This window comes from Symphalangus syndactylus, chromosome 4 (assembly GCF_028878055.3).
Source record: "Symphalangus syndactylus isolate Jambi chromosome 4, NHGRI_mSymSyn1-v2.1_pri, whole genome shotgun sequence".
In the NCBI taxonomy this organism is placed as follows: Eukaryota; Metazoa; Chordata; class Mammalia; order Primates; family Hylobatidae; genus Symphalangus; species Symphalangus syndactylus.
In genome coordinates this window covers 44,608,027-44,752,205 of record NC_072426.2, presented here as the reverse complement: position 1 = coordinate 44,752,205, position 144,179 = coordinate 44,608,027, and the positions used below count along the sequence as shown (strand labels likewise).

General features: G+C 43.2%; 2 protein-coding genes, 1 long non-coding RNA gene and 3 pseudogenes across 4 annotated transcripts; 3 read left to right on the top strand and 3 right to left on the bottom strand.

The window, feature by feature from the left end:
* The first annotated feature begins 1,480 nt into the window (after window positions 1-1,480).
* On the top strand, window positions 1,481-13,617 carry LOC129480068 (BEN domain-containing protein 3-like; annotated as a pseudogene).
* Window positions 13,618-19,821: 6,204 nt separating this feature from the next.
* LOC129480216 (uncharacterized) lies at window positions 19,822-29,155 on the bottom strand. Its single transcript, XR_008656941.2, has 2 exons — window positions 28,749-29,155; window positions 19,822-20,249 (listed from the first exon to the last, which is right to left on the bottom strand). It is a non-coding gene; the product is annotated as an uncharacterized lncRNA (long non-coding RNA).
* Window positions 29,156-31,985: 2,830 nt separating this feature from the next.
* Window positions 31,986-41,256, top strand: LOC129480215 (NUT family member 2D-like). Its single transcript, XM_063637100.1, has 10 exons — window positions 31,986-32,037; window positions 32,560-32,739; window positions 33,494-33,582; window positions 34,489-34,654; window positions 34,737-35,340; window positions 37,299-37,427; window positions 38,392-38,531; window positions 38,974-39,449; window positions 39,930-40,046; window positions 40,376-41,256. Exons 1-10 carry the CDS (start codon window positions 31,986-31,988, stop codon window positions 41,138-41,140), a joined length of 2,718 nt encoding a protein of 905 aa, XP_063493170.1. The 3' UTR covers window positions 41,141-41,256.
* A 6,351-nt stretch (window positions 41,257-47,607) lies between these two features.
* LOC129480603 (ribosome biogenesis protein BMS1 homolog) lies at window positions 47,608-58,375 on the bottom strand (annotated as a pseudogene).
* A 2,238-nt stretch (window positions 58,376-60,613) lies between these two features.
* LOC129480602 (arf-GAP with GTPase, ANK repeat and PH domain-containing protein 11-like) lies at window positions 60,614-122,481 on the bottom strand. 2 transcript variants are annotated; one of them, XM_055274571.2, is made up of 21 exons: window positions 122,367-122,481; window positions 120,779-120,984; window positions 119,402-119,592; window positions 118,070-118,149; window positions 113,079-113,221; window positions 112,230-112,351; window positions 110,857-110,996; window positions 107,465-107,599; window positions 96,630-97,845; window positions 89,553-89,740; window positions 89,114-89,182; window positions 86,750-86,818; window positions 84,072-84,106; window positions 80,397-80,497; window positions 77,766-77,799; window positions 74,502-74,555; window positions 72,337-73,877; window positions 68,805-68,856; window positions 66,641-68,181; window positions 63,110-63,161; window positions 60,614-62,486 (listed from the first exon to the last, which is right to left on the bottom strand). In XM_055274571.2, exons 9-21 carry the CDS (start codon window positions 96,821-96,823, stop codon window positions 60,936-60,938), a joined length of 5,481 nt encoding a protein of 1,826 aa, XP_055130546.2. In that variant the 5' UTR covers window positions 96,824-97,845; window positions 107,465-107,599; window positions 110,857-110,996; window positions 112,230-112,351; window positions 113,079-113,221; window positions 118,070-118,149; window positions 119,402-119,592; window positions 120,779-120,984; window positions 122,367-122,481; the 3' UTR covers window positions 60,614-60,935. The 2 variants fall into 2 exon arrangements, with proteins under 2 accessions (XP_055130546.2, XP_063493981.1); XM_063637911.1 differs by lacking the exons at window positions 60,614-62,486; window positions 63,110-63,161; window positions 66,641-68,181; ... (9 more) ...; window positions 120,779-120,984; window positions 122,367-122,481 and having other exon boundaries at window positions 72,005-73,877; window positions 89,553-90,033.
* On the top strand, window positions 122,121-131,119 carry LOC129480605 (glutamate dehydrogenase 2, mitochondrial-like; annotated as a pseudogene).
* The last annotated feature ends 13,060 nt before the right edge of the window (window positions 131,120-144,179 follow it).

Here is a 144,179-nt window from a genome sequence, read left to right as displayed (position 1 = left end):
GTTCTGATCTTCTATACCCTTGCTGATTTTCTCTCTAGTAGTTCTATCAATTACTGAAATGGAGGTATTGAATTCCCCAATTATAACCGTAAAGGCCTTTGAACTTTTAGCTCTATCAGTTTTTGTTTAATGTATTTTGAGGCTCTGTTGTTTGGTGGGTACATTTTAGGATCCTATATATTCTGGTGGATTGAACTTTCTGTTATTATTACTGTTTGTCACTAGTAATTTTCTTTGCTCTGAAGTCTACTTTATCAGATATTAATATAGCTACTCCTGCATTTTAAAAAATAACTAATGTTTGCATGGTATATTTTGTTCTGTTCTTTTACTTTCAACCTATTTATGTTGAATTTGAAGTGAGTTTCTTATAAGCAGCATAAAGGTGTCTTTTTGTTTATTTTTATTTTTTAATCCACACTGCCTCCTTTGCCCCAGAAGTACTCACAGCGGCAGGAGGCTTCTGGCCCTTTCCTGAGCAGTGCTTCCTTTTAGTCCAACATCTCAGCAAAGCTGCAGAGGTCGCCACTGCTCTCTGAGCTTTGAAGTGCCTCCCAAAGACCACAAGAAGAAGAAAGATGCCGGAAAGTCAACCAAGAAAGACAAAGACCCAGTGAACAGATCTGGAGCCAAGGCTGAAAAGAAGTAGTCCAAAGGCAAAGTTCAGGACAAGCTCAATAACCTAGTCTTGTTTGACAAAGCTACCTATGAGAACCTATAAGGAAGATCCCAACTATAAGTTATGACCCCAGCTGTGATCTCTGAGAAACTGAAGACTTGAGGTTCCTTGGCCAGGGCAGCCCGTCAGGGGCTTTTTAGGTAATTATGGATATGTTAGTACTTTATCCTGTGAGATTTGCTCATCATCTTGGATCTGTAGGTTTGTATCTTTCACCAAATTTGGGGGATTTTTAGCCACTTCTTCAAATACTGTTTTTTTTTTTGTTTTGAGACAGAGTCTCACTCTCATCCAGGCTGGAGTGCAGTGGCGCAATCTCGGCTCACTGCAGCCTGGTCCTCTGGGTTCAAGGGATCCTCCCACCTCAGCCTCCTGAGTAGCTGGGATTACAGACATGCACGACCACATCTGGCTCATCTTTGTATTTTTAGTAGAGATGAGGTTTCACCATGCTGGGCAGGCTGGTCTTGAACTCCTGACCTCAGGTGATCAGCCCGACTAGGCCTCCCAAAGTGCTGAGATTACAGGTGTGAGCCACCGCGCCTGGCCTGCGTAGTTATTTTTACTAATGACAGTTCAGCCTCATTCATGGTAATGTTCAATTATAACTTTGATGATACATCAGAAATGTCGCTAGAAAATAGAAAATTTTATCCTTCATCTTCTTTGAGCAATTAAATTATTATTAATTGAATGCTTGTCAATAACAGCTAATTTTCATTTTCAAAAGTAAATTACAATATCTAGTTTTCAGAAAAATAATATTTAATGAAATGTGAAAAATGCAATCTTTACTGCAGGATGAATAAAGGTGAGTTTTAACCAGTTTGAAAACACAGTAAGCAAAATGGAGTCACTGAAATATTTGCCACTAGAGATGATAATTTCTTTGAAAAAAAGTTGTATAATATTCTCGCCCCTCCCCTGCGTTGTAAAGTCCACTTGAATCCTACTCTAAATATGACATTTGGCTGGGCGCGGTGGCTCACGCTTGTAATCTCAGCACTTTGGGAGGCCAAGGTGGGTGGATCACGAGGTCAGGAGATCGAGACCACGGTGAAACCCCGTCTCTACTAAAAAATACAAAAAATTAGCCGGGAGTGGTGGCGGGCGCCTGTAGTCCCAGCTACTTGGAGAGGCTGAGGCAGGAGAATGGCGTGAACCCGGGAGGCGGAGCTTGCAGTGAGCCGAGATTGCACCACTGCACTCCAACCTGGGCGACAGAGTGAGACTCCATCTCAAAAAATAAATAAATAAATAAATAAATATGACATTTAACTGCCTTTTTTTCTCTTAAAATATATCATGAACATTCACTTCTATAAACACACATAGGTTCAAATTATCACTGATGTTTCATTGTATGTATGTTTGTGTATTTTCTTTAACAAAATTCCTATTTTTTGACAGATAGTTTCTAATTTTAATACATTTGTAGAATCCTGGTTTAAGACCCTTAACTTTCTGAACTTCCATTTTACCACCTTTAATCAAGGTCCTGGGTTAAGCTGCCTGTGGAGGAGTGGGCTGAAGTGCCATGTGGTTAGCCTGTGAGACTTTGTGCTCTGGCTTAGGGGTGCGTCTGAGGAAGAGGCACCTTTTTTTTTTTTCTTTCCAAAAAAGGCAACACCATGCTATCCACTATTCACTTGTCTAAAGATGCTTTCTCTAAAATTCACAGAGGTGCATGTGGACTAGACACACTGCATATACAGAGTGGTCTGTTACATGAGAGAGGAAATGTAGACTGCCGACCACAAAGTCTGATACACAAGAGTTGCTCTTTAAATCATAGCAGTCGATCATAGATACATGAAATTAGGTTTAGTTTACTTTAAGATGGAAAGAGGTTGTATTACCTCACCTATTAGGTGCTTTAGAAAGATTTTGAACGTTGAAAACATTAACATTTAAAACATTTAAACATTGATGATTACAATTTTATTTAAAAAATTGTTAAAGAAGTCATATAATACAGTTTAAGAATGAATCATTAAATCTATCAACAATAGAAAAATGGATATATAAATTTCATTACATAACTTTAAGGATAGTTATCTAGCTCTTTAAGTGCCAATTATGAAACATATTAAAAAGTGGCAATAAATAAAATAAGCTGTCAAATTTTTAAAGCTGAAGACAAATAGTATACATTCCCTGTTAATAACTGCATTCAAACATCTCCATATTCATAAATACAATGCCATGATGAATATAAATTGATGATTATTACAGAGACCATGCTGAATCTTTCCCTTATGTCTGTTTTCGTGGATTTTTAGTTCTAAATTCCTTTTTAGCACCATCTTGTCATTCACCTCCCCTTCCAAACATTAAAAATTGAGTATGTTTAACAGATATTTGCTTGTTCATGTTGGTGCACAAATATATATTTTATGTGTTATTCTAAATCTTCATCTAATTGTATTAGAATTTTGTGAGCATTTTTCATAAAAATATCTGTTTTTTACAAAAAAATTAGCCGGGCTTTGACTATGTTTAAAAAAGCAATCTAGGAATGAATGCAAGAGTTTGGTTTGAATGTTTATTTTCCTACTTTCTTTGATGTGTTGTTGAATTTATCTTCTAAATGATAAAAGAAAAAAATATTTAGTGTCTACTGTGTGCCAGGAGCTATGAATGGTGATTTTAAATATGCCATCCATTTCACCGCTACCAGGTAGGCACAGATTTCTCCCCTCTGATTAATTTTTCTTCTGAAAATGTCTGCATGAATCCCTTCATTTAAGAGGTGTTGGAAGTCTGTTAACCTTACATTCCATCTGGTATGGTAAGCATGAAATAAAATACTCCATTTTGGAACATTAGCTATAGTTGCATTGGTGTGCTAACATTTTTCAAAAAATGACAGCAAACATTTCAGGCATCTTTACAAGGTTTATTGAAAAATTTCCACTCAGGATATACTGAGTTTTGAATAGCATACATTATATGAATTCTTATTTTGTATTTGTAAATAAGGGTTAAGGTTTCATTGTGAGAAATAAAGTTTTCTCAAATAACTTTTTAGGTGGTGGTAACTTGAATGGAAGATATTGTATAATTGAGAAAATGCCAAAGCAAAGAGCTTTGTGCTTGTGAAATAAGTTGTGTGCTTATGAAATAAAATGTATGTTTAGTTGCCATTTTGATGTTGATTATATTTTCCTTTAAGATATATACATATATATATATCTCAAAGCAGCTTCTTAGAATTCATGATTATTTTAATCAAAGAAATAGCTGTGCATTGTTTTCAAAAAAGAACATTAAATTGTGAGTATAATGAAAAAAAGAACACATTTTTGACTCTTTAGTCAAGTTTTCATATACAACTTTGTTAAACCTTTTTTGGTGATGTTTCTTACTTTATTTATTCATATACTTTTAAATAACATGCTTTTGATGTTATCTTTTGATTTATTGATTCAAGATATTGTTTTCTTCCTATTATACTACTTAACATTTGGTTCTTTTATACCATCAGCACAGTTTTTATCCTACCCCAAGTTGTAAGCACAGTAATATATATATACATATATATATAAATTATGGTTACTATAATATGCAAAAATAGATTGTGATTTTATTTTCCAATTTTTTGTTTTTCTATCATTAATTCATGCCTTTTTTAGCTTACTTTGCTGAACCTGTATCTTTTATTTTTTTTGAGATATTCCACAGATCATGATAGTCAACAAATTTTTCTAAGTCTTCAGAAAGGCTGGCCACTAAATTCCATGATTTTCCAGAATGGCAGTCCTCCTTTCAGTGGTTTTAAGATCCAGACTTATACTGCCTCATTGCCTCTGGGTGGGTGTAAATATTACTATTTTTTAAAGTAGCCAAATCATGCAGTTTATATGTAATAGAGAAGACTAGAAAATCCCCCATATTTATTTCCTCTTACTTCATACTACTGAAATTTGTATTTAGGCATTTGATTTCTCAGATAAACATTACATTCCCCAGTATATGGTTCTATCTGGCTTGGTGACAACATGATGAACTTTAAGATGTGAGCAGAAGTAATACATATACATTCTTTTTAATGTCTTTAATTGAATGGGATATGGGCACATTTTTTCTTCCAGTTTATTACACTGAATATTGACATGTTATTTTCCAATATTAAGACAATCAATGACAAGACTTTAAGAGTAACAATGTAAAAACTATAGAAGTTGTCTGAGTTTATCAACAATCCCCTGGATTAGAACCCCCTACCAGTTCTAGGTCATCTAATATATAGACATTGTGTTCAGTAGAAATAAATATATATTTTATTAGACTTTAAGTTCTAGGGTACATGTGCACAACATGCAGGTTTGTTACATAGGTATACATGTGCCATGTTGGTTTGCTGCACCCATTAACTCATCATTTACATTAGGTATTTCTCCTAATGCTATCCCTCCCCCTGCCCCCTACCCCCTGACAGGCCCTGCGGCGTGATGTTCCCCACTCTGTGTCCAAGTGTTCTCATTGCTCAATTCCCACCTACGGGAATAAATTTTTAAATCATTTTTAAAGGTTTTATTACATTATGATTGAACATTCTCAGAAAGAATAAATAATTTAATACAAGAAGTGGGCCACTTCATGTAACAAAACAAACCACCACTACAGCAACAACAACAAAAAACACTAATGAATGTGACTTTAGCTTTGCAACAGCATGACAGACTAGCAAGTTAATGACATTTGTTATGCCATAGAAAATATTTGTTGAATTGCCACTCTAATGACTTTATATCAACCAACTCATTATCAACACTAGAAAAGATGATTAAAAAATACTTCAGTACATTCGCGTGTTGGTTTGTTAACATTTTTAAGAGTCCATAAGAGAAAAATGCATCCAATGTCGACAAAAATATTTTTCAAGTATCTTGTAGGTACGTACAACTACCTACCTTGTGAACAAAAGTCACTATATAATTATATGATTTCTGACACTTAAAAAAGTTTATTGTGCAATAGAAGATACATGTTCTAATACTAAATCCACATATAAAATAATTGACTTATTTAAATAATTTAAGATGCTCTTTTATATATTTATATTAAAAACTTTACAGAGAATAAACAAGGCATTATACAGGCTACTTATGGTTTTTGATGTCTGGATCTACAATACATGTATCAAAGATTGTGGAAATAAATCAAACAATATATTCAGTTGGACTTAATTGCATTATTACATGCCAAGTGTCGCATACCATCTGTTTGCACATAACACTTTTTAATTTAGGTAAAATTATTATCATAAAGCTATATGAATTTATTTTATTCCATGTTATTATTTATGTATTGTTAGGAACATTTGCTTAAAAATCATATTTGGACATAGTATCAGATACTTTACATCCTTTGAATCAGTTATTTTATAACAGCAGATACTAAACATCATTACTCCTTTTCAAACATAAATAACGCAATACAAATTGGACAAAAAATTCAGGAAAGTTCTGGGATCAAAAAGGAGGTATTGAAACATCACATGTACTCCATAATTATATGCAAATATTTTGTACTCATAATATTTAAAATACAGAAAATTAAAAGGTATATTTTCCTCAAAGTGCATGCTTCTTTTGCTATGCAAAACTGCAGGATATGGAAAGAAGTGTATTAAAACACCGAGTCATTTTATGTGGAGGATAAAAGGGATGGTACCAAATGTACGACTTCATGTAGTTCACTGATACATTCAATACGAACGATGTATTAACTTCAAGATAACATAAGAAAGTTAAATTATCTAACTTATTTCAAAGTAGGGGATAGTATGTTCTCATTATTAGAAGCCAGAATTCTGCTTATCCATTTCTATTATTAGAAAAAAACATAATTTTTATTCTTGTCTTAAAAATAGACACCTTGATACAATTATCTGTAAATGTAGCATGACAGTCTGTTTACAGAGTTTATATCATTCCAAGACTGCATTTCTAAAGTGAGAAAATATTAAAGGATATAAACTCACTCCTCTCTACAAAATTCCATATTTTTTATGCAATGGCTTTAAAATGTATGGAAGGGGAGTATGGAAACAATCCATACCTGGAAAGCATTCTATCCATGCCTTTGAAATGGTTATCTAGTACTAGATTCTCATCAGTGCCTAGCTATGTAATGTGTGTAGCTTAAGATTTTTAAGAAAGGATAAAGTGCTCAATATAAACTATTTCAAGCACTTTTATTGGAATATTGATTCATATATTCGCTTTCTGTAAGTCCTTTTATCTATCTATAAAATAATAGTTGAGGAATTTTATCTATAGATATTATAGAATTATAATTTTATAGATAGATATTATAGATATTATAGAATTATAATTTTATAGATTATTATAGAATTATAATTTTATCTATCTATAAAATAATAGTTGACAAATTATAATAGTGGAGGAATTAAAAATTCAATTGTAGGGTGGTAAATGAAAACCAAATTTTTCATTCACCACATTAAATGTAAATGGGTATTGTACTCAATTTAAGCAGCAAAGTTGCTTCTTTTTTTTTTTTGAGACAGAGTCTCACACTGTTGCCTGTGCTGAAGTGCAATGTTGCGATCTCGCTTCACTGCAACCCCCGCCTGCTGGGTTCAAGCGATTCTCCTGCCGCAGCCTCCCGTGTAGCTTCTTAAGATGTGAAGATTTTTAAATTAAGATGATTCTTGGGATGAACCATCTTGTGTTGGTTAAAGACTTTTATTGACGTATTTTTAATAATTTTTTTAACTTTTATTTTCAGGTCAATGGCACATGGGTAGGTTTGTTACGTAAGTAAACTAGTGTCACAGGGATTCGTTGTGCAGATTATTTCACCACCCAGCTATTAAGCCTAGTACCCATTAATTGTTTTTCCTGATCTTCTGCTTCCTCCCACCATCCACCCTCCCAGAGGCCCCAGTGTCTGTCGTTTCCCTCTATGTGTTCATGTGTTCTCATAATTTAGCTCCCACTTGTAAATGAGAACATGCAGTATTTGGTTTTCTGTTCCTGCATTAATCTGCTAAGGATGAAGACCTCCATCAAGCTCCATCCATGTTCCTGCAAAGGACTTGATCTCACTCTTTTTTATGGCTGCCTAACATTCCATGGTGTATATGAACCACAAAATAAAGATGGTTCTTAACTTTTAAATTAAGATTTTTAAATTAAGATGAATCTTGATTTTTAAATTAGTATGGTTTTAAGATAGTTTACAGATAGATTAGATAATCTATCTAGAGATAGATAGGGAGAGATCTCTATCAATATATATCTCTATCTAGATATAGATAGATGGTTTTCTATATAGACCTATCTATATATGTATACACCTGTATATGTCTACACATATCTCTATACACATATATATTTATATCTACATCTATATTTCTACATGTATATAGGTATGTATATATCTACATGTATATATGTATATAGATAGATATATACATAGGTATCTGTATATATGCATATACATGCCTATCTATCTTTATCTACATGTATATAGATATCATATACACACATAGACATATATATATCGGCATGTAGATATTTATGTAGATATATATATAGATATCTGCATATATACATTTGTATATAGATATAAATAGACATAGATATAGCTATAAATATTAATATATATGTATATAGATACATATACATATCCATATCTGTAGAAGATATCTACTATCTTCTATCTATATATCTTCTATCTTCTAACTATCTATAGAGCCATCTTAATTTAAAAATCTTTCATATATGCATATAACAGGTAATCAAACACAAGCCAAATGAAAATTTGTTTAGCTATGTTAATATCAGACAAAAGAGATTTTAAGGCAGAAATTATTACCTGAAAGGAAGATGTATCCATCATCCATATAAAAGAATCAACTATTGAGGAAACTGTCAAACTTGTGTATGTATATTCACTCACACACAGTTAACACACATTTACAATTTTTATAGAACTAAAAGGAGCAATAGCCATGTCTTCAATCATGAAGACTTTAATATACCTTTTTCAATTACTGATAGCAAAAAGGATACAAAATATCAATAATAATACAAAAATTTAAAGCAGTAGGATTAAATACTTTGACATAAAAACTGCACCCAAAAATAGCAAAACACACAATTTATTATAATGTATTTGGAACGTGTTTCAAAATTTACCATAGCTATCTATAGATATCTCTGTCTATCTAGGTAGATAGATGATAGATAGATAGATAGATAGATAGATAGATAGATAGATAGATGATAGATAGATTAGATAGACAGATATAGGCTGAGGTTAGGCCCAAAACAAGAATCAATAAATACCAAAAATTTGAAATCCTTGACAGTGTTTTTTGTACAACAATGTTATTAAGCTGCAAATCTATAGCAAGACTTTGAAAGTGACCAAATGTTTAGAAATTAAGCATCACATTTCTAAGTTATTCATGGATCAAAAAAGTAATTACAGTGAACATTAAAATATATTTTGAATTTAATAAAAACAAAAGTAAAAATGCTGGCCGGGCGTGGTGGCTCACGCTTGTAATCCCAGCACTTTGGGAGGCCGAGGCGGGCGGATCACGAGGTCAGGAGATCGAGACCACGGTGAAACCCTGTCTCTACTAAAAATACAAAAAATTAGCCGGGCGTGGTGGCGGGCGCCTGTAGTCCCAGCTACTTGGAGAGGCTGAGGCAGGAGAATGGCGTGAACCCGGGAGGCAGAGCTTGCAGTGAGCCGGGATCGCGCCACTGCACTCCAGCCTGGGCGACAGAGCGAGACTCCGTCTCAAAAAAAAAAAAAAGGAAAAATGCTGCTTGTTAAAAGTTGGGAGGCTTAGGCAAACCTCAGCTTGGAGATAAGTGTATATGCTTATATAAATATGTTTAAAAAATTAAAGCTTGAAAATTAATAATCTAATCATCAATCTCAAAAATTTAAAATGTGATGTCAAATTAAATCCAAAGAATTAGAAAAGAGAAGATACATAAGAAGCATGAGAAAAGGAAACAGTCATAAAATAAATGAAATCAGCAAAAGCCAAAGTTATTTTGAAAAGACTGATAAAAATATACCATAATTATGCATGAAATTAAAAAAAAAGAGTATCCACAAATTCTAAATATCATTAATAATAACAAGGAAATCATTATAGATTCTATAGTCATGAGAGAGAACAAGAGAATGTAATAAGTAACTTTAAGTCAAAAATTTTGAAATAATTTGATGAAATAGATGCATTTCTAGAAAATCATTAATAGTGACACAAGAATAAATAGCAAATCTGAATAGCTCTATATCTATTAAAAATAAAATTATAATTAAAGCTTTCCAAATGTAGTGAGTCTAAATCAAATAAAATATTAAAAATCAGAAATGTTTCCAGGAAGAAACATTGAATTCCTAATATAAAATATATCATATGCAATCCCTTTACTGAAAATTGTGAAATTTTATTGAGAGAAATTAAAGACATTCAACAGAAATAAAGATGTACCATGTTCCTATGTCATTCCTGGTATTAGAAAAAAGATTCAGTATTTTAAATAAATCTATATTTGTAGTACACTGAAAATCACAATACTGTGATTAGTAATAGCGTAATTTGTCTGCATTATATTTGGTGGCAACTGAAAAACTGACTATAAAATGCAAATAAAAATGCAGTGTATAGATAACTTTGAAGAAAAAATATAATGTGAAGACTTACACTATTAGATATAAAGTTTTTATAAACATATATTAATTATGACACTATGGAAAAGGTGCAAGTATAGATATTTCAATGAAACAGAATACAGAGCTCATAAAGAGGACCACACAATATATTTAGCTGATTTGTGAAAAAATAGTGCTTCAGTACAATGAGGAAAAGATTCATTTTCAATAAATTGTGCTGTCTTTCATACATCCGTACAGAAAAAATTGAATATTAACATCCAACCTCACAACATACACAAAAATTATTTCATATAGAAGCCAATGTGTAACATAAAACAATACAGTTTTTAAAAAGTAATACAGAGGACACTTCTATGACCTTAAGATTTAAAAAAAGACTCAAAAACTAACCACTGAAGGCTAATAAATAAGATAAATAGGTTAATAAATAGTAATAAAATAACATACAAAATAAGGATTTGTAATCATAACTCACTGAGAGTGAAAAGGCAAGCAACAGAATGGGAAATGAAATTTGCAAACATAAATACAATAAGAACTCTTGATCAAAAGATACTTTTTAAACTCTACAAATGTATTTTTTGGGAAAAAAAAAAAAATATGGCCAGGTACGGTGGCTCACACCATTAATCCCAGCACTTTGGGAGGAACACTTGAGCCCGAGAATTTGAGACTTGTCTGGGCAACACAGTGAGAGACCTCTGCCTCTACAAAAAATTTAAAAAATTAGCCAGGCATGGTGGCTGTGGCCTGTAGTCCCAGCTACTCCTGAGTAGCTAGGCTCTTTTGAGTCTGGGAGGTCAAGGATGCAGTGAGCTCTGATCAACCACTGCACTCCAGCCTGGGTGACAGAGTCAGAACCATCTCCAAAAAAAAAATTGATGTAGAAGAACTTCTAAGAAGTGAGAGTGGAGACAGAGGCCAAAGATGCTGCTCTAGGCTGCTCCGTGAATTCCAGGACTTCTGAGAAGCACCCTCTGGACAGCGTCTTTACTGCCCTCCAAGACTCAGCTGGTCAGCAATGGCCAGCCAGACTCCATCCCCAGCGTGGAGAGGAGACAGCTGATCCCAGAGGCGCTCCTAGCAGGCATGTGAAACCCAAGAACAGCTCACCCTGCCAAGGCAATGGAGAGCAGGCCAGCAAGGCAGGAGCTCGGGCTCTGTGTGGCCAGGCAAGGAGGAGCCCTGCAAGCATGCCACCACCCATTACTACAAGAAGCCTCTGTATGGCATCTCGCACAAGGTCATGGAGAAGAAGAACCCTCCCTCAGGGGACCTGCTAAACACATATGAGCTCTTCCAGAAGGCAAATGCCAGCAACAGCCCCTCGCCGCTTAGACTCCTGAATGAGCCACAGAAGTGCGACTGTGGCAGCACTGGGGCAGCCACCAACAGTGTCCCTAACATCTACTTCCTGATCCAGAAGATGTTCTACATGCTCAACACCCTCACGTCCAACAGGTCCCAGCTACACAGCAAAGTGGACCTGCTCTCCCTGAAGGTGAACCCCACTGAGATGGTGGCCAAATTCCAGCCGACCCCCACCACCGCATAGCAGCTCACGGGCATGGAGCTCAAGCAGATCGTGGACCAGAGCCTGTCAGGTGGGGTCCTGGCCTGCTGCCCGCTGGTGCAGCTCTTCTGCAAGCTCTTCAGCCACAGTCGACTTCTCCCGAGGCTGCAGTGCCTGCAGCTTTGAGGCCAAGCTTAAGCTGGAGTCACTGCACCTGCAGCTCATCCACAACTACATGGAGGTCTACTACCCCCTGGTAAAGGAGATGGCTGTGTGACAGGCCCAGTGCTTGCCCCAGCTGAATAAGTTCTTCAGCCGCTTCTGGGCCCAGCGGGAGATAGAGAACAGCCAGCCCGGTGGCCAGGCTGCCAGCTTGAGGCTGAGCAGTAGACCCCGGCCACTTCCTGGACCACAAAGACAAGGAGGAGGGCCTGTCTCGGGACCGGAGCAGCACCATGGCCTCAGACCACGTGGTGGACATGTAGGCCCTCACCTAGTTCCTGGATGAAGCCTCTTCGCCTGGCGAGTTTGCCGTCTTCCTCCTCCACTGGCTCTTCCCTGAGCTCTTCGACTACCGCAAGCTGGGCGAGCAGGACAGTTGCTACGGGGACGGCGGCAAGCAGCAGCTGGACCTGCAGAGGCTGCAGATCATCCGCAACTACACGGAGGTCTACTTCCCCCACATGCAGGAGGAGGAGGCCTGGCTGCAGCGGTGCGCCCAGTGCATCAACGACAAGCTCCAGGGCCTGGGGCTGGACGCAGGCAGCGAAGGCGAGCCCCCCACGCGACAACTGCTACGACTCCTCCAGCCTGCCAGATGACATCTCAGTAATCAGGGTGGAGGATAGCTTCAAGGGCAAGCGGCGCCGCTCCAAGAAGATCTGGCTGGTACCTATCGACTTGGACAAATTGGAGATCCCCCAGCCCAACTTGAAGGTGCCCGGCGCCGACTGCCTGCTCGGCAACGAGCATCTTCGCAGTATCTACGAGAGCAGCCTGTCCATTGGCAACTTCACCTCGCGCCTGCTGGTGCCCCTGTTCGCCAAGCTCTTCACCCATGACAACCTGCACAAGCAGTACAGCTGCAGCGGCTCCCTGGGCAAGAAGCAGCTGGACCCGTCCTGCATCAAGCTCATTCGCCACTAAGTGCACCTGCTCTACCTCCGCACCAAAAACAATCGCGTCTGGACCCCGGAGTTCATGGGCAACCCGCACTGGGATACGAACAGAGGCGCTCCTACCAGCAGCAGTGCAAGGTCCACGTGCTGGCCCCGAGTGTAGAGACATGAGGAGCTGTGCAATCAATCCCTAGAGGTTCAGGGAGGAGTTTGAGGGTCCCCCGCTGCCCCCGAGAGGAGCAGCAAGGACTTCTGCAAGATCCCCTTGGATGAGGTGGTAGTCCCTCACCCAGCTTCCCGGTGCCCTCTCCCTCCCTACCTGCTGTCCCACAAGGAGGTGCGCGAGATCATGCAGCAGAGCCTCTCCGTGGGCAACTTTGCCGCGGGGCTCCTCCACCCGCCGAGAACCTCCGGCTGCAGTACAACCATTTCCGGGCTTGCAACAAGAAGCAGCTGGACCCTATGCAGCTGTGGCTCATCTGCCACTAGGTGGAGCCGTCTGCCCCGTGGAGAAGGTGGAGGAGGTGTGGCACTGCGAACGTATCCCCAGCAACGACGAGCAGTGCCACTGCCCTAACAGGAAAAAATGCGACATCTTCAAGAAAGCCAAGAAAGTGGAGAAGTGAAGGCCCGTGGCCTCCCAAGAGACTCGGGGTCACCAGAGACTGAGCTTAGGGGCATGCCTATGGCATCCACAGATAGGCACCTTATATCCGTGGAGTGTGGCTTACTACACTTGCACATGTAAACACCCAACCAACCACAAGAAAGAAGACTTGAGTTTGGTCTCTTGTCCTCTAGACTTCTGACCTGTGTTCCCTGGCGGTGCAGGCTGAGTGTGGGGAGCGCAAGCTGTGAGAGCAGGGACTAGTGGGTAGGGGTCCTCTCTCCCTGGTCGTGTCCTCCCCAGCCCCTCACAATTTCAAATGTAAACTCAGCAGCTCTCTTGCTCCTCTTCCCATATTTTACAGCTTTCATTTTTATCCATTTTTAAAAAAATTAAAAATAAACCCTTAAAAAAATCATCGGGCTCTTTGGGGGCCATTTTACTTAGAAAAAAAAAATCTTTTTAAAAGTGCCATCTTCAGGCCAGGCGTGGTTGTTCATGCCTGTAATCCCAGCACTTTGGGAGGCCAAGGCAGGTGGATTACCTGAGGTCAGGAGTTCAGGACCAGCCTGGCCAATGGTGAAACCCCATCTCTATTTAAAAAAAAAAAAGCAAAAATTAGCCGGGCGTGGTGGCGGGTGCCTGTAATCCCAGCTACTTGGGAGGCTGACAGGAGAATCGCTTGAACTCAGAAGGCAGAGGTTGCAGTGAGCCAACATAGCGCCACTGCACTCCAGCCTGGGTGACAAGAGCAAAACTCCGTCTCAAAATAAATAATAAATAAATAAGTAAATAAAAGTGCTATGTTCGTGTACAATGCCTAATCATAGCTTCAGGTGGCATGGATACTGATTTTACCGACCTTGTCTTTTACATCTGATTCTGGAAGAGTCAAGAGGCCTCTTGGATGGCAGTAGAGGGGATGGAATAGTGTGAAGTCCTTTGCGACCATGTGCAAGTTTTTCCTTCTGCTCCGGTGCCTCGGAAGGCTTCCATTCAGCTTGGCCTGTCCATCAGGCACGTGGGTAAAATGTTGTACTCACTGTGTAGAGAGCACTCGATGATGATGATGAATGTAGAAAGCCATGGAAACATGTCCGCAGTCTCTTCATTTGAGCTGTGTCCTTCCACTGTCCCCATTCCCTCACCACACATGGTTGCTTGTTGGAGATTCTGGGTTCTGGGAGCTGTGTGGTGACTTCCCCAAACCTCAGTGTTAGCTCCTCCAGGCAGCACCACATCCTCGTTCCCCAGGGCGGGTCCATGTCTGGGCCCCTCTTGGGGATACCAGGCATTGGAAGGACACAGGTCATCTCAGATGGGGCACCCATGTCCCTTCCCAGGGTCCACTCAGAACTTTCCCCTTGGACCCCCTAGAAAGTCCTGCTGTCCTCCACCTGGCTACCTCTTGGCTTTGGGAGACACATGTCTTCTCTCCCCACTGACTGGGAATGTCAGACTCCTACTGGCCAGCTGCATGCTTTCCAGGAGCACCAACCAGGAAATTCCCCGACAGGTAAAATCTTTAAAAATGACACTTTTACCTACCTAACTTTGGGGGCCAAATGCCTAAGAGGGAAAGGAAACAGTCTCACCAGAGTCCAGGAAAATTAACTGAATCACATGGGGTAGACATAAAACCCCTGTGGGAATATTACAGGTTCAATAACCTAATGGCTTAGTATTTTGCTACTTTAAAATGCAGAGATAACAGAAACAATCTGAATATTCTTCATACAGCTGGTAAGGACTTCAGTTCCAGTGGCCATATGACATAATTTTGCCTGTACCCAGAGGCATTTTTAAAAATATAACATCAGATTTTAAGCAATGTAAAGTTGCTAATCTAACTTGTAAATTTGCTCGTGTCATTTACAGATTATTTCTGTTGAAACTGCAAATCTGAATTACTGAAATCTAGAAAGGCACAGGGACTTATTCTGTCACACACAACTACTCATGCACACACACACTGCTTACTAAAAGCTGAAGTGAGAGGAAGGGGGCCTACATGAAAAACAAGTTCAACTTCTTTGTGCCTGGAAAGAAGGGACTAGTGCAGCTAGGAGACTCACTCTACCTCATCACTTGGGCCCTTCTCTATGCCTTAGTCTCTCCAGCACACGCACACAGCATGCACACACAAGCGCCCTACCCAAAGACAGCTGTGGCCCTCTCTCCACCTGGCTGCTGGTGTTAGGGGTGACAGATCCCATGAAATTTGTTCTGGTTTCTACGATGTAAACAAGAAGACTCTAAACCATGAATTGCCCTGCTTTCTAGAGGGTGAAATGTTGACCGTGCAACTTTAGAAGCACAATCACTTATTAATAACTTTTTTGAAATTCCCATCTACCCATGTCAGAGAAGTTCAACAAGTTCTAGGAATTAAATATGTCTGTCTGTAACCTAGAGCATGCTCAATTTTTGGAAACCATATTTCAGTGATGATTTTCTTAACACCTTTCACGTGTAGGGCTTCTTCCCCCAAAATCTTACAGTCCCTTTCTGTGAAGAGAAATGGACACATCCTGGGAACTATTCCTGTCCGTCTGGACTGTCGTCAGGAAACGACTGCAGGTCCTGTGCTCTGTCTATATCATGTCCTCACTTCTCCATCCATACAGGTGGCTCCAGTGGGCATTTTTTTATTTTAAACTTTTTACACAAAGCAATAGAAGTAGAAAATACTGATTTTTTTCAAAATTTAATGTGTTCCATGAAATCTACTGGCAATCCCTTTCCTTCCCCCGTCTAAATTCTTTGGTTTTTACTTGTTTGTTTGTTTTTTTTGGTCTTGTATCCCAAGGACTAAAAAAATTAGCAGACACGTTTTGATGTTGAGTGAACTAGTAAGTCACAGTAGGTGGTAGGGTTCATTGGTTTCTCTGTTACTAAGTTTTTAAAGAATGAAGATAGTCATGAATGTACTGAGTGGCCGTTTAATTGGTAAGAGTCGCTGGCCCAACCACACTACAGCATGGCCACGTGGGTTCCTGCAGAGATGGCCTCAGTTTCCAACATTCCCCCCAAATGTTTGCTTCTCGCCCAATAGAGAGGGGATCTTGAGACTCCCAAGTGGAGGTCGTGAGCTTGCACCCTGCCTGACTGTGTAGACAGACTGTATGGATATATGAAGTGGGGGTGGGGGCCAAGGGGCTATTACTCCTGTTTGGAAATATTTGCCTCTTGTAGATCCAGCTTTAATGGTTTTGTGACATCCTAGTACTAGCAAACCCTGCACAAAGTGGGTATCAGAGTTAATACTGTGAGGAGACAAAGTAGTGAGAATAGTTTTGCTAAAGATAATGAAATATCACATAATGTCTGCATTTTACCATTGATTTGAGTGCATCCTTAGAAAAACTTAATGTAATGAAAAACCCAGAACATTTTTGGAAATCGTATGCTCTCTAGCAACTTTGTGTGAATTTTCATAGGAACACTGTTTTATAAGTTACATAAAATGTTATAAAAATAGAAAAAAAGAGGAAATTATCCTATACTCCCCTGGTAGAAGCACAGACCACACACTCACAGCTCTAGAATGGACACACAGCCACCATATTTCCTGAATAAATTCACACTCTTCAGATTACACAAACTCAAACATGCAGATGCCTAAATAACACACCCACAATATACTCACAGATCCAAATACACGCATGGCCATATACTCCCAAATACAAACATACACAAGTCTCCATCTTGAAAACTATAAATATTCTGTCCATATCCTCAGGTTACATACATATAGTTGTAACACCAAAATACACCCCGCCATCTCTCTGCCTCCAAATTCTTCACACTAAAAATGTACACCTAAATTCTCATCTAGACACCGTGAGCATAAAGTCCTCTACTCTGAATACACACAAATCCAACACACAAAGCATTAAAACATAGAACATTACCTGCCTTTTCAAATGTATGCACACATATTCACAATATCTCACAGTACCATCAAAATACACAAAACCACCCCCAGCATGCAAATACACACACACCATTCAAATAGGAACACGTAACTATCCAGTACCCTCAGAATAAACCCAAAACCCACTATGCTTCTGTAATATACTAAAAACTCACCCATATTCCCCTAAAAACACATTTCTGACACCAATGAATACTTAACCTACCTACATAAATATATATCTTAAATATATAACACATATACATGACACAGAATACAAATACCCAAAACAGATACAAATCCCCAAAATGTTTTAGTATAAAAATATCCCACACCTGCCAATGCCTCCCTTGTCACACAGCAGCCTTCACACACCTAAACACACTCCATCATCAACTCCCCATGCTCCTTAGTGAAATATAAACACAGCAATGGAACATGTTCTGAATGTATACACAATGGGGCAGATGTATCACTATGGAGTATTCATGGTCCTTCTCTGTGGTGTCTCTGTCTGAGAGATTATACATCCCTAGTCTGTTTAACTCAAGTATGGCCACATGACTTGTTATGGCAAATGAAATGTGAGCAGAAATGCCATGTATGATTCTGAGCAGAAGAAGTCCTTCTAGTCCTGTCCCAAATGAGGCTGCTCCATCCATCTGGATCCAAGGCACAGGACCAGTAACTGATCTAAGCCAACCAATGGAGGGCACATAACCTACAAGAGAAACCTACCTTGTTGGAAGTCACTGAGATGCAGAATTATTTTGTTACATCAGATAATCTGAGATATTCTGATGGATGCATACCCCGCCCACCAAAACATAGAGAAATACCACACTGCACACACACACACACACACCCTCTCAAAACTCCCCAAATACGCATCCTCAATCATCTACAGTTAGAAATACACATGTACAACCTTCCATGATCCAAATAAATGCACAGACACACCAACTCCCAATCTCCAAATGCATATATTAGACACTCCAACCTTCTCAAGCCAGCTACATAAAACCTGCAGAAGCTATGAATTCGCACATGCCTCATCCCATCAGAATTCAACACATACTTCATATAACCTTACCCTCCTTCAAATACATATACATGCTCCCTACACATACTCTGAATATCCACATAAACTACCCACAGTCTAGAACACATATAATCCAAAAGAATCCTCACATTATACATAAAACTCCAACTCTACCACAAACATATGTGGTGGCTTTCCTCCCTAATATATACACAGCCCCTCAAACTCCCTAAATTCATACATACAAACTTCAACTTTGTATGCACAAAGACACACTACCCTAAACATACAGACCTCCACCTCCTACAATCCTGAACACACAGACACATGCATTTGTCTTCCACTCTCAGACTATAAATGAAGAAATGGATTCAAGCTGAACAGAGGCAGACTGTGGTGGATGCAGGCATCAGCCACCTAGATCCCTCCTTGATGAATGACTTGTTTCACCATTTGCTGGGAATACTGTTGGAAGATAGACTTGGCTCTCAGGCCCTCCCAGGGTTGCTTCAGCTATGGAGAGCACCCGTGCTGAGTTCTCTCCTCTTTCTGGGGAAGCTTCATATCCGGTGTCTAATCCAAGCAGGTGTAAAGCGGCTGACTAAGGACGGTTCTATTGAGACATTTTAGTCCCACAGCAGCATATGGGGTCAGGTGAGACTGTTAGGGGGCCCGAGTCATAGTTTAACTTCTCCTTCAATGCAACTATGCTCCCTTTTTTCACTTCTTTTAAAAAGCAAAACATTATACTCATAAACTCTCAGGGACTGAACTAAGGGCGCCCAACCTGGGACCACATTCTTTGATTCCTTCATTCAATGATTATTTTATTTTTTTATTTATTTTTATTTTTATATTTTTTTAAGATGGAGTCTCGCTCTGTCGCCCAGGCTGGAGTGCAGTAGCGCAATCTTGGCTCACTGCAATCTCCACCTCCTGGGTTCACGCCATTCCCCGGCCTCAGCCTCCTGAGTAGCTGGGACTACAGGCACCCACCACCACGCCCACCTAATTTTTTGTATTTTTAGTAGAGACGGGGTTTCACCATGTTAGCCAGGATGGTCTCAATCTCCTGACCTTGTGATCCACCCACCTCGGCCTCCCAAAGTGCTGGGATTACAGGCATGAGCCACCACACCCAGCCCATTCAATGATTATTTATTAAGCATCAACAAATACAGTGATGACTACTCTCTTATGGAGACTATATCCCATGGAAGTAAACAGATAATAAATATACTATGAATACAAACACAAACACACAGTTTCCTGGAGATGTTCAGTCAGCAATTAGATTAAGCGACTGAGGCTCTGTAGAGACAAGTAAGGGGCTAAAAATACAGAATTGAGGAAAAATGCAAAGGAGAGAGTACATTCCCTCATATAAAATTGTTTCTACTGGTGAGGTTTCCTGCAATTTTGGCACAAGGCACATGTTCATTTTCAGGTCTATCCGTTATTTACTGTGGTAATACTGTAGATCGGCAGATTACTGCAGAATCCAATGGACTGACTCCATAACATTCATATCAGGCCTCTAAGGGTCAGTGATTTGGCTTGACTCTGCTGGGTGGTCCTTCTGCTCCAGTCTGTTCCGCCGTTCTTTATTGCCTCCTTGGTACAGACACTGTAATGGGTGCCCCAGAGGATTCTAAGGTGAATAGGTCAGCTCCCTGTGTCAGAGGTTTAAATCCTGTAGGAGCAGAGGTTTCCAGCATTAATTTTGCTGTGAGACAGAGGTTGAAGTTGGGGATTTAGGGGCAAGAGCAGGGAGCCCATGCTCCCCTGGGGCCATCAGAAGAGGGGGTCTGAGTGTGGTTGGGAGGGGGCCTATACCAGGGAAATGGGCAGTTATGTTCCGTATGGACTAGTAATCACATTAGCTAACAGTTATGCTATATGCACCTACAGTACAGCCTTCACTGCTCCAAGCACTTTACATGTATGAATGCCAATCTTTATAACCCTGTGGAGTTAGCACTATTATCCTCATTTTACAGATAAGTAAGCTGAGGCTCAGAGAGGTTAAAATACTTGCCCAAGGTCACAAAGGTCAGGTATACACTGGGGCTTCTGGGGTTTGAGCCAGCTGTCTGGCTCCAGAGCCCGTACCTTTGACCTGACCATGGCTGCCCTTTGAGAAACTTCCCTGCCACTGGGGGAGTGCTGAGTGCAGAGAAGACATTTCATACAGGAAGTGACATTTCAATTACATCTTCTGGCAATGAAGCTCCCCCTACAATAAGGGGTCCTCATGGGGGAGGATCACCCAACCACAGCCCTTTCCAGTGCCCACTGTCAGCACAGCAGCTGTCTCCTTGCTGGTAGAACACCCCATCTCCCACCACCTGCTTCCCATGCTGGGCCTGGGCTTGTCCCTCCTGGGATACCTCCAGCTACATTTGCCTCCACCTCTCATTAGGAACCTGGGCTGACTCCCAAGAGAAGGCCCTGGTCTCCTTAAATATCCCAATTCTAACCTGCAGACACCATGGACATACTTATTACTCAAAGGATGGTTAAATAAAGTCTTGATCTGCAAGAAGGACCTAGACCACTGAGCCCCAAGCTGACATTCCCCCAGTGTTCCCTACTTACAGCCCCAGGAAATGGGTCTGGGCAAGGAAGGAGAGGCTGGGGACTCTTGTGTTGTGTGTAGGGGGACTTCATATGCCCTGACATGCCCCCTCCACCTCTTTGTGCAGTCAAAGCCTGCCTCCCACTCCATTGCCGAACCCCAGCTCTCCCTGCTCTGTTCCTAATGTCTGCCTGGCTGGCCCATTCTGCCTTCCCTGGTCAGCCCATTCTGCCTTTCCTGGTCTTGCCCGTCGAGTCTCCTTCCTTTGACCCCAGGCTCCTGCAGTGGGCATCAGAACAGGCTCCTTTGAAGGGGCAGTTCCTCAGTGGCCTCACTGTTTCCTTCTGAGTGTCCTCAGACCCACTACTGTGTCACTATAGGGCACTAGGGCCCAGTGAGGACTGAGATGGGAACAGATCCTTTTTCCTATCAGCTCCTGGGAAACAGAACAGTCAGGGGCTTCTAAGGGGCTGGACAGAGGGGCCACTCAGCACACAGTTGAGGATATCTTCTGTTCATAGGGTAGAGAAGGGGGTGGTGCAGGATACATTTCATGACATACACTCCTCAAAAATATTGAGCCCAGAACAAATGGCTCAGGCTGACCTCAGCGATTCTAGCAATTTCCATTCATGCAACCTGCATGGGAGACTTTCTGTGATGATTCAAGACCAAGAGACACATGTACTTCTCCCCCTAAAACTCAGGATCCATGACTACCCATTTCAAAACAAAGAAATCCGAGAAGACCTACCTGGTATACATTACAGTGCATTGTTATTTAAGACATATATTATACAAGCAGACAGAGCTCCATTCTGCCAACGAAACACAATACAACTAGTGCAACATACCCTCATTATGTTAGGGCAGGACATGAGGGGGCAGCAAGAACCACCAGAAATCCATTTGTACCACAGGGAAGTGGCTATTAGAACATTAAACGAAGTGATGTTGGCACATTTTATTGGCGGGAGGATTCACCACAAGGAAGAAAAGGCCAGAAGGCGACTCCCGGTAAGAAGCAAGGCCCACAAATCCTCGGGTGAGTCTGAGGGAGGAGGTAGTGGCTGTGGGGTCAGCAGGTGGACACCTCCATCATGTGGCTCCCTCTGCTGGGCTTGTGGCCCCATGTGCAATAGAGAAAATATGGAAGGTTGGGTCACCCAACGAGAAACATGAAGCTGGCCAGGCATAATGGCTCACGCCTGTAATCCCAGCACTTTGGGAGGCCGAGGCAGGTGGATCACCTGAGGTTAGGAGTTCAAGACCAGCCTGGCCAACATGGCAAAACCCTGTCTTTACTAAAAATACAAAATTAGCTGGGCATGGTGGTGCATGCCTGTAATCCCAGCACTCTGGAGGCTGACACAGGAAAATCGCTTAGAACCCGGGAGGCGGAGTATGCAGTGAGCCGAGATCGCGCCACTGCACTCCAGCCTGGGCAACAGAGGGAGACTCTGACTCAAAAAAAAAAAAAAAAAAAAAAAGAAAAGAAAAGAAAAAAAAAGAAACATGAAGCTGAGACACACTTGCCACTCCAGGGGCATCCTGAGCCTTTGGAAAGAACCTGTCGACAGGGTTCTTAGAAACATCAGAGCCACGTTTTCTCAGGGGGGCTTCCCTGTCTCTCCAGACCCCAGCTCCCAGCACCCCTCAGGACACAGCCTGCCCAGCTCTGCCCACATCACTTCACTGACCCCCGCCCCTGCCAGGCTTCTCCCACACCCGCAGGGCCAGCATCCAACGTGCTGAGAGAATAGGGACCCAGAACCAGATGAACACATCAGGGGAAACCGAATCCATTCTCTCTTGGGGTCCTGAGCCTCCCAGTGACAGAAGATCCAGGAGATGCGAGTGGGAGGTCGCCCTAACAGGATCTAACATCATGCTCCAGATTGCTGAAGGGAAACAGATCAGTGCCTCCTCTCCTTGACTCTACCCTCCTCACTCCTTAGCACCAGGCCTGGCTGTACATCCCTGCTGAGGTGCAACTAAGACCTTCGCCTGCAGCTCAGGGGCGCCCCAGACAGGAGCACAAGAGGAGGCTCACCCCACCGACAACCCAGGCCGGAGCGAATCTGGCTGCCCAGGCTCTGTGTCTGGCTTCTGCCCCAGGACCTGAGCCCAGGTAAACTCAGGCTTCCTTGACCTGCCCTCCCCAGGCCCAGGTTCTAAAGGTGTGCTCCCCACCACTTCCTTGTTGCTCCTCCACTTTGTCCCTAGAATTACAGCCTAGCTCTAGGTGGGACTGTGAAGCTCTGCCCAATGCCTTCCATGAGAAGTCAGATTCAGGCCCTTGTGCCTGAAGACTCCTTGTGAAGACTAGATGACACCTTCTCCAAGAGCAGCTAAGGAGTCACCTTGGGCTCCTCAGGCTGAGTATATATTTTCTGTATGGAACTTCAGAAAGAAATGGTCAACATTCATTCCTCACTTCACCAGAGAAAGAAGAAAATGTCACATGCCTTTGATTCCCTCTTTTTACCAAGGCTCCACTGAGATAAAACTCCTAACACAGAAACCAACACGTATTCTCAACACTGGGTACCTGCTGGAGGTCCTGCCTTAGCCCTGAAGCCTCAGGTTTCCATGGGGACAGGTTGGTTGAGAACTGGTGGCCCAGCTCTCAGCCTGACACCCAACAGTATCCCCACCCAGGGTACAGATGGTAGTGCAGGCACAGGTTCTGCAGGCTTTCATCTCATGGAACATATGTTACAGGGCATCCTCGTCACTCACCATGCCCCAGAGGAATCAGCAGGGACATCGGGACTGAGAGAAGACATGGCACATCTGACCTGCTGTCCTGGAAACCCCACATCTTTCTGACTGTGCCAATCCCACGGACAATATCTAGGAAAGTTCTGCTCTGCACAGTGTTCTGTCTACCAGGCCCACCCATCTGAGGACCCAGATGCTAGGAACACACAGATACTGAAGGAGCAACCACCTGCCTAAGGTGCAGGTACCCCTACATCCATCTGTGGGAGGAAGAGCCAAAAACCACCATTTATATGGATTCTTTGGCCCTAAGAATGAACCAACTATTTAGGATTAACACAGTGATGCAGAATGACGAGGGAGGGTCATTCTCAACCACGCTCCCTGGTCATTCTGCATCACTGCAATACACATAGAATCCCCAGTATACACACCAATTAAAGCCTCAATATTCTTGCTTCATACAAACATCTGCTTACAGATTCTGAACACACACACACACCCCAGTGGTGTGTTGCTAACTGCTTAATAAAATGCTCTCTAGGGGGAAATAGGAAAGCCTAGAATTGTGATGCTTATGTGGTGTAAATATCTGAGCATGACTAATTTTAAACTACCAACCTAACACCACTGAACACAGAGCTGAGAAGAGATGTGCCATGCCCAGTGGCTACCCCAAGCTAGCACAAGCCAGCTCCAGCACAGCCACATCCTTTCACAGGAATATGTGTACACAATCTACCTGCACCCTGAGTAGGACCCTCAACTCTCACCCCAAATATAAAAACAAAACCAAACTATGTACCTCCAGAACACAACCTCCTCATGTATCCTGAACAGACACACACAACTGAGATAGGATAGGGTGGTCATAGCCTCCATTAAAGGAGAACAAACTTGCTAAACAGATGAAGAAAACAAACCATCTGACAGTGCACAGGGAGGTCCTGCAGTAAGGAGGTGGAAAAGAAGAAGGGAAAATCTCCAAATTCACACAAATGTGAAAACCCATAGTTAGTGTCCCTGGGTTGACCACTGCTCATTATAACAGTGAAAAACACACCCTTGGGTAGAGATTGAAGATGTTAATGATTCACCTGATATAGGCACTAGCATGTGCAGCAATAGCGCATGAGCATCCAGAGAACAGCCCAGAGACTGCTTAACAGTGACACCCCTTCCCACCCCTTCATGAATAGTCATGTAAGGCTTCCATAAAGGAGGTTTCCTCAGTGTCAGTCAATGCTGTCTCACCTTTGAGCGGCCCACTCTGATCGGCTGTCAGAGTGTACATTCGCTTTGCAATAACCTCTCTTGCTTACTTTTACGTTGGACTCACTCTCAAAGTAAGACTTCTTTTGTGCAGCAAAGTCAAGAACCTGAACCAGCCCACCAGCAACACAACTGCTACCTGTACCCTAAATACACAGATGGCCTGCCCAATTATTACTTAAATTTGCAGACAAAACTCTACCCGCCCCAAATGCTCACATCACTGCTAAAACCATATATGTACATATATATGTGCCCAAATACAAACATGTACAATGAACACAGTACCCATATATACTGTGAACCCTGAAAGGGCTGATCATGAGTGGCTGACTGGGCCTAAACTCAAAATGGAGCCAAGCGGCCATTTGCTGACTGTAAGTCTCACACGTGTACCCTGCTTCCTGCAAAAACCACGTACTTGTGTCACTTTGGGACTTTCACAGCTGTCTGTTCCTGTTTATGTCACCTGAATCAAGGGGTACCATTTTGTCATATGGACTTAAGAAATAGACTGTGACTTGCATCAGCCAATCAGAAATAAACAAGCTTGTATCCCTCATTTGCAGAGTGAACCAGATTGGGAATCTGAGAACGAACTTTCTCTATAAAAGATAATACCTCTCTGTTCTTTCAGAGTGTACCTTTGTTTTGCACTGAAGGCTGGGACTCCTTGATTTGCAAACAGCTCACTGGAATCAAATTTCTATTTTTTCTTTTGTTTTTTTTTTAAGAAAATCCTTTTCAGTAGCTTTGTTAACAGTACATAATGAAAATCCTATAGGCATAGGCTCAAAAAAAAATCACAAGGTATACGACACTTGTGTCATGCATCACCCAGAAAAAGAATCACATACAATCCCACAGCTCTAAAATGCAGGAATCCATGATTCTTGAATGCAAACACAACCTACACAGCCTCTCTGTTTCCAAATACATGCACTGAACCTCCCACATCTCCCAGAATACAAAATACAGAAGCCACATAAACTCAAATACACACAGAACCACAAACTATTTTTATCAAATACATATAAGTCCACCTCACAAACTCAGAACACACATACAAGTGGCAACACCAAATTCTGCAAGTATTACATTTCACAACAGACACAGAGGACCACTAAGTCTTAATATACCCCAAACCCCTCATATACACACTCACAAACTACCCATGAATACACACCCCACCCTCCCAGATAAAACCCATACAATACAAAAAAAACCCCACAAAAACACCAATAATACTCTAACATACGCACACAACTTTCATATACCTATGGGCACATACACACTCACGCAAATATCCCCAATCCCTGAGTGTATAAATCCCCTGAAACACTATCCAATCAATATGCTACATCTCTGGAATATAATCTCCTCACCTCATCCCCTAAACATGCCCAAACACATGTACGAACATCCTAGCATTCTCCAAAGAAATACACTTTAAATACTAACAATCCCATATTCTATAAATAGACTTAGATAATTCATCTATCTGCTGATAAATATACACACAAGCCAGTATACACACCAAGATGCATGGAAATATCTCCAGCATATCATTTATTAATACCCATAAAAACACTTCCCAATCCCAAATTATCCCAATCTAGTATGAACCAGCTCCCACATTGCCAAGTACTAACCAATAACCATATCACATACCTCTAATACATATAAATTCAACTCTCTCACTCTCCTGTATAAAAAGAGAAACCCATCTCTCTATCAGACACACACATACTAAATTCCCAGAATATATAACCCTAATAACCACTTACTGAAAAATACAAGCACATAGCTCCACAAAACATTCATCTAAACTGCCATGCCCTTGAACACACACACAAACTCAATACTCATGTAGTTCTCTATATGCCCTAAATATACCCGCGATTAACTAACACGCCACAAGTATGCAAACATGCCACCTCATATCCCCAAATACACATACAGTTCCACAATACCTGCACATATGTAATCACACTTCCAAATGCTCACACAGAAATAACTCCTCCATCTTCCAAGACACAGAATCATACAAACTCCACCGCACAACTGCACACATTCATCCTACCAGTCCCCCAATAGACATGGATCTGCCCTCACACATTGAAATAGCCATACACACCCCCTGAAAATCATGAAAAGAAACACGCATCACCATGCAACATGCCCTGGGTACACAAGTAGTCTTCCTACATTTCCCAAATACGTAAACCAAACAGAGTGTACATCCACAAAAATAGACACAAGCACTTTCTCTGTTACTGCCCAGGTGCACAAGATAATTCTTCCAAATCTGCCAAACATTAGACAAATACAAATCCCCAACATTCATCTGAGAAAACACATGGAAAATACATCTTCACAACCCAAATCACAAATATATACCCCCAATTCTTCTGGTATACATATCTTACATCTCATATCCTCCAAATATAAACTCTCACTCCTACACACTCTCACAAAAACAGTTATGACCTTCTTTTTTAGGGGGCGGGGAACGGAGTCTCACTCTGTCGCCCAGGCTGGAGTTCAGTGGCACGATCTGGGCTCATTGCAACCTCCGCCTCTTGGGTTCAAGTGATTCTTCTGCCTCAGCCTCCCGAGTAGCTGGGACTACAGGCATGCACCACCACACCCAGCTAATTTTTGTATTTTTAGTAGAGACAGGGTTTCACCATGTTGGCCAGGCTGGTCTCAAACTCCTGACCTCAGGTGATCCGCCCACCTCAGCCTCCCAAAGTCCTGGGATTATAGGTGTGAGCCACCGTGCCTGGCCCAGTTATGACCTTCTTTAATCTGCAATCTCCACAGACACCACCAACCCACACATGTGAATACATATTAGATTCTCACCAATTAAATACATACCAAATTCCAAACTAAGAATTCATATAAGCATATTTTCAAATACACAAAACCACCCCACAAATCTCACACCCTCCAAAATCCAAAATAAATCTTCCTGACATTCTCAAGTACACACTAACCCAACCACCCAAGATACACACGTGTGTGCAGTAAATTTTAGATACATGTGTAGCCTACAATTTTTTTTTTTTTTTTTTTTCTGAGACGGAGTCGCTCTTTCACCCAGGCTGGAGTGCAATGGCGCGATCTCGGCTCACTGCAGGCTCCGCCCCCCGGGGTTCACGCCATTCTCCTGTCTCAGCCTCCCGCGTAGCTGGGACTACAGGCGCCTGCCACCTCGCCCGGCTAATTTTTTGTATTTTTAGTAGAGACGGGGTTTCACCGTGTTAGCCAGGATGGTCTCGATCTCCTGACCTCGTGATCCGCCCGCCTCGGCCTCCCAAAGTGCTGGGATTACAGGCGTGAGCCACCGCGCCCGGCGTAGCCTACAATTTACAAATAATATACCACTACTTTAAATTTGTAAATTCCACATAAGTAAGCGATTCTCATGGAAGCTTTTCTTGACTTTGGCCACACTCTTGTAGCCACAACCAACTTGTGCTACCGTGAACAAACTATGACTAAAGGCCTGTTCTTCCACTTTGCAGCTGCTCATATTATTGACAAATGAGCGTATTAGAACGTGCATGCTGGCTGATCATTCCGATCAAGTCAACAAGCTTCACAACTTACTCAATGAGGTTGTCCGTGAGAACTTCACTGATTTTACGAGGACAGGAGCTACTTCTTTGCTGAACTGCATCACGGTTTCAACTGCCGAGGTTTTCCTCAAGCTTTTGCATTGTTTGGAATGTGAAAGGCACGGCCGAGACACACTTTGGGGTTCCCACTGCATTGTTACACCTCCCCCCTCACTTCAGGGCCAGGTGAGCAAGGGAAAGGGACGCTGCCTGGGCGTCCCGCAGGGCCCCCGCCAGGAAAGCTATGAACGCTCCCGCCTTGAGCGCAGCCACAGGCCTGCTCTGGCCACAATGTGGGGTCCCCCCGCGGACACTGGTGACCAGTGGGAGCATGACCAGGAGGCGATTACCTTCTAATCGCCCTTGGCTTTAGGTAACACGAAGTAGGACGCCATGAGAGCGAAGGCCGTTGGGTAACCGCCCTTTGCTCTCGCGCCGCGCGTCTCCCTGCCATGAACCGCCGGCAACCGGTGCTAGGAGCCGTTGAAGGCCGCTGGCCCCGCGCTGGAGCCCGGCCCGCCTCAAGGCTCGTGCGCAGGCGCACGGGGCAGGCCAGGAGCCCGCCCTGGGAGGGCCCAGCTGGAGATGGGGAAATGGAGGGACGCTGCACCTGGGCGCTTCCTGGGGCCAGACAACGCCTCCTCATTGGAAACTCCATGACCGTGCGTCTGAGAAACCAGCGCAAACCTGCAGTCCATGCACTTAGGTAACACCCTTGCTGAAAGGTTTACCTTCGGAGGGTTTATCCTAAAGCAAAGTATCCTTGAATTGCATGTCTTGCATTCCCTTTGGACAGCATTTATTTCATTCCTGCTCATGCCTTTCAAAAAATAGTATGCCCTGTTTTCTTACTCAGTCTGGAGGTTCCATTAAAGAATATTTCTGGCAAAGAATTTTAGACCTGAAAACACACTCCAAAATATACTTTCTTCTGACTCCATTCCCAGAGTTTTTCCTACCGCATTCAAATGATTTCTAGAAATGTTTTTGTTGTAGCCTTCATCAATTTCAGTCGATAAAGCAGCAGATAGTAAGGGAACAATTCCACGCTCCCCCACCCCTGACCCTGCAACACAGTGCAGAATTCCAGTTGGCAATAAAAAACTAGTACAGAAGCAACTCACTGACTTGAGTTTGTAATAGCTTCAGAAAAAACTTTAATCGTCACATCCTTTCTGCTCATTTGCAGGATTCCTATCATCTATCTCCATGTGATAACGCTGAAGAGCCTTCACGTCTATGCAGGCCCAGGGCCTCAAGTGCAGAAACTGAGAGCTCTGCAGGACACAGCATGGAGCCGCCATTCCTCTACTGGGTGGAAGAGCGTGTGTCCTCTGAACAGGGGATCCAAGCCCTGAGATGTTCTTTCTCAGCAGTCAGTGCAGCCCAGGACTTTCTGTGGGGATGCTCAGAGAGCAGGGGCTGGAGGAATTTTAACCGCCACCTGCCATGGCCAGTCTTCACAAATTACCTTTGGCTAATTTGATTGTCTCTCCTCCTGGGGTCTAGGACTTCAAACATGTACAGAAGCGATTGCAGGATTAAGACAAGACACTGTTCCACAGTATATTTTTTGTATCACTGGCTCAGAAAAAGACTCATTCAAATCCTGTATCAAAGCCATGTATGAGAATCTTGAGAAAGCATCGGTTGACTGACCTGACAAGGGAGGAAGCAACCAAGAATTCTGCTCTTCTTCAGTATCTGAGTATGATATTTTGCTTCAACATCCCTCTTAGATGAAGTTAGTGATTGAAAATCATGTAAGTTTGCCCTGTGACAAAAGATCAAGTCCTCAGAAAGATCTCCAAAGCGTTTACGGTGTGTTTGGTTTGGTTTTGTTTTGGTAAGTTTACCATGATTTTGCTTGAATTGCTCTCTGTTGATCTTCTCAGCTAAGATCGAGGTAGAGTTGCACAGCAGAAGAGGGCTGCATATAAGAAGGCAGTTCTGTCTCAGAGGACAAAAGGCCTGGGAGCACCCAGACAGGCAGTCACTGCGTAGAGGTCACTCCCCTCCCAGTGGCCACTGTGGAGGCATTTCATAGAAATGCTTGCTGGACCATTCAGGTTTAGAGTTGGGACAAAACCGATAACTCATGAGGATATTGGACAGGAGTTAGGAAATGACCTTCTCACACAACTGGGGCAAGGAGGGGAGAACCCTGGGCTTCAGACTTGCAAGCCCACCTGTCCCTCCAGTGTGGCCCCTGTTACATTTTCCTGCAACTCTGCCTTCTTGAGTCCAAATGTCTTCGAAAGGGGCAAATGCTTCGTAAGTGCCAATAGGGTGTGCTTCAGTGAATGTTCGCAGTGTGCACCGGTCTGGCTGAAGGTCTCTTGCCTTCCCCAACACCCTCCCATCGTGCAAAATTACCCTGCCCAGCAGGGAGTGACGTGTGTGTCTCAGAAGATTTTGCCGCTGTGCTCTGCATACTCACTCCTTATCTCCTTTGACCAGTTTCCTAACACTCCCCATGTTCACCACACAGAACATGAGTGCTCTTTCCTGTCGTTTTGACACTAATAAACGGACAGTGATTCTCAGTGTGGAAATGAGAATGAAGTTTTTTTAAAAGACAGGCTACAATAATTCCCACGCAGAGAACCACATGTGATGACACCGGATTCCAAACAGCAAGAATGTATGGTGAAGATAAGGCTGACAGTGAGCTGAGAGAGGCCAGCCAGGGTGTGTGTCAGTGAAGATGAGAAGCAATCAGATAACACCTGTTTCCTCCAGGAAAGAAAGTGTCGTGGCCAGGGAAAAGAGATGGGAGGAAGGCTGGTCATTGCCTATTCCACTGTGCACGTCTGAATTTGCAGCCATGAAAAGTATTGCTTGGTTAAATTAAAATCATTCAAAAGATAAAAAATAAACATTTAACACCAGCACAATATGCTGGGAAACAAAATGAAAGGATTTCTGGTCTTAGTGCTGTAGGTCGCATAGCCACTCTTTCCTGGATTGAGGCTTTCCAGCAAAGGGGCTGGGAAGTAAGGCTGGCCTGCTGGTGTGGACAGAGATTCCAGCAACATACATGACCTGGGGACACAAGGACTGCTTCCTAAACGATGATGAGCACACAGCCACCTAATAGCCTGGATTGGCTGAGGTCATCCTGTTCAAACACGCAGTCCCCTTGCCTTCCTAAGAACCCCTGTGTTTCTCAGACTGAAAACGTGTTTTGAATTTTGTTCACGAAGTGTGGCCCCTGTTGAAATTCATCATGAGTGGGAAACAGCCAAAGTGGGAAGGAGCACTGGTTGATTGGCACAAAAGTAGGTCTGTTGATAAAGAATGGAAGTAGCCGGGCGCGGTGGCTCACGCTTGTAATCCCAGCACTTTGGGAGGCCGAGGCGGGCGGATCATGAGGTCAGGAGATCGAGACCACGGTGAAACCCCGTCTCTACTAAAAATACAAAAAATTAGCCGGGTGTGGTGGCGGGCGCCTGTAGTCCCAGCTACTCGGAGAGGCTGAGGCAGGAGAATGGCGTGAACCCGGGAGGCGGAGCTTGCAGTGAGCCGAGATTGCGCCACTGCACTCCAGCCTGGGCGACAGAGCGAGACTCCGTCTCAAAAAAAAAAAAAAAAAAAAAAAAAAGAATGGAAGTAAAGGGGACATCAGGTAGAAGCTTTTGCTGTGAGTCAGAAGGACAAAAAAGTTGCCTAAAGAGGCACACACCATCTCTGTTGCTGCCTTCCAGTTGGAAGGGAAACTCAGGTTCTTGCCTAATGGCCGAAGCCCTTCACAGAATGTCCTCCACCCCTACCAGCTGCCCACTGCCCCTCCCCCTCTGCAGAATGTCTGGGGTCCTATGTTCCAGACCTGTTTACTTTCAAATTTTACCTGCTCCAGTTGGACTCAGGAGCATCTGCTGAGCCAGGTCACTCTCTGGGTCTTACCCTTGACTTTTCTCATTGCGGAAACTGCCAGACAGTGGTGGTCAGTACCCAGCCTGAGGGGATGGCTTCAAATGGAGGTGAGCCTGTAGGGATGGGGGCATTATCCGAGTCTGCCATGCCTCAGCTCCTTGGGAATTCAAATTTGACACTGCCCCTGGGGACAGTTGATAGGGCTGATGTTGAGGAGGGAGGGAGCACTGGATGTCCCCAAGGACATCACACCTGGGGATGGCCATGGCACCCTGAGTCTGTGTTTAGGGAGGATGGCTCCTTAGAGGTGGACCAAGATGCCTGGGGGAATACACTGTGTAGGGGAAAGGACAGAATGGATGGGTTGATCCTTTCTAGAAGGAGACAGGTCACATCATTGTGTGTTTGTAGGGAGTGGTGGGATCATGTTGTGCTGGTGGCCCCGGGAGGATGACAGGCAAGCCTGAACACTGTGCCGTGTCTTCAGGCACCTGGAAGGTGCCCTTCCATAGTGTTCAGAGGGATTTGGACTGGAGTTTTCTAGATCTTAGGGAGGAGTGGGGAGAAGTGGTCTCAGCCACAAAACTGTTGGGTGGGTTGGCTGTGACAGAGCATGTAGTGACAGCCTCTGGGTGGGCGAGGCTGGGGGCTACTGTAACTGCCACAGCCCAGAGCCCCTCAGCTCCCTCCCCAGAGATGGCTTCTTTGTCAGTTCAGGTAGCTGTTGGCTTTGATTTAACAGGGGTGGGGGCAGATGGGGAAGTTCAGGCTACACAGGGCCTGGGTTTCCTGAGTTGTTCTGAATTGTTTGCCCTTTTGTGGAAGCTCAGGTCTTCAGACCCACTTCCTCTTGTCTGCTAGCTCATGGCCTGTCCTCTGCACTTTGTGTTACTGTGGAGATGAAGAATTTGCTCCTGTTCCATTTATACTACCTCATGAACGGGGGACAGGTGTGGATTCTTGCTGGTTCTCAGTGGAAGGGTCTGGAAAGGCTGGTTTCCTTTTCAGTAGAGGAAGGAGAGTAGCGCACAAATAGCAAGATGTTTCTATTATTATTATTATTATTATTTAAGTTAGGATATGTGTCCTGAATGATGAGGTGCATGTGCTGTATCCCTTCTTCCCCTTGACTAGAGACTGCATGAGGTCCTAGTGAACAGGGATGAGTTCCAGACAACTTTGCCTCACCTGGCCCGTGGCCTAAGAACCCCTGGTTCTTGGTTGGTCACTATGTTCAGTTATTGGGAGCTCAAAGAAGAAGGACCAGAGATGGGCTTCTTGTCCCACTACCTATTGTAACATGACCAGCAGCTGTGAAAATCCCTAGACACCTCCCCGATAGCCCTGCTGCTCACCATTTGCTGGCTGTGTTCTAATCGTATGCAGCTGCTGCTGGCTATGCAGTGACACTATCCCAGGGGACTCCACCACTATGCAGTGACTCTATCCCAGGGGACTCCACCACTATGCAGTGACACTATCCCAGGGGACTCCACCACTGCCTCTCAGACCTGCTCCCTGGGAACAGAGCTTCCTGAGTGGCAGCTGGGACCATCGAGTACTGAGGAAAGGGTGGCCCGAATCTGACCCCTATTTAGCACTTGCTGTGGGTGGTGCCAGGACAATCACTTACTTGCTGGGCGTGATGAGTTATGGATTATCTTCAGGGTTCCTAGGGCGCTGGCTTGGGAAAGATTTCCATCCAGTGGTTTTCTTTTGTTGTGTTTGAGCTAGGAAAGAAAGGGGTTTACAAGAGCTTCAGGAAAAGGAAGATTGAAGAGGAGATGGGGCCATAATATTCGGAAGCTTCTGGCTTCCCGTTGGCCTTCTGAGTGCTGAGCACTGCCCTGGGGTAGGCCTCTCACCTGTTGCTGAGCACGCTGAGGACCACCAAGCCGCTGAGAGACTCATCCCTGACCCATGGCTTGGGAGATGCCTGTGAGGCTGACAGGGTCTGCCAGGGACACCTAAGGGAGACCCTCGGGCAGCGAAGGCTTGGCTGTTACTTCTTGGGAGACAGGGGTCAGGAAGTCTTGGTGACCGGGGCCAGGCTCCCTGTCTGTGTTCACGGCTCTGCCCTTCACCACACCCGCTCCCGGCCCAGCACACGGGCCGCCCCTTGTGACTGCAGGGGTTCCTCCAGACGGCCCTCTGGTGCTGTCTGCCTTCCCCAGCACACCTCTGGTGGCAGGACAGGATGGCCGCGGCCCTAGTGGGGCCGGGGCTTCCAACGTCTTTGTCCAGATGAGGACAGAGGTGGGGCCTGTGAAGGCCCCTCAGGCACAGACCTTGGTCCTAACTCAGGCCCCCCTCGTCTGGCAGGCTCCAGGCGCCCTTTGCGGAGGTGTCGTGTGTCCACCTCCCCTACTCCTGGCAGCTGCTCCTGTGGTGCCTGTTATGGCTGCCCAGGTGGTTGGGGGCACCCAGGCCTGTGAGGGAGGCTGGTCCCAGGGCCTTCTTCTTCCACCACAACCACCACCGGCTGCCCAGTTGCCCCCCATCGTGTCCCAAGGAAATGCTGGGCCATGGCCACAAGGGGCTCATGGAGAGGGCAGCCTGGCTTCCTCCCAGGCCAAGGCCCCACCAGACGACTCCTGTAACCCCAAGAGTGTCTATGAGAACTTCCAACTCTGGCAGCGCTACAAGCCCCTGGCCCAGAGGCACCTTCCCCTGAGTCCTGACACTGAAGCGCTTTCCTGCTTCCTCATGTGAGTGTCCTCGGGGCACCAGAGCTGGTCCTGCAGCTCACACGTAAAGAGGCTGCTGGATGGACAGGAGGTCACACTGTTCAGGGGAGCTTGCAGGGCGGTTGTGAGGGTGGTGGGTTGCACTATGGGAAGGTACATTTTCAACAACAGTAATCTGGCTGCAGCTCAGGACGGACTGTCAAGGGCCTCATCTCAACTGCCCGTCACTGTCCCGTGAGTCCAGCCAATCCTTACTTTCAGTAATTTTCACAACAATGTTTACGGAAGACCCAGGTCAGAGAGGGTTCCTGGTGTGATGTGAGCTACAGTTTGGGTTTAGTTCTTTGAGTACACACCCCAGTGCCTCCCCTTTAACCCAGTATTGATGGTCAGGAGCATATCACATGGGGCTGGGTGGAGGAGCTGCAGGGCCCAGCAGGAACCTGGCACATGCCCGCAGTTCTGCTGAGGTCCAGTTAGCACAGTGGTGGTGGAGCCTGCACAGGGGGATGGTCTTGGGCTCTGCACTGGGGTCAATGCTGGGCAGGTATTTGCATCTTCACCCTCAGTCCCACCTAGAAAAAGGGACAATGATGCTTCATTCAGAAGATGGCGAAGAGATAACTTGAACTCACATATGACATGCATAGCATAGTGCCTGGCACATGCTATGACACATTACATGACAGCACTTATGATTACTGTCCCCATTACTATCATTATCAGGACTAGGCCATCTAGGAGAGCACTCCCCAAAGCCACGGGCTCCAGTGATAGCTGTGAGTGCACCTCAAGCCCAGCAGCCCAGGGCCATGGACTGTGGTAACTGTGAGGCAGCAACGTCAGCATCTGGGAGAGTTTGTGGTTTCATTCCCAGTCCCTGCCTCTCTCCACCCTGCGGTGCCTCTGTGACCCTGTGTTTCCCGCTGATGAGCAAACGGGAGCTTGAGCACATCCACCGTGCAGCACACTGGCCGTTCCCCTAGGGAAGTCCCCTGCCTGGGGTGTAGGTGGAAAGCAGCCCCATCTTCATTCCCAACAATCTCGCTGTCCCCGCACCCTGGAACTGGTTGCATTCCCCCTTGGAGCAGAGTCCCAGTGCACTGGGGACCCTGATTCTTGGAGTGGAGCTGCCCAGGCTCCCAGGCCTTTGCCATGGCTCCTGTGGGAATGTGGGGAGCTGCACCTGCGGCTCGCAGTGGCTTGGACACCGCTCTGCTTTGGTTCTGGACGTGTGCTCCTGCTCCTCATGCTCCAGGGCCCTGAGGCTACGTCCCCAGGGGCTGCCTGGCTCCAGAGTCCCCAGGAAGCTGGTTAAATGCTCAGTCTTGGGGCCCTGGAACCTGCACTTTAACCCTCGCCCCCAGGTCATTCTGTGTGCATGCTGTGTCAGACAGCTCAGGCTCTGCCATAACAAATCTTGTAGACTGGGTGCTTTATCAAGACACATTCATGCCTCCCAGTTCCAGAGGCCAGAAGTCCCAGATCAAGGTGACAGCAGGTTGGGTGTCTGGTCAGGGCCCTCCTCCTGGCTGGAGAGAGCTGTCTCTGGCTGTGTCTCCTTGTGGCTGAGAGCAAGAGCCCTGGTGTCTCCTCCTGCCCTTATCAGGGCTTGGATTCCATGCCTGGGACCCACACTCATGACCTGCTCTAACCCTGATTGCCTCCAAATACTGACACACTGGTGCTGAGGGCTTCAGCACAGGCATGTTGGGGACACACATGTTCCACCCATAGTACTGGGTTCACTTCTTAACACCGAGGACTCGAGGGGCAGTCGGAGTGGCCACTCAGTAGCTTGTGTTGATGTTTGATCTTGGGGGGCATGTCCTGGAGCCTGAGGAGCCCACATGGGGGAGAACAGGACAGGGATAGATGGCAGGACAGGTGTGGGGAGGACAGGGGCCAGGTGTTGGGACCAGGTGGGCTTGGGATGAAGGATGGGCTTATAGACTGGGACTGACTGCACTGGTTTACAGCCCAGTTCTCCGATCCCTGGCCCGGCGGAAGCCCACCATGACCCTGGAGGAGGGACTGTGGCGGGCCATGCGGGAATGGCAGCGCACGAGCAACTTTGACCGGATGATCTTCTATGAGATGGCGGAAAAGTGAGTCTGGGGTCCTGGGAGCAGGACCCACATGGCAGGGTGACAGTGAATGACAGAGGCCCGGTGGCCGTGGTGGCTTCTCAACGTAGAGCATGAGGAGGGTGTGGACAAACACAGGATGCTGTGGGCCCCTGGCTCCCTCAGGAAGCTGCTTCTGCCACCTGGAGTGCTCTGGGGTCTCTGTCCTGCCCTATTGGGAAGCAGCCCCTGCCTGGCCTGGGGCCAACCCCTGCCTTGACACGGGAGGTCATGGTGGGAGCAGCCAGCATCGCAGCCCAAAGTGGGTCACCTCCAGCTGTGGGGATGGGGAGAAGGGGCGCTAGTGAATATAGACAAGAGTGGGGTGCAGGCTCCTGACAGCAGTGGCCAGAAGTCGGTTTTCTCCCAGCCCAGCCTGGCCAGGGAGTTGGGTCAGGGAGACCTGTGCCCGGGACACCATGAGACCAATCTCTGGCCTGACTGCCTTTGCTCCTGGGCAGTGCCCTCCATGAAGACAGACAGCAGCCTCAGGGGAAAGGGGCCCTGTCCTCTGGGCCAGCTTTTGCTTCCTCCTGACCAGGGGTCTCCCAGGCCTCGTGCCCCTGGGTTATCTTTCAGGGGCCCACAGTCCTAGCCTCAGGACTCCTGCATCTGGGCATCATCCCTGATGCCTTTTGCCATACACCCCACCCCTGGCCAGCTGAAACCCGGAAGAGGTGTCCTCCAGGACCCTCCTGGACCTCATGGCCCTGACTTCAGTCAGGAAGCCCTGTTGATGCCATGGGCTCTGCAGGGGCCGGGTGAGGGAGGGTGAGCCCAGAACTCTGGAAGCAGCTCCCTCCTGGGACTGGGGGATGGGACCCAGTGAGGGCCTGGACAGCCCACCCGAAGCACTCCCTCCCATCCCTGCCCTCGGCCGCTACCTGGTCCTGGGGGGAGGGGGCCTGGACCCTCTCAGCACAGCCTGGGCCTCCTTCATCCCCAGGTTCCTGGAGTTTGAGGCTGAGGAAGAGATGCAGAGTCAGAAATCACAATGGATGAAGGGGCCCCAGTGCCTGCCTCCTCCAGCCACACCGAGGCTTGAACCTCAAGGACCCCTGGCCCCTGAGGTGGTCAAGCAGCCAGGTATGGCTTCCCACATTCCCACAGGAGCCATGGCAAAGGCCAAAGGGGCCAAGGGAGGCCACTGTCCCCACACCCCATGCTTCCGTTCAAGAAGGGGATTTGCTCCCTCCAACAGGACGGCTTCTGGGAGCATATGTTGGGTATTGACCTGGTCAAGTTTCCTAGCTACTCTCTCCCCTCGCCTGTCCAAAACTCCACATATGCTCTGCCCAGGAAGTAGGGATGAGCGGGGAGAGTACAGGGCATGTTGGTGGCTCCAAACTTCCTCCCAAGCAATGCTGTCTCAGATGTGCCTCTCCTGCCTCCTCCGGGGGCGCTGTGGTTCAGGTGGTCCTGACCCGGCTGGGACCCACTTCACATCCTCAAGCCCTGCCCTCCCCTGTGTGGTGCAAGCAGGAGGAGCGGCCCTCACCACGCCCATCCTCCTCCCTCTCTGCCTCAGTGTGCCTTCCCAGCAAGGCCGGCCCCAAGGTCCCGACTGCCCACCTGCCACCACCCAGGCCCCAGAGGCCAGTGGAGACCAAGGCCCGCCTGCCACCACCCAGGACCCAGAGGCCAGTGGAAACCAAGGCCCGCCTGCCACCACCCAGGCCCCAGAGGCCAGTGGAAACCAAGGCCCGCCTGCCACCACCCCAGCCCCACTGGCGAGCAGAGACCAAGGCCCACCTGCCACCACCCAGGCCCCAGAGACCAGCAGAGACCAAGGTCCCTGATGAGATTCCCCCAGAAGTGGTGCAGGAGCATGTGGACATCATGGAGGAGCTGCTGGGGCCTCCCCTCGGGGCCACAGGGGAGCCCGAGAAACAATGGGAAGAGGGTGAAGTAAAGCAGCCACAGGAAGAGGACTGGATGCCCCCAGACCCGGGCCTCCTGAGCTACATTGACAAACTGTGTTCCCAGAAAGACTTCGTCACCAAGGTGGGCTGGCCTGGAGTGCTGGGGTCTGCAGGATTCCAGGGGGTGGCACTCCCAGGTCCTTGGAATTAAGCTCTGTTCCTTAACTACTCAGCAGTGTGTGTATTTCCATGGATTTGAGTGTCTGTGTATGTGATTGTGTGTGTCTGTGTGTTGCTGTGTGTTTCTGTCTGTGGTTACTGTGTGTCTTTGTGTGTCTGTGTGGGTGTGAGTGTGGAGCGTGTATGTTACCTGTGTCTGCCTTTTCCTGTGTCGTATGTGGGTCTGTTTGTGTGTCTGTGTGTGGTTTGTATGTCTCTGTCTGTGTGTGTGTATGCTACCAGGTCTGTGGTCTGTGTCTGTAGCTGGTGGTCGCCATGATATGAGACAGCCCCAGGAGGGTGGGGATGGGGCACGCGCAGCTTTCTGCATCTCCTCCAGGTGTCCTTGGCTCCAGGCTACTCCCTGCCCAGGAGACTCACGCCTTCTTCCTTCTGTTTCCAGGTGGAGGCCGTCATTCACCCCCGATTCCTGGAAGAATTGCTTTCCCCAGATCTGCAGATGGATTTCTTGGCCCTAAGCCAGGAGCTGGAGCAGGAGGAAGGACTCACCCTTGCCCAGGTACCCCGGGGCAGGAGGGACCCAGCACACAAGGCCCACCTGATTGTCTAACCCCCCCGGCTAGGGTTGCCCGGCTTCTTGGGGAGCCACTCCGGGGTGGGAAGATGCAGGTTCAGAGGGAGTAGGATGAAGCGGAGCCAGGGAGGGAGTCAGCATGCAAGCTGCCGTGAGGCCCAACGGGATGCCCGGCAGAGCCACACCTTTTCTCTTTGACTTAAAGCCCAGCTGCCTCAGGCTTCCCTGCCTCCCACCCAAGTGCCCTGGTCTCCACCACCCTGGGCCCTGCTCACCTGGGGCAGCGCCAGTAAGTGCCCCCTTTCCTCCCGCAGCTAGTGGAGAAGCGCCTCCTACCCTGGAAGGAGAAACAGCATGCGAGGGCAGCCCCTGGTCATGGCATGGCCCGGTTGGACTCTAGTTCTTCCAAGTTTGCAGCTGGCCAAGGAGCAGAGAGAGACGTCCCTGACCCCCAACAAGGGGTTGGCATGGAAACCTGCCCACCCCAGATGGCAGCCTGGGACCCTCAGGGACGAGGCAGAGCACACACTGGCATGGCCAGGTCCAAAGACTCTGCTGTGCTTTTGGGATGTCAGGATCCCCCTGGGCTGAGGGCTGCCCGGCCAACCTCTCCTCCCCAGGACCACAGACCCACCTGCCCCGGCCTGGGTACCAAGGATGCCTTGGATCTGCCTGGAGGGTCTCCTGTCAGGGAGTCACATGGGCTGGCTCAGGGGTCAAGTGAGGAGGAGGAGCTCCCCAGCCTGGCCTTCCTCTTGGGCTCCCAGCACAAGCTGCTGCCCTGGTGGCTTCCCCAGAGCCCTGTCCCTGCCTTGGGCCTTCTCAGCCCAGAAAAGTGTGGACCCCAGGGAGCTCTTCAGTCCCCATCTGCTAAGAGAAGAGACCTCAGCCTAGCACCATCTCCTGCCACCAAGTCCAAGAAGCGACCTCTCTTCAGAAGCCCATCCCCATGGCCTGGGCTCAGGGTCTCTGGGGAGCAATCCCTGGCTTGGGGACTGGGTGGCCCCTCACGGTCTCAAAACAGAAAGGGTGACCCCTTGGTCTCCAGGAAGGAGAATAAGCAGCATTGTGGCCAGTAGGGGCTTCTGGGCAGGCTCTCTGGGGCCAATCCCCAAGGGCGGGGCTCTGGCATCCGATGCCCCAAAGCAGCCAAAATCTTCTTCTCCCCCAATGCTGATCTTGCTGGGCCTTAGCTTTGGAGGGTAGGGGAGGGAGGGGAGGGAGAGTGTGGCTGAATGGGGAGGGCAGGAAGGGAGGGTCTGAGGGGAAGGGGCTGGGGAGTGGGGGTGGGAAGCCGTGCATTGGGGCCTCGTGTGTAAATGTGAATAAAGGTAGTTGTGTTGGAAAGTGCTCTTGGGGCTGCTGCCTCTGTCCTCAGCGCTGTGCTGCTCCGTGGAGGGTGTCTGTGAGGGAGGGCAGAGGAACTGGCAGATGCCAGGCACTGGGAACCCACAGGGGCCAGCCCCACTCTTTCCTCCTGGTGTAGGTAGCCCCTTCAGATGCTCCAGGGACTGACAGATGCTGAGGAAACGCTGATCCCTCCCACCACCCACTCACAAGGCCCTGCCTGCTTTAGGGAGGCTTCTTGGGGCCTCCCATCATTATCAGCATCCCTGGAAAATCCTGGGATTGGAGACAGCTGGCTGGCTCTTGTTCTGCTCAGTGGGAGGTGAGCAGAAGGCAGCCACCTGCAACATGGACATGGGGAGAGGAGGCTACTCCTGCTTAACCCTCATTAGGAAGAGCGCGGGCACTGGGCTGAGGGGAGACGTTGAGGTGACCATCCACACGGGTGTGTTTGGGATACGACAATGGGTGGGGAGCAGGGGAAGTCGCTCTGCCTGTTTCTGGGCAGGAGAGAGTCTTCTCCAACTAGCTGAAGCAGATGCTCCTTGCTGTGCCCACAGGGACTGGCCTCGGGGCCCTGAAGGTCCTGCATGGAGCCCCTCACAGCTATGATTCCCTTCCCATATGATGACTGAACTCATGTGGAATTGATGTAGACGCAGATTTACATTGGTTTCTAAAACAATTCCCTCCCAACACACCATCGCCAACGGGAACAAGCATGACCAGCCCACCAGGCGCAGGGTGGGTGTGTCTGCTGCTTCCAGGGCCAGGGGGAGCTGGGGCCCAGGCCGAGAGGGGCCGAGGGTCAGCCGCCCTTCTGCCAGGCACAGACCCCAAGGGCAGAGCAGGGGCTGCCTGGGATGTGGCATTGGCTGTCTGGGAAGTGCCCTAGGAGTTGGGGGCTAGGTGTTCGCTGAAGGGAGACTTCCAGAGCTATGAGTGAGATGAGGACTGCATCAGGAGAGGGACCAAGGCTGGGGAGGACGCTCTGCTCTTTCCCAGGTTGTCCTGTCCTCCCAATCTCTGCTGAACTCCCCTCACCCCATGGGCCAACTTCTGCCCCCCTTACCCTTAACCCACCTCTTAGAATCTAGATCCCAGCATGGACAGGACCCGGCAACCACCCTGGTTCCCTCCTGGCCAACACCTTCTTCTCCACGATCTGAGTTCTGATTCCAGGGCCCTTATTGGCTCAGGACCCCTGTGACTGCCGGGGCACTGGTCCCAGCACTGCCTGCATGCAGAGCTGTGGTCATGGCGCTGGGGGCTGGCCCAGCAGCAGAGGCTGGTGGGGCAAAGCTGTCTGGTACACGGTGGCCTGGCCCCTCAGCCAAGTGACAAAGGGAGCCATGTTTGGGTCCTCTCTGGCCCCATCTGCCTACAGAACACAGCAGTCAGCCGGACAGATGCCCCTCTGCCCCGTCCCTTCTGCTCGATGTGGGCACTGTCGGAGGTCTGCTGTCTTCTGTGGCCTTTGGGAAGGAGAGTTTATCTTGGCAGGGCTTCCCCAGCTCAATGCACATCAGGCCCTCAGGGAAAATGTGGGGAGTGAAGAGTCACTGGTGGGTGATGTGGGCAGCTCCCGTGACTCCTCTACATTCAGGGCCATCCTCAGGAGATAAGGTAGCACTGCCCCTTTGCAGGGTTTAGGAATGTTAAGTGAGCCGTGTTTGAAGGGATGATCCATACTCTGGCGTGTGTGGGTGCCCAGCCAACTTCCTCACCTAAGGGTGAAAGTGACACCTTGGGGCTCCTGCTGGTTACCCCACTGGCTGTTGTCTATCCCACTGTCCCTGTCCTTGTTTTGGCTGAGCCATTCCTATGAGGCAGAACTTATGCTTCCTCCACCTCTGTGTCCCACCTGAGCTCTACAGTCTGCCCCTAAAAGGGCACAGTGGGGCTGACTGGGGGGCTCTGGTAGGCTGAACACACGTCCCCCTGACCCCCAGTTCCTGTGCTGAAGCCCTAACCCTCAACGTGATGGTATTTGGAGATGGGGCCTTTGGGAGTTATTCAGGGTTAGAAGAGACCATGAGGGTGGGGCCTTAATGATGGGATTAGGGCCCTGGTAAGAAGCAGAGACCCCAGAGCTCTCTCTCTCCCTGACACGAGGACACAGTGAGAAGGCAGCCATCTGCAAGCCAGAAAGAGAGCCCTCACCAGAACCTCGCCCACTGGGATGGTAACCTCGGACTTCCAGCCTCCAGACTGTAACAAATACATTTTTTTTTTATTTTTTTTTTATTTTTTTATTTTTTTGAGATGGAGTCTCGCTCTGTCGCCCAGGCTGGAGTGCAGTGGCGCAGTCTCGGCTCACTGCAAGCTCCGCCTCCCGGGTTCACGCCATTCTCCTGCCTCAGCCTCTCCGAGTAGCTGGGACTACAGGCGCTCGCCACCACGCCCGGCTAATTTTTTTGTATTTGTAGTAGAGACGGGGTTTCACCGTGGTCTCGATCTCCTGACCTCGTGATCCGCCCGCCTCGGCCTCCCAAAGTGCTGGGATTACAAGCGTGAGCCACCGCGCCCGGCCCATTTCTTTTTTTAATATGTGCCACACACCCCCAAGTCTATGGCACTTTGTCCTAGCAGCCCTATGTGACTAGGACAAGGTCCATAATCTGAAGAACTTCCTTCATGACTGGTACCTGGAAACCATGCATCAGAGCCACGGAAAAGAAAGCCTTGGCTCTCTGCAACTGTCAGCACACCTCCACCCCAAGTGCAGTGTATCACACATGAACCAGGAGAGCCTGGGACGCAGTGAAAAGGAATCTGTAAATACCCATGATGTCGTCGCATCCACGCTTGGGGAAGCCATAGCAGCTTGCTCACAGCAGGTGCTGGGGGTGTGCTAAGGCTGTTGGTCAGCTTGGCCTCCCTGCTCATGTACCCAGGTCACTCTCTGGGATCCAGTGCGGCTGGGGCGGCCCCAGGCAGGTTTGCCTCCAGAGACCCCTCCCTTCACCACTGGATGACAGATCCCTGAAGAAGCCACAGCCTCCTGGGAAACTCCATCTGACAACCTGAGCAAGGCCGACCCCTGTTAGTGAACATGCTGTGCTTTTTGACAGCTACCAGAATGGACTTGATCCGGGTGGCTGCCCTTTTGTAGCTCACTGTGATTCTAACTTCAGCGTCGCATGATGCCCTGTGAATGGAGTATACAATGTGTGTCTTTTACATCTGTCTTTTTTCCACTTAGAATAATATTTCCAAGGTCATCTACGTTTTTAGTATGTATCATTACATCAAACCTTTTTGTTGCTGAATAATATTCCATTAATGGATATACTAAAATTTATCCATTTATCAGTTAAGAACATTTGGGTTTTTTTCACTTTTTGGCTATTGTGAATAACACTTCTAAGAACACTTGTGTACAAGGTTTTCTGGGGATGTATGTTTCCATTTCTCATGGCTATATACCTAAGAGTGAAATTGATGGGCCATATGGAAACTCTATGTTTAACCATTTCAGAAGGTGCCAGACTGTTTCCAGTGTACATGAACCATTTTATATACCCACTAGCTGTGTGAGGGTCCCAGCGTCTCTCCATATTCTAGCCAACATTTATTATCAACTCTCTTTTTGATAAAGTCATCCTAGTGGTTCTGAAGTTGCATTTCATCGTAGTTTGCATTTGTGTTTCCCTGACGTTGAACCTCTTTCATGTACCTATTCGCCACTTATATATCTTCTTTGGAGAAATGTGTACTCAACATTTAGTAATTTTTAACTGGTTTGTGTTTTGTCATTGAGTTATAAGAATTCTTTATATATTCTAGATAAAAATGCTTTACAAGATATAATTTGCAGAAATATTCTCCCATTCTATGGGTTGTCCTTTACTTTCTTGATGGTACTCTTTGAAGCACAAAAGTTTTTACTTTTGATGAAGTCCAATTTATCTTTCTTTTGTTACTTGTGGTTTTGATGTCATGTTTAAGAAACCATTAACTAGTCTTAGGTCATGAAATTTATTCCAATGCTTTTTCCTTTTTTAAAAACCATCTTAAACATTTTAAAGTGTACAATTTAGTAATGTTATGTATATTCACGTCATTGTGAAATTTAGATCTTTAGACATTTTTTATCTTTCACAACTGAAATTTTGTATACATTAAATACTAATTTCCCCCCTACTCCCACCCCCAGCCCTTGGCAACCACTACTTTATGTTTCTGTGATTTTGACTACTTTAAATGCTTCATATGAAGGAAAGTATTTGTCCTTTTGTGATTGGCTTATTTCACTTAGCATAATGTTCTTGAGATTGATCCATGTTCCAGCATGTGACATGATTTCCTTTTTTCTGTAGGCTGCTTAGTCTTCCATTGTATGTATATACCGTATTTTATCCTTTCATCCACCAAGGGATATTTGGGTTGGATCTCTTGGCTACTGTGAATAATGCTGTAATAGGGATTGTATTGAATTTGTAAATTGTTTTAGGTAATATGGACATTTTAACAATATTAAGTCTTCAAATCCATATGCATGGAGATGTCATCTCCATGCTCTGAGCACAGGGACACCTGGGGCCCCACATACCAGCCCCATGAGAAATAGGGCCAAAGAGCCTCATTCCCCCTGTGAGTGGCTGGTCACCCACACTTCAGGGCCTCATCCTGCACTGATCTGCACCTGACATGCTGAGTCTTCCTTGGGCTTCATCCCCAGGAGTCATCCCCTATTCCTGGGTCCCATGCTGGTGGCCCTGCCTTCTCCCCCAGACACCCAAGGACTCTCCAGGCCATACCTCAGTGACAGCAGCTTTGCCATCCCACTGGCCTCAATCCCAGAAAAACTTCAAGAGAGAAAGGCCCAGGATTTTAAAAGGGCTAAGACTGTTACAGAAAATGGACTGTGAGATGAGGAATTTTCACAAGCGTTCTCCAATTTATACAGAGAATGAAACAGAAATTGTGGAATTGAAAGTTGCAAAAAACAACACTAAGAAATAGTGGTTTAAGCGGATGATGCTTTCATGGATTCAGGGAAATGACTGCTATCCACAGAGTGTGCAGAGGAAGTGCCTGGTCCTGGTGGGTAGCATGGCTGTGGCTCATCCAGGAGAATGAGACAGGGCTAGGCAAGCCTTATATGTGGAATTCACCAGAGTGAAGCTTGGCCAGTGATGCCAGGGAAGGACCACCATGGTGAGGTGTTGACTACCCATCTTTGCCACCATCAATCCTGATTCAAAGCATTTGCTGAAGAACCAGAGCAGACTGACAGTGAGATTTTGGGCCCTGGGGCCAGTCATCCCTACAAAATGAAATATTTCTCCAAGAACAGGACAAGGAGTCGCCATTTTCCCAAACCACAGACCATATCTTAATAGAACAACTTTTTAAAAAGTTTTTATTTTATTTTAAAGTTCCAGGATACATGTGCAGAATGTGCAGGTTCCATAGGTATACATGGGCTATGGTGGTTTGTTGCACCTATCAACCCATCATCTAGATTTTATGCCCTGCCTGCATTAGGTATTTGTCCTAATGCTCTCCCTCCCCTTTCCCCCGACCCCCCGACAGGCCCCAGTGTGTGATGTTCCCCTCCCTGTGTCTATGTCTTCTCATTGAATAGAAAAACTTTTAAAAATGTGCAGCTGGAGCAGCCTTGAAGGGAACTGGTAAGCAGTGAGTGGAAAGTGATGTGTTTCAGGGAGGATTTGGACTGTCTGGCTTGCAGGTGACCCTCTTGTCCCACAGAGGCAGTCTGTCAGTAACTCATCGGGAAGCCCAGGTGGTCTTCCTCAGGCACTTCCATCATTCCTGCGATGGCAGAGATAAAAAGGGACTGGAAGAGATGGGGGCGGAGAACAGCCCTCACTGACAGCACAGAGCCTCACCTGTCCACACAGTCTCTGTCTCCTCTCCTCCTCTGCCCACACGGTGACTCCCAGCCTCTAAGATTCCTGCTTTCAGCAATGCCCCTGATAGCACACCAATTATCTGAGGAGTTCTCAAACACCAACTCTTCACTGCCCATTAGCACAATGAAGAAATTGAGGAAAATGTATATGTCCCTGAATGTTGCTAATGGTCTTAGGGCAAACTGCTACTTATTCTGCATTATGTACTTCTTAGTTAATTGGGGTTAGGATGTCATTTTTAATGAAATGATGTTAATAGTGTTTGTTAAATGAATGATGTGCAATAAAACTCAATAAAAACTCTAAAAACAGGACTCTTTCGCTTGGTACAATGAAAAAATGGTATTCTTTTTATTCTACATATTGACAATATACATTTGGAGCTTTATTATAAGTACGAGAGAAAAATCTTCAATATATAAAAGCTGACTACATTACTTTTTTTGATTAAAAAATAGATTCGGAAGGAATGAGAGTTCAGAGCACTGACTCCCGCCTCACTGATGCCTGAAAAATGTGGCTGCCACCAAGGTCAACATAGACAGCGTCTTTGTCATACAGCACACCCCCAACTCCAGAAAGAGGCGCATAAACCAGCTGCTCCTTCTAATTTAAACAGCACTTCTTTTGTTGTTCAGGAAGAACACAAGGGTCTGGGAGGAAACTGACGTCACTTATGGCAAAATCTTCTACCCCTGGAAGACAGGACCCAAAAAGCCAGCTTCAACTGACAAGAAGTCAGTGAGTACCTACTGTTGACTGGGGGGTTAAAAACAATCCACAGTCCAAGGGCTTAACCCATGACCCTAAAGAAGGGCATTGTGCCACACTGGAACAGTGGCCCTCTAGCTGCAAGACAAGAGGTCAGAGAAGAGGGATTCGGTAACACCTTTGCAGGCCTACACATAGCTGGCTTACTTTTAAAACCTCCAGCAAGGCCATCTTCCCTTGTTTGGTCATTTTTCAGTTTTCCTGAGAAATGAAGCCATCCCAAGAATCCTATGTGTAATTCTAGTATGTTCTACAACAACAGAATACCTGGCATGTGAATTTGGCTTTTATTTTTCAAGTGCGCTCCTCTTAAATAACCATAAAGTGACACCTGCTGGTCACATTTGATGCGTGTTCAGATATCCTCCGGGTTTGTCAAATCTTCCATCCTAGAAAAATAAACAATCATACAGCAGAAATGAATGCCAAAGTTCCTATACCTCCTTTCATGTGTCAATGACTCATCACACTCTTGTCCACTAAGCACATCATTGAGAAACTAGAAAATGTGGAAATAAGGAAGCACCGTTCACCATCCAGCAGAGGAAAAAGGGCAGGCACACAACTGTGTCTCTAGGCTGAAAGTGACATTCATTCTATAAGACACCAGACAGGGAGATGACGTCCACCTGGGGTCAGGGATGAGTGAAGAACACATTCAGAAAATCCGTTTCTGGAAGAGGGTGAGCCTGTGCTCTGGGATTTGTACTGTGGCTTGCATTCTGGCAGGTGGAAAAAGGGTATTCCAGGCTGAGAAAACCACAGCACAAAGAAGAGCACAAAGGAAGGAAACTCAAGGCACACATGAAGGACTCAAGCACCCGAGCACGAAGGCAGCATCACTGAAAACTGAGGCTGAACATAGGATGGGGCCACATCCTGTAGCCTTAAATGCTTCCAAGTCCTCCCATTTTCCTAAACATCTCATAATTTATTTACTCCCAAAGGCACAGCATCTTTGAGCAATGATATAAGTAGACATTTTCCATCAACTACACTTCTACCCGCACTATTCAAAGAGGCACAAAATAAATCCTATCACTGTTCTTTTTCTAGCCTTTTTAGCTTTGAAATATATGGCCCAGGAAGAAAAAGTTTACAATCACCTTTTACCTGTGTGCCAGGATATAAGGGTGAGAAGTTTGCCATGTGAGAGGCCTAAACTTCATAACTGTAATAAAACAGCCCAGATTGTGGATTTCTTGGTTTTGATATTCTCCATGCACCATTCCAGAAAGGTAGAACAGCTTGGCAACCTAAACATTAAAGGAAAATTAAAAATTAAATTTCAATTAAATTCTCATCAATACTGCAACAAAATAAAAGCTCTAAACAAGAAGCAATCCTAAGAAGGGAGACTTCCAGCAAAGCCACTGTCCTGAGGCTTCCAGAGCCTTGCTGGATTCCTTCAGGACTTATTAGAACCCCACAGAGGCAGACTGCTCTGCAGCCGAGCCAGGGCATCCGTCTAAGTATGGTGAGGAGGGGGAGGTGAGGCATCTGAGCACAGAAACGGTTCTGTGGCCGATGGACCAGAGCAGTATGGAAAGGAAGGGGCAGTGCCTGGTCCTGTACCTGGGAGAAACTTCTGATGTACTCTACTAAGTCCCGACCCCAAAACACCCAGGCATTGCCTGGTGCAGCAGGTATGGAGACAAATGAGATACACCAAGAGGCCCAGAATAACCACTCTCTTGAGGGAAAACTTCTAGAGACTGGGAACACATACACAAAGGGAATTCAGGAGGCAATTCCTAGAGAGACGTTTAGTAACATCTCTTCAGTCTTTTTGTTTGTTTGTTTGTTTGAGACAGAGTCTCACTCTGTCACCCAGGCTGGAGTACAGTGGTGAACTCTCAGCTCACTCCACCCTCTGCCTCCCAGCTTTGAGCAATTCTCACGTCTCGGCCTCCCTAGTACCTGGGATTACAGGTGCACACCACCACACCCGACTAATTTTTGCCTTTTTAGTAGAGACAGGGTTTGGCCATATTGCCCTGAGCTCAAAACTCCTGGCCTCAAGTGATCCGCCCGACTCTGCCTCCCAAAGTGCTGGGATCACGGGCATGAGCCACTGTGCCCAGCCTCTTCAGTCTACTTTAAAAGGATTATACTGTTAGTTTCTAACAATTATTTCTCTTCCTACCTGGTAAACTTCCGTCCAGAACCTGTGTTTTAATCGCTTCTTTGTCTTCTTCAGTTGCTTACTATGCTTGAAGGAGTTGAGGTAAGTGAGAACTCCCATAATTTTAGGAAAGCCATGTACTTCACAGATGTTTAGAAACTCAAACGTTTCCATTTCAAACCCAAAGCTGGCATCTATAAGCATCAGTACCTACAAGCAGAACACATTATTTCTCAAAGAAATTACCAAAACAGACCACCTACACTAGGGGTTGGCAACTGGCCCACAGGCCAAATCCAGCCCATCACCTGTGTTTGTGACTAAAGTTTTATTGGAACATAGCCACATTAATTCATTTACATATCGCCTGTGGCTGCCTGTGCACTACAACTGCAGAGCTAAGTAGCTGCAGAAGATATGATCCACAAAGCCAAAAATATTCACCTGGCCCTTGACAGAAAAGTACCACTGCAGACTAAATCAAATGACTACACAGGCATCACCCAGACAGAGAAACCACCACTGTCTGACTTGCTCTAAAAGGCAACCATAAGACAATGCCCACTAGGATATAAACTTCCATTTTAAGAATTCTAATGCATGAGAAGTAACTCAGAAAAGGCTGGGTCTAACCTGGCCCTTACCTAAGAAATCCTAATTTAAAGAAATGAAGTTTTCTGTAACGTATTTTTAAGCCAAATAACAGGTCTCTGACATCCAAAGAATGGGAACAAAGTGATAATCAATGAAATATATTAAATAGTTACAGAAAACCAACCTCTTCTTTCAATCTCCTCACAGAAAAAAAAAAATCTGTTTTTTTTGCTGGGAAGTATGCAATGGAAACCTCTATCTTGTATGTAAATTTGTATAACTCAATTGCTCAGAAATATTTTAAATAGCTACCAGTTTAGAATCCAGTAAAAAAAACAGTAAGATTATGATGAATGGTAGTCTATAAGAAAATATAAGCAGATAAGACCAATTTTTTTTTTTTTTTTGACACAGAGTCTCGCTCTGTTGCCCAGGCTGGAGTGCAGTGGCACGATCTCGGCTCAGTGCAAGCTCCGCCCCCCGGATTCATGCCATTCTTGTGCCTCAGCCTCCTGAGTAGCTGGGACTACAGGCGCCCACCACCATGCCCGGCTAGTTTTTTTGTATGTTTTTAGTAGAGACGGGGTTTCACAGTGTTCACCAGGATGGTCTCGATCTCCTGTGATCTGCCCGCCTCGGCCACCTAAAGTGCTGGGATTACAGGAGTGAGCCACCGCATCTGGCCAAGATCAATTTTTAAAATTTAAGACACTTCAAAGATGCAAAATAATTTCAGAACTGATTCCTGGAAATTTGTAGTTTTAATATTAAAGATAGTTCTGTTTTTATCTTTCCATGGATAACTGAAACTAACAAAAAATGGAAACAGAAATGCCCATCTTTGATTAAACCAGGAAACGTTCAAAACCCAAAACCACAGAATATATGAAGGTGGGCTTGTAGGAAAGCACAGCTGCCACTGCCGACCGAGGCAGCAAGCAGAGCTCTCCAGCAACACTGGACCAGCTCAAAGAACAGGTGGAATATCCTCACACCACATCTGATGCCACAGAGTGCCAAGGGGCAAGCAGCTGTTTGTAGGTTCAGGAACAAAAGGGAGCAAACAGTCCCTCAGGTGCCAATCTTTGTCATCTAAGCCAGTGTTACTCCCCTAATCCACACACGCATGTACACACCCAAATCCACGTATTGTGTGTGCCTCTGCCGTACTCAGGAGGCTTTGACAACCCAGAGCAGAGCAATCAACATAAGCTAGGCTAAATAAATTATGGTGCATCCACAGAATGGAATATTATATTAAAAAAAAGGAGGCAGAGCTACAGTACTTACTGATTATACACCTCCAAGATATATTACATGAAAAAAGCAAAGCATAGAACAGTGTATAAAATAAGCTACAAAAGGGTGGCATGTGTGTTTATATGTATCTGGAAGGATACTGCTCTGCAGGGACCTGAGAGACCAGCGGTTACAGCAAGGAAAGTGAAAATGCACATTGTGTGTACCCTGCATTACAGTTAGAGTGCTTTACCAAATGTGTTACTTTTGAAACTCTTAAAAAGATTCACACAGGCATCTCTCAATGATGGTTAAGAGGCTGGAAAGGGGAGCAGGGAGGGAGGGACAAAGAGGGAAAGGTTAACAGGTACAAAAATACAGTTAGATAGAATAAATTATAGTGTCCAATACCACAATAGGGTAACTATAATTTATTATATAACTCAGAATAACTAAAAGAATGAAATTAAAATGTTCCTAACACAAATAAAATATAAATGTTTGAGTGACGGATATCTGAATTACCCTGATTTGATCATTACACATTGTATGCTTCTATCAAAATACTACATGCACCCCATAAATATGTACAACTATTATGCATCCATAATAACTAAAAATAAAATGTAAAAGCATCTCTTAATATGTCTTTAAAATTAGAAACTTGCTACATTTTAAATAAGAGAAACTAATGACTTCTATGAACTATTTGAATTATTTTAAGTATAAAAGATTCAGTAATCTTTACACAACTTTACATTAATTATACTTATTTTTACTAATAGTAGCATTACATGTTCAAAATTTGAATGTTATTTAGTTTTCTGACATTACAATGGCACAACTTTAAAATCTATATTACTTTTTCTTTCATATTTTAGGAGTCTTCCTGGGCCAAACTATAAAATCTGAAGCTCTAGAAAAAACTAAGTAAAAATGAAAAAACCAAGTTATCTGTCACCTCACACTTCCTAATCAATACGGCTTATTTTTTTGCTAATTTTTTTTTTTTTTTTTTTTGAGATGGAATTTCGCTCTTGTTGCCCAGGATGGAGTGCAATGGCACAATCTTGGCTCACCACAACCTCTGCCTACCAGGTTGAAGTGATTCTCCTGCCTCAGCCTCCTAAGTAACTAGGATTATAGGGATGTACCACCTCACCTGGCTAATTTTGTATTTTTAGTAGAGATGGGGTTTCTGCATGTTGGTCAGGCTGGTCTCGAACTCCCGACCTCAGATGATCTGCCCACTTCGGTCTCCCAAAGTGTTGAGATTACAGGCATGAGCCACTGTGCCTGGCTTTTTTTATTTTTATTTTTATTTTTTTTTGCTAATTTGTATTTTATTTTTGCTAACTTAAAAGATAGTTAATAGAATATCAGAAATAGTGAACATTATCATTTCCATAAATGCAAGAGCGTGTACATTTTCCATACACTGAGTACTGCTACATCTTCTATTGATAAATTCTGACCACTTCTTCAGGCAATTCATGTACTTATTTTAGCATTATCATTAGGGATGAAGGTTCTAGGACCATCAGGAACAAGGGTCCCATCTTCACACAAGTTACTTAACTGCTGGGGGGCTCTATTTCATCTTATGTAAACTATAGATAATACCTACTCACCTCAAGGGTGTATCAAGGGCTTATGTAAGCTAAATTTATAGAAAGCAGTTAGCACAGTGCCAGAAAGGGTCCAAGAAGAAATGGTACTTACTATGATATATTTCTACGTATATATGTATGCATGTTAATGAGCTCTTATTAGCAGGGTTCATTAAAGGTTTTCTCCATCCTGTGATTTGCTTTTAGATTTTGGAATACATTTCACTGTGCACATTCTATTTGTATTATTAATATGACAACATTTATTACTATTATTATTGTCATCATCAATTCAGTCACATCTACAGTATCTCTGATAATGACCACGATTTCTTTAATAATCATAAAACTCTCTTCCCTTCATCATGGGGTAAATAACCTACCACAATGCTGTAAGTCTCCATCAGCAGCCCAGGCTGCCCCTGCTGACTTACCAGATCTGCTACTTTAGCCAGATAGAGCATCATGTTAATGTCACACCTGCATTCAATAATGGTGAGTCTGCGCTTTCAACCTGTAAGTGAAAAGATGAAAATTTTACTTTAAAAAGACCCTGAAAAAACTCTAACCATCAACTCTAATTTTCATTTTTTAATTGCATCCAGTAAAACACCATATACATTTACGGAGTGTACCAGAAGTTCATTTTTATAGGCAAAAACTGGTAAAATAAAATAAATTCCATCCTGTTTTTCTTGCTGTGTTCTAAATTTAAATAATATCAAAAGTCTACCCAGATGAATAAAAGTGCTTAAACAGGGAAAATTCTGACTGGACAGGCTCCATGATAACCATGATCCTGCTGTTCGGCTGCAGGTCAATGTCTTTGCCTCTATCAAAACTTCCCATGTTCCCACTATCGCTAAAAACATCCTCAAACATAATGCAACAGAATATTCATAACAATAATTATGTCTAAATTAAGGTAATAAGAAAACGGTCAAGAAAATATGGGCTGGGCACAGTGGCTCACACCTGTAGTCCCAGCACCTTGGGAGGCCAAGGCAGGTGGATCCCTTGAGCTCAGGAGTTTTGAGACCAGCCTGGGCCACATGGGGAAACCCCATCTCTACAAAACCAAAAAAGAAAGAAAAAAAAAGAAAAATTAGCCAGGCATGGTGGCATACACTACTCAGGAGGCTAAGGTAGGAGGATTGCTTGAGCCTGGGAGGGTGAGGCTGCAGTGAGCAATAATCACACCCCTGCATTCCAGCCTGTGCCACAGAGTAAGAAAGACTCTGTCTCAACAAAAGGAAAAGAAAATATGGATGCTCCAAATATAAAGAAAAACCTCAATCCAACTATATTATTGCAATAATAAGAGATTTCAGAGTGTACATTGCCATTCTACCACTGGAAATTTGTTTCATCTTCCCTCAAACTTGGAAAGGTCACCAACTCCCAAAGCAGACGAACTCGCCTAGGAAAAAGAGAAAACGCGCACTTCCACCAGCATGTGGCTTCATAAGGGCAAGCACGTGCACCTGGCACATAGGAGGTACGTGCTGTCTGTTAAATGATGTGTTCACAGTGACCAGGCCTGTCAGGCCCTTCCAAGGAACATGCTTGGCAAAGCCATAGAGCAGTCAGGATAAGATATGTATCATATCCTTATCTCTGGGAACTTACCCTTTTCTGAAGTTATAGCTAACTTAGTAAAAGTATAAGAGAAGTAACATGATATGACAATATTTAACATGTTCCACTCAAGAAAACAACAGACACACACATGTCCCTCAGATGACAACAGCCACGCCAACTCTGTGTCTGCAGCGGCATCTCCTACCTGACACGATTGTCACAGGGCCTCTGATCTCAGTCAATTTCTGCCAGGTGAAGTTCCGAATGAGGCATTATATCAAAGTGCTCCTTCCAACTCTGGAGGCCCCATCACCACTACCACTATTGGTGGGGGCTCTAGTGGAGTTCGATCAACCACTGGAAGATGATGCTTTTTTGGTTTTCAAATCCTGAGTTCTATTCATTAAAAAAAAGGAAACACACTTTCAAAATAGAGTAAAAGGTATCAACCTTATAAGTAGACTTTTTTAGTATACTTACAGATGTGAGTACTTTAGTATATTTTATAGAGAGTACAACAGACAATATATAAATATAATTAACTTGTCAATTATTAACTGCTGACCCCCATCCAAATAATTGCTGTTCAATAAAGATGTAACAAGATGACTTCAATAGTATAGAGAGTTGAAAATTAAACACTCCTTAAATCTGACTGTTTTATGGGTGATTTTAATAGTTTTTTAAAAACAAAAAGGTAAATACCAAGGCAGTGCATCATAATGGATAAGAGCAGAGGCTCTGGAGTTAAATTTGGCTCTCCTACTTACTGGTTATATGATTGGAGGTAACCTGTTTTCTTGACCTCAGTTTTCTTGTCCATAAAATGAGGGCAAGAATGATTCCTACTCTGGCAAGGCTGCTGGAAGGATTTAGTTGAATAATGCTTAAAGTACACTGCTAAGAATATCATAAGGACTCACTAAATAAAGCTATGTTAGTATTAAATATTGTAATTTTTGTATTTTATATTACAACTTTGTAAAACATATCCAGAGGGAAGAAGCACACTTATCACCATAGAAACAGTTTAAAGTTTAGGAAGAAACAAATTCTATAAATTCTTGTATCTTGGGAAAGAAACACCAACTAGTGTGTAGATGCTGGAGGCAAGGCAGATTCTATGGCAAAGCTTCTCACGTTTTGGTAAAAGCCACACAGCATGCATCTCCATGTCCTTTGGAGCTGGACTAGACTTGTGAGTCCAAATGTCACCTGTGAGAGGCTCCTACTATTTAAAAAGAATCAACGGAAGAAGCATCAGACTGTAGCTAAACACACCTGTGAAAGGATCGAGCCATCCACACAGCAGACTGAACTGCAAAAGCGTTGGGATTTCTCTTCCGGGCATCTTCTTCGTCTCCTAGCTGAAGATCCTGCAGATGCCACCTCTTTTTCTTTTCATCTTTGGGTCCACTGTTTTTCTTTCTGTGTTTCTTCTGGTCCTTAGTCTCCATAGTTGGCTATTTACCAATAACGAGTAACTCTAACCTACAAGGAAGAAGGATGGGGTAAGGAGATGGGAGAAGCATTTTACAATCCAGGCAATACCCAGGGAAAAACAATAAATTTCATTTATTTCTTTATGAAGAGATGATGATATATTTGTTCACTGAACAAGGGTAGAAACTGCTTAACCATCTCCAATTTCATTTCTTTTATGGTATAAATTAGATGAGTTACCTCTGCTAAGGGTACATTTTATGGTTAAGTTACTTTTCATTCATCTTAAGTGTCAACATCATCAGTATCTACTTCTGCAAGGATGGAAATATTCTATATCTGTACTTTTCAGCCATTTAGCCTTTAGCCACATGTGATTACTTAAAATGTACTTAGAGAAACTGAAAAAATGAATTTTTAATTAATTTCCTTCTAACTCTAAATAGTCACATGTGGCTACCATACTGGACAGCTCAGACCTAGATATCAACTGGACTAATGAAGTGGTTTCCTAACTTAAGCTAAAACTTAAATTGTTATAAAAAATTTAAAACGCTTTCATGAACTTCCAATAGAATCGCAGTATTACTTTTAGTACCTGTTGACTCTGTAAAACTCCTAAATTACAACTCATCTACATACATTTGAAAAACAGCAATATCTGTATGTGTGAGATACGACTGGTTCTAAATGATGCCTGGAGACCCCATGGACTTTGCAGAGAGCCTTCCAGTGATATCTGAAGTACCTGGGAATCTGTGGCCAATAAATTGGTAATCACTGAATTAGTGAGTCTTTTTAGGATATCATGCTGCATAAAATCTGACAGCTTGATTGAAAAAAAGCGGGGCAGGGTGCCATTTCATTCAATTAAGGTCCTGTATTAATTCCGTTTAATAAATGTTTGTGTCTGTCTATGACGTGCTAGCCACTGTGCCAGTAAATGGATATACCTATGATCTCACTTGCAGAGAATCCAAACTAGTATCTTTCGTGCCATGCAATAAGGGCTACATTGCAAGGCTGCACAGGGTGCTACTGGAGCACAGAGGTGAGTCAGAGGCTTCCCACAGACACACACATGAGCAGAAACAGAAAGTCTTTATATATCACCATAATGTCAAGGAACACCGGCCGGGAGTTAGGAGAGCTGGGCACTAGGAACGCTTTGAAACTGAATAGCTGTGTGATTTCAGAGATTATGTTGCTTCTCTACTATATTTTAGTTCCGAACTTGTACTAATGTTTCTCTTCCTTTTGCTCTTGGTGGGAAAAGCAGAATTAAGGGTCAACAGATTCGGCTCAGGTCTAAGTCGCTGGCCGGGACCACGTCACCAGGAAACGACGTCTCCCCGACACCTTCCCTCCCCGTCCGGGCTCTCTGCAGGGATTCATCCCGTTACTCTCCCAACGACCCCCGGGCACACCTCAGGCAGATGCGAAATATGCTGCTCCTCGGGAGCAAAGATGAGCCGGAGGACAGGGGAGGACCTTCCCACGCGCACGACTCGCGATCTTCCCACTGCCCCGGAGCCAGGGACCCCACCGCCGCCTACCCCAGCCCGCGGCACCACCGAACCTGCTCACAACTGCGACTTCCCAGGTCCGCTTGGACACCGCCGGAAACGGAAATTCACAGTGGCGCCGACTTGCCGGAGGGAAACAAAAAGGCAGAAAAAAGAGACCGCCGCCTGGAGGACTTTCAGGGGAAAGCTCAGAGCGGGCGCTGGCGCTTCTGCGCCGTGCGTTCCACCGGGTCCGCGTCCCTCCCGGTTCCGCGCCACACCTGCCCTTGGAATCCGTTGTCTCAACTCTCGCGGTGGGACTCCCGAGCCCCGTTCACTGAGCTCGCCCGAGTCCTCGCGGAAAGCTAGGGCAGCTGCGCGGCCTGGCGCCGGTTACTCGGTGCGGTGCAAAAAGCCAGAACGAGATTCATTTGGCAATGAGCTCTGGGTGTGGTCTTTTTTTTTTTTCGTTTGAGACGGAGTCTCACTCGGTCACCCAGGCTGGAGTGCAGTGGCACGAATACGGGACACTGCAGCCTCCACTTCCTGGGCTCAAGTGATCTTCCTGCCTCAGCCTGCCATGCCATGTAAGTGGTGCCATAGGCATGTGCCACCATGTCCAGCTAATTTCTTGATTTTTTTTTGGTAGAAATGGGTCTCTCTTTATTGCCCAGTCTGGTCTTGAACTCCTACACTCGAGCAATCCTCTCAACTTGGCCTCCCAAAGTGCTGGGATTACAGGCATGAGATACTGTACCTGGTCTTATTTTTTCTTTTCTTAGGATAAGAAAGGTCTCACCTATCTAAGGCCAGGGTCTCACCATCTGGCCCAGGCTAGACTCAAACTGCTGAGCTCAAGTAATTCCCCCACCTCAGCCTCCGAAGGAGCTAGGACTAAAGGCATGAAACCACCATGCTTGGCTTGTCCGGTTTCGTTCTACACACTTTCTCGGTAAACAGCTGCTGTTGCTCTTCATTCTGTAGCTCTACATCAGATTCATGCTCTAGTCCTGTATATCCAAATGATGACTAGAGGCTGCCGGCTCTGCTCTTTCAAAGGCACAATGAGCACAGCCCGTCTACAAAACTCTCCCTTTTCCAATCCAGCTTTCCCTCCTGCATCACCTATCTCTCTACATCTGGAACCATCGGCAGCTGCCTTCATAAGGCACCTCGGTCTGGCATTCGGAAAACCACCCTGTCTTGCCAGAGCTGCTTGGTCTTGGGTAGCAGAAGCTGTATGCAATCTAAATCAAGCTTTCAATCGTGAGAAATCACATTCCTTCTTTTCCCTTTTTAATATACTCCAGTGTGTTTTTTTTCCTTTCTCAATAAGCAAATTGTACCACCATCTTATTCTGAGATGCTCCTTTTTTAAAAGGTGTAGATCACATTAATGGAAGTGTTTACTGCTGGGGAATATTTTCCGTGTGCAATGATCTGTAACCCTCTTTTTTTTTTTTTTTTTTGAGACCGAGTCTCACTCTGTTGCCCAGGCTGGAGTGCGGTGGCACAATCTCTGCTCACTGCAAGCTTTGCCTCCCGAGTTCATGTCATTCTCCTGCTCAGCCTCCCAAGTAGCTGGGACTACAGGCGCCCGCCACCATGCCCAGCTAATTTTTTTTTTTTTTTTGAGATGCAGTCTCGCTTGGTCGCCCAGGCTGGAGTGCAGTGGCGCAATCTCGGCTCACTGCAAGCTCCACCTCCCGGGTTCACGCCATTCTCCTGCATCAGCCTCCCGAGTACTTGGGACTACAGGTGCCCGCCACCACACCCAACTAATTTTTTTTGTGTATGTGTATTTTTAGTAGAGACGGGGTTTCACCATGTTAGCCAGGATGGTCTTGATCTCCTGACCTCGTGATCCGCCTGCCTTGGCCTCCCAAAGTGCTGGGATTACAGGTGTGAGCTACCATGCCCGGCCAGGCCTGGCTAATTTTTTGTATTTTTTAGTAGAGATGGGGTTTCATCATGTTAGCCAGGATGGTCTCAATCTCCTGACCTGGTGATCAGCCCACCTAGGCCTCCCAAAGTGCTAGAATTACAGGTGTGAGCCACTGCGCCCAGCCATCTGTAACCCTCTTATCTCAACTAGCTGACTATTAGTTCACATCCAGTTCAATTTATAAATTAACAGAGGTGCCATGGGCCGGGCACGGTGGCTCATGCCTGTAATCCCAGCACTTTGGGAGGCCGAGGCAAGTGGATCACGAGGTCAGGAGTTTGAGACCATCCTGGCTAACATGGTGAAACCACGTCTCTACTAAAAATACAAAAAATTAGCCAGGTGTCGTGGCAGGCACCTGTAGTCCCTGCTACTTGAGAGGCTGAGGCAGGAGAATGGTGTGAATCCGGGAGGCAGAGCTCGCAGTGAGCCGATATCGCACCACTGCACTCCAGCCGGGGTGACAGAGCAAAACATTAAAAAAAACAAAAAACAAAGAGGTGCCATGTGTACAAAAATCAATGCATATTTATGAACGTTTTTTCAAATCTATTTTCACACATCTTATCTAAATACATAATACAGAAGCCTGTGTGACTTGGGCAATGTGGCCCAGGAGGGCCTAAGACTAACACATCCACCTTGGCAAAAGGACATAAAATATGTCTTATGGTCAGAAAAATCAACATTTTGTGTATTTACTTAGTTTACGAAAAGTACTGAAAATGCTATTATTAGCTGAATTTGTGATTTCCTTTTGAAATTATGAGTTATCCTTATTTTTCCCATTTTATTTTTGCACCAAGGAGACTGCAGTCAAATAAAACAGATACTACACGCACTCGTCGGGGCAGCCGTACTGCAGAAGCACGTTGATGCACTCCTGGCTGGAGGCCTGCCGGGCATAGGTCAGAGCTGTGTTCCCGTGGGCATCTCGGGCCGTGACGTCCACCCCGTACCAGATCAGGAGCTGTGCCAGGACCACATTCCCCTTGCGGCAGGCCAGATGGAGCGCCGTGCAGCCGTCTCCCTCCCCACAGGTCTCGTTCACCTCCTCACGGGAGCCATGTGCCAGCAGCAGGATGACTGTCCGCAGGTCCTCATCAGCGGTGGCCCGCAGCAGGTGCTGGCCCAGGGACAGCTCAGTGCAGGGTACTGGGGCCAGAAAGAGCTTCTTCTCATATTTGGAATGGATCCACCACTCCTTTTCTTCCTTTGATGACTCTGCTGAAGGTTTTGTCTGCCCCTGGCTGCTCCCTTCCCAGATGCTGTTGGCTAGGTCATTGCCAATAGACGACATGACCTTCATGAGCTCAACTGGCCAGTCATCCAGGTCCAGAGATCGCACACGGGAAAGGCAGGTGCCAAGACTGCGGTGGATTCCTGAGCATTCAATACACATGAGGACTCCCAAGTTCAAACTGGCCCACTTAGGGTTCGGGGTCTCACAGTCCACACAGTGGGAGTTCCCACGCATGTTTTGGATCGACTGCAGGGCCATGGCCTCACTCTGGCTAGTCAGCCAGAACTTGCTTTTACTGCTCTCACATGACTGCAGGCTGGCCAGGATCTGGCTCTGGATGACTTGGACCCAGGCGTCCCGCTCCTCATACGTTGTGGCTTTAAAGTGCCACGTTTGGCCAGTGACGGACACAATGATAAACTTTTCGTCTTGTTCCTCAGCAGTGCTGGACAGGCCATCATCTTTTAAGTTGTTGGTGCTTTTCTTCTTTAGGTGTTTCTTTTTATTGGCATGAGGAGGCGGGGGCAGGCTGAGCTTGGGGCTGGTGGTGCTGGAGATACTGGGGCTCATGCATATGGAGTCACCCAGCCCAGTGTCTGAATTGGCTGAGATACATAGACCATTCGTGTTTTTGGATAGGCCACTGCTTTTAGAGCTGGAGATGGGCACGCAGGCCGATGTGGCTAGGGGTGGCCACTTTCCTGGGACTTTGATGGTAGATGTCCGAAGGTCAATCTCTTTTTTATGAATATTCTTCACATAATCACCTAAGCTTGAATAATAGGTGAGCATGCCATTGGAACACAGGGTGACATGTTTCTTTTTCCATGTCTTCAGCCATTTCCCACTTTGCTTTAAGAGCATGCCCTGTTTAATGGGGATGGCTCTGCCGCTCCCGACGGTGTGAGCATGACTCTCCGGGGCTTTCTTCTCTTTGTCTGGGTCACTCCCTTTCTCAGATGTAAACAGGTTGGACCAGCGCACAGACTTCTTGCAAACGGACGTGGGTGTGTTGGCAGTGGGAGGAACACTGTTATGAAGGTCCTCCTGGCTGGTGCTGGGAGTTGATGGAATGGAGGAGGAATAGTTATTTAAACTCCCACCTCCATTTCTTGTCTGGGTAATGGGCACGGTGGAAACCTGTGTGGAACAGAAGGAGGAATGGCTTTGAAAATTGGGTAGTGACTTGCAGGGTCCTATAGACAGCTCACAATTACCTTTTAAAAAGATACATTTTCTGGGCCAGGCACGGTGGCTCACACCTGTAATCCCAGCACTTTGGGAGGCCAAGGTGGGTGGATCACGAGATCAGGAGTTCAAGACCATCCTGGCCAACATGTGAAACCCTGTCTTTACCAAAAAAAAAAAAAAAAAAAATTAGCTGGGCATGGTGGCACATGCCTGTAATTCCAGCTACTTGGGAGGCTGAGGCAGGAGAATTGCTTGAACAGGGACCTGGGAGGCAGAGCCTGCAGTGAGCCAAGATCCCACGATTGCACTCCAGCCTGGGCTACAGAAAGAGAGTCCATCAAAAAAAAAAAAAAAAGATACATTTTCTGTTGTTTGGATAGTATATTTACTCATACTAGCTCACTAACAGAGCTGCAGATCAGTTCTTATTCCAGCTCATTCTTTTTACAACACTTAAGATGACTAAATGCAACATGAAATGGGGAAGATTTAAAAAAAGATGCCTTTGACTTCAGCATGAAACAGATACAAGTGTACGATGAAAATACAACCTCAGTAAAAGTGCCACTTGCCGTAAATGAGTATAACCGTTCATCAAATATGCTCAAAGATCTATCTGCATCTCTGTAAAATAAGAATGTGCATTACTTCAAAAACTGTTAATATCTTAGTATATTTGTTTAGTAAAATACTGCCTCCTGTGTGCTTTGGTGTTTACTTTACCAAAGCAGCTTTTACAAATTCTCCTCCTGGATCCTGACTTGCAGAGGGTGTCCTGCCTTATTCTTTCTCAGCACATCATGGCCTGTACCGTGAAGTCTTTTATATGACAACCAGTCAGAAATGCCCATAAGTATTGACTCTCCCTAACAGGCAATGGCAATAAACCAAATATACTTTCACTTTTCTAACCACACATTGAAACACAAGAATATTCTACAAAGCAGTAGTAGTAAACTTCAATAAATGTAAATGTGATTCAGATTTCCTAGCTTCCTTTCTCTTTAGTTCTCTGTAGTACACACTCATGATGTATTTATGTATTTTCTGTTGTTTGAATGACAAACTCATCTGCCTTTTTAAGAGGCCAGTCTTTGATGAACTTTAAACTTTGTAAAACTAATGCATTGTGCCTGTGTATAAACCAGTGGTTCTCCAAATGTGCTCTGTGGACCTCTCGGGATCCCCAAGACCCCTTCCAGAAGGCCTGAGGTCATAATTGTTCTTTTTTTTTTTGAGACCCAAGTTTTACTCTTGTTGCCCAGGCTGGAGTGCAATGGTGCGATCTCGGCTCACGGCAACCTTTGCCTCCCGGATTCAAGTGATTCTCCTATCCCAGCCTCCCGAGTAGCAGGGATTACAGGCACCTGCCACCACTCCTGACCTCAGGTGATCCGCTTGCCTCGGCCTCCCAAACTGCTGGGATTACAGGCCTGAGCTACTGTGCCTGGCCAACACTGTTCTGAATAATACTAATTAAACCTGAGAAAGCTGATGAAAAATTTTAAAAATTTGTAAAAGTAATACAAAGTCATTGCCTTCTTTTTCACTGACACTTGCCATGATGGTATAAAAGCAAAAGTGGGTACAATGGCTGGTTTCTCAGCATAAATCAGGGCAGTGGTACCAATTATATTAGTAGTCATTCTATTCTTCACTGTCCCCTACAGTTAAAAAACATAGCCTGAATTTCTTAAGAATGTCTTTGATGAAGCAGTAAAAATTAATGTTTTTAAATCTTGACATGTCTCTGTAATATTCTGAATAAGTGGAAAGTTATCGAGAAGCGCTTTTTTTGTTGTTTTTAAAGGATTCGTGATTTAATTGTGAACTGAAAAATCACTTTTTTCACAGAACATCATTTTTATTTAAAAGTACAACTGGGCCAGCGCAGTGGCTCACGCCTGTAGAATCCCAGCACTTTGAGAGGCCAAAGCAGGCAGATGGCTTGAGCTCCTTCAGGAGTTCGAGACCAGCCTAGGCAACATAATGAAACCCTGTCTCTATCAAACATACAAGAAAATTAGCCTGGCGTGGTGCCACACATCTGTGGTCCCAGTTACACAGGAACCTGAGGTGAGAGGATTGCTTGAGCTGAGATCATGCCAATGCACTCCAGCCAAGTGACAGAGTGAAACTCGGTCTAAAAAACAAGTTCTATTATCATTCTCAAAAATAAATGAAGTGAGAGGCTGTCACTTCAAGGGAAATATGTATTTGTTCCCAACGATAAAATTTAAGCTTTCCTGAGGACTTTGAAAAACTTGTTCCTTCTACTGTAGGCTTGACAGCTTTTCAATACTTAAAGGTGTGTTAAAGTAAGATTGGTGGTTAAACTAAAAGTGATTTTTGACACAATAAAACATAAACCAATATATTCCAAGTAATTAATGCATGATATTATAAATGCAAGTATGGAGCAAAAGATCCATTTACTGTGCAAGAAAGATCAATGAGTACTGATGGAATAAACTTATTAATATGTAAAATGCCACTGTAACTAAGAAACCACCACTTGTGAAGTTTTGATTTAGTGTTAACAAATACCCACAACTGTCTGAAAACTTTAAAAATACACCTTCTACCAACTACATATTTGCATGAGGTGAGGTCATCTTATTGCTTCTTTTTTTCTTTTTTTGAGACAGAGTCTCCCTCTGTCACCCAGGCTGGGGTGCAATGGCGAGATCTCGGCTCACTGCAACCTCCGCCTCCCAGGTTCAAGTGATTCTCCTGCCTCAGCCTCCCAAGTAACTGGGACTACAGGCATGCACCACCACGCCCAGCCATTTTTTGTACTTTCAGTAGAGGCAGGTTTCACCATGTTGGTCGGGCTGGTCTCAAACTCCTGACCTCAAGTGATCCACCCACCTCGGCCTCCCAAAATGCTGGGATTACAGGTGTGAACCACCGTGCCCCACCAGCTTATTGCTTTTTTTGTTTGTTTGTTTAGACAGAGTCTTGCTCTGTCACCCAGGCTGGAGTGCAATGGCATGATTTCAGCTCTTTGCAACCTCCGCCTCCCAAGTTCAAGCGGTTCTCCTGCCTCAGCCTCCAGAATAGGTGGGACTACAGGTGCGTGCCACCATGCCCAGCTAAGTTTTCATATTTTTAGTAGAGACGGGATTTCGCCGTGTTAGCCGGGATGATCTCGATCTCCTGACCTTGTGGTCCGCCCGCCTCGGCCTCCCAAAGTGCTGGGATTACAGGTGTGAGCCACCATGCCTGGCCATGCCTGGCTAATTTTTTGTGTTTTTTAGTAGAGATGGGGTTTCATCATGTTAGCCAGGATGGTCTCAATCTCCTGACCTGGTGATCAGCCCACCTAGGCCTCCCAAAGTGCTAGGATTACGGGTGTGAGCCACTGCGCCCAGCCATCTGTAACCCTCTTATCTCAACTAGCTGACATTATTAGTTCACATCCAGTTCAATTTATAAATTAACAGAGGTGCCATGGGCCGGGCACGGTGGCTCATGCCTGTAATCCCAGCACTTTGGGAGGCCGAGGCAGGTGGATCACGAGGTCAGGAGTTCGAGACCATCCTGGCTAACATGGTGAAACCACGTCTCTACTAAAAATACAAAAAATTAGCCGGGTGTCGTGGCAGGCACCTGTAGTCCCTGCTACTTGAGAGGCTGAGGCAGGAGAATGGTGTGAATCCGGGAGGCAGAGCTCGCAGTGAGCCGATATCGCACCACTGCACTCCAGGCGGGGTGACAGAGCAAAACACCATCAAAAAAAAAAAACAAAAAACAAAGAGGTGCCATGTGTACAAAAATCAATGCATATTTATGAACGTTTTTTCAAATCTATTTTCACACATCTTATCTAAATACATAATACAGAAGCCTGTGTGACTTGGGCAATGTGGCCCAGGAGGGCCTAAGACTAACACATCCACCTTGGCAAAAGGACATAAAATATGTCTTATGGTCAGAAAAATCAACATTTTGTGTATTTACTTAGTTTACGAAAAGTACTGAAAATGCTATTATTAGCTGAATTTGTGATTTCCTTTTGAAATTATGAGTTATCCTTATTTTTCCCATTTTATTTTTGCACCAAGGAGACTGCAGTCAAATAAAACAGATACTACACGCACTCGTCGGGGCAGCCGTACTGCAGAAGCACGTTGATGCACTCCTGGCTGGAGGCCTGCCGGGCATAGGTCAGCGCTGTGTTCCCGTGGGCATCTCGGGCCGTGACGTCCACCCCGTACCAGATCAGGAGCTGTGCCAGGACCACATTCCCCTTGCGGCAGGCCAGATGGAGCGCCGTGCAGCCGTCTCCCTCCCCACAGGTCTCGTTCACCTCCTCACGGGAGCCATGTGCCAGCAGCAGGATGACTGTCCGCAGGTCCTCATCAGCGGTGGCCCGCAGCAGGTGCTGGCCCAGGGACAGCTCAGTGCAGGGTACTGGGGCCAGAAAGAGCTTCTTCTCATATTTGGAATGGATCCACCGCTCCTTTTCTTCCCTTGATGACTCTGCTGAAGGTTTTGTCTGCCCCTGGCTGCTCCCTTCCCAGATGCTGTTGGCTAGGTCATTGCCAATAGACGACATGACCTTCATGAGCTCAACTGGCCAGTCATCCAGGTCCAGAGATCGCACACGGGAAAGGCAGGTGCCAAGACTGCGGTGGATTCCTGAGCATTCAATACACATGAGGACTCCCAAGTTCAAACTGGCCCACTTAGGGTTCGGGGTCTCACAGTCCACACAGTGGGAGTTCCCACGCATGTTTTGGATCGACTGCAGGGCCATGGCCTCGCTCTGGCTGGTCAGCCGGAACTTGCCTTTACTGATCTCACATGACTGCAGGCTGGCCAGGATCTGGCTCTGGATGACTTGGACCCAGGCATCCCGCTCCTCATACGTCGTGGCTTTAAAGTGCCACGTTTGGCCAGTGACGGACACAATGATAAACGTTTCTTCTTGTTCCTCAGCAGTGCTGGACAGGCCATCATCTTTTAAGTTGTTGGTGCTTTTCTTCTTTAGGTGTTTCTTTTTATTGGCATGAGGAGGCAGGGGCGGGCTGAGCTTGGGGCTGGTGGTGCTGGAGATACTGGGGCTCATGCATATGGAGTCACCCAGCCCAGTGTCTGAATTGGCTGAGATACGTAGACCGTTCATGTTCTTGGATAGGCCACTGCTTTTAGAGCTGGAGATGGGCACGCAGGCCGATGTGGCTAGGGGTGGCCACTTTCCTGGGACTTTGATGGTAGATGTCCGAAGGTCAATCTCTTTTTCATGAATATTCTTCACATAATCACCTAAGCTTGAATAATAGGTGAGCATGCCATTGGAACACAGGGTGACATGTTTCTTTTTCCATGTCTTCAGCCATTTCCCACTTTGCTTTAAGAGCATGCCCTGTTTAATGGGGATGGCTCTGCCGCTCCCGACGGTGTGAGCATGACTCTCCGGGGCTTTCTTCTCTTTGTCTGGGTCACTCCCTTTCTCAGATGTAAACAGGTTGGACCAGCGCACGGACTGCTTGCAAATGGACGTGGGTGTGTTGGCAGTGGGAGGAACACTGATGTGAAGGTCCTCCTGGCTGGTGCTGGGAGTCGATGGAATGGAGGTGGAATAGTTATTTAAACTCCCACCTCCATTTCTTGTCTGGGTAATGGGCACGGTGGAAACCTGTGTGGAACAGAAGGAGGAATGGCTTTGAAAATTGGGTAGTGACTTGCAGGGTCCTATAGACAGCTCACAATTACCTTTTAAAAAGATACATTTTCTGGGCCAGGCACGGTGGCTCACACCTGTAATCCCAGCACTTTGGGAGGCCAAGGCGGGTGGATCACGAGATCAGGAGTTCAAGACCATCCTGGCCAACATGTGAAACCCTGTCTTTACCAAAAAAAAAAAAAAAAAAATTAGCTGGGCATGGTGGCACATGCCTGTAATTCCAGCTACTTGGGAGGCTGAGGCAGGAGAATTGCTTGAACAGGGACCTGGGAGGCAGAGCCTGCAGTGAGCCAAGATCCCACGATTGCACTCCAGCCTGGGCTACAGAAAGAGAGTCCATCAAAAAAAAAAAAAAAAAGATACATTTTCTGTTGTTTGGATAGTATATTTACTCATACTAGCTCACTAACAGAGCTGCAGATCAGTTCTTATTCCAGCTCATTCTTTTTACAACACTTAAGATGACTAAATGCAACATGAAATGGGGAAGATTTAAAAAAAGATGCCTTTGACTTCAGCATGAAACAGATATAAGTGTACGATGAAAATACAACCTCAATAAAAGTGCCACTTACCGTAAATGAGCATAACCGCTCATCAAATATGCTCAAAGATCTATCTGCATCTCTGTAAAATAAGAATGTGCATTACTTTAAAAACTGTTAATATCTTAGCATATTTGTTTAGTAAAATACTGCCTCCTGTGTGCTTTGGTGTTTACTTTAGCAAAGCAGCTTTTACGAATTCTCCTCCTGGATCCTGACTTGCAGAGGGTGTCCTGCCTTATTCTTTCTCAGCACATCATGGCCTGTACCGTGAAGTCTTTTATACGATAACCAGTCAGAAATGCCCATAAGTATTGACTCTCCCTAACAGGCAATGGCAATAAACCAAATATATTTTCACTTTTCTAACCACACATTGAAACACAAGAATATTCTACAAAGCAGTAGTAGTAAACTTCAATAAATGTAAATGTGATTCACATTTCCTAGCTTCCTTTCTCTTTAGTTCTCTGTAGTATACACTCATGATGTATTTATGTATTTTCTGTTGTTTGAATGACAAACTCATCTGCCTTTTTAAGAGGCCAGTTTTTGATGAACTTTAAACTTTGTAAAACTAATGCATTGTGCCTGTGTATAAACCAGTGGTTCTCCAAATGTGCTCTGTGGACCTCTCGGGATCTCCAAGACCCCTTCCAGAAGGCCTGAGGTCATAATTGTTCTTTTTTTTTTTTGAGACCCAAGTTTTACTCTTGTTGCCCAGGCTGGAGTGCAATGGTGCGATCTTGGCTGACGGCAACCTTTGCCTCCCGGATTCAAGTGATTCTCCTATCCCAGCCTCCCGAGTAGCAGGGATTACAGGCACCTGCCACCACTCCTGACCTCAGGTGATCCGCTTGCCTCGGCCTCCCAAACTGCTGGGATTACAGGCCTGAGCTACTGTGCCTGGCCAACACTGTTCTGAATAATACTAATTAAACCTGAGAAAGCTGATGAAAAATTTTAAAAATTTGTAAAAGTAATACAAAGTCATTGCCTTCTTTTTCACTGACACTTGCCATGATGGTATAAAAGCAAAAGTGGGTACAATGGCTGGTTTCTCAGCATAAATCAGGGTAGTGGTACCAATTATATTAGTAGTCATTCTATTCTTCACTGTCCCCTACAGTTAAAAAACATAGCCTGAATTTCTTAAGAATGTCTTTGATGAAGCAGTAAAAATTAATGTTTTTAAATCTTGACATGTCTCTGTAATATTCTGAATAAGTGGAAAGTTATCGAGAAGCGCTTTTTTTGTTGTTTTTAAAGGATTCGTGATTTAATTGTGAACTGAAAAATCACTTTTTTCACAGAACATCATTTTTATTTAAAAGTACAACTGGGCCAGCGCAGTGGCTCACGCCTGTAGAATCCCAGCACTTTGAGAGGCCAAAGCAGGCAGATGGCTTGAGCTCCTTCAGGAGTTCGAGACCAGCCTAGGCAACATAATGAAACCCTGTCTCTATCAAACATACAAGAAAATTAGCCTGGCGTGGTGCCACACATCTGTGGTCCCAGTTACACAGGAACCTGAGGTGAGAGGATTGCTTGAGCTGAGATCATGCCAATGCACTCCAGCCAAGTGACAGAGTGAAACTCGGTCTAAAAAACAAGTTCTATTATCATTCTCAAAAATAAATGAAGTGAGAGGCTGTCACTTCAAGGGAAATATGTATTTGTTCCCAACGATAAAATTTAAGCTTTCCTGAGGACTTTGAAAAACTTGTTCCTTCTACTGTAGGCTTGACAGCTTTTCAATACTTAAAGGTGTGTTAAAGTAAGATTGGTGGTTAAACTAAAAGTGATTTTTGACACAATAAAACATAAACCAATATATTCCAAGTAATTAATGCATGATATTATAAATGCAAGTATGGAGCAAAAGATCCATTTACTGTGCAAGAAAGATCAATGAGTACTGATGGAATAAACTTATTAATATGTAAAATGCCACTGTAACTAAGAAACCACCACTTGTGAAGTTTTGATTTAGTGTTAACAAATACCCACAACTGTCTGAAAACTTTAAAAATACACCTTCTACCAACTACATATTTGCATGAGGTGAGGTCATCTTATTGCTTCTTTTTTTCTTTTTTTGAGACAGAGTCTCCCTCTGTCACCCAGGCTGGGGTGCAATGGCGAGATCTCGGCTCACTGCAACCTCCGCCTCCCAGGTTCAAGTGATTCTCCTGCCTCAGCCTCCCAAGTAACTGGGACTACAGGCATGCACCACCACGCCCAGCCATTTTTTGTACTTTCAGTAGAGGCAGGTTTCACCATGTTGGTCGGGCTGGTCTCAAACTCCTGACCTCAAGTGATCCACCCACCTCGGCCTCCCAAAATGCTGGGATTACAGGTGTGAACCACCGTGCCCCACCAGCTTATTGCTTTTTTTGTTTGTTTGTTTAGACAGAGTCTTGCTCTGTCACCCAGGCTGGAGTGCAATGGCATGATTTCAGCTCTTTGCAACCTCCGCCTCCCAAGTTCAAGCGGTTCTCCTGCCTCAGCCTCCAGAATAGGTGGGACTACAGGTGCGTGCCACCATGCCCAGCTAAGTTTTCATATTTTTAGTAGAGACGGGATTTCGCCGTGTTAGCCGGGATGATCTCGATCTCCTGACCTTGTGGTCCGCCCGCCTCGGCCTCCCAAAGTGCTGGGATTACAGGTGTGAGCCACCATGCCTGGCCATGCCTGGCTAATTTTTTGTGTTTTTTAGTAGAGATGGGGTTTCATCATGTTAGCCAGGATGGTCTCAATCTCCTGACCTGGTGATCAGCCCACCTAGGCCTCCCAAAGTGCTAGGATTACGGGTGTGAGCCACTGCGCCCAGCCATCTGTAACCCTCTTATCTCAACTAGCTGACATTATTAGTTCACATCCAGTTCAATTTATAAATTAACAGAGGTGCCATGGGCCGGGCACGGTGGCTCATGCCTGTAATCCCAGCACTTTGGGAGGCCGAGGCAGGTGGATCACGAGGTCAGGAGTTCGAGACCATCCTGGCTAACATGGTGAAACCACGTCTCTACTAAAAATACAAAAAATTAGCCGGGTGTCGTGGCAGGCACCTGTAGTCCCTGCTACTTGAGAGGCTGAGGCAGGAGAATGGTGTGAATCCGGGAGGCAGAGCTCGCAGTGAGCCGATATCGCACCACTGCACTCCAGGCGGGGTGACAGAGCAAAACACCATCAAAAAAAAAAAACAAAAAACAAAGAGGTGCCATGTGTACAAAAATCAATGCATATTTATGAACGTTTTTTCAAATCTATTTTCACACATCTTATCTAAATACATAATACAGAAGCCTGTGTGACTTGGGCAATGTGGCCCAGGAGGGCCTAAGACTAACACATCCACCTTGGCAAAAGGACATAAAATATGTCTTATGGTCAGAAAAATCAACATTTTGTGTATTTACTTAGTTTACGAAAAGTACTGAAAATGCTATTATTAGCTGAATTTGTGATTTCCTTTTGAAATTATGAGTTATCCTTATTTTTCCCATTTTATTTTTGCACCAAGGAGACTGCAGTCAAATAAAACAGATACTACACGCACTCGTCGGGGCAGCCGTACTGCAGAAGCACGTTGATGCACTCCTGGCTGGAGGCCTGCCGGGCATAGGTCAGCGCTGTGTTCCCGTGGGCATCTCGGGCCGTGACGTCCACCCCGTACCAGATCAGGAGCTGTGCCAGGACCACATTCCCCTTGCGGCAGGCCAGATGGAGCGCCGTGCAGCCGTCTCCCTCCCCACAGGTCTCGTTCACCTCCTCACGGGAGCCATGTGCCAGCAGCAGGATGACTGTCCGCAGGTCCTCATCAGCGGTGGCCCGCAGCAGGTGCTGGCCCAGGGACAGCTCAGTGCAGGGTACTGGGGCCAGAAAGAGCTTCTTCTCATATTTGGAATGGATCCACCGCTCCTTTTCTTCCCTTGATGACTCTGCTGAAGGTTTTGTCTGCCCCTGGCTGCTCCCTTCCCAGATGCTGTTGGCTAGGTCATTGCCAATAGACGACATGACCTTCATGAGCTCAACTGGCCAGTCATCCAGGTCCAGAGATCGCACACGGGAAAGGCAGGTGCCAAGACTGCGGTGGATTCCTGAGCATTCAATACACATGAGGACTCCCAAGTTCAAACTGGCCCACTTAGGGTTCGGGGTCTCACAGTCCACACAGTGGGAGTTCCCACGCATGTTTTGGATCGACTGCAGGGCCATGGCCTCGCTCTGGCTGGTCAGCCGGAACTTGCCTTTACTGATCTCACATGACTGCAGGCTGGCCAGGATCTGGCTCTGGATGACTTGGACCCAGGCGTCCCGCTCCTCATACGTCGTGGCTTTAAAGTGCCACGTTTGGCCAGTGACGGACACAATGATAAACGTTTCTTCTTGTTCCTCAGCAGTGCTGGACAGGCCATCATCTTTTAAGTTGTTGGTGCTTTTCTTCTTTAGGTGTTTCTTTTTATTGGCATGAGGAGGCAGGGGCGGGCTGAGCTTGGGGCTGGTGGTGCTGGAGATACTGGGGCTCATGCATATGGAGTCACCCAGCCCAGTGTCTGAATTGGCTGAGATACGTAGACCGTTCATGTTCTTGGATAGGCCACTGCTTTTAGAGCCGGAGATGGGCACGCAGGCCGATGTGGCTAGGGGTGGCCACTTTCCTGGGACTTTGATGGTAGATGTCCGAAGGTCAATCTCTTTTTCATGAATATTCTTCACATAATCACCTAAGCTTGAATAATAGGTGAGCATGCCATTGGAACACAGGGTGACATGTTTCTTTTTCCATGTCTTCAGCCATTTCCCACTTTGCTTTAAGAGCATGCCCTGTTTAATGGGGATGGCTCTGCCGCTCCCGACGGTGTGAGCATGACTCTCCGGGGCTTTCTTCTCTTTGTCTGGGTCACTCCCTTTCTTAGATGTAAACAGGTTGGACCAGCGCACGGACTGCTTGCAAATGGACGTGGGTGTGTTGGCAGTGGGAGGAACACTGATGTGAAGGTCCTCCTGGCTGGTGCTGGGAGTTGATGGAATGGAGGTGGAATAGTTATTTAAACTCCCACCTCCATTTCTTGTCTGGGTAATGGGCACGGTGGAAACCTGTGTGGAACAGAAGGAGGAATGGCTTTGAAAATTGGGTAGTGACTTGCAGGGTCCTATAGACAGCTCACAATTACCTTTTAAAAAGATACATTTTCTGGGCCAGGCACGGTGGCTCACACCTGTAATCCCAGCACTTTGGGAGGCCAAGGCGGGTGGATCACGAGATCAGGAGTTCAAGACCATCCTGGCCAACATGTGAAACCCTGTCTTTACCAAAAAAAAAAAAAAAAAATTAGCTGGGCATGGTGGCACATGCCTGTAATTCCAGCTACTTGGGAGGCTGAGGCAGGAGAATTGCTTGAACAGGGACCTGGGAGGCAGAGCCTGCAGTGAGCCAAGATCCCACGATTGCACTCCAGCCTGGGCTACAGAAAGAGAGTCCATCAAAAAAAAAAAAAAAAAAAGATACATTTTCTGTTGTTTGGATAGTATATTTACTCATACTAGCTCACTAACAGAGCTGCAGATCAGTTCTTATTCCAGCTCATTCTTTTTACAACACTTAAGATGACTAAATGCAACATGAAATGGGGAAGATTTAAAAAAAGATGCCTTTGACTTCAGCATGAAACAGATATAAGTGTACGATGAAAATACAACCTCAATAAAAGTGCCACTTACCGTAAATGAGCATAACCGCTCATCAAATATGCTCAAAGATCTATCTGCATCTCTGTAAAATAAGAATGTGCATTACTTTAAAAACTGTTAATATCTTAGCATATTTGTTTAGTAAAATACTGCCTCCTGTGTGCTTTGGTGTTTACTTTAGCAAAGCAGCTTTTACGAATTCTCCTCCTGGATCCTGACTTGCAGAGGGTGTCCTGCCTTATTCTTTCTCAGCACATCATGGCCTGTACCGTGAAGTCTTTTATACGATAACCAGTCAGAAATGCCCATAAGTATTGACTCTCCCTAACAGGCAATGGCAATAAACCAAATATATTTTCACTTTTCTAACCACACATTGAAACACAAGAATATTCTACAAAGCAGTAGTAGTAAACTTCAATAAATGTAAATGTGATTCACATTTCCTAGCTTCCTTTCTCTTTAGTTCTCTGTAGTATACACTCATGATGTATTTATGTATTTTCTGTTGTTTGAATGACAAACTCATCTGCCTTTTTAAGAGGCCAGTCTTTGATGAACTTTAAACTTTGTAAAACTAATGCATTGTGCCTGTGTATAAACCAGTGGTTCTCCAAATGTGCTCTGTGGACCTCTCGGGATCCCCAAGACCCCTTCCAGAAGGCCTGAGGTCATAATTGTTCTTTTTTTTTTTTGAGACCCAAGTTTTACTCTTGCTGCCCAGGCTGGAGTGCAATGGTGCGATCTCGGCTCACGGCAACCTTTGCCTCCCGGATTCAAGTGATTCTCCTATCCCAGCCTCCCGAGTAGCAGGGATTACAGGCACCTGCCACCACTCCTGACCTCAGGTGATCCGCTTGCCTCGGCCTCCCAAACTGCTGGGATTACAGGCCTGAGCTACTGTGCCTGGCCAACACTGTTCTGAATAATACTAATTAAACCTGAGAAAGCTGATGAAAAATTTTAAAAATTTGTAAAAGTAATACAAAGTCATTGCCTGCTTTTTCACTGACACTTGCCATGACGGTATAAAAGCAAAAGTGGGTACAACGGCTGGTTTCTCAGCATAAATCAAGGCAGTGGTACCAATTATATTAGTAGTCATTCTATTCTTCACTGTCCCCTACAGTTAAAAAACATAGCCTGAATTTCTTAAGAATGTCTTTGATGAAGCAGTAAAAATTAATGTTTTTAAATCTTAACATGTCTCTTTAATATTCTGAATAAGTGGAAAGTTAACGAGAAGCGCTTTTTTTTGTTGTTTTTAAAGAATTTGTGATTTAATTGTGAACTGAAAAGTCACTTTTTTCACAGAACATCATTTTTATTTAAAAGTACAACTGGGCCAGCGCAGTGGCTCACGCCTGTAGAATCCCAGCACTTTGAGAGGCCAAAGCAGGCAGATGGCTTGAGCTCCTTCAGGAGTTCGAGACCAGCCTAGGCAACATAACGAAACCCTGTCTCTATCAAACATACAAGAAAATTAGCCTGGCGTGGTGCCACGCATCTGTGGTCCCAGCTACACAGGAACCTGAGGTGAGAGGATTGCTTGAGCTGAGATCATGCCAATGCACTCCAGCCAAGTGACAGAGTGAAACTCGGTCTAAAAAACAAGTTCTATTATCATTCTCAAACATAAATGAAGTGAGAGGTTGTCACTTCAAGGGAAATATGTATTTGTTCCCAACGATAAAATTTAAGCTTTCCTGAGGACTTTGAGAAACTTGTTCCTTCTACTGTAGGCTTGACAGCTTTTCAATACTTAAAGGTGTGTTAAAAGTAAGATTGGTGGTTCAACTAAAAGTGATTTTTGACACAATAAAACATAAACCAATATATTCCAAGTAATTAATGCATGATATTATAAATGCAAGTATGGAGCAAGAGATCCATTTACTGTGCAAGAAAGATCAATGAGTACTGATGGAATAAACTTATTAATATGTAAAATGCCACTGTAATTTAAGAAACCACCACTTGTGAAGTTTTGATTTAGTGTTAACAAATACCCACAACTGTCTGAAAACTTTAAAAATACACCTTCTACCAACTACATATTTGCATAAGGTGAGGTCATCTTATTGCTTCTTTTTTTCTTTTTTTGAGACAGAGTCTCCCTCTGTCACCCAGGCTGGGGTGCAATGGCGAGATCTCGGCTCACTGCAACCTCCGCCTCCCAGGTTCAAGTGATTCTCCTGCCTCAGCCTCCCAAGTAACTGGGACTACAGGCATGCACCACCACGCCCAGCCATTTTTTGTACTTTCAGTAGAGGCGGGTTTCACCATGTTGGTCGGGCTGGTCTCAAACTCCTGACCTCAAGTGATCCACCCACCTTGGCCTCCCAAAATGCTGGGATTACAGGTGTGAACCACCGCGCCCCACCAGCTTATTGCTTTTTTTGTTTGTTTGTTTAGACAGAGTCTTGCTCTGTCACCCAGGCTGGAGTGCAATGGCATGATCTCAGCTCTTTGCAACCTCTGCCTCCCAAGTTCAAGCGGTTCTCCTGCCTCTGCCTCCAGCATAGGTGGGACTACAGGTGCGTGCCACCATGCCCAGCTAAGTTTTTGTATTTTTAGTACAGAGGGGGTTTCACCGCGTTAGCCGGGATGGTCTCGATCTCCTGACCTTGTGGTCCGCCCACCTCGGCCTCCCAAAGTGCTCGGATTACAGGCGTGAGCCACTGCACCCAGCCTCTTATTGCTTCTTTAAAGTAAATTGCAAAGAAAGCTCTAGAGAATCCATTTGTCTCCTATTAAGCTCAACATGAGAGACTTTAAATAATATAAATACATGACACACTTTTTACTCAACTTTTTGTTGTAGAAAAGTTATTTTTCAAAGAAAAATTTCTGTTAACAGTACTGTTCTCAAGGAATATTTACAACCTGCGTCATGGGTTACTACTGATATCTAGTTGGTAGAGGCCAAGAATACTGCTAAACTCTCTGCAATGCACAAGCCAGTCCTCACAACAAAGCATTATCTAGCCCATAATATCAACAGTGGTAAGGCTGTGAAATCTAAACGAAAAATAGATTTTGAAAAAAATTTCAATTGTATATTTCTACCACAGTTAATATCAATATAATCAATATAAACACATACTCTTTGAGATTCTCAATCATTTAACAATTAAGAGTCTTAAGGAACAAAGAAAAGACAAATAATTTGCTTTGATATTTTAGTAGGCACAATACAGCTTATGATGTCTAAAGCTGTGACCTAACACTGAGCTTGACATCTTGCAAAGTAATTAGCTAGAATAACAAGACAGGTTTCTAAAAAGCTCAGCTTTGCATGATATGATGAGGTATCTCCAAGGTCACACTGTGGAAGGAAAAAAAATTCATAACAATAGATGTTATCATTTTTAGGCCTGAAGACATTTTTTAAAAGGGGGGCAGAGGAAACTCTCCTAGTGGCCCTGAAATTCAAATTTTCTGGATCAGAACAGTACCATAAGGGCACTTTGTTTTCATTTCTTCGTTTGTCACAAAAATATGAGAACCAAAATGCGAGGAAATATGCCATTAGAAGACGCGTTTCTGTTGGTGATTATAATATATAAATAATAACAGATTTCCGTTATATGCTTTTCTACCCACGAAACCTTTTGTCCCATGCGATTTATTTTATCTATTTATTTATGTTTTGACCCAGAGTCTGTCTCTGTTGCTCAGACTTGACTGCAGTGGTGCGATCTTGACTCCTCACAACCTCCACCACCCAGGTTCAAGCGATTCTCATGCCTCAGCCTCCCAAGAAGCTGGGACTACAAGTTTGTGCCACTATGTCCAGGTAATTGTTTTTTTTTTTTTTTTTTGCGGGGTGGGTGGGTGGATGGAGTTTTGCTCTTGTTGCCCAGGCTGGAGTGCAATGGTGTAATCTCAGCTCACCACAACCTCTGCCTCCCAGGTTCAAGAGATTCTCCTGCCTCAGCCTCCCAAGTGGCTGGGATTACAGGCATGTGCCACCACACTCAGCTAATTTTGTAGAGTGAGGCTCAAAACAACCGAGGGAAGGCAAATCTCAATTTTAGTAATAGGTCTACACGATATTAGCACTTTTTAAAAAGCCCGTAACATTAGCATGTAAGATGGGTATGTCTGTAGTGCTTCAAGTAGTTTTCATCTCTGAAATAAGTTTAAAATCACAGAATTTAAAGTTACATGCTGGAAAGGAACAATGACCTTATGTGACATTTAATTCAACACTCATTTTACAGATCAGGGAAACAAACCTTAAAACTGACTTGCCCAAGGTCCCACCAAATAGGAGCAGTTTCTCATCCTAAACTCAAATTAAGCAGTGGCTCTCAAACTTTGCTGCACATTAAAACCACCTGAGAAGCTTTAATATGTGCCTCATCTTCAACATGAGACATTTTAATTTAATTAGTATTGGGTATGGCTTTGGGCATCAAGGTTGTTGGTAAAAGTTTCCCAGGTGATTTCAATGTGCAGCAAAGTTTGGAATGATTGAGCTGGGGTGAAAATCAGAATCTTCTGGGATGCTTTTCTTCACAGAAAGATGCCTCACATCCATCCCTATTTTCCTGAAAGTCTTCTCAGTGCCTAGAGATAGAGGGAAAGTGGAGATGGGAAGATACGTGTGTTTGCAGACCTGTATTTTGAAAAAAAAACCTTGCATAAGTGATCTCAGTGAGTTCTACCTATCCCACTGACAACAGTGCACTACTGATTCATGAAAAAACATTTTTCAAAATATTTTCTTGAAGCCAATTTGCCCTATTAATTTGCTCAATAAACCTTTATTTCACCAACAGTGAATACACCAAATGATTATTTCTCAAATTTGCTGATGGCAAATTAAAACTTACTATACTTTCAAAAGTAGACTTCTAAAAAGTAGAATAATCAGGAAAAAAGCACGAAATTTGTTTGAGCAAAATTAATCTTCAAAGCTGCTTTTGAATTGTATGCTAACATATCAAAATCTTTGGAAGTCAAAAGAAGCCAGGGACTCTAGTCAAAGTAATTTTTGTGTATGTGTGCTCAAAGATTTAAGAGACTTGGCTGACTACAGACATTTAGTGATTACTCAATAGGTCCCAAAGCTCAGGACTTGAGACAGAGTTTGAGTTCAGTTTTTGTTCGAAACACAATTTCCTCTCAACTATTGTTAAAACGGAGGGAGGAAAGTGACATTATTATGAGTGTAAACTTGCCACTTTTAATTGAAGTAAAAGTTATTGACAATTGAATTAGCTAAAAAGGCTAGTGCATTTGAAACAAAATTGTTTATAAGCTAGTTATGTTTACAGAATGAAAAGTAAAATTAAAGACAATAATATTCTAAATTAGCACTTTCCAAACTGTGTTCTAAAAATCAAGACTAATAACCCAAGGAGATGAGAATAATGTACACTGGACAGCCCCTATGGAGCTGGTGGTGGTGTTGGTTGTTGTTCCTTTTAAAATAAACTTCATCTCAGGGTGCTCTCAAAGCGCATCTTTGTGGCCCACGAGGTGCTCATGCACAATGGGAGAAATTCAAATGCAGATACACTGTGGTGCCAGAAGAAGAAAAGCTGTTCCTTCTTCCAAGGCTAATGTCCAAAGTAGTGCACACTGATTTAGGCCTATAATGCATTGAAAAACTAAGTTTTCACAAAAAACATTCAATAAAGGGAACCTACCCTTCTCACTGTGTTCAACATTGTCTAAAGGCATAAAGGCATCAAAAAGATACACTGTTTCTGGGATTGCTTCTTTGCTAACTGATTTTTCCTTCCACCACGACGTCTAAGATTAAAAGAGAAACTGATACTTACTATTTAGAATCTGGATATCAATATATGGTTGATTCCAATTTCTTAAACTGATTGCTGAAGAGGACAACCAAATGGCTGAAATAATTTTAGCATAAAGGAATCTGTCCCTCGGCAGTATAGTTGTACTCACGATATTATTGGCATTGTAAGATAATGCTGGCTGGCTGTGCTGTCATCAAGGAATATTGTCAAACACGAGCTGCATTTTTGACTGAAACGCTCAGTAGATACCTGAAGGGGAAGGGAAGTATAAGTCAAACTTACCAAAGTGTATTTTTTTCTCAGTTAAAATGTCAAATGACAAAGCACTAAGATATTTCTCACACTCTATGAACTGCCTGAGTGGTATCATGTGCACTCTATAGAAAACCCATTGGAGGCTCTCAACTTCCAGAGATGATGTTTAAGATATGGGTTATAAAATGCTGCCCTTAATATGGTACCTGTCATCAAACCTAACAAGGATTTTATGAATTACCGTTAAAGATAATGGGAAAAGTCGGCTTCGCATTGTCTCAAAAAAAATAAAGAAAAGTTTAAAATAAGATTTCATTGTTTTTTTCTACAGCTATATAAAGCAGCCGAGAATTTCTATTATTTAATTAATTAATTAATTTATTTATTTATTTTTGAGACGGAGTCTCGCTCTGTCACCCAGGCTGGAGTGCAGTGGCGCAATCTCGGCTTACTGCAAACTCTGCCTCCCGGGTTCACGCCATTCTCCTGACTCAGCCTCCTGAGCAGCTGGGACTACAGGCGCCCGCCACCACGCCCGGCTAATTTTTTGTATTTTTAGTAGAGATGGGGTTTCACCGTGTTAGCCAGGATGGTCTCGACCTCCTCACCTCGCGATCCACCTGCCTCAGCCTCCCAAAGTACTGGGATTACAGGCGTGAGCCACTGCGCCCGGCCCTTCTATTATTTATTTACTATGATAAAATGTAATGTATTAAATAATCCTGCTACAAGAGCATTTTATTGCAGTGAATACAAGACTAATGCATTTACTAAATTACTAATCCTAAATGTATTATTATTTCAGGTGATATTGTTACAAAAGAAGTGTTTCAGATTCAGAGGCTCTGTGTGCCAGGGCTGCTAGGCCACCAACAAGTGAGGAAGCCACAGGTTTCTCTAGTCCTATTTTCTTATGTGGAGGATAAAAAGAGTATCACTTAAATATTCTCTCACACCCTGAAAACAAATGACAACTTAAAAAATCTAACTTTCACTTCATGTTTAAATAAGACTGCCATGACATGACTCAAATGAGACTCTCAGAGTATACTTTGCATTCATTTCAAAACTTGATCAATTTCATTCTATAGATCATCTGACCTGCACCTAGCCATTTTCCTGCTCTACCCCTGCGCTCTGCCTGGAATACTGCTTTTCTCTTTCCTTGCTTCTGCAAGCTTGACTCCAGCTACCCTCTTGGATCTCTTTGTCGGCAGCCACACCAAAAAATGTATTTTTGTACACTAATTAGTTGAACTCACCACTGCTTACAAGATACTAATTCCTGCAGAGGATTCCCCTCATGAGAAAGTATGCCTCTACATAGGAGTAAGGGAGGGCCCTTACTCTTCCTACCTCCAGCTGCTGAGCATAGAATTTTGAGTAAATCCAAAACTTTGACAAGTGTTTGACAATTCAGTTATCATTTGGAAGATAAGTCTTACTACATTTAATTACAGCAAAAACACTACTAACAGTTTACTGTTTATAGGTATTATTTAAGGTAGTCACCAAATAGAAACAAATAATCTAACGTCAGTCAGCATAAATCAGAGTATGAAATTTTACGATATTTAACAAGAAATGGAAGGGGTTACTTAGTAGTTTTAAGGTTTAATGACAAAAACTAGAAAATAATCGTACCTACTAATTTAGTAAGTCAAAACCAAAGCCTTACCATCAAAGGTGCAGTACCCGTTGGATGCCGATGCCCACCCACTGACTTCTCCTGCTGTACCTGCTGCCTCTCATTTTAACCCATTAAAAATACTAAAGTTGCTTTCCTTGTAGACATCTTTCACCTCCTTGGTTAGGTCTATTCCTAAGTATTTTATTTTAGTTTAATTTATTTTTGCAGCTATCAGAAAAGGGGTTGATTTCTTGGTTTGATTCTAAGCTTGGTCGCTTCTAGGGTACAACAGATCTACTGATTTGTGTACATTAATTTTGTCTCCTGAAACTTTGCTGAATTCATTTATCAGTTCTAGGAGCTTTTTGGAGGAGTCTTTAGGGTTTCCTAGGTCTATGATCATATCATCATCAAACAGCAACAGTTTGACTTCCTCTTTACTGATCTGGATGCCTTTTATTGCTTTCTCTTGTGTGATTGTGCTGGTTAGGCCTTCCAGTAGTATGTTGAATACAAGTGGTGAGAATGGGCATCCTTGTCTTGTTCCAGTTCTCGGGGGGAATGCTTTCAACTTTTCTCCCTTTCAGTATTATGTTGGCTGTGGGTTTGTCATAGATGGCTTTTATTACATTGAGCTATGACCCTTGTATTCCAATTTTGCTGAGGGTTTTAATCATAAAAGGATGCTGCATTTTGTCAAATGTTTTTCTGCATCTATTAAGATGATCATGCGATTTTTTTGTTTTTAATTCTGTTTATGTGGTGTATCACATTTATTGACTTGTGTATGTTAATCCATCCCTGCATCCCTGGTAATGAAACTCATTTGATCATGGTGGATTATCCTTTTTTTTTTTTTTTTGAGATGGAGTCTCATTCTGTTGCCCAGGCTGGAGTATGCAGTGGGGTGATCTTGGCTCACTGCAACCTCCGCCTCCCAGGTTCAAGCAATTCTCCTGCCTCAGCCACCTGAGTAGATGGGATTACAGGTGAGTGCCACCATGCCCGGCTAACTTTTGTATTTTTAGTAGAGATGGGGTTTCACCATGTTGGCCAGGCTGGTCTCGAACTCCTGACCTCATGAACCGCCCACCTCAGCCTCCCAAAGTGCTGGGATTACAGGTGTGAGCCACCGTGCCTGGGTGGATTATCTTTCTGATATGCCGTTGGGAACTACAAAGCATTGCTGAATGAAGTCATGGACACAAACAAATGGAAAGACATCCCATGCTCATGAATGGGTAGAATGAATATTGTGAAAATGACCATATTGCCAAAAGCAATCTACAAATTCAATGCAATTCCCATCAAAATGCCACCATCCTTCTTCACAGAACTAGAAAAAACAATCCGAAAATTTATATGGACCGAACAAGAACCCGCACAGCCAAAACAAAACTAAGCAAAAACAACAAATCTGGAGGCATGACATTACCTGATTTCAAAGGCCATAGTCACCAAAATAGCATGGTACTGGTATAAAAATAGGCACATACACCAATGGAACAGAATAGAGAACCCAGAAATAAACTCAAATACCTATAGCCAACTGATTTTCAACAAAGCCAACTAAAACATAAAGTGAAGAAAGTAAACCCTATTCAACAAATGGTGCTGAGGTAATTGGCAAGTCACATGCGGGAGAATGAAACTGGATCCTCAACTCTCACCTTACACAAAAAGCAACTCAAGATGGATCAAGGACATAAATCTATGACCTGAAACCATAAAAGTCAGAAATCTTTAAAAGGTGGACACACTAAGCTAAAGACTTTTCTGGATAAATTTAATACTTAGGAAAGTAGAAGAGATTTAGAAAATCCACAAAACGAGGTCCATGCTACCACCACCAGGTCCACATTGTAATTTAAAGAAATCAAGAGAGACATCCTTTTATGTCAAAATATCAATTTCTTAACTATTTGAGTGTTTACTTACATGGTTTGTATAGTTGCTTCTTCTTATTTCTACAACTAAGAATAAAAAAAAAAACTGGTCACTTCTGATACAAATACCATAAAATAAAAGTAGTTGTTAACATTTTACTGATTACTGCTATATAAAATGAGACAAAATTCCATTAAAAAATAATTTTCAATAATTTATAATTTAAATTATCTGGCATGATTAATTTCATAAAGTCAAATCTAAAAACTTAGCTTTTCATTTAGTTTACTTTTTGTTTCTATTACATACAAATGAAAGAATCCTCATGTACAAAAGAAAAGGGCAAAAAAATTAGGCCAGATGAAAAATTTAGCTAATAAAACGTTTAACTCTTGCATATATGAGCCATGATCCATTAGTATTCTCTCATTCTGCATTTACATTAATTATCAGACTCTAAGAGCTAACAGCTCTAAGAACTACTTCCTGACCAGGCACCTATCTCTAGATGCAACAGAATCCCTGTAAGCATCTTGCACCACACTTAGTGGTTATCTACTAATATGTCACTAAAAACAAAACAAAATTAAAAAAGGGTCTTTACACAACTGGAAAGTAACCTATCTTAAATTCTTTTTTCTTTTTTTTTTTTGAGACGGAGTCTCACTCTGTCACCTAGGCTCGAGTGCAGTGGCAGGATCTCAGCTCACTGCAACCTCTGCCTCCCAGGTTCAAGCGATTCTCCAGCCTTAGCCTCCTGACTAGCTGGGACTACAGGCATGTGCCACCATGCCTAGCTAATTTTTTTTTGTATTTTTAGTAGAGATGGGGTTACACTGTGTTAGCCAGGATGGTCTTGATCTCCTAACCTCGTGATCCACCCACCTCAGCCTCCCAAAGAGCTGGGATTACAGGCGTAAGCCACAGAGCCTGGCCTAAATTTTAATGTTAAAATGAGTATACAAACCTAATTGGACATGGTGTCTGCAGCACAAAAAATCATTTTTTTTTTCCCTAAAAAAAGGCCAGAATAATAAAAGCCCCAAGAGGGACTTGGACCATGCTTTGTTTCCGACACTGCCTCTGCCTTTGATGCTGGAAGGGCCTTGTAGGCAAAAGTTCCTACCACTGAAGACTGAGGGACATGGAGTAGCTTCTCTTTTACTGCTTCCACGCTCTCTAGGTGTGAGAAGCCCATGGCTCTGGAAGGAACTGGGAAATACAATTCTGATATGTTTTGATATGTTTCCCCTCCAAGTCTCATGTGAACATGTGACCCTTAATGTTGGAGATAGGGCTTAGTGGGAGGTGTTTGGGTAATGGCGGTGGATTCCTTATGAATGGCTTGGTCCCATCCCCACCGTAATAAGCAAATTCTCATTATGGTATATTTAAAAGACTGTGGTACTGGCCGGGTGTGGTGGCTGAAGCCTGTAATCCCAGCACTTTGGGAGGCTGAAGCAGGCAGATCACTTGAGGTCAGGAGTTTCAGACCAGCTTGGCCAACGTGGTGAAACCCCGTCTCTACCAAAAATACAAAAATTAGCCAGGTGTTATGGTGCCTGCCTATAGTCCCAATTACTCGGGAGGCTGAGGCAGGAGAATTGCTTGAACTTGGGAGGCGGAGGTTGTAGTGAGCCGAGATCGCGCCATTGCACTCCAGCCTGGGCAACAGAGTGAGACTCCATTTCAAAAAATAAAAGAGTGTGGAGTGTGGTACCTTCCCCCTTCCCCTCTCTCCTCCCTCTTTCACTGTGTGGAACCACCTGCTTCCCCTTTGCCTTTTATCATGATTGTAAGCTTGCTGAGGCCCTCACCAGAAGCAGATGTTGAAGCCATGTTTGTACAGCCTGAAAATCTTTGAGCCAATTAAACCTCTTTTTGTTATAAATTACCCAGCCTTAGGTATCTCTTTATAGTAATGTAAAAAATGAAGACAAATTCGAACCAGAAATAACTGACTCAAGATGGGCAAAGTCTACTCAAACTATAAAAACAAAGGTTAGAAACTCCCATGTTTTACTGTGCTGCATTACTTCGCATATTATTATAGAACCCTCACTTGTATTCTTGCTGTTTAAGTCAACTGGAAAACTTGGCTGTGTATGGCTTCTTGGCAAATAAATGAGGATTTAACATAACATTAAGGGAAATAAGCAGGAGTAGGGCATGTTTAAATTTACATTACATCAAATGAAAAGGTTAATAACCCAAAAGTTTTGAGTAGCATAAACTTGGATGAGGTAAATGAATGTGGTCAGAGGACTGTGTAAGAGGAGGCCCAAATCACAGATTCAATCCCTGATGATAAACAACTATGTTTTTTAATTTGTTTAAATGAAAACCAAGCTGAAGCCTAAGTTCTATCATTCATCTTTAAAATGTACTCTTTGGAGCAAGGGAAAGGGGATTATAAATAAAGATAAATCCATTAATTATAAATAAAGATAAATCCAAGAATTATAAAGAGAAATCCATGACTCCTCCATCACATGACAAATTAATTGTGTCGATAAAAAGATGGCAAAATGTATAAACAAAAAGGTTACACATTTTCACTAACATCATAACACCTAAAGGAAAGCATATCACGCATTAAAATAAGACAAGTGAACATGTGAAAAGGTGACAAATTTAAACTAATATGAGTTTTTCTAAATACTTTCTATAACCTGATCAAACAAGAGCTTTTATTCTTTCTCTTGACGGAAAAAACAATGTTGTCTCACCATCTGTTTGAGAGTTCCTCTGGAATATTGTGCTTGCCTCTGGATTGGCAGAAGGGTTAAACTCCAAAGCTATATGCATAGAGGAAGAAAAGAAAAAAAGATGTAATCATCGATAAAAATTTATCAACTCGTTTGTTCGACTGCTGCATTTAGGCTATTTCACTATCTCTACTTTTATTCTTATCCATTGAAATGAATGTATAGACATAAGACAGAGCCAGGCAAGATGGCACATGCTTGTAGTCCCAGTTACTCAGGAGGCTGAGATGGAAAAATCACTTGAACCCAGGTCAGGAATTTGAGGCCAGCGTGAGTAACATAATGACACCCTCCTTTATTAAAAAAAAAAAAAAATGTAGAGGTAAATGTTGGCTTTGAGTTGTATAAAATCAACTTTGCATAAAATAAATCAAGACAGCAGTCAGTTTTAAAAGACAGGTCTATTTTATAGGCAAAATATAAGATGTATTCTAGAGTTTTTAAAATTTTTAAAAAGTAAATTCAGCATATCTGTCACTTCCATGTCATTCTGAGGACACAGAACCTTAGTTCTGTTAAGTAGCTGTCTTCCATAGTCATGTGATATCTCTAAGTCTTCACTTCTTCATTAGCAATACACAGGGAGAACATACACAGGCCTTATTTGTATTGGAAAGGGCCAAGTGAGACATACATAAACTGTGCTGTAATCCTAAAGAATGACAATAAAGAGTCATTTTTGGGCTCTCATCCAACACTACCCATCTACTAACTGGTGTGTAACATCACTCAGAGGCTTTCCTCACATCACCAAGCAGAGTATAAGTTTACACAAGTACTTACACACTTTGTGTATAAAGGTATAATCAATTAATTCACATAATATATTTGTTTATTCTAAAGCAATCCTTAAATATCTTGAAAAGTGAGGATAGTACTTCCAAGCTACAAAATCACACTCATAATGAGTCTTAATTATCCTACCTCTTTAAAAAGTAAGAGCCCAAAGTTTAAATAGAAGAGCTATAAGACATTTCCTCTACAGTAATGAAATCTCTGGCATTTAAATGAAACCAATAAGCCAACTGGATTTAATATGTTTATGATGCAATGTTTTCTATTTTGAAAATTTTAGTTTTTATTCAAGAACCATATTATTACCCAGAATTACTTTTACTTAGATTCATCTCTTTGCAAAATTTTAGAGGCAAACCAACTAACTGTTTTCTCTTTTCTACCACCTCCCATCCCCCACCTCTCCCAGCAGTGTAGAGACTAAAAAATTCCAACTTTCTTTCCTTTTTTTTTCTATGAGACGGAGTCTCGCCCTGTCACCCAGGCTGGAGTGCATTGGCGCGATCTCTACTCACAGCAACCTCCACCTCCCAGGCTCAAGCAATTCTCCTGCCTCAGCCTTGTGAGTACCTGGAACTACAGGCATGCCCCACCACACCTAGGTAATTTTTGTATTTTTTTTTTTAGTAGAGATAGCTTTTCACCATGCTAGCCAGGCTGGTCTTGAACTCCTGACCTCAGGTGATCCGCCCGCCTCAGCCTCCCAAAGTGCTGGGATTACAGGCGTGAGCACCAAGCCCGGCCAAAACTCTAACTTTCTTATCTTTGAACGAGATGCTATTGTCAGGAGGGGAAAGGACAAAGGGGGAGCCATGGCAACAAACACTCTTACAGGGAAGGTCTGACATTTTAACCTGCAATCTTCATATTACACATTAAAAGTCTACACTGATGTTTCATGTCTTTTGAAAGTTTTGACCATGAACCAATCCCCACCTCTCTTTTAGAACAAGGAGGTAAATAAAGTCTGTTAAGTCACCAGAATAAATCTGGAGACACATTTTCTGTTAAAGTAAGAATTTTAAAGTAACCAGAGTTACTAAAGAGCCTCATGGGTAAACTCCTTTGAGAAACCCCAAACACACACACACAACCATTTATCTGCAGCCCTGGCTGTGCCATTTCACACCTTTCACAATTATTTTAAGCACTCTCCTTTTTTCTTTTTCCTTCTGTGTTCAAATTACAGTTAGAAGAAACTAAGCAGCTTCTCTTAAGGTGACTTAAAGCAGCCCATTAAGAATACCATATAGCCTCTCCCATGGCAACCTCTATTCTGATTTTAAATAAGAAATCCCCAAACATTTGAATATGAACTGTCCTGAGATTTAGCTACTTTAACAAAAGAAACAATTAGGCATTTACCTGGTTCCTTCACTTAGGTACCATCTGGACAGGTACAAAGAAAAAATAAGATGGGTACTGAAAAGTTGGGATATTTGAGTTTTCATTGAGAAAAGGAATAGTCCAAAGAAGCCTAAACAAAGTCCCACAGGATAATAAATAGAGCTACAGACAATGTTGTCTCACCATCTGTTTGAGAGTTCCTCTGGAATATTGTGCTTGCCTCTGGATTGGCAGAAGGGTTAAACTCCAAAGCTATATGTATAGAGGCAGAAAAGAAAAAAGATGTAATCATTTATAAAAATTTATCAACTCGTTTATTCCACTGCTGCTTATTCGACAAGAGCCATAAATAAATGGTCCCATACCAGCCTGGGAGAATGAGATGAGAGAGCAAGAACTGGGCGATTGGGAGGGGAGGCGAAAAGAAACTGACTGGACTCAGTGGGGAAAGACTAAGGGGTGGGAATGCAAGGTGGAGCCAGCTTTTTGTTCCTGGCCAGCCCCCAGGAAAGCTGGCTACAGGCAGAAAGGAGCTCGAAGTGGGGGATGCCTCAAAGGGAACCTTGGGGGCAGCAGCAGCCAGAGGCAAGCCGAGGGCAGATGGCACCTGTCACCTCCTTACCTTCAGGCATCTCCCGGTCATAGATGTGGTGCATATGGAGGTCCTCACCAACTTCAACAGTCACCTCAGCAGGCTGTACAGCAGCAGCCATGGGCGCTCCTGCCAACCTGTCCCCAACTCCTGCCTCATAGATCTCAGATTCAGAGGGACACAGCAACCCCTGTTGCTGGTCAAACTCGAGGTCGACCCTGGGGCGCACACGATAGGTCAGTATGTTCCCCATGGGGTGCCTCTACTGTCTGCCACCACCTGTGCCTCTGCTCACAGGTTTGGCCACGCACTCCGGCTGTCCTAGGCCGAGGCTATGCTGCACTTGCAGAGATGGTCTTGCCCGCTGTTGCCTGCCCACCTCACAGCCCGGCCCCGGGCACCGGCCCGGGCACCGGCCCTGGCCCCGGCCCTGGCTAGGGCTGTGGGCCAAGGCCCGCACCCTGCCGCCTCCCCTGAGTTGGCTTGTCTGGGAGGGTGAAGACCAGCCGGCTTATTTAATAGGTTGTGAACCCAACAAGCGCTCAGAGACACAACAACTGCCTGAAGAGAGAACAGACGGAGCTCCTCCTCCTTCTGTAGTCACCTACAGACTGAAGCCCACTGGCCCAGGTGGGAGCCCAGGCATGTGGCACACAATGCCCCACCTCACACTTCACAATGCCCTCCCTGACAGCTCACAATGCCCCACCCTAACTGCCACCCCTCCCCCAACAGCTCAGAATGCCCCTGCCTGGGCTGCCCCACCCTGTGCCTTATGATGCTGCTGCTCTCCTGGCCCCTCGTGCAGTGCCAGTGGGACTAAGGTTTTCATTCATCACCAGCTTCCTGAGATTTTAGTTCTAAGAAAAGCACAGGGTAGTTCACTACTTGAAGCCATCTTCCTCTATGAGTTCTATACAAAGCCTCAGTAGAGTGGGTCCCATTAGCAACCAAGTTGAACAACTTTTATTTGCTGACTGAATATAAATAACCTTGAATTGCTGACGGCTTTTGTTAGTAAACACTCCTCTCCTGTCTTCCAGTGAGTGGTTGTTTTTGTCTGCAATTTAACCACAGCAATCCCTGGGGCCCTAACTTACTCTCAATAAAGAGTTATGGCTGTGTGTCTTGAATGACCCATCCTGCCTCCACCTCCTTCTCCATAAAATAGAAACCTAACTTGTCCCTCCAAGCTCTGAAATGCTGAAACTTACCAACTCCCTTTTCTCCCCGCTATTTCTTCCTTCCATGGCAGGGACTTTCAGATTTTCTTTCTTTTACTAACAAGGCACTAAGCATGATTTTGTCATACAAAATCGAGAACCATAAAGTGGGTTACCACAGTCCTATTTCAATAAAGATGAATACTCAACATCTGGCAAGTAGTGTGTGCCTGACAGTGTCCCCACTGTGCTATGCTCTTTTAACCCTCAGAAACAATCTCATTTTACAGATTTTACAGAAGTTGTTGAGATGGAGAAGGTAAGTAACCTCCCCAAGGTCACACGACTGCTAAGGGTGGGGCCACAGTTTGATCTCAGGTAGTCTGAATTCCCTAATTCCTTAAGCATGATTATCAGAAAGTATAGTAGTCTGTTTTCACACTGATATAAAGAAATACCTGAGATTGGGTAATTTTTAAAGGAAAGAGGTTTAATTGACTCAAAGTTTCACATGGCTGGGGAGGCCTCAGGAAACTTACAATCACGGCAGAAGGGGAAGTCCTCAGGAAACTTACAATCATGGCAGAAGGGCAGTAAGTCCTCAGGAAACTTACAATCATGGCAGAAGGGGAAGTCCTTCAGGAAACTTACAATCGCGGCAGAAGGGCAGTAAGTCCTCAGGAAACTTACAATCACGGCAGAAGGGCAGTAAGTCCTCAGGAAACTTACAATCACGGCAGAAGGGGAAGTCCTCAGGAAACTTACAATCATGGCAGAAGGGCAATAAGTCCTCAGGAAACTTACAATCATGGCAGAAGGGGAAGTCCTTCAGGAAACTTACAATCGCGGCAGAAGGGCAGTAAGTCCTCAGGAAACTTACAATCACGGCAGAAGGGCAGTAAGTCCTCAGGAAACTTACAATCACGGCAGAAGGGCAGTAAGTCCTCAGGAAACTTACAATCACGGCAGAAGGGGAAGTCCTTCAGGAAACTTACAATCATGGCAGAAGGGCAGTAAGTCCTTCAGGAAACTTACAATCATGGCAGAAGGGCAGTAAGTCCTCAGGAAACTTACAGTCATGGCAGAAGGGCAGTAAGTCCTCAGGAAACTTACAGTCATGGCAGAAGGGCAGTAAGTCCTCAGGAAACTTACAATCATGGCAGAAGGGAAGGTCCGACTTACATGGTGGCTGCACAGAGAGTGGGAACATGTGAAGGAGCAACTGTCAAACATGTATAAAACCATCAGATCTCAGCTGGGCATGGTGGCTCACACTTGTAACCCTAGTACTTTGGGAAGCCAAGGCAGGTGGATCAACTGAGGTCGGGAGTTTGGGACCAGCCTAGCTAATGCAGTGAAATCCTGTCTCTACTAAAAATACAAAAATTAGCTGGGTGTGGTGGTGCATGCCTGTAATCCCAGCTACTCAGGAGGCTGAGGCAGGAGAATCACTGGAACCCAGGAGGCAGAGGCTGCAGTGAGCCAAGATCGTGCCATGGCACTCCTGCCTGGGCAACAGAGCAAGACTCCATCCCAAAAAACAAAACAAAACCAAACAAAACAAAACCCATTAAGATCTCATGAGGACTTACTGAATATCACAAGAACAGCATGAAGAAAACTGCCTCCATGATCCAATCACCTCCCCCTAGGCCCCTCCATCGACACATCAGGATTATGGGGATTAAATTCATGATGAGATTTGGGTGGGGACATGGCGAAACCATATCAGAAAGTAAAGGTGGAAGTCAAGCTTGGAAGGGAGATGACATTGTAGATTATTATTATTATTTTGAGACGAAGTTTTGCTCTTGTTACCCAATGAAATTGTTTCTCTGATTTCATTTTCAGATGGTGTCTTGCAGATGTATAGAAATACAAGTGATAAATGATTCTATTAACCTTTTATGCTTCAGCCTTGCTGAACACTATTTCTTTTTCTTTTTTTTTGAGATGGAGTTTCGCTCTTGTTGCCCAGGTGGGAGTGCAATGGCGCAATCTTGGCTCACTACAACCTCTGCCTCCCGGGCTCAAGTGATTCTCCTGCCTCAGCCTCCCAAGTAGCTGGGATTACAGGCATGCACCACCATGCCCGGCTAATTTTGTATTTTTAGTACAGACGGGCTTTCTCCATGTTGGTCAGGCTGGTGATGCACCCGCTTCAGCCTCCCAAAGTGCTAGGACTACAGGCATGAGCCACCATGCCCAGCCAGATTAGTATATTTTTAAAAGAATTTTTCATATTTTTTTTTTTTTTTGAGACAGAGTCTCACTCTGTTGCCCAGGCAGTGGCACAATCATTGCTCACTGCAACCTCCACCTCCTGGGTTCAAGTGATTCTCATTCAAGTGCCTAAGCCTCCTAAGTAGCTGGGATTACAGGAGCCCACCATCATGCTCAGCTAATGTTTGTATCTTTAGTAGAGATGGGGTTTCACCATGTTGTTCAGGCTGATCTCGAACTCCTGACCTCAGGTGATCCACCTGCCTTGGCCTCCCAAAGTGCTGGGATTACAGGCGTGAGCCACCACTCCCGAACAGAACAACTTTTTTTTGATGTGGATTTTAAAATGCCTCCCCTTCTTTCAACATTGATTAAGTCCCTTCTACATGCCACACGCTGTATGTGTGAAATAGTCCCAACTCTCAATGAGTGTAGGCAGATACACAAACAAAAGCTTAAGGAAGTCAGTTTTCTGAGACCATACTGCTGGACCGTATATGAACCTGGGATAAAAACCCACCTCTATTTGACCTCAAATTTGATCCTGGGGTGGTTTTAATTTTATTCTGGGAATTTGAGTCATTGAACCATAAAAAGGTGAAAAGTCTCTGTCAGATGTGTGTGTAGTGGTCTGTATAACAAGGAAGGACTGAAGGAAGCAATCAAACCAATTAAGAGACTTTCTCTAAAGGCAGAGTAATGCTAAGGGCAGTGGCAGTGACAAAAGTGGAGGAAAAAGTCTGTGATCATTTGGGAGACAGAATAGGAAGTGCTTGGTCATGAGATGTGAAAGAAGACAGGAAGTAGAGGGAAAACAGAGCTGCTCAGGCTCTGCTGGGGAAGACTGGGTATGTAGCAGTGCCTTCCTCCTGGCAGAGAATGTAGGAAGAGAAATGGTAAGGAGGAAAAGATAGTTTTTTACTCTCAGTGTCACATTAAAATGGAACTCTCTGGTCAAAAGTTGAATATAAACCTCTGTAGGCTAAGTCCATTTGTGACATCCCAATATATGTTTTCAAAAATAACTAAATCAAGCCATTAAGAGTAACTGAGGAAATTTCCTAAAATTTACATGCTAAAAATGTCACCATTTTTCATTTATTACTTTCATGGAGCAACTTTGAATCTATGGTTACAGCAAGTGAGGCATCTTGTATAAAATAAAGCTAATACATGAAAAAAAGCATTTAAAATTCTATTGTTCTCAGAGAATGGAGAAAGCAACTGAAGCCATGGGCGTGGAGGTGACTGCCTTGAGAAGTTGTGTACAGTAAGGAGAACTGGGAAGAAAGAAGACCTAGAGAATAGGGTGATTTACATGGCATTAAGTGAAGCTTGCAAAAGTGAGCACTGGGAGTCAAGAGACATGTGTATGAATCAGGAATGGCTGCTCCTGTGAGTTGTTAGAAAGGAGGTGATGCCTTCTGTTCATTTCTATAACAGCAGCACCTAGCACAGTGCCTGTTCAATAGGTACTCAACATGTATTATCCCAATGCAGAGTCAAATTTTGCCAGGAGGGCAGGAAAGCTACAAATCAGCTATGGCAACTTAGTGATTGGGCTTGTGTGTGTGTGTGAGAGAGCTGGATGTCAGGCAGTGGGTAAAGTAGTGAACTGGAGGTGAGAAAACAATGACATAAACTCAGGGCTTCTTTTCCCAAGTATTTGGCTGAGAAGAGAGATGTAGTATTAAAGGGAGATATGTGGTAAAGGAAGCCTTTTATTCCAAGATTCAACAAAAGTGTGAGTAAACTTCTATGTTAAAGGGAAAGAGCCAACAGAGAAAACACATTTTTGAGGTTAGAAGAGAAGGAAGAATGAATGCAGAAGGGCCCCAAAAGGCACAGGTGCATGCAATCCAGATCAGGGACAGATTAGCTTTGGACTAAGCAAGAAGGGAGAAAGGACCATGTGACTCTAGAGATATTTCTGGTAAAGGAAAGGTTTAGGAAAAGATCTTTTGATGACCTTTATTTTAACAGACTTTTTTTTTTTTTTGAGATGGAGTCTTGCTCTGTCACCCAGGCTGGAGTGCAGTGGCACAATCTCGGCTCACTGCAACCTCTGCCTCCTGGGTTCACGCCATTCTCCTGCCTCAGCCTACTGAGTAGTTGGGACTACAGGCACCCGTTACCATGTCCAGCTAATCTTTTGTATTTTTAGTAGAGATGGGGGTTTCACCATGTTAGCCTGGATGGTCTTGATCTCTTGACCTCGTGATCCGCCTACCTTGGCCTCCCAAAGTGCTGGGATTACAGGCGTGAGCCACTGCGCCCGGCTACAGACTTTAAAAAAAAAAACAAAAAAACTACTGTCGGAAAAAGGATATTATGTATAGAAAAGTCTGCACTTCTTGATACAACTAACTAAAAAAAAGCCTGATACACCAAACAAAACCCAAATAATGTCTTCCCTAAAAGTGGGTAACTTGAAAAGCAATTCGAGCAAAAATCAAGGAGTTCAATTATAAATAAGTATATCAACAAAGTGAAAGATAGGTTTTACTTTTCCCACAAGAAGTTAAAAGAAATAACAGCAACTTTAGAGGAAGAGGAAAAAATAATAAGAAAATTATTTGCAGTTGCAAAATGTGTGAATATTTACAAACTCTAACATATAACTACAAAACGGACCAGAAGAATCATCATCATAGGAAGCAAAGGGTCATTTCAAAAATCAGAGGAGGGATGATTCATATTTTATTTAATTCTGTGGAAAAAATTTAAGTAACATTTGAGGACAAAAATAGGTGATATGTTGAAATGTGGGAAACCACAGTGGAAGGTAAAAGAATTCAAGAAAGCTCAGTTTCAGTAACCAGTATCTAGTAAAATCTTCAGGACCTAGAGGCTACAATCTGCATTAATAGTGTCTGAAGACCTAGAAATGTCATTAAATACCATTTTGGATAATTCTTGTAGACTTGAGATGATGTCTATTTAAAGTTACAAAATAGTGCCTGTATTTCTGTATTCATTACAGAAAACAACTGGATATGGAAAAGAAACTAACATGCTATGCCACAATCTCTAAAGAAAGATTAGGGAAGTTTCAGCTTAAAGCAAGAATAATCACAATAAAGTCTTACAACCCTTTGCAAGCATATAGGAAAAACATACAAAAAGTTTGTAATGATCTTTTCTTAAGCTAAGAGAATAGAAAAAACAAGAAAAAATAAATTATAAAATGAAACTTTGGTTTAGAGGTAAGAAACATTTGATGACAGTCAAGAGATCAGGGTTGTACAGTGTATTATGCGAATGTTGTGGCTTATTGGTTTCATCTTGGATATCATAACCTGACATTTTGTAAAAGTGATTTTTCATGGGAATTTTTTCAGGTGCCATATAAAGTCCTGTCCCAATAGAAGCGAATAATAATCTTCCATATTCTTGAGATATCTTAATGAACGGCATCTTCTACAGTCTTCCATTGTTTAGTCCTTGGAGATACACTCATTAGTGACTGTTAAGGTACCTGAGTTATTAGGTGCCTGTAGACTATGCCCAGTGACATGTGCATTAGATACATGCTCCCTAGCTGTGCTGACACTGACTGAAGCTGTGAGGTTTCACAATGACATGTCAGCCAAATACATATGCTCAGATTTACCATTTATCAAGAGGTCTTCACACTATCAATTATGCAATTATCATTCTACACACAGGCAGTGATAAAGGGAGTAAAAAACCACAGCCATGGCTCGGGAGACCAATGTACCTCCAGAAGAGTCCCGTGGGTCCAGAAGCCCTTTGGATGCTGGTCAGAGGCTCCTCTTGGGCAGAGATCACAGCAGCAGCCAAGAGGTCTGGAGAAATCCTTAGAGTTCTCATGGGCAAAGCTTGTGAAGGCATCTTAGACAAGACCTTGTCTTTGCTGGTTTTACGATCCTCTGCAGATGGGTCTATTCTCATTATCTCAGCCACCTTTCACTTCCTATCAGTTCAGTTCAGGTCTCTCATGATCCCAGGCAGCAGTAGTTGTTATCACATGAGTTCATTCATATATGTTTATCTTTTTGGGGATCGTGGGACAACTTCACTGTGGACTTAATTCTACTGGAGATGAGTGACCCCATTTTAAGACAACAGGATCACAAATTATTATCACATATCATCAGGGCAGACAATAGCTACTACCTGGGGCTGAAAGCAGGTAACTCCATTTATTCTGCAAACATTCTGTCTTGATTATGGTGCCAGTTGCTGTGAGGGATTTCCTTTCCACCACCTGTTTTTCACAAGGTTTGAGTCTGAACTGCTAACATTCTACTGATTTGTGGGTGAAGGGACTGACTGCACCATCCTAGCCTGTTAGAGCCCTTGCCCCAATACTTCCACTTTGTTTTCCACCTTGTCCAGAACTACAGTCCATTAATCCCCTCATTTTCTCTCTTAAGAGAATAAACAGGCCAGGCGCGGTGGCTCACGCCTGTAATCCCAGCACTTTGGGAGGCCGAGGTGGGTGGATCATCTGAGGTCAGGAGTTAGAGACCAGCTTCACCTACATAGTGAAACCTCGTCTCTACTAAAAAAAAATCACAAAAATTAGCCGGGCGTGGTGGCAGGTGCCTGTAATCCCAGCTACTTGGGAGGCTGAGGCAGGAGAATCCCTTGAACCCGGGAGACGGAGGTTGCAGTGAGCCAAAACTGTGCCACAGCACTCCAGCCTGGGCGACAGAGCAAGACTTCCTCTCAAAAAAAAAAAAAAAGAGAGAGAGAGAATAAACAACACATCTCACGTACACACCCACATCCCTCTTACCCCAAATACCAAACACACAAAAATCTAATCTGTCTCCTTCTACCTAAGCAATTTTAGATAGTCACTTTCTCATAATTACCTTAAGCTCCCTGACTTGCTGCTCATCCTCTCTCTGGCAAAATCTCATCCCTGGATGAGCCCCACTTTGTGTTTGCTCAATGACACCACTCAGCTGAACCAGAAAAAATATCAAAAAGTGGTCAGAGATATCATCATAAATTCAAATTACTTACACAAAAATTGGCCCTAAATGTTTCCAGAAATCAATAAACGTTTTGTTTCTCCAATGACATCATTTCTTCAGAAACCCAACATGTATAACCTATTTTTTCTATGTTCTTCTAACATTTATTCAACTTCTCTCATCTGATATGTTGCCAAATCATTCAAAGAGAATATATATCCCATTAGGCAAGAGCTGACCATATTCTCATCACCTGAGAAAATAATATGCACAGGATGCGCCCACCTCACCTTTCTCAGCCTCATCATGTCAGAAAAAGTACCCCTCCTTTTGTCACAAGGCAAATCTGAGATAAAAGATTTAGATGGCCTGTAATTCCAGCACTTGGGGAGACCAATGCAGGCAGATTATTTGAGTCTAAGAGTTCGAAAGAAGCCTAAGCAACTTAGGGAAACTGCATCTCTCAAACAAATACAAACCATTAGCCTAGCATGGTGGTGTGGTGGCACATGCCTGTAGTCCCAGCTACTCAGGGTGGGGAGCACTGAGGTGGGAGGATCACCTGAGCTGGAAGGTTGTGGCTGCAGTGAGCCGTGATCACGTCACTGCACTCCAGCCAGGGCAACAGACACTTTTAAAAGGATCTTCTCTGTTAAAAATAATCAAATAAACAGGTGGCCATGAGGCTAAGGCGGCGGCAGTGCACTCAATTCCTCCTTAAATAAACCAAAATTTGACTCAGTGTAAATAATAAAAGGAAACTTAAGCTTAACCAATCAGAAACCACCAACTAACATCTAACTAGAGACTTTCCACTGTAATGTTCCAAATGAGGCCACTGCTCCACTTTACCCAATCAAGTATTTTCTTTTTCTTCCACGTTCACCATGTAAAATTCTTCCCCCACCCTCCCTAAGCCTCTCTGTTGGACCCCTGAGCTGCTTGCAGTCTGGGGCTGCCTAGTTTATACATTTCTGATGCTCAAATATATTTTCTAATGTTTCAAAGTGGCTCTGGTATAGGAGGTTGTTGGTGGAGTGACCCGAGAGTGTACAGGAATTGAGGGCATATGAGATCTCTGGACTCTGCATTCCTTTTTACTGTACACTCAAAACTACTCTAAAACAATAATATATCTTTAAAAATCTATAACTATCATGTAGCCCTTTTCAAGTCTCCAACTGGTTGGAGCCAGTTCGATTAAAGCTCAGAAAAAACTGGTTAATAAGCTAGTTCTGACCCAACTGGCAAGAAGCGGCAGGAAAGACCCAGGCCAGGGGAGTATATTGCACATGCATGCACCAGGAAACTGAAGGAAGCTTGGAGGCCCTTTAGCCTGGTCCTGAGCCTGCTGAAACTGCAGTTACAGGCACAGATGCCTGGGGCACCAATCTGAATCTGCCAACATCCCAGGCCACATGAAGACAAATGCGCAGAGTCTCCTCTGCGATCAGTAGCTAAGGATGTTAGGCCATGATTGGACTAGGATGGGAGATGAACTGAGAACTATAGATTCTGTAGGCTTTTGTTGTCTCTTCCCACCCCGAAGCAATGAGTGATGAACACACACACACACACACACCCCATAGTGACTAACAGGGTCTCCCTCCAGGGAATTTGCAGAGAGGGGAGCAGAAAACATCCCAGGAGCCTTTCACAGCTACTTCCTTGAGCCCCCTTTCAGACAGTGCCGTCTAGACCTGTCTCAGCCCAAGCATCACCACCCTGATATGCAGAAGCTGGGATCCTTACCTGAAATTCAACATCAAGAAATGATCTCTTCTACTCAACACTGATAGAAATATCTCTAAGCAACGTCCTCATTGGCAGGGGTGGAGTGGGGGAGTTTCTTAAAAAGTGAGGCCTCTGCCTACCACCTAGAGAACCTGGAAATTTCCATCTGTGCCACAAAGTCCAAATCACTGGCCACTGCCCCAGTGTATGGCAGATTAGAACATCTCTCCATTAGATCTGGGTTTCTATTCCATTGAGTGAAATGGCTTTTCTATTACAGGAACAGAATAAGGGATCAAAAGGGTCTTACAACTGAACTCCAGTGTACAATCTGCACAGACACTAGGCTTGTGCAAATATGACACAGCGAGGTCCCAGGACCCTTAAGCCAGCTCAATGTACTGAGTTTCAGGAAACAGTGAGATACATTCAGCAAAACAGTGGGCTTCACGTTGAAAGAAGTCAATCCAAGTAAACACACATCACACGCACACACGCACACACATACACACACACACACCTGCAGACACTCTAGTGGCCAATAGGTCCTCTCACCAAAAACCTGCAATCAGGAGAGCAGAAAGCCTCCCAGAGGTCCACCATTGCCCTTTTTGGAGCCCCTTATCAGCCAGCCAGCCCCAGGACAGCACTGTCTGATCCTGGTCCAGCCCAAATTGCCATCACCCTGTGATGTGGGAGCTGGCCACTTCACCAGAACCTCTGAGTCAGAAAAATTTCTCTTCCTTTTATGTCTGGAATTGGTGGGTTCTTGGTCTCACTGACTTCAAGAATGAAGCCGCGGACCCTCGTGGTGAGTGTTACAGCTCTTAAGGTGGCGCGTCTGGAGTTGTTCGTTCCTTCTGATGTTCGGATGTGTTTGGAGTTTCTTCCTTCTGGTGGGTTCGTGGTCTCGCTGGCTCAGGAGTGAAACTGCAGACCTTCGTGGTGAGTGTTACAGCTCTTAAAGCAGCACGTCTGGAGTTGTTCGTTCCTCCCAGTGGGCTCGTGGTCTCGCTGGCTTCAGGAGTGAACCTGCAGACCTTCACGGTGAGTGTTACAGCTCATAAATGCAGCGTGGACCCAAAGAGTGAGCACTAACAAGATTTATTGCAAAGAGAGAAAGAACAAAGCTTCCACAGTGTGGAAGGGGACCCGAGCAGGTTGCCACTGCTGGCTCGGGCAGCCTGCTTTTATTCTTTTATCTGGCCCCACCCACGTCCTGCTGATTGGTAGAGCCCAGTGGTCTGTTTTGACAGGGCCCTGACTGGTGCGTTTACAATCCTTGAGCTAGATACAGAGTGCTGATTGGTGAATTTACAATCCTTGAGCTAGATATAAAGGTTTTCCAAGGCCCCACCAGAGTAGTAGCTAGATACAGAGTGTCGACTGGTGCACGCACAAACCCTGAGCTAGACACAGGGTGCTGATTGGTGTGTTTACAAACCTTGAGCTAGATACAGAGTGCCGATTGGTGTATTTACAATCCTTGAGCTAGACATAAAGGTTTTCCAAGGCCCCACCAGAGTAGCTAGATACAGAGTGTCGACTGGTGCATTCACAGACCCCGAGCTAGACACAGGGTGCTGATTGGTGTATTTACAATCCCTGAGCTAGACATAAAGGTTCTCCACATCTCCACCAGACTCAGGAGCCCAGCTGGCTTCACCCAGTGGATCCTGCACTGGGGCTGCAGGTGAAGCTGCCTGCCAGTCCCACGCCATGTGCCCGCACCCCCAGCCCTTGGGTGGTCGATGGGACTGGGTGCCGTGGAGCAGGGGGCGGTGCTCGTTGGGGAGGCTCGGGATGCACAGGAGCCCACAGAGGCGGGGGAAGGCTCAGGCATGGCGGGCTGCAGTCCCGAGGCCTGCCCTGCGGGAAGGCAGCTAAGGCCTGGCGAGAAATCAAGCGCAGCGCCAGTGGGCTGGCACTGCTGGGGGACCCAATACACCCTCCACAGCTGCTGGCCTGGGTGCTAAGCCTCTCATTGCCCAGGGCCAGCAGGGCCAGCCGGCTGCTCCGAGTGAGGGGCCCGCCAAGCCCACGCCCACCTGGAACTCCAGCTGGCTCGCAAGCGCCACGTGCAGCCCCGGTTCCCGCTTGCTCCTCTCCCTCCACACCTCCCTGCAAGCTGAGGGAGCCGGCTCCCGCCTTGGCCAGCCCAGAAAGGGGCTCCCACAGTGCAGCCGTGGGCTGAAGGGCTCCTCAAATGCCACCAAAGTGGGAGCCCAGGCAGAGGAGGCGCCAAGAGCAAGCGAGGGCTGTGAGGACTGCCAGCACGCTGTCACCTCTCACTTTTACAATGATGAGGGGGAACCTTCAGACAGTGTCTGATTAGGGTGGGTGGAGAGGGGGGTTTCCCAGAAAGTCAGGCAGGGCAGGGCTGAAGCCCTCTGGGTTACCTGAGTGCTTTTGATATGAAGGCAGGTAAGACTGGACAGGTGTGGGTGTTAGTGAGGGGATGGTCTAGGGTGTGCTGAAGAACTCCACTTGGGCTCTGCACACCAGGGAAAATGACCATAAAACATCCCATCTTCACTGCTCAGAGAAGGCTAGATCTGCTGTGAGCTAGAAAGCCATGTGGGGGCAGCTGATGAGTCATCAAACGGGAGAAATCTGAGAGCCATGTGTTCCACAGGCCTCTGGTCCTTGTTCAGGCAGCAGGGCACTGTGAGATGTGGCTCCTTGGCCCCTTCCAGCCACCACCTTGATTGCATGCTGCAGGGAAAGAGACTGAAGCCCAAGAATGGGGTCTTGCTCACCATGGGATGATGGCTCAGTGCAGAGCTGAGCTATGCATGGCCCAAGAGGCAGAAGGTGGGGATGACCCAGGCTGAGATGGGGGATCCAACTGAACATGCACTTGCTAAGAAGCTGTGGGCTATGATGCCTTGGGACCCCAGTCTGGGTCTAGAATTGTAGCAAAACAGGCTACTGGTAAAAGTTCTTGGGAAGCCAACTCACTTTTGCTGTCATCCATGGGCAAACATACCAAGCCCCACCACTTTCCACTCCCTCTGAAAGCCACCTGCCCCTCTGATGGACCACACCACAATGTTGTCACTCTGTAAGGCACAGGCAGACAAGGCATCCAGCCATGCACACTCCAGGGCCCACACATGTCCAGAATACACTGGTTCTTGTTGAGACTCCACTCTTCCAACTCAGACAAAAGCTCCCCAATCTCCTCAGCCACTCCCAACAACTGGAGGCCTGAAAACTTTCATGCATGCCGCTATGGTCTAAAGCACTCGTGGCGGTTTTGATTTTCATTTTCCTGATAATCAGTGATGTTGAGCACCTTTCCATATGCCTTTTCACCAACTGGATGTCTTCTTTGGCTAAATGTCTATTCAAATCCATTGCCCATTTACAAATCTGCTTTTTTGTGGGCTTCTTGATGTTTTTCTCTTTTTTTTCCTATTTATTTATACAAGTTCCTTAGGTATTTTGGATACTTTTTAAAATGATTTTCAATTCCAGTGCCCAGTTATAAATCTGTCTTTTTTTTCTTTGTTTTTGTTGAGATGGAGTTTTGCTGTTGTTGCCCAGGCTGGAGTGCAATGGTGCGATCTTGGCTCACAGCAACCTCCACCTCCCAGAGTTAAGCAATTCTCCTGCCTCAGCCTCCTGAGTAGCTGAGATTACAGGCATGTGCCACCATGCCCAGCTAATTTTTGTATTTTTAGTAGAGACGGGGTTTTTCCATGTGGGTCAGGCTGGTCTCAAACTCCCGGTCTCAGGTGATCCATCCACCTCAGCCTCCCAAAGTGCTGGGATTACAGGCATGAGCCACTGTGCCCGGCCAATTATCCCCTTTTGTGTTTTTTTGGGGGGTGGGGGGAAGAACAGAGTCTCGCTCTGTCACCCAGGCTGGAGTGCACTGGTGTGATCTCGGCTCACTGCAGACTCTGCCTCCCAGGTTCCAGCGATTCTCCTGACTCAGTCTCCCAGGTAGCTAAGATGATGGGCATGCAACACATGCCCAGCTAATTTTTGTATTTTTAGTAGAGACAGGGTTTCACCATGTTAGCCAGGCTAGTCTCAAACTCCTGACCTCAGGTGATCCGCCCACCTCGGTCTCCCAAATTGTTGGGATTACAGGCGGGAGCCACCACTCCCAGCCCCATTTTGTGTTTTAACATCAGTCAACACTCCTATTTTAAAATAATAACAATGAATGGCAGTACCTTAGAACAGGGAATTATACATCTTTCTCTTGTCCTAGTGCAGACATTTTGTCTATAAAATGCTATTCACAGATGAATTCATGAGAACATTACTGTGAATTTTAAATCCATATACAAGTGTATGCTCATTCATGAATATTTCAATAAAATAAAACTAATACCAAAAAAGAATTCCAGACTTGAAGCAGTTTCAGGAAAAAGGAGTTGGCAGTATGAAGTAAAATAGCAAAAAATGTTTTTTTTTAAAAAATGGGTATATTTGTGTCTACAACTTTTTTTTTACTTATAGCATTAGACAATGTGTATATATATATACATATATAAAGCAGTGGAAGTAGCATTGTTTTCATACTAGTCTAGAATATTAAAATATATGTAATATGTGATCAGCAAAATAATGGCCCCCCAAAGGTGTCCACAGATTCCTAGAACCTTACATGAAAACGGTACATCATGCATGTGATTCAGGTAAAGACCCTGACATGAGGAGACTACCCTGGTGCTGTGGAATGAACGCTGTGTTCCGTCAATGTTCGTGTGTTAAAATCCTAACCCTCAAGGTGATGGTATTAGGAGGTTAAGCCTTACGGGAGACTCTGCCCTCATGACTGGGATTAGCATCCTTATTAAAGGCACAAGGGAGCTTGTTTGTTCCTCTCACCATGTGAAGACACAGCAAGAAGGAAACCTCTATGAGAAAGCAAGCCTTCACCAGACACCAAAACTGCCGCCACCTGGATCTTGCACTTCTCAGCCTCCAGCGCTGTGAGAAACAAAGTTCTGTTATTTATAAGCTACCTGGTCTAATGCATTTCCTTGTAGCAGCCTGTATGGATTAGGACAGTGGGCTCATGTGGATGATGACGGTGTCTCCATTCAGGACTAAGTAAGCACATGAGTCCTTAACAGTGGAAGAGAAGGGGGAAGGAAAGAGCCACAGAGACACGTGGCCATAGAAGACGGGTCCATGAGACGCAAGGCTGCTAATGGTGAGAGTGGAGAAAAGCCCAAAGCCAAAAAATGCAGGCAGACTCCAGAATGTGGAAAAGGCGAGAAAAAAGATCCTCTACAGCCTCTAGAGATGAAGGTAGCCTTTCCAGCACCTAGATTTTAGCCCAGTGAGATCCACATCACACTCTGACATACAGGAGTGTAATAAATTTGTTTTACACCCTGACATGGTGGTAGTTTGTTGTAGCAGCAATGGACTAATAATATATAAATATATATAAAAACACACACACACACACTACCCCCCCACCACACACTCACACACACGTAACTATATATATATATATCCTGCCCTTCAAAATTGAAGCAGACAAACTACACATTAGCATTAACTTAGCTGGGTGTGGTGGCACATGCCTGTAGTCCCAGCTACTCAGGAGGCTGAGAGGGAGGATCACTTGAGCCCAGGAGTTTAAGATCAGCCTGGGCAAACACACTGAGGCCACATTTCAAAAACAAACAAACAAAAAACACAACAAATCTTTGATTAAGCTCATTTCCCAGATTTGAAGAGGAGACAATTATTAGATAAAGAGGAGAAAAGAGAAAGGTAGAGCTGCTGACTTCTGTGGTGGAAGCACAGGCACAGGCCAAACATACTCCTGTCCTCCTGGCTTTCCTGTCCCTTCTCATAAGGGACACACGAACCTCTCAAACTGAACCATGGATCACAGACCCATACTCAGAACTCAATACAGTTTTGTTCTACGATTTTTTATGTATCTGTGTCCTTGTTTCTGCCTCCCATTCCCAACTCCCTTACTCTAGTTAGAAAAAAATGGCTATTACCAAATATGAGTACATCCTCATGTACTAATGCCAACTGATCACCAGCTGGTTTTCTTCTTTTACAAAGTCATAAATCTTTAGGCTTTAACACATCTTCCAAGCAACAGAATGTTCTTTTCCAGTTCATTAACACAAATTCTATATTTAAAATGAAGACTTCACAAGTTGATTTAAATAACATATTAACGAAAATAGACTGGCCATGGTTCAAACTGACATTTTAATTAAATGTGATGATAGGTTGAGTAACCTAGCAGTACTCTAAAATGACTTTTGGTTATGGCTTTTTCCATATTATGTTTAGGCTGAGGCATCCCTAAATGATTCAATCGTAATTCCCCTTCTTAAACATGAGATTTATCTTTACAAAATAATTTATTTTCTTAAAATTAAAAGGTAATTCTATAGTTCATGCATACATAATCTCAGCAGATATCAGCTATATGTGTACACGCATACATATAGGTATTTGTATATACACACATTACATAATTTAAAAAAACTTATTAGTAGGGTACCACCATGAAGACAAAGAGGCTTTGTGTAATGTGATGGAAACACAATTGCAGGACAAACAACAGGCTGCTGTGAGGGCTGTATTTACCTTTTCTGCTCTAAGACTTGGAAAAAAATTGGATAGTGGATATTTAATCCCCATAACAGAAAATTTAGGGTGCAGAAAACTTCCCACAATTTTTATAGACAATGTCAATAGAAAGGCATTCAATGCAGGGAATACACAATGTGACAGTATACAAAAATAAGCAGGTTGATGGTTTAGATTTAGAGACGAGAAAGAAATAGTAGATGATGTCATAATTATCCTTTTATGGAGTTATGAAAATTCTTCATTTGATATATGGTCAGGTGCTTTCAAATGTCAATGAGAAAAATATTTAAAGGAAGAATCAAATCTAAGACGTAGAGAGATCTTTATAAAAGTGACCTTCAGGCCAGGCACAGTGGCTCACACCTGTAATCCCAGCATTTTGGGAGGCCCAGGTGGGCAGATCACGAGGTCAGGGGATCAAGACTATCCTGGCCCACATGGTGAAACTGCGTCTCTACTAAAATACAAAAAATTAGCCAGGAGTGGTGGTGTCTGCCTGTAGTCCCAGCTACTCGGGAGGCTGAGGCAGGAGAATCACTTGAACCCGGGAGGCAGAGGTTGCAGTGAGCTGAGATAGCGCCACTGCACTCCAGTCTGGTGACAGAGCAAGACCCCATCTCAAAGAAAAAAAAAAAAAAATTTAATTCTAAGAAGGTATAATCATCAGCACATTCTTGAGCACAACTATGCACACAGGCACTTCCGCATTCACAAGTCATGCTGTGTGCACACACTGATGCCCCTAGATTCCTTTTTTGAAGACATGGTGTCTCGGTGTGTCACCCAGGCTGGAGAGCAGTGTTAGGATCATAGCTCACTGCAGCCTCAAACTCCTGGGTTCAAGTGATCCTGAGTAGCCTGAACTACAGGAATGAGCCACCATGCCTAGCCAATGTTTTCATTTTTTTTGTAGAGATGAAATCTTGCTATGTTGCCCAGGCTGGTCTTGAACTCCTGGCCTCAAGGAATCCTCCTGCCTTGCCCTCCCAACATGCTGAGATTACAGGTGTGAACCATTGTGCCCAGCCACTGGATTCTTAATTAAGAAGAAAACTTGTTTGCTGACATGTAGGCAATGAATTGATGAATAGTAGTTCATAAATTACTAATTTACAAGTCAATATAAATGAGTTGAGCAAACACAAAGTAACAGCATAAATTAATAAACAGTTTATGACTTCAAGTTTCTTTTTTTCCTTTAAAACATAGCTCTGACAGAGACTACTACTTGTCCATTCCATGGGAAAGACAGAGATGGTTAAAATGTCAGAGGTACCTTTATTAATACCTTGCTGCCTTTTGTGTAGCTTCCTCTCAGTACTTCACCAGTTGGGATTGACACACATCTCCAGCTGGGTTCAGGAGCCAGACAGGAGCACACAGAACGGGGAATCTAACGCCATCTCTGACACTAAAAGCAATGAAAACAAAAATTACCAAACATATTATCAAGAAATGAACAAGAGATCGATATCAAATACAGTAAGAAGAGAAGAAAGCATTTAATCTGCCAGGCTTTCATTCTGACAAAATAATTTACAACACGCATGTCTCTATGTGACATGTGTGAATAGAAAAAGAAGAGGTGACAATAGAGTAAAGGATTCCTCTTCCAATTGTCTCTGATCTATCCAACCTTTGTTACAGGTCAGAGAGTTCTCCAATTTACAAATAAACAACAGAGATAATGTGGCAACCAGGACACAGAGACATACTGAGAGTACCGCTCAGCTCTCTGTCTAGGCCTGATTCTGATGATCCCTGACAATGAGCGCTGTGAAACTTACAGCAGATCAATACACATACACACACACACACAAAAGAGATACTTCACAGGCAAAAAGCACCAAAGATATAAAATAAAATGCCTGAAAGACCATAAAACGACTTCTGATGAAATGCTGTTTTCATTTTGCAGTAGTAAAATATTCACCACCAAACCTACAATTAGCTTAAAAATTACAATAAGTACAGTACTTTTGGATCCCATCTCCAATTCACACCTTATCAACATGTAATAATCACACTGCATCTACAACAAAGCTGGATGGACTTTATATGCTGAATACAACTTGTACACTAAGAAGGAAATTTTTTGAAATACTGAGAATACAACATTTGTATGCCATGCTCTATTTCACAAGTTAAAAGAAAATACAATCATTTCTATTTTTAAATGTATTGAAATAAAATACAGAAAAGAGTATTCTAATATCAGTTAACATTAAGAGAATATAGCTCTAAACCAAAGATCTTGGATCTTCTAGAAAGACAAAATCAACCGGTATATATTTGGGTAAGAAAAAAAAATTAAGAGATCAAGAAATGAGAGAAGACGTTCACACAGAATCATCTCCAAAAATGGCTTTCCGACGCATTTGACTAGTTTTCAAGTCCATTTGTTTTTCCTCCTTTGGCATCAACAGCCTATATTACCAAGGAAATGCAAAATAATTCAATTTGTACATTAATCAGCTAATCTAGAAATGGCAGTATAGTCAATGAAAATACAAAGAAACAGAAAATGTCAATGAATTGCTTAAGATGTTTAAGATGACGTAGTGTAGGGAAAAAATTATCTGATAAACACTGGAAGAGTTAATAAGCAAACTCAGGCATGGTTCCCTAACACCACACTTCAAAAGAACTTACAGAGAGAATAAAGGAATAACCGTTAAAAAAAAAATTGAATTTTAGAAAAAAAATTGCTGAAAAGGGAAGTTAGTGTTTTGTAGATCTTCTGGAAAGCTGATTAATTTCTAAGCTAAAAACACATGATCCTTAAGAGAAATGGCTGAGTCCAGGCCCAAGGCAGGAAGAGGACAAAATGAGCCTGGATCCTCTTGTTCTGTCAGAAAGTAAGAAATGCTCAAAGACTAACAGAGACAGTTGAAAGGACACAGGAGACAGGCTGAAGGCTCCTGCAGCCGAATCTGGGACAGCACAGGCATCAGAAAGAACGATGACAGTGATGGAAAATAACCCATGGAATAAAATGCAAGTGCATTAGTCAGCAGTGATACCAAAATGAAGGGGAGAAGAGAAAGCTCTTTGTTAAAAATGCCAGGTAACAAACGTAGAAGGAATGACAGAAGAATAACATCCATTTTAAGTCACCAGTGCCATAACTGATAGAGAAGATCATCAGGGGACTAAAATCACTGGATGAAAGAAAACTATATGAAGCTTTTTTTTTTTTTTTTTTTTTTTTTTTTTGAGACGGAGTCTCGCTCTGTCGCCCATGCTGGAGTGCAGTGGCGCAATCTCGGCTCACTGCAAGCTCTGCCTCCCGGGTTCACGCCATTCTCCTGCCTCAGCCTCTCCGAGTAGCTGGGACTACAGGCGCCTGCCACCACGCCCGGCTAATTTTTTTTTGTATTTTTAGTAGAGACGGGGTTTCACCGTGGTCTCGATCTCCTGACCTCCTGATCCGCCCGCCTCGGCCTCTCAAAGTGCTGGGATTACAAGCGTGAGCCGTAGTACAATAGATAAAAGTATCAAAACATAAATTAGAAAAAACTAAAAATCATACCATAAGAGATGGATAAGTTAGAATACAGGAATGACAGGCCAGGCATAGTGGCTCACATATGTAATCCCAGGATTTTGGGAGGCCAAGTCGGGAGGATTGCTTGAGCCCAGGAGTTCAAGACCAGCCTAGGCAACATAGTGAGAACTCATCCCTAGAACAAAACAAAAAAATTTAGCTGGGAGTGGTGGTGCACTCCTGTAGTCCTAGCTATTTGTGGGGCTGAAGTGGGAGGATCACTTGAGCCTGGGAGTTCAAGGCTGCAGTGAGCCAAGATCACGCCACTGCACCCCAGCCTGGGAGACAAAGTGAGACCTTATCTCAAAACAAAAACAAAAACAAAGAAACCACAATAACAAAAAAAATTGATAACAACAAAATCATGACTACATAAAGACTGTATAGAAAAAAATGCTCAGAATATAGAAATAAAATTATGTATTTTACCTGTAACTATATTAGAAGAGAGTATTCTTGTAGACAAGGATGACTAGAAGGATATGCAAAAATGAAAATAGCTAATAACACTCATTATGTCAGGCACTGTGGTAGGCAGTTTATGCACATTGTAACAAATTACATACTACGTTATCTCAAAATATTCAGATAAATTTTACTGGGGGTCATAAATCAATACAACAAAATCAATGTTTTGCAAACATCCACTAAGCATAAAGGTATACAAATTCCCAACCCAGGCTGAAAAATAATTCATTTAAGCCACACATCAGTGGAAACCTACCCATGGGAGATAATACAACATAATCTAAATAAAACTTTCAGAGACAAGGCATGTGGCTTCTGGACAGCCACAAACTCCCTGACTCTGCTCTAGTGTTTTGGCCACCAAAAGAAAGTCAAGTGGCATCAGGTCTCTTAAAAACCAAAAAAGCAACCTATGGAAGATGGCGTGGTATTTGAGGATTTGAGGTCTGTTGAAAAATGCATCCTGTATTTTTTTTTAAGATAAGACTCCCTCGTAATGTCAGGTAAGTGAAGAGCCCTCAGAGGCACACACAAAGAAAAACAAAACAACATAGAATGAATCCCACCAAAATATGTTATGATGGCAGAATCATGGGTGATATGATCTTCTGTAATATATCTTTTTATTAAAAATAGAAAAAAAGCAGACTTACCCTTGATTATCTATAGCCTCTGACCCAAATGGTTTGGAATCGGAAAAGAGCATCACTCGACTTGAAGCCATCTTGGCATCAATGGTGGAGTAGGTGGAGATGAGACTCTGGACCAGCTCATGGCTGGGCCCCACCTCATCCTGTCAAGGCCACCAAGAAAGGGCATGTGAGGAAAGCACAAAGATCCTGGAGAGACACTGGTTTCACTCAGTTTCTCAAAATTATCTTAGACACATTTCCTGAGAACCTTTCTTAATGCCACAGAAACCAGAGAAAATCCTTACAACAAAGCTTGAAATGGATCCCCATCTTCATTAAACTTTTCCAAAGCTCAGTGAGTATATAACCTGATAACCTAAACACCTAGCTAGAAAAACCTCAGTTCCAGTGCTACAACAATGCTAGCTTTTCTAACATTTTTAAATAACCCTGCTTTTAACCCAATAAAATTCAACTACGGGACTAAGAAATAAATATTGGAAATCCACTTTAAAATAATGAGGAGACCACTGTGAATGAGAAAAAGAAAAAGACAAACGAGCGCTGGAAAGCTCACTGATTTTGTAGAAACAGAAATAAGCCGTGCAGGTGCCACACTGGCAGCAGTGCCCGTGCTGGGGCCATGAATCAAGGAGGCATGGAGGACAGGACTCTTCTGCTTGGTACAATGAAAAAAGGGTATTCTTTTTATTCTACATATTGACAATATGCATTTGGGCCTTTATTATAAGTACAAGAGAAAAATCTTCAATATATAAAAGCTGACTACATTACTTTTTTGATTAAAAAATAGATTTGAAAAGAATAATGAGAGTTCAGGGCATTGACTCCTGCCTCACTGATGCCTGAAAACCGTGGCTGCCACCAAGGTCAACATAGACAGCGTCTTTGTCATACAGCACACCCCCAACTCCAGAAAGAGGCGCATAAACCAGCTGCTCCTTATTTAAACAGCACTTCTTTTGTTGTTCAGGAAGAACACAAGGGTCTGGGAGGAAACTGACGTCACTCATGGCAAAATCTTCTACCCCTGGAAGACAGGACCCAAAAAGCCAGCTTCAACTGACAAGAAGTCAGTGAGTACCTACTGTTGACTGGGGGGTTAAAAACGATCCACAGTCCAAGGGCTTAACCCATGACCCTAAAGAAGGGCATTGTGCCACACTGGAACAGTGGCCCTCTAGTTACAAGACAAGAGGTCAGAGAAGAGGGATTCGGTAACACCTTTGCAGGCCTACACATAGCTGGCTTACTTTTAAAACCTCCAGCAAGGCCATCTTCCCTTGTTTGGTCATTTTTCAGTTTTCCTGAGAAATGAAGCCATCCCAAGAATCCTATGTGTAATTCTAGTACGTTCTAAAACAAGAGAATACCTGGCATGTGAATTTGGCTTTTATTTTTCAAGTGTGCTCCTCTTAAATAACCATAAAGTGACACCTGCCGGTCACATTTGATGCGTGTTCAGATATCCTCCGGGTTTGTCAAATCTTCCATCCTAGAAAAATAAACTCAATCATACAGCAGAAATGAATGCCAAAAGTTCCTATACCTCCTTTCATGTGTGAATGACTCATCACACTCTTGTCCACTAAACACATCATTGAGAAACTAGAAAATGTGGAAATAAGGAAGTACCGTTCACCATCCAGCAGAGGAAAAGGGGCAGGCACACAACTGTGTCTCTAGGCTGAAAGTGACATTCATTCTGTAAGACACCAGACAGGGAGATGACGTCCACCTGGGGTCAGGGACGAGTGAAGAACATATTCAGAAAATCCCTTTCTGGAAGAGGGAGAGCCTGTGCTCTGGGATTTGTACTGTGGCTTGCATTCTGGCAGGTGGAAAAAGGGTATTCCAGGCTGAGAAAACCACAGCACAAAGGAGAACACAAAGGAAGGAAACTCAAGGCACACACGAAGGACTCAGGCACCCAGGCATGAAGGCAGCATCACTGAAAACTGAGGCTGAATGTAGGATGGGGCCACATCCTGTAGCCTTAAATGCTTCCAAGTCCTCCCATTTTCCTAAACATCTCATAATTTATTTACTCCCAAAGGCACAGCATCTTTGAGCAATGATATAAGTAGACATTTTCCATCAACTACACTTCTACCCGCACTATTCAAAGAGGCACAAAATAAATCCTATCACTGTTCTTTTTCTAGCCTTTTTAGCTTTGAAATATATGGCCCAGGAAGAAAAAGTTTACAATCACTTTTTACCTGTGTGCCAGGATATAAGGGTGAGAAGTTTGCCATGTGAGAGGCCTAAACTTCGTAACTGTAATAAAACAGCCCAGATTGTGGATTTCTTGGTTTTGATATTCTCCATGCACCATTCCAGAAAGGTAGAACAGCTTGGCAACCTAAACATTAAAGGAAAATTAAAAATTAAATTTCAATTAAATTCTCGTCAATACTGCAACAAAATAAAAGCTCTAAACAAGAAGCAATCCTAAGAAGGGAGACTTCCAGCAAAGCCACTGTCCTGAGGCTTCCAGAGCCTTGATTCTTTCAGGACTTATTAGAACCCCACAGAGGCAGACTGCTCTGCAGCCGAGCCAGGGCATCCGTCTAAGTATGGTGAGGAGAGGGAGGTGAGGCATCTGAGCACAGAAACGGTTCTGTGGCTGATGGACCAGTGCAGTACGGAAAGGAAGGAGCAGTGCCTGGTCCTGTACCTGGGAGAAACTTCTGATGTACTCTACTAAGTCCCGACCCCAAAACACCCAGGCATTGCCTGGTGCAGCAGGTATGGAGACAAACGAGATACACCAAGAGGCCCAGAATAACCACTCCCTTGAGGGAAACCTTCCAGAGACTGGGAACACATACACAAAGGGAATTCAGGAGGCAATTCCTAGAGAGACGTTTAGTAACATCTCTTCAGTCTTTTTGTTTGTTTGTTTGTTTGAGACAGAGTCTCACTCTGTCACCCAGGCTGGAGTGCAGTGGTACACTCTCAGCTCACTCCACCCTCTGCCTCCCAGCTTTGAGCAATTCTCACGTCTCGGCCTCCCTAGTACCTGGGATTACAGGTGCACACCACCACACCCGACTAATTTTTGCCTTTTTAGTAGAGACAGGGTTTGGCCATATTGCCCTGAGCTCGAAACTCCTGGCCTCAAGTGATCCGCCCGACTCTGCCTCCCAAAGTGCTGGGATCACGGGCATGAGCCACTGTGCCCAGCCTCTTCAGTCTACTTTAAAAGGATTATACTGTTAGTTTCTAACAATTATTTCTCTTCCTACCTGGTAAACTTCTGTCCAGAACCTGTGTTTTAATCGCTTCTTTGTCTTCTTCAGTTGCTTATTATGCTTGAAGGAGTCGAGGTGAGTGAGAACTCCCATAATTTTAGGAAAGCCATGTACTCCACAGATGTTTAGAAACTCAAACGTTTCCATTTCAAACCCAAAGCTGGCATCTATAAGCATCAGTACCTACAAGCAGAACACATTATTTCTCAAAGAAACTACCAAAACAGACCACCTACACTAGGGGTTGGCAACTGGCCCACGGGACAAATCCAGCCCATCACCTGTGTTTGTGACTAAAGTTTTATTGGAACATAGCCACATTAATTCATTTACATATTGCCTGTGGCTGCCTGTGCACTACAACTGCAGAGCTAAGTAGCTGCAGAAGATATGATCCACAAAGCCAAAAATATTCACCTGGCCCTTGACAGAAAAGTACCACTGCAGACTAAATCAAATGACTACACAGGCATCACCCAGACAGAGAAACCACCACTGTCTGACTTGCTCTAAAAGGCAACCATAAGACAATGCCCACTAGGATATAAACTTCCATTTTAAGAATTCTAATGCATGAGAAGTAACTCAGAAAAGGCTGGGTCTAACCTGGCCCTTACCTAAGAAATCCTAATTTAAAGAAATGAAGTTTTCTGTAATGTATTTTTAAGCCAAATAACAGGTCTCTGACATCCAAAGAATGGGAATAAAGTGATAATCAATGAAATATATTAAATAGTTACAGAAAACCAACCCCTTCTTTCAATCTCCTCACAGAAAAAAAAAAAATCTGTTTTTTTTGCTGGGAAGTATGCAATGGAAACCTCTATCTTGTATGTAAATTTGTATAACTCAATTGCTCAGAAATTTTTTTAAATAGCTACCAGTTTAGAATCCAGTAAAAAAAACAGTAAGATTATGATGAATGGTAGTCTATAAGAAAATATAAGCAGATAAGACCAATTTTTTATTTTTTTGAGACGGAGTCTCGCTCTGTTGCCCAGGCTGGAGTGCAGTGGCACAATCTTGGCTCAGTGCAAGCTCTGCCCCCTGGATTCAGACCATTCTTCTGCCTCAGCCTCCTGAGTAGCTGGGACTACAGGCGCCCACCACCACGCCCGGCTAGTTTTTTTGTATGTTTTTTAGTAGAGATGGGGTTTCACAGTGTTCACCAGGATGGTCTCGATCTCCTGTGATCTGCCCGCCTCGGCCTCCGAAAGTGCTGGGATTATAGGCGTGAGCCACCGCACCTGGCCAAGATCAATTTTTAAAATTTAAGACACTTCAAAGATGCAAAATAATTTCAGAACTGATTCCTGGAAACTTGTAGTTTTAATATTAAAGATAGTTCTGTTTTATCTTTCCATGGATAACTAAAACTAACAAAAAATGCTAACAGAAATGCCCATCTTTGATTAAACCAGGAAACATTCAAAATCCAAAACCACAGAATATATGAAGTTGGGCTTGTAGGAAAGCACAGTTGCCACTGCAGACCGAGGCAGCAAGCAGAGCTCTCCAGCAACACTGGACCAGCTCAAAGAACAGGTGGAATATCCTCACACCACATCTGATGTCACAGAGTGCCAAGGGACAAGCAGCTGGTTGTAGGGTCAGGAACAAAAGGGGGCAAACAGTCCCTTAGCTGCCAATCTTTGTCATGTAAGCCAGTGTTACTCCCCTAATCCACACACGCATGTACACACCCAAATCCACGTATTGTGTGTGCCTCTGCCGTACTCAGGAGGCTTTGACAACCCAGAGCAGAGCAATCAACATAAGCTAGGCTAAATAAATTATGGTGCATCCACAGAATGGAATATTATATTAAAAAGAAGGAGGCAGAGCTACAGTACTTACTGATTATACACCTCCAAGATATATTACATGAAAAAAGCAAAGCATAGAACAGTGTATAAAATAAGCTACAAAAGGGTGGCATGTGTGTTTATATGTATCTGGAAGGATACTGCTCTGCAGGGACCTGAGAGACCAGCGGTTACAGCAAGGAAAGAGAAAATGCACATTGTGTGTACCCTGCATTACAGTTAGAGTGCTTTACCAAACGTGCTACTTTTGAAACTCTTAAAAAGATTCACACAGGCATCTCTCAATGATGGTTAAGAGGCTGGAAAGGGGAGCAGGGAGGGAGGGACAAAGAGGGAAAGGTTAACAGGTACAAAAATACAGTTAGATAGAATAAATTATAGTGTCCAATAGCACAATAGGGTAACTATAAGTTATTATATAACTCAGAATAACTAAAAGAATGAAATTAAAATGTTCCTAACACAAATAAAATATAAATGTTTGAGTGACGGATATCTGAATTACCCTGATTTGATCATTACACATTGTATGCTTCTATCAAAATACTACATGCACCCCATAAATATGTACAACTATTATGTATCCATAATAACTAAAAATAAAATGTAAAAGCATCTCTTAATATGTATGTCTTTAAAATTAGAAACTTGCTACATTTTAAATAAAAGAGAAACAAATGACTTCTGTGAACTATTTGAATTATTTTAAGTATAAAAGATTCAGTAATCTTTACACAACTTTACATTAATTATACTTATTTTTACTAATAGTAGCATTACATGTTCAAAATTTGAATGTTATTTAGTTTTCTGACATTACAATCGCACAACTTTAAAATCTGTATTACTTTTTTTTTCATATTTTAGGAGTCTTCCTGGGCCAAACTATAAAAGCTGAAGCTCTAGAAAAAACTAAGTAAAAATGAAAAAACCAAGTTATCTGTTACCCCACACTTCCTAATCAATATGGCTTATGTTTTTGCTAATTTTTTTTTTTTTTTTTGAGATGGAATTTCACTCTTGTTGCCCAGGATGGAGTGCAATGGCACAATCTTGGCTCACCACAACCCCCGCCTACCAGGATGAAGTGATTCTCCTGCTTCAGCCTCCTAAGTAACTAGGATTATAGGGATGTACCACCTCACCTGGGTAATTTTGTATTTTTAGTAGAGATGGGGTTTCTGCATGTTGGTTAGGCTGGTCTCCAACTCCCGACCTCAGATGATCTGCCCACTTCGGTCTCCCAAAGTGTTGAGATTACAGGCATGAGCCACTGTGTCTGGCTTTTTTTTTTTTTTTTTTTTTGCTAATTTGTATTTTGTTTTTGCTAATTTAAAAGACAGTTATTAGAATATCAGAAATAGTGAACATTATCATTTCCATAAATGCAAGAGCGTGTACATTTTCCATACACTGAGTACTGCTACATCTTCTATTGATAAATTCTGACCACTTCTTCAGGCAATTCATGTACTTATTTTAGCATTATCATTAAGGATGAAGGTTCTAGAACCATCAGGAACAAGGGTCCCATCCTCACACAAGTTACTTAACTGCTGGGGGGCTCTATTTCATCTTATGTAAACTATAGATAATACCTACTCACCTCAAGGGTGTATCAAGGGCTTATGTAAGCTAAATTTATAGAAAGCAGTTAGCACAGTGCCAGAAAGGGCTCTATTTCATCTTATGTAAACTATAGAAAATACCTACTCACCTCAAGGATGTATCAAGGGCTTATGTAAGCTAAATTTATAGAAAGCAGTTAGCACAGTGCCAGAAAGGGTCCAAGAAGAAATGGTACTTACTATGATATATTTCTACGTATATATGTATGCATGTTAATGAGCTCTTATTAGCAGGGTTCATTAAAGGTTTTCTCCATCCTGTGATTTGCTTTTAGATTTTGGAATACATTTCACTGTGCACATTCCATTTGTATTATTAATATGACAACATTTATTACTATTATTATTGTCATCATCAATTCAGTCACATCTACAGTATCTCTGATAATGACCACGATTTCTTTAATAATCATAAAACTCTCTTCCCTTCATCATGGGGTAAATAACCTACCACAATGCTGTAAGTCTCCATCAGCAGCCCAGGCTGCCCCTGCTGACTTACCAGATCTGCTACTTTAGCCAGATAGAGCATCATGTTAATGTCACACCTGCATTCAATAATGGTGAGTCTGTGCTTTTTACCTATAAGTGAAAAGATGAAAATTTAACTTTAAAAAGACCCTGAAAAAACTCTAACCATCAACTCTAATTTTCATTTTTTAATTGCATCCAGTAAAACACCATATACATTTACGGAGTGTACCAGAAGTTCATTTTTATAGGCAAAAACTGGTAAAATAAAATAAATTCCATCCTGTTTTTCTTGTTGTGTTCTAAATTTAAATAATATCAAAAGTCTACCCAGATGAATAAAAGTGCTTAAACAGGGAAAATTCTGACTGGACAGGCTCCTGCTGTTTGGCTGCAGGTCAATGTCTTGGCCTCTATCAAAACTTCCCATGTTCCCACTATCGCTAAAAACATCCTCAAACATAATGCAACAGAATATTCATAACAATAATTATGTCTAAATTAAGGTAATAAGAAAACGGTCAAGAAAATATGGGCTGGGCACAGTGGCTCACACCTGTAGTCCCAGCACCTTGGGAGGCCAAGGCAGGTGGATCCCTTGAGCTCAGGAGTTTTGAGACCAGCCTGGGCCACATGGGGAAACCCCATCTCTACAAAACCAAAAAAGAAAGAAAAAAAAAAGAAAAATTAGCCACACATGGTGGCATACACTACTCAGGAGGCTAAGGTAGGAGGATTGCTTGAGCCTGGGAGGTTGAGGCTGCAGTGAGCAGTAATCACACCCCTGGATTCCAGCCTGTGCCACAGAGTAAGACTCTGCCTCAACAAAAGGAAAAGAAAATATGGATGCTCCAAATATAAAGAAAAACCTCAATCCAACTATATTACTGCAATAGTAACAGATTTCAGAGTGTACATTGCCATTCTACCACTGGAAGTTTGTTTCATCTTCCCTCAAACTTGGAAAGGTCACCATCTCCCAAAGCAGACGAATTCTCCTAGGAAAAAGAGAAAACGCGCACTTCCACCAGCATGTGGCTTCATAAGGGCAAGCACGTGCACCTGGCACATAGGAGGTACGTGCTGTCTGTTAAATGATGTGTTCACAGTGACCAGGCCTGTCAGGCCCTTCCAAGGAACATGCTTGGCAAAGCCATAGAGCAGTCAGGATAAGATATGTATCACATCCTTATCTCTGGGAACTTACCCTTTTCTGAAGTTATAGCTAACTTAGTAAAAGTATAAGAGAAGTAACATGATATGATAATATTTAACATGTTCCACTCAAGTAAACAACAAACACACGCATGTCCCTCAGATGACAACAGCCCGCCAACTCTGTGTCTGCAGCGGCATCTCCTACCTGACACGATCGTCACAGGGCCTCTGATCTCGGTCAACTTCTGCCAGGTGAAGTTCCGAATGAGGCATTATATCAAAGTGCTCTTTCCAACTCTGGGGGGCCCGTCACCACTACCACTATTGGTGGGGGCTCTAGTGGAGTTCGATCAACCACTGGAATATGATGATTTTTTGGTCTTCAAATCCTGAGTTCTATTCATTAAAAAAAAGGAAACACACTTTCAAAATAGAGTAAAAGGTATCAACCTTATAAGTAGACTTTTCGGCCGGGCGCGGTGGCTCATGCTTGTAATCCCAGCACTTTGGGAGGCCGAGGTGGGTGGATCACGAGGTAAGGAGATCGAGACCACGGTGAAACCCCGTCTCTACTAAAAATACAAAAAATTAGCCGGGCGTGGTGGCGGGCGCCTGTACTCCCAGCTACTTGGAGAGGCTGAGGCAGAAGAATGGCGTGAATCCGGGAGGCAGAGCTTGCAGTGAGCCGAGATTGCGCCACTGCACTCCAGCCTGGGCAACAGAGCGAGACTCCATCTCAAAAAAAAAAAAAAAAAAAAGTAGACTTTTTTAGTATACTTACAGATGTGAGTACTTTAGTATATTTTATAGAGCATACAACAGACAATATATAAATATAATTAACTTGTCAATTATTAACTTCTGACCCCCATCCAAATAACTGCTGTTCAATAAAGATGTAACAAGATGACTTCAATAGTATAGAGAGTTGAAAATTAAACACTCCTTAAATCTGACTGTTTTATGGGTGATTTTAATAGTTTTTTAAAAACAAAAAGGTAAATACCAAGGCAGTGCATCATAATGGATAAGAGCAGAGGCTCTGGAGTTAAATTTGGCTCTCCTACTTACTGGTTATATGATTGGAGGTAACCTGTTTTCTTGACCTCAGTTTTCTTGTCCATAAAATGAGGGCAAGAATGATTCCTACTCTAGTAAGGCTGCTGGAAGGATTTAGTTGAATAATGCTTAAAGTACACTGCTAAGAATATCATAAGGACTCACTAAATAAAGCTATGTTAGTATTAAATATTGTAATTTTTGTATTTTATATTACAACTTTGTAAAACATATCCAGAGGGAAGAAGCACACTTATCACCATAGAAACAGTTTAAAGTTTAGGAAGAAACAAATTCTATAAATTCTTGTATCTTGGGAAAGAAACACCAACTAGTGTGTAGATGCTGGAGGCAAGGCAGATTCTATGGCAAAGCTTCTCACGTTTTGGTAAAAGCCACACAGCATGCATCTCCATGTCCTTTGGAGCTGGACTAGACTTGTGAGTCCAAATGTCGCCTGTGAGAGGCTCCTACTATTTAAAAAGAATCAACGGAAGAAGCATCAGACTGTAGCTAAACACACCTGTGAAAGGATCGAGCCATCCACACAGCAGACTGAACTGCAAAAGCGTTGGGATTTCTCTTCCGGGCATCTTCTTCGTCTCCTAGCTGAAGATCCTGCAGATGCCACCTCTTTTTCTTTTCATCTTTGGGTCCACTGTTTTTCTGTGTTTCTTCTGGTCCTTAGTCTCCATAGTTGGCTATTTACCAATAACGAGTAACTCTAACCTACAAGGAAGAAGGATGGGGTAAGGAGATGGGAGAAGCATTTTACAATCCAGGCAATACCCAGGGAAAAACATTAAATTTCATTTATTTCTTTATGAAGAGATGATGATATATTTGTTCACTGAACAAGGGTAGAAACTGCTTAACCATCCCCAATTTCATTTCTCTCTGTTATGCTATAAATTAGATGAGTTACCTCTGCTAAGGGTATATTTTATGGTTAAGTTACTTTTTATTCATTCTAAGTGTCAACATCACCAGTATCTACTTCTGCAAGGATGGAAATATTCTATATCTGTACTTTTCAGCCATTTAGCCTTTAGCCACATGTGGTTACTTAAAATGTACTTAGAGAAACTGAAAAAATGAATTTTTAATTAATTTCCTTCTAACTCTAAATAGTCACATGTGGCTACCATACTGGACAGCTCAGACCTAGATATCAACTGGACTAATGAAGTGGTTTCCTAACTTAAACTAAAACTTAAATTGTTATAAAAAATTTAAAACGCTTTTATGAACTTCCAATAGAATCACAGTATTACTTTTAGTACCTGTTGACTCTGTAAAACTCCTAAATTACAACTCATCTACTTACATTTGAAAAATAGCAATATCTGTATGTGTGAGATACGACTGGTTCTAAATGATGCCTGGAGACCCCATGGACTTGCAGAGAGCCTTCCAGTGATTTCTGAGGTACCTGGGAATCTGTGGCCAATAAATTGGTAATCACTGAATTAGTGAGTCTTTTTAGGATATCGTGCTGCATAATATCTGACAGCTTGATTGAAAAAAAGCGGGGCAGGGTGCCATTTCATTCAATTAAGGTCCTGTATTAATTCCGTTTAATAAATGTTTGTGTCTGTCTATGACGTGCTAGCCACTGTGCCAGTAAATGGATATACCTATGATCTCACTTGCAGAGAATCCAAACTAGTATCTTTCGTGCCATGCAATAAGGGCTACATTGCAAGGCTGCACAGGGTGCTACTGGAGCACAGAGGTGAGTCAGAGGCTTCCCACAGACACACACATGAGCGGAAACAGAAAGTCTTTATATATCACCATAATGTCAAGGAACACCGGCCGGGAGTTAGGAGAGCTGGGCACTAGGAACGCTTTGAAACTGAATAGCTGTGTGATTTCAGAGATTATGTTGCTTCTCTACTATATTTTAGTTCCGAACTTGTACTAATGTTTCTCTTCCTTTTGCTCTTGGTGGGAAAGGCAGAATTAAGAGTCAACAGATTCGGCTCAGGTCTAAGTCGCTGGCCGGGACCACGTCACCAGGAAACGACGTCTCCCCGACACCTTCCCTCCCCGTCCGGGCTCTCTGCAGGGATTCATCCCGTCACTCTCCCAACGACCCCCGGGCACACCTCAGGCAGATGCGAAATATGCTGCTCCTCGGGAGCAAAGATGAGCGGGAGGACAGGGGAGGACCTTCCCACGCGCACGACTCGCGATCTTCCCAGTGCCCCGGAGCCAGGGACCCCACCGCCGCCTACCCCAGCCCCCTGCACTTCTCAGGTCCGCTTGGACACCGCCGGAAACGGAAATTCACAGTGGCGCCGACTCGCCAGAGGGAAACAAAAAGGCAGAAAAAAGAGACCGCCGCCTGGAGAACTTTCAGGGGAAAGCTCAGAGCGGGCGCCGGCGCCTGTGCGCCGTGCGTTCCACCGGGTCCGCGTCCCTCCCGATTCCGCGCCACACCCGCCCTCGGAATCCGTTGTCTCAACTCTCGCAGTGGGACTCCCGAGCCTGGTACACCGAGCTCGCCCGAGTCCTCTTGGAAAGCTAGGGCAGCTGCGCGGCCTGGCGCGGGTTACTTGGTGCGGTGCAAAAAGCCAGAACGAGACTCATTTGGCAATGAGCTCTGGGTGTGGTCTCTCGTTTTTTTTTTTTTTTTTGAGACGTTGTCTCACTCGGTCACCCAGGCTGGAGTGCAGTGGCGCAATTTCGGCTCACCACAACCTCTGCCTCCCGAGTTCAAGAGATTCTCCTGCCTCAGACTCCCAAGTAGCTGGGAATACAGGCGCCTGCCATTATCCCGGCTAATTTTTTTGTATTTTTAGTAGAGATGGGGTTTCACCATGTTGGCCAGGCTGGTCTCAGGTGATCCACCCGCCACGGCCTCCCAAAGCGCTGGGATTACAGGCGTGAGTCACCCTGCCCAGCTGGTCTCTTGTTCTTTTTAAGCAAGACATTACATTGAATAGTGCAAACCAGTGGGCATTATGTTGTTATTTGTAGCTCATTCTCAGTGCTAACAGCAAGAGAAAGTCTTGTGAAGCACAGCCCCTTGAACTATACTGGTGCGCAATTTTCCTTTAAGTGATAACAAATCTCAAATCAAGGCCTAAGGGTGGGACGCAATTGTTTTTGGTACTCATTTCTAGATGTCAGCTGGAACGTGCCGCCCTCTTTGTCCTAGCCCCATCTAGAAGGGCAGTGTTGGTGGGAGAATGTATTCTTCTGTTGGCTTTCAGGACCATTACGTATGCTGGGGAGCCTGGCAGTTGGCGCCAGTCCTGACCCCAGACAGTATTTCCTTCAGCTCCAGCATTTGAATTCTCACTGTTTAAAAGCCTTTGGCACTCGGTTTGCATTTCTGTATTCATAAGTGTTAATTATTCATGAAAGCAAACTATGGGAAAACTAATTCTATAAATCACCTTTACTGGACTGCGTTTTTCTTCCTTTCATCCTTTTTCTTGGTACTTATACAAATAATATAATTCTAAGTTCTCTCTGTAAAAATATTTAAACAATACAGAAAAAGAACAGATCACTTTTTAATTCAGCCAGCTGGAACGTAGGGATATGCTGGAAGTTAGGGGTTTGGTGTAAAGTAAGGCATTTTATTTTGTTTACATGGATAGCAAATTGCTTCAACAAGTTTATTGAATTTCATACTTTTGCCACTGACTTAAAATTTTATATAGATTTTCATTTTATATTGAAATGAAAATTTTGCCAGTCTCTTTTCTTCTGCCTTTTTGTTTCCCTCCGGCGAGTCGGCGCCACTGTGAATTTCCGTTTCCGGCGGTGTCTATACAAAATAAGACTGTCTGTAGTTACTCCTGCTCACCAGTGAGTTTACTCTGCAGTGTTCTCGTGGCCGTGTTTATAGTATAGTTGATGTCTTGGAAGGGAAGCCCTCCTGAGGCCCATTCTTCTTTTTTCTAATTACACCTGTTTCTGAACAAGAATATATGCACATCTTCAATTGAAAGAGGACAGAAAGATGGGTGGTGAAGACTGCTAACCCCCATCTCCACTTTGCAGAGCTAACCACTGCTACCAAAGATACTCTGCTCACAGAGAAGCGCAGGACTCTCACCCAAATATACCATTTTAAAAATACTTCATTAAATACTTTCGTTAGTCTACTCTTAGATGAACTTGAATATCATGTTCTATTAAGTATCAAGTTATATTAAAAACTTCCTTTTTAAAAAGTGGCAGAATACAACATTGAGTCTTCCCATCCAAGACAATTGTAAAGCCTCTTCATGTCTCAGGCTCTGTTTTGGTGACATATTCAAGTCTTATAGTAGATTTTAAGACACTCGTGAATGGGATGCGTATGTACCTTGATTCAGTAGTGGTTAAATGCTTCGTGAATGGGATGCGTATGTGCCTTGATTCAGTAGTGGTTAAATGCTTCGTGAATGGGATGCGTATGTACCGTGATTCAGTAGTGCTTAAATACTTCGTGAATGGGATGCGTATGTACCTTGATTCAGTAGTGCTTAAATACTTCGTGAATGGGATGCGTATGTACCTTGATTCAGTAGTGGTTAAATACTTCGTGAATGGGATGCGTATGTACCGTGATTCAGTAGTGCTTAAATACTTCGTGAATGGGATGCGTATGTACCTTGATTCAGTAGTGCTTAAATACTTCGTGAATGGGATGCGTATGTACCTTGATTTAGTAGTTGCTTAAATACTTGTTGAAGGAATGATAGCTTTAGGCTGAGCTAGCTCTGCTTTTGTGATGTTATTTGTACTTACTTGATGTTCAATCCCTACACTCTGTTTTTTCTGTCAGAAAACATAGTCTAATTTGCTGGGCGTGGTAGCTCACGCCTGTAATCCCAGCACTTTGGGAGGCCGAGGTGGGTGGATCACCTGAGGTTGGGAGTTCGAGACCAGCCCGAGCAACATGGAGAAACCCTGTCCATACTAAAACTACAAAATTAGCTGGGCGTGGTGGCACATGCCTGCAATCCCAGCTACTCAGGAGGCTGAGGCAGGAGAATCACTTGAACCCAGGAGGCGGAGTTTGCGGTGAGCTGAGATCGCGCCATTGCACTCCAGCGTGGGCAACAAGAGCGAAACTCTGTCTCAAAAAAAAAAAAAAGAAAAAAGAAAATATAGTCCACTTTATTGTATTTTCTAGGAACAGAAAGCTGAAAAAGTGAGTCTCTATTGGTGAAAGTGTACCTTAAATACATTCATACACACACACTCCTAATTAGCATTAAATGAGAATGTGCTTTGACTTTAATTCATTATATTTGTTCAACAGAGAAATTGGACTTGACATTTCATTCTTTCAATTACCCCCTCTTACAGGATATTAATGCACACGCCTGTGTTACTGGTAAACCCATCGGCCAAGGGGGCATCCATGGACCATCTCTGCTACTAGCTGTGGTGTCTTCCATGGGATTGAAAACTTCATCAATGAAGCTTCTTACATGAGCATTTTAGGAATGACACCAGAGTTTGGAGATAAAATATTTGTTGTTCAGGTAAAAAAAAAAAAAAAAAAAAGAAAAAAGTTTCCTTAATAACTGATAGACATTAAAGTTTTTAATGTTTTTAGAATTGTAATTTTGAAATTCAGTTATCTTAAATCTCTTAAATTTTAGAGTGGTGGTTTTCAGAGTAATAGATCTTTTGTTTTTTGAACCTTGGTATGATTCATGTAACTAGAACTGATTTAAGCATCTCTCAAGTACATGTGAAACTATTACCAACTATCACCAAATTCAACCAAAATATTGGTCAGTATTAAAACTTGAAATTGTATCTAGAAGGGCAAGTCTCTTAACATAATTTTCTAAGTTTTGTAAGTATATAGAAAGATTTACACATTGACCCAAATTTGTTTGATGTGTTAACATGTATTTTACTTAGGAGAATCTTAATTAAGTTGAAATAACTTTAAAGCAGAAGTTGTAGCTGGGTATAGTGTCTCATGCCTGTAATCCCAGCATTTTGAGAGGTCAAGGCGGGTGGATCACTTGAGGCCAGGAGTTCGAGACCAGCCTGGCCAACATGGTGAAACGCCATCTCTACTAAAAGTAGAAAAATTAGCCCGGCATGATGGCGGCACCTATAATCCCAACTTACTCGGGAGGCTAAGGCAGGAGAATCACTTGAACCCGGGAGGCGGAGGCTGCAGTGAGCCAAGATTGTGCCATTGCACTCCAGCCTCGGCAACAGTGAGACTCAATCTCCAAAAAAAAAAAAAAAGTTGTATTTTTCCAAATTAGTGACATCCCTTTTTACAACATAGGACATCTGATCATCAAGGACTTAGGACCTGGTGGTGTACTTAACACCACTGCCATTTGTTTGTTTATTTGTTGATTGATTGATTGAGATGGAGTCTCACTCTGTTGCGCAGGCTGGCGTGCAGTGATGTGATCTTGGCTTACTGCAGCCTCTGCCTCCCAGGTTCAAGTGTTTCTCCTGCCTCATCCTCCCAAGTAGCTGGGATTACAGGCATGGGACACCACGCCTGACTAATTTTTGTATTTTTAGTAGAGACAGGGTTTCACCATGTTGGCCATGGCTGGTCTCGAACTCCTGACCTCAAGTGATCCACCTGCCTCAGCCTCCCAAAGTGCTGGAATTACAAGCGCAAGCCACCATATCTGGTCATCACATTCTTAAACAGAGAATTTTATTGTTGAAGAGAAACCAGTTAGTACATTGTTTCTTTTGGTAAAAGAATTTTGAGAATTGCTTCTAAATGAATAGAATGTGGATTTACATTGGTCAGAATATGACTCTTGCTGTCTATACCAGGACTTTAATTTTTGTGTCATGGATAATTGTTCTTCACAGGGATTTGGTAATGTGGGCCTACACTCTATGAGATATTTACACAGTTTTGGTGCTAAATGTATTGCTGTTGGTGAGTCTGATGGGAGTATATGGAATCCAGATGGTATTAACCCAAAGGAACTGGAAGACTTCAAATTGGTATTAATACATTTTTATGGCATAGACACTAAATATAAACATTTAAACTCTAGTGCAGCTATTAATTGTGATTTTCAATCAATGGCAGCAACATGGGTCCATTCTGGGCTTCCTCAAGGCAAAGCCCTATGAAGGAAGCATCTTGGAGGCCGACTGTGACATAACTGATCCCAGCTGCCAGTGAGAAGCAGTTGACCAAATCCGACGCACCCAGAGTCAAAGCCAAGGTCACAACATTATAGAAACTGGAACCAACATTATCAATGTGAATGACGTTAGGGGGGTCATAGAAGAGTCTGACTGAGTTTTCTCTTTCTTTTTGGCAGCTTTATTGGCATATATTGCACATACCATACAGTTCCCCCATTTAAAGTAAATAATTTAACAGCTTTTAGCTACCTGCACAGAGTTGTGCAACCACTACCAAAGCAAACGCATCTGCCTGACGCTCCTGTAGAAACAAAACAAAACAAAACAAAACAAAAACCTAGATAAATAGAAAAGTGAAAGGTAGTTTTATACACTTTGCAGAGCAAAATAACCTCTGTTAATTTAATTTTAACTGAAACTGTGCTTCTCCCCACAGCCCCCTGTTCATGTATGCACATCTCTTGCCCTCAGTGGAGAGGATTTGACGGTGTTGTTGGCATTTCTCTATGTTCCTGACTCTCTTGCAGATCGTTGCTGAAGGTGCCAATGGGCCAACAACTCCAGAAGCTGACAAGATCTTTTTAGAGAGAAACATTATGGTTATTCCAGTAAGTCATCTATATTTATTAGGCTTTATATGTACTTAGGATCATAATTGTCTTTTGCAAGGAATTTGGAGGAAGAGAGGAATTATTAGTCTCCCAAGCTCTAGTGAATTCATCTTTATTTCACTTTTGAGAAAATATAGTAGAAGCATGATTAATTCTAAGCCTGTCACTTTTCACTTTGATCTAAACATTTATTCCAATTTCAGGCTCTTTACTGAATGTCTTTAGCCTTCTAAGAGTCTGGTTATATAAATGTGCTGTGTTAGAAACACTATTCTAACTTAAGCTCTAAGATTTTCTGTATGATTCCTAACCTTATGCATTTCAAGTGCCCCTTCCGGCTTTACTCAGAAAACTAATATGAGGAACACATGCTCAGGTTTTTTGGCAGGTAAGCATGAGTCTACACCAAAAAGTTATTAGAAATTAATGTGGGCTTGGAATGCATTTTAAAGAACCCCCTTTGCTGAAAGCACTTAAGACATTTAATGTAACTGAAATAGGTTATCCTTAGGTAATAGGACAAAGAATCCTGTCCAATCCAATTGGTTGGTGGGCAAGCCATTTAGTCTGAGAACTTCTGGTAGAGAAGAGGCTCTAACCAAAGATTATTAACTTTCCTTGATTAATAAGCCAAACAATGACTTTTTTTTTCCTAAATACAAAAAGCCTTAGATGGAATTGGGCAGGGTGGGGAGGAGCATTAATTAAGTGTGAAATTCCTGATACTAGCTAAAATATATTTGCGATATTCGAAGTTCAGTCTACCTTGGTATTGAAATTAAGGTCTTACGCTCATTTTAAGCTTTTACGAAAACCATCATCTTCTAATTTCTTTGGTGTCTTATTTTTGTGTATAGGATCTCTACTTGAATGCTGGAGGAGTGACAGTATCTTACTTTGAGTGGCTGAAGAATCTAAATCATGTCAGCTATGGCCGTTTGACCTTCAAATATGAAAGGGATTCTAACTACCACTTGCTCAGTGAGTATCGATAATCTTGTTCGCCAAAACTAATCTTTTGAGCCAGCTAAAAGGCTGTAAAAATGTCCACTTAAGAGAACTGATCCCTTTGGGAAAGAATTGATTCTCAGAAAAGAAAATAATATTTTGTCTCATGAAACTTAGACCAAAAATGCACAATGTCTTTCTGGATATTAACTCTCCCATGTACTTAGATCCAGATTTTTATTCTGTGATGTATTGTTCACAGGATATAATCTACATTTTTTTTTCTTTTTTTGAGACGGAGTCTGGCTCTGTCGCCCAGGCTGGAGTGCAGTGGCACGAACTTAGCTTACTGCAGCCTCTGCCTCCCAGGTTCAAGCAATTCTTCTGCCTCACCCTCCTAAGTAGCTGGGACTACAGGCACTCACCGCCTCATCCGGCTAATTTTTGCATTTTTAGTAGAGATGGGATTTTACCATGTTGGCCAGGATAGCCTTGATCTCCTGTCCTCATGATCCGCCTGCCTCAGCCTCCCAAAGTGCTGGGATTACAGGCATGAGCCACTGTGCCCAGCCAATAATATTTTTTTAAGTGTGATTTTAAAACCCCACTGTCGATAATAATTTCTGTCTCTGGTTGCTCTTAGTAAAGGCCTATCTAGTGTCAAGAATTGTTTTTGAGACTCCTGATGAGAATACTTGTTTTTCTTTGACTAGAGTAAGCTCCACAGTTAAGAGCAGAATTTCTCATCAAGCTGAAATAAGACCAAGACCTCCTACTGAGCTTCTGTACTCGGCCCACTGTGAGAATCTGGGTGGTGTTCCATCTATTTCCTTTTCTTTTTCCCCCAGCTTTTTCTTTTTAATAGAACCAAGGAAAAACCCTGGTAATGCATGTTATGGAAACACAGCAGTGACCTACATTCACATTTATATAGGTAATTGGCAATGTGTTTTATTCCTTCCTGAGTTTTTTTTTTTCTTTTTTCTTTTTTTTGGGACAGAGTTTCGTTCTCGTTGTCCAGGCTGGAGTGCAATGGCACAATCTCAGCTCACTACAACCTCTGCCTCCCTGGTTCAAGTGATTCTCCTGCCTCAGCCTCCCAAGTAGCTGGGATTACATGCATGCACCACCATGCCCAGCTAATTTTGTATTTTTACTAGAGGCGGCATTTCACCATGTTGGTCAGGCTGGTCTTGAACTCCTGACCTCAAGTGATCCACCCACCTCTGCCTCCCAAAGTGCTGGGATTACAGGTGTCAGCCACCTCGCCCAGCCCTTCTTGACTGAGTTTTAAATGATTAACCCCTTTATATCATTAAAACTCTCTGTAAGTTTTTGGGTTACAGTTATAGTTTGGGACTACTTTTGATTCTAGTTCATTTTTCTTTTCTGTTAGCAATATCTTGATCTCTCTTTTTTTTTTTTTACTATAGTGTCTGTTCAAGAGAGTTTAGAAAGAAAATTTGGACAGCATGGCCGGGCGCAGTGGCTTCCACCTGTAATTCCAGCACTTTGGGAGGCCGAGGCAGGTGGATCACAACGTCAGGAGATCGAGACCATCCTGGCTAACACCGTGAAACCCCGTCTCTACTAAAAATACAAAAAAAATTAGCCAGATGTGGTGGTGGGTGCCGGTAGTCCCAGCTACTCAGGAGGCTGAGGCAGGAGAATGGCATGAACCCGGGAGGTGGAGCTTGCAGTGAACTGAGATCGTGCCACTGCACTCCAGCCTGGGCGACAGAGCCAGACTCCATCTCAAAAAAAACAAAAAAGAAACGCTGGAAAGCATGGTGGAACTATTGCCATTGTACCCATGGCAGAGTTCCAAGACAGGATATCGGTGAGTGTGGTGACCCCACAGTTGTACTTCACACATGCTCCCTGCTCTTTCCTTCAGACAGAGCTGGTTAGGCTGATTTCATTTACTGGGTAGTCTTTGTAATTAGCTTGACAGTAAGTGCGTGGCGTGTGTTTTTTACCTTCTCTTTTCATTATATTCTAAAACTGGAGTAAGAATCCTAGTGACTACTAACAAATTTAAAATAAATAAATTTGGTATTTTTCACACTCATGTTTTAACAGTGAAGGATTATTATGTATTTTAATTATTTTAAGCTTCAGAGAAATAGGAAGAATTGAAAAGTAGATTGAACTATATGGGAGTCCAGGAGTTTGAGACCAACCTGGGGAACATAGCAAGTCCCCGTCTCTACAGAAAGAAAGAAAGATGCCAGGTGTGGTGGCTCATGCCTGTAATCCCAGCACTTTGGGAGGCCAAGGTGGGTGGATCACTAGGTCAGGAGATCAAGACCATCCTGGCCAACATGGTGAAACCCCATCTCTACTAAAATACAAAAATTAGCCAGGCGTGGTGGCAGCCACCTGTAATCCCAGCTACTCGGGAGGCTGAGGCAGGAGAATCACTTGAACCTGGGAGGCGGAGTTTGCAGTAAGCCAAGATTGCACCATTGCATTGCAGGAAGTCAGGGACCCTGAACAGAGGGACTGGCTGAAGCCATGGCAGAAGAACATAAATTGTGAAGATTTCATGGACATTTATTAGTTCCCCAAGTTAATACTTTTATAATTTCTTACGCCTGTCTTTACTGCAGTCTCTGAACATAAATTGTGAAGATTTCATGGACATTTATCACTTCCCCAATCAATACTCTTATAATTTCCTATGCCTGTCTTTACTTTAATCTCTTAATCCCATCATCTTCGTAAACTGAGGATGTATGTTACCTCATGATCCTGTGATGATTGCGTTATCTGCACAGATTGTTTGTAGAGCATGTGTGTTTGAACAATATGAAATTTGGGCATCCAAAAGGAACAGGATGGCTGCGATTTTCAGGGAACAAGGGAGATAACCATTGGGCCTGACTGCCTGTGGGGCCGGACAGAACAGAGTCATATTTCTCTTCTTACAAAAGCGAATAGGAGAAATATCGCTGAATTCTTTTTCTCAGCAAGGAACAGCCCTTAGAAATAGAATGCATTCCCAGGGGTAGGTCTCTAAAATGGCCACTCTGGGAGTGTCTGTCTTATATGGTTGTAGATAAGGGATGATATAAGCCAGGTCTCCTGCAGCGCCCCCAGGCTTATTAGGGTTAGGAAATTCCTGCCTAGTAAATTTTAGTCAGACAGGTTGTCTGCTCTCAAACCCTGTCTCCTGATAAGATGTTATCAATGACAATGCATGCCCAGTGGGACATGAAACTTCATCAGCAATTCTAATTTCACCCTGGTCCTGTGATCTCGCTCTGCCCCCATTTGCCTTGTGATATTTTATTGCCCTTAAGGCATGTGATCTCTGTGACCCACAACCTATTCGTACACCCCTCCCCTTTTGAAATCCATGATAAAAACTTGCTGGTTTTGCAGCTCAGGGGGCATCACGGAACCTGCCTATATGTGATGTCTCCCCCAGATACCCAGCTTTAAAATTTCTCTCTTTTGTACTCTTTCCCTTTATCTATCTTACCGGCCAACACTTAGGGAAAATAGAAAACAACCTACGTTAAAATATTGGGGACTGGTTCCCCTGATACCATTGCAATCCAGCCTAGGCAACAAGAGCTAAACTCCATCTCAAAAAAAAAAAAAAAGAAAGAAAGAAAGAAAAAGAAAACAAAACTACACACACACCGATATCCTTTATGAATATAGACACAAAAATACTGAATGAAATACTAGCAAACCAAAGCCAGCAGCTGACTAAAAGTGGTATACTCCATGACCAGGTGGGACTTATCCCAGGAATGCAAGAGGAGTTCAACGTAAGAGATCAATCAATGTAATGCACTACATTAGTGAAACAAAGGGGGAAAACATATTATCATCTCAATAGATGCAGAGAAAGTAGTTGACAAAATTCAACACCCTTTCATAATAAAAACATTCAGCTAGGAATAGAAGGAACTTCTCAAAAATAACAAAGAGCATTTATGAAAAAATCCATAGCTAACATATTCATTGGTGAAAAATGGAAAGCATTCCCCTTACGTATGGAAACAGAACAAGGATTCTCACTTTCACCACTACCAGTCAACATTGTACTGGAAGTCCTAGCCAAGAAAATTGGACAAGAAAAAGATACAAAAGCATCCAAATTGTAAAGGAAGAAGTGAAACTCTATTGTCAGATGACAGGATTCTATATTTAGAAAATTCCATAGAATACATACACACACATATACACATACATAAACCTACTAGCCAGGCATGGTGGCTCACACCTGTAATCCCAACACTTTGGGACGTTAATGCAGGCAGGTTGCTTGAGCCCAAGAGTTTGAGACAAGCCTGGGAAACATGGCAAAACCCCATCTCTACAAAAAGTACAAAAACTAGCAGAGTGTGGTGGCTCACACCTGTAGTCCCAGCTACTCAGAAGGCTGAAGTGGGAAGATCACTTGAGCCAGGAGGTGGAGGTTATAGTGAGCCAAAGACTGCACCACTGTACTCCAGCCTGGGTGACAGAGCCAGACCCTGTCTCAAAAAAACAAATAAATGAAACTACTAGAGCTAGTTTTAATTCAACAAAATTGCAGGGTACAAAATCAACACACAAAAATCAGTTATGGAAATATACATGTTAAGATGGCCAACTAGATGCAGCCAGGTGCAACAGCTGCCACCGAGGGACTGATTTGACTGGTGCACTCCTAACGGATCTTCAGGGGGAAGGCACTGAGAGTGGATGGAGGGAAGACACAGAAGCTCAGCTAAAGGGAGAGGAAGATGGGAGGCAACCTTTCATACAGATGAAATAAAATCACTTAAAATAATCAATTAGATTTCAAGTAGGAATTTGAAAAGTACTATCATCATTTTCTTTATAATAAAGAATGTGAGATGATATCTAAAGAAAATTATTTTCAGAAGTGTTCAATTCCACTTGGAACACTATCAGGCAAACACCCTAAATTTTCCTTTGTTCAGGTTGTAAAATGTGAGTATTTCCTAAATTTGCTGTGAACCCTTGGGAAGAAAGCAGAACACAATTTTCAAAATAAAAATGAACAATTTAATACATTTAAATAAGTTTCCTAAAAATGATATATTAATAAAATTCAGCACTAGAATATATAAATCCTAAATAAATTTCCATTTCAATACTTCCTTTTGATAGTTCTGTTTTCTCTCTCTTGATATAGAAACAACCTGCATGTATGCGGTTCAATTCCTTAGGCATTTATGATTCGTTCATCTTAATTTAGAAAATATCAAGGCCATGCCTGGGAGCAGAATTAGGGCATTATTTGTCTCTCAGCAGTGTGTTTTTAAAATTGTTATGAATAAATAAATTGACAATGTCCTTTCTAAGGTGTACAGACATTTTCAATCAATAATGCACTCTATCAGGACATAAAATCTTCCCTATCTTTTTGGGAAATCCTAGTTTTCTTCAGGGAATAGATTTACACTTAGGCTTTATCATCTATCCTACACTGACATTTGGGGGCTGAATTTGTTGAGGTGATGGGTGCCTCTATACAGCCGCAACCCAGACTGATCCTTTCACTACTATGACTTGAGCAAAAGTCTTAAGTTACTGGAGTGAATTAGTGCTTTCTCGTTTCCTGCACCCTTTATTTCATGACCTAATCCCATGTAAGGACAAGTAAAAGTAGTCAGTTCATACTGATCTCAGCGGTTAGCAATATAAACAGATACTTGGCTCACAGTGCATAACTTACATTTACTAAGAAAATGCTCAAAACAATTCATTGAAGTTTTTCTATACACACTTTCAGGGATTTTAATGAGTACTTGCTTATAAAATATTGACAACCTTAATCATAATTTTAAAGTGGTAAAAACTAATATGCAATATATCAAGGGAACAATACCTCAAACTGTTTTCCCAGAATATACTTTACAAATTACCAAAGCGGATAACTGACCACATTTCCTTTTTACTTTACCTCGCTAGTTCTTTGAAATTCTATTCACCAGTAGCTCTGTGAATAACTGCTTTAAAACAGATGGGATGAACATCTGGCTAACACAACATATATATTTTTTTCTATCAATAGCCTCACTGATGTGAGGAACATCTCCTCCCACACACACTGCCCTGTACCTCATCTAATGTGTTAACACTTTGGATAATGAGAACAACAGAAGTGGATACTAAATATCTTACTCAAATTAACTCAAATCTGAGTGCAAATGTGGAAGTATCCACGCAATTCACGAACTGCTGCCTGAGCCTGTGTTTTTAACAGCAGTGTTTGATGATGTTGGCACTCTTGATCATTTTTCATTTTGAAGTTACTGAGTTCAGTGATCCATCCTTTGTGTTTATTTATCAGAACTGTGAACATCACAAACAATTTAAGATGTTTAGAATTAAATGTTGATTTATATCTCTCAGCCCATAGTGCAATCAAATTAGAAATCAAGACTAATAAATTCACTCAAAATCCTACAATTACATGGAAATCGAATATCAGCTAGCGATAACAACATATATATATGTTTTGGTGTTGTCATTTTATAGTTTAAAATAAGTGGTTCTCACTTCATATATATATGTTGTTATCGCTAGTTGATATATATAGTGTATATATATATATATATATATATATATACACACAAACACACACACCAAGAGCATTATGTGGAATCCAGCCAGAAACCCCTTACCAGTCTAACTGATTTCAAGTTCAGTGTCAGATTTGCTATGTTGGAAAAGTAAAACACAACATTCATTCAGTATACATCAATAGCAACATGCCTACTTAAAGAGAGAATTTACCATTATAAGAGAGATCATATAACTGTTGATTCTTCTTGTCTATTTTTTGTAATACTTCTGATTAGATCACTTTCATTTTCATGTTTTTTTCTGTGTGTATATAAAAGGATTTGGTTTTCATATAATCTTTTCTCTGAATAGTTCCAAAATCTCCTCATAAATGCAGTTTCCAAAAGAACAAAATTATGCAAATAAACATTACACCTGCAGTTTTGTTTTGTCAAATTTGGGAATGAGACGTTTCTGGTGAAAAGAAATAAAAGGTTAGCCATTTTTAATTTCCAAAATGATCAGTCCTTCACTATTCATGTCTCATGTGAACTACATAACGTCAATGCTGTCACAAAAGCAGGGTAGAAAAAAGAGATCCTCTCAGCTTTAATTCAGTAGGGGGAAAAGTTCCTGGAATATGTTTTTCCTCCCTCTGGAGCACTTCCGTTTTGCAAAACATGTATTTTATAATTCTTAATTTACATTCAACAAGAATGCTCTCTCTGACTTTCAGAGTTTTTCTGGTTTCTCTGATACTTCAAAAAGTTTTGGTGTTGTCATTTTATAGTTTAAAATAAGTGGTTCTCACTTCATTCAAAAGAAACAGGATGCCTTGAAAATGATGTGGCCAACCTCTAGAAATGAAATTATTATTGCTTAATAATAGTAATACCTAATATATGTGGGGGCAGAAGCCTGGCTGAGCATGTATATACATCAATCATTTAATTCTCATAGCCCTTAAATGGCCAAACTAAGTCTTGGAGGTATTAAGAATTTTTTCTAGAGTAATATAAAACTAAATTTCTGAAAATCTGGCACATTTTGTCAATCCTGAAGAATACAGAATAACCATTTATTTATTCACCTATTCAATTATTCAACAAATGTTTCCTGGCAGACTAGGAAGTAGTAGGCTTAGAGTTAGACTTGGGAATACAAACTGAAATAAATTTTGATTCCTGCCCTCAAGGACCTTACATTCTAGTTTGGAAGAGAAACTATTAAATAAACATGCAGTGTTAAGATAGGTACTTACAGCCCCAGGTAGTGGCATAGGATCCCTGAAGAATATGAAATCGAAACTATTTTCTTCTAATTAACAAACATTGATAACAGTAACAGAGTAGAAAGCACTTGGCAGGCCTAGCTGAATAATACTTATTCTGTCTTTATGGTACCAACATAAAATAAGGGTAAAATCAAGATTAATATTTTAAAAAATAATTATGTAATATAGTAATTTCAAACATTTTCCTGGAATTGAGCTTTTATTTAGGATTCGTGCAGGTGCAGCCAAATTGCAACTATGCTCATTTAAGGGCCCCAATTTGTAGCAATGATTCAAAAGCTCAATTCTGATCACAGTGATATCAAAAGATTGTTGGTGTTTAAAGAAGCAAAACTGAGTCTGATAAATATATACTCAATAACTGAAATAAATAGAGTCAGTATTTCAATTGAATGACTGGCATCCACTTTCTATCTAATGAAAGGCCAACATCAATTATTAAATGCTAAAAATTACTACTGGGAATACAAAATGAAAACCTCTTCCAAAGAAATACGAAATTTAAATCTGGCAAATTTATTTAAAAGAGCTTCAAAGTGTAAAAACAGAGCTTTCTCTCTAGATAAATACTTTTGATAAGTAATTTATCTTCTTTATAGAACAGACAACCAAGACAACTTTTCACACATTGGTGGATGTGCTCTGAATGCCAAGCCAGGCACCACAGACATTAGTACCAAAAGGGGAAGTAAGAAATTTACTGTCTATACAAAGACTTTGAGGAATGTCCCATGTAGGTGAACAATAGTGCTACTTTTAGTTTCTCATCATTAATGCTGTTAACTCTATATTAAATTCTGTGCTGATGAAAAATTTTAAAAAAATGTATATTAGTATTTTTTGCTTACACTCATTTATTACAGAGTGCTATAGTTTCTATTTGCAATTCTGTCTTTTCTATAAAATTATCAGTTTCTTGAGAGCAAAAACTGGTTACTACAATCACCAGTATATAGTTGGTGCTAAAAACACATACGTTGAATAAAATTGAATACATATTCCTAATTTCAAAGTATATTGTATGTGTTATGATTTACTTAAAAAACAGACAAATTGCCAGTTTCATATTCACTATCTTTATTGATGGGTTCAAGTCTATGAAATTTTGCCTATCATATATCTCAAAACACAATAAAGCAGCTTCAAGGACATTTTAACACACTTAAGAAAAACACAAAAAATTAGCCAGGTGTGGTGGCGGGTGCCTGTAGTCCCAGCTACTCGGGAGGCTGAGGCAGGAGAATGGGGTGAACCCGGGAGGTGGAGCTTGCAGTGAGCCGAGATCACGCCACTACACTCCAGCCTGGGCGACAGAGCGAGACTCGTCTCAAAAAAAAAAAATTATGCTGATGTCGAGGATGACGATGATGATAAGTATCAATCTCCATTTACTGAAATATACCTTGGTTTGATGTCCTGTGCTTGGGTGCTTTATGTATTTGAATTAGATCCTTTTATCACCCTTTACAGACAGAAACCAAGGCTCAGAGAAATTAAACAACTTGATCCTTGCTGGTAAGGGAGTGGAATAGAATTAAAGCTCAATTCCATCTGGTTCTGTATTCTTTCCTTTACCATCAATTCTCTATAGCAACAGTTATTGAAACTAGAAGACCAACCTCCTAAATGACGAGTTAATGGGTGCAGCAAAACAACATGGCACATGGATACATATGTAACAAACCTGCACATTGTGCACATGTACCCTAAAACCTAAAGTGTAATAATAAAAAAAAAAGAAGACCAACCTCACAGCCTCTCTCTTACATACACACATTTGATTTCATTCTCCATGCTTAAATCACAGACTCTCTCCACCGTCTTTTTACATTATCTATCATCTATCTATCTATCTATCTATCATCTATCTATCTATCTATCATCTATCTATCATCTAGGTGTCTATATATCAACCTTCCTATTATCTGTATGTATGCCTATCTCAGTCTCCCTTTCTGTCTCAATCTCTCAGACTTTCTATCACTATATCCCTTTCCCTGTCTCTTTACGTTTTTTGTTTGATTTTGTTTATTATTTGTCTTTTCTGGCAATCTGTCTATTTCTGTCTTTCTTGACCCTGTGTTTTCCCTGCCTGTCTGTCTCTCTGCTTCTACCTTTCTCTCTCTCTGAACCTATGTCCGCTTCTCTCTCTTTCTGTTCTTTCCTAACTGCATATCACAGTTTCTCTTTCTGTTCCCTTTCTCTTTGTCTTATCTTTGACTGTCTCTAACTTTCATTATATTTTTCCTTGTGAGTCTCTCGTTTTCTTTGTGTGACTATCCCTGTTTCTATCTCTGTGAATATCTCTCTGTGACTTATCTATGTCTGTCTCTGTCTCTCAGACAGAGATGTGTGGTTCTAAAGTAATAAAAACCTCTCATCCAGTTTTAATGACCCTTCTCTGGATTCCAGTGGTGTGCTGCAAAGTTAAAGAAATAAGTCCCTTAAATGATAAAGCAAAAAGAAAAGTCACTGTTCTTGGATAAACAATTTGCATTTCCATAAGGATTCAGTGATGCAGAATCAGAAAAAGCTCATTCTGACACCTCTATGAAAACAACAGGGAGAGCATTCATCAGCTGGGCTTCCTTTTGAATGATGCACTTCATCGCACACACTGCTGGGAGGTCAGGAAACACTGCTTAATTCTATCTGAAACTTGCCCTTTCACTAGGCATGAGAATGAATGACTTTTCAAAGTAATAGGAATTAGGCCAGGTGCAGTGGCTCACGCCTGTAATACCAGCACTTTGGGAGGCCGAGGATGGCGGATCACGAGATCAGGAGATCGAGACCATCCTGGCTAACATGGTGAAACCCTGTCTCTACTAAAAATACAAAAAATTAGCCGGGCATGGTGGTGGGCGCCTGTAGTCCCAGCTACTTGGGAGCCTGAGGTAGGAGAATGGTGTGAACCCAGGAGGCAGAGCTTGCAGTGAGCTGAGATTGCACCACTGCACTCCAGCCTGGGTGACAGAGCGAGACGACTCCATCCCAAAAAAAAAAAAAAACAACTAATAGGATCTACACATCTGCCATGGCCTGAGAATGCTTACACTCTAAAAGCCATACAGAAAGTTACACTCCTATCAATTTCTTATCGATCAAGGAGCACAATAAACAAGCTTTGAACTTTTCCATTTACCAACTTGAAGGAAAGAGATGCTTCATTTTCTTTAGTTTCTTGAAATAATGACTGCTTTTGCTTCTTACATTTATAGCCTCAATCGCCATGATCTGATATTTAAGGGTGAGTGCAACCTTTAAACAACTTATGATATAAAAGGAAATTTGTCCACTACAGTGCTCAGAAATTTTACTCTTTAGGTGGAAATTATTTTGTTGCTGTTATTGTTGACACACACACACTCACACACGCGATCATCTTAGGAAGTAATTGATACAAGATTAAAAAATTAATTGTATTTTAAATTATTTAGCAATTTACAGGTTTCTTATTCATTTTCCTGGCTTCATTTATAAGTTGTGTATTTTAAATATGGACACTGAGGAACAAAGGTTTAGGGGGTGTGCTGAGGTTCTCAAGGAAAATAATTGTTGTCCTTGGGCCAGAATATGATGTTTTTAATGCTCCTTATATTAATAAATAGCGCACACGTGTGTGGGGGCAGGGCGAGGGTAGGGGGTGGTTCATCTTACTCAATGTGACTGACTTTTAGGCTGAGACTAAGTCACATTCGTCTGCATATTTTTCCAAGTCTCTCACTTCAGTTTATACATCACAGTTGGAAATTGTACTTTAAGGTCAAGCTACTCACCCTCACATTCAAAATTACCTCCTACCTGCCCCTGCCATCCATACATGCAACGAATTAACATGTGCATTTGGAATTTCTGTGTGTATTCTCGGTTCTTGTTACCATTTCAATCTAAGTGGTTCCAGTATTCAATTTAAATAAATGTTACAGTTTCTGAGTGCTTTACACCACTGGAATTTGTATAGTGACTCTATCAAGAGAACATAATCTGGCCATAAATTACTCACATTAGCTTTTTTTTCCTTACTCAGAATTGACTAAGAGCACTAATGAGCTGCCAGGCTTCCTTCCAATACCCTTGGATGCAATTGAGTGATATTTGAGTCTGAAACTAATAAATGAAGCCCACAGGTCATTGTTAGTTTTGAATCCACATTCTGTCATACTATGGCGTTAACAACAACAACAACAAAATCCCACTACAAAAGAAAATATATCAAACTTCAAACAAAGTTTTAGTTGAGAGTAACAAAAATAGCTTTTGGATGCCATCCCTGACAAGTAAAACTATCTTTTCAATGTTATAATTGTATAGTCTTATTTTGCATGTGAAAACCACAGATACACAGAATGACAAAATGGTTCTAGTTCACAAGTGATCCCGACACTAAGAACTATTTTAAAAAATGGAAAAACAGGCTGGGCGCGGTGGCTCACGCTTGTAATCCCAGCACTTTGGGAGGCCGAGGCGGGCGGATCACGAGGTCAGGAGATCGAGACCACGGTGAAACCCCGTCTCTACTAAAAATACAAAAAAAAAAATTAGCCGGGCGTGGTGGCGGGCGCCTGTAGTCCCAGCTACTCGGAGAGGCTGAGGCAGGAGAATGGCGTGAACCCAGGAGGCGGAGCTTGCAGTGAGCCGAGATTGCGCCACTGCACTCCAGCCTGGGCGACAGAGCGAGACTCTGTCTCAAAAAAAAAAAAAAAAAAAAAAAAAAAAAAAAAAAAAATGGAAAAATACAAACAAAATGACTATGACTAAAACCCACTCTTAAAATAGAGTCCAAAGTAAAATTAAACTTTTAGATAATAAACATGATCACTTTATGAAGTAGTGTGGTCTCTTTGTTTAGATTATTATTTCTGCTAACTTTTCCATGGGTTGAGATCCTGAGTGAAACTTAAAACCATGTGTTTCTCCCAGCATTAGGGCTACAATAAAATGTAAATGTATATGGGGGGCTTCTGTGTTAGGAAAAAGTTGATATAACAGCTGGTTTATGAAAAGCTATTGTTTTACACCATTTAAGTAGCAAAAAAGTTACTATAGTCTGAAATTGTATCTGCACATTTAAAGAAAGGGGGAGTACACTCATCTACCCAATAAAGTGGTCACATTTAGGGAATTACTTTATAATTTTTGGTTTTACATGTTACTATTATTGAAAAGGCTCATAATTTGTCTAGGGAGTAAAAGTCCTCTTGATAAAGTGGTGATAACACAAAGGAATCATTAATTCCTCAGCATGCATTTGCTTGACATATGTTTTGTGATCAAATAAGAATAGTGATTTCCTTCAATAAAAAATAATAATTACCTTTTGCCTTTAATTTCAAACATAAGCTGTGGACCAAATACTGGAGAATTTTTGCAAGTGGCATAAACAATTTATGTCTGCTTATCTGCTGTGAAAGTTGTATGATAAAAAGATACAACACATACTATGCAAAATTTAAATGTGAACAAATTAAGAACAAAGTTGTAATGGATATTTATCTTTCACTGAGGTATTTTTTAAAGCATAATTATTAGTGTTTTTTAAAAACTATAGTTCAGATACTTATCAAATATTATTAGTGGGTATACTATATTTTTAAAAATTTCCTAGAAAATGAAATGTTTTATTTAAATCTTTTTGTGAATAATATTCAAAACTTCATGCCATAATTTTCCAGAGAAGTTGCTGACACTTAGGTAGCACAAACTCTAACCTGTTCAGGTTCTTTAATGATTATGTTTAGGGGTAATTTTTGTGGCAAAGTTGTAGGGATTCACATTCCCTGTTCAGCACATAATTGCAACAGCTGAGGGGTTAGCAAGTTGCCACTCAGTGGAATTTGGCACCCATTAGCACTTTTATTTCATGGAAGAATGAGTCCACAGTCAAGGGGATCAAGTTGCTGAAACTTGAAAACACATACGTACAGATATATGCACTCACTCACACTTGGCCACAACTTAAGCAAACTAAAGAAACTAATAGTAAAGCCAATTTTCCATGAAAAAAGCAAGTTCACATGAGTATATACAAAAAAAGCTTAATACCTGCTGTGCAAACCACAGAAAACATTTTGTGCTCAAAATATGCCACTTTTACAGATTATTTGTTTCTCTAATGTTAAGCAACATAATAACTTAAGTATTTGGTTACTGGATTTGACAATTGGCTCTTTTGTCAAATGAGTATGACTTGGAGTTAACCTTACAGGAGGTCATCATATTATACTCTAGTTAACAATGGCTTTCTGCATACGTGCTACAAGTCCATCAAATCGATGGCCATCTGTGTTTACTAGAGACACAGGGTACCAACAGACTGAACCTGAAACTTGTTATTCAGGGCCCACCTACTCTACAGCTACCAAAGTAATTTTTTTTTTAATTATTATTATACTTTGGGTTTCAGGGTACATGTGCACAATGTGCAGGTTTGTTACATATGTATCCCCAAAGTAAATTTTTAAAGTAAAGGCCACAGCACAAAGTGGGAAACCTGTTAATACTATCTAGCATTAATTCTGTATTAGAAGGATAAAGTCGACCCAGATTCAAATTCTAAATGGTTAATGTTCCCAGATACTTACAAAAAGTAGATATTCTAATAAACTAAAACATCTGCAGTAAAAATATCAGTATACTCACAAAATTAAAAATACTGTTCATTGTGTTGCAGAATTAGCTACTTTAACTCAACTGCCAACTATAACCTCCAGTGACAACCCCTCATAAAACAGATCATCAATATTTGCACACACAAAAACAAAACGTGTCAATTCTGATGCCATTTTTCTATATTTTGTCAGGGAGAAGGGAATAGAAAAAGTGGTTGAGGACTAAAAATTCTTTTAAATAACAAACCAGAGTTGTAATTCAAAAGCTGTGTCTTTGTAAAGATTACATTGTCATCTAAACAAAATTATAATACCAGACAGTAATCAGGAAGAATCGAAGGACAGGCAGTTGTGTTCACTCCTCCAGCAAATAATCACTTGCACATCATTACTACTCTATTCTTTCAACAAGCATGACAGAAAGTAGCATCATGACAGAGATCATTGTACTGAAAGAACGTCTTAACTTTCTCTGTGGTTCACTGCTGCCTTAAATTTGAAAAAAATAAGAGAAGGGCTGGGGAAGAACTTACTTGTGATTTGAAGTTTCATCTTTAGTCCATGTAAGATTATGCAGCAAGTTTTCTTGCTAAGGCTGCCTCTTGCACATCCGTTTAAAAGAATCAGTGCTCATAATCCAGTTCCAAGATGACTCATTCACATGTTCCACCTCTTGTTTCTGTGAGGCATTGATATCCACTCTCATATCATCAAGAAAATGTTACTAGGAAAATTTTTTAAAAAGCAAAACACTTCAATATGTTAACTCAGAAAGCATACCATCATTCTCCACGTTCTGAGATGTATGCCACCTGC

Excerpts from the sequence above, each read along its gene's own strand:
- LOC129480215 (XM_063637100.1), top strand. The coding sequence starts at position 31,986 with ATGAGTGGGAAACAGCCAAAGTGGGAAGGAGCACTGGTTGATTGGCAC. Across the intron at positions 32,038-32,559 it reads ACTGGTTGATTGGCACAAAA|AATGTCTGGGGTCCTATGTT; the intron begins GTAGGTCTGTTG and ends CCCCCTCTGCAG. Across the intron at positions 33,583-34,488 it reads ACCTCATGAACGGGGGACAG|GCCTCTCACCTGTTGCTGAG; the intron begins GTGTGGATTCTT and ends GCCCTGGGGTAG.
- LOC129480602 (XM_055274571.2), bottom strand. The coding sequence starts at position 96,823 with ATGAGAATAGACCCATCTGCAGAGGATCGTAAAACCAGCAAAGACAAG. Across the intron at positions 68,182-68,804 it reads AGCGGTTATGCTCATTTACG|GTTTCCACCGTGCCCATTAC; the intron begins GTAAGTGGCACT and ends TGTTCCACACAG. Across the intron at positions 63,162-66,640 it reads CAGTACGGCTGCCCCGACGA|AGATGCAGATAGATCTTTGA; the intron begins GTGCGTGTAGTA and ends CTTATTTTACAG.